Source organism: Neofelis nebulosa, chromosome 12, assembly GCF_028018385.1.
Source record: "Neofelis nebulosa isolate mNeoNeb1 chromosome 12, mNeoNeb1.pri, whole genome shotgun sequence".
Lineage (NCBI taxonomy): Eukaryota > Metazoa > Chordata > Mammalia > Carnivora > Felidae > Neofelis > Neofelis nebulosa.
In genome coordinates this window covers 74,667,911-74,812,089 of record NC_080793.1, presented here as the reverse complement: position 1 = coordinate 74,812,089, position 144,179 = coordinate 74,667,911, and the positions used below count along the sequence as shown (strand labels likewise).

The window sequence follows — 144,179 nt, the reverse complement described above, 5'->3', positions numbered from 1 at the left end:
CCACACTGTCAGTACAGAGCCCAACACAGGGTTCGAACCCACAAACTGTGAGATCATGACCTGAGCCGAAATCAAGAGTTGGATGCTTAACTAACTGAGCCACTCAGGTGTCCCTAAAATCCATCAATTCTTATTACAAAACATACTGTAATTTTGTTCACATCTCTCCATCATTATCATCACCTAAAGCTCATTCCCAACTTGAGACTTTTCTCCTTACTGTTCTCTCAGCCCAGATACTCTGCAGACCTTCCCAGGACTGGCATTCAGGCTTTCCCTTCTCAGACACTTCCTCAGAAAAGTCTTCCCTAACCACTTTCTACATGTGCACGTTTCCCTGTTTGTTTTGTCTTTCTCTCATAATATAAATTCTGTGGATGTAAGGACCTTTTAACCCTTACTACTGCTATTTCTCCCCCATCTAGCTCAATGTCTGGTATGCATCTGGCACTTAACACATATATTTTTTTAATAAGCAAATGAATGAACCTGCCAGATTTTTAGTTTCCGCTTTGTGAAAGTAGATAATTATATCAGTCTCATAGGTCGAGTTTGAGTATTCAATAAAATAATACCTGGAAAAGTGCTTAGGACCGTGCCTGAAGCACATTCAGCACACAGAAAAGGTTAACTGTTATTGTCATGACTATTAATATCATCACTAGGCAAATTATAGGCTGATGTTGGTGCCTTGGGCATTGCTATCATCAGTTGTCTTAGTACTTGAGAGGCAGGAAATTGACAGCTAAAGGAGAACCCCCTTGGCCCGTAGAGGTGGTAGACTACTTCTATTAAGAAGAGCAGTATTTCAGGCCAGATGCATGAACATTCTATTGGTCAAGGAGAATAGGTTGTACATGGAGGCAGTGTAGTTTTGTTACATAAAATTTCATAAGCAAGCGTATCCTATCTAGATACCAAGCATAGATCAATAGAGTGCTTGAAAGCTTAATGGTACATTTTTACATGCATTACCTGATGTGCCCCCCCTCACACTAACACTGTGAAAAAGCCAAGATAGATATGAATGTCCCCTTTTAAAGAAACACCTTGAAAGATTAAGGGCATATAACAACTAGGTTCCAAAGCCAATACTTGAATCCAGATTTGCATCTCCAGTCTTATAATTAAGATAAAAAATAATATACAGTGTTTAAATAGGAAACATAGAAACACTCAGCTTTATATACAGTTTAGGTATAATTATTTGGTATTCTCTTAAGATAGATTAATTTTTAAAAATTTTTTTTAACATTTTTCATTTTTGAGAGACAAAGAGCTTGAGTGGGGGAGGGGCAGAGAGCGAGGGAGACACAGAATCTGAAGCAGGCTCCAGGCTCCGAGCTGTCAGCACAGAGCCCAACACGGGGCTCGAACCCATAAACCACGAGATCATGACCTGAGCCAAAGTCGGCCACTTAACCAACTGAACCACCCAGGTACCCCAATTAATTTTTTTAATGAGATGTCAAAATGCAGTCTTGTTTCGTTCTGAAACGAAATCATACAGAACCCTTAATATTCAAACTTGTCTATATAAGTTTGAAGGATTTTGGATTCCTATTTGGGGCTATAAAATCCTCTTCCTTATATTGAGCCAAAAATCCTCATGTAAAAATATCAGTTACCCAAGCTGTACTTGTTATACAATACATTTTTTCCCATCTCTCTTAAGGCTTCCTATAAAGTTGCTCATCTTCTCTTGAAAAGAACAAAATCCTGGATTACATCAGTTCACCTTGGCAAAAAGAAAAATGAGAAGTTTCATAATGTTAACAGCAATGAAATCTTTCACTCCATTTTGTATTGCACTAAAGATAGAGCATTTCAAAATTCAAGATGTTGCAAATTCCTTAAAAATATGGAAACATCAATGAAGTAATTTTCCCTTTTGGTTAATTGTTAAAAGCATTTAATTAAAAAAAATTTGGTTGATAACTTGGTTTCATGCACAATATACCATTCTCTACCGATAGTACCTGAAAAGTCAGGAGGGTGGCAGGAAGAAGTGAAAATGGGAGTAGAAAGTGACAAAGATGATCTAGACGGTCTGGTTATCCAGGAGGTGTATTGACTTAGGTAAATTGTGGAGGAGGAAAACCAGAAATTTAGAGAAAAGAAATTGCAAATAGAGAAGGGCAGTCTTAGCTGAAAAAGACAGGCATGCAAGCATAAGACAATCAGGAATTGAAGGTAAAAGGGAGCATACAAGTTAAGTAACTAACTTGCAGAGGAGCCCAGAGCACATCAAGCAAGAAAACAAGGAATAAGTGAGAGGGAGATAGGGATTCAGGATCCTGCGTGTGTGACCAGGGCACACGGTGTACCACATACTGCCAGTATTGATGGAAACACCAGAGAGGCACTGTTGCTTGCCTGCATTCCTTTGTGAGTATGAGAAAGCATTTGTAGAGAGGCTGCGTTGCCATTGCCATAATTTAATGATGCGATAAACAATGTTCTAAACTATTTCGTAGCAGGAGTTATTATGTGCCTATGTTGTAATAACCAGATTTTTAATTCTAAAAGTGATACGTCCTCACTATATAGAACTTAGAAACTTTTTTTTTGAGAGAGAGAGAGTGTGTGTGTACGCAGGGATTGGGCAGAGAGAGAGGGGAACCAAGGATCCAAAGTGGGCTCTGCACGGACAGCAGCAAACCCGATGTGAGGCTTGAACTCATGAACTGCGAGATCATGACCTGAGCTGAAGTCAGATACTCAACCAGCTGAGCTATCCGGATGTCCAGAACTTAGAAGTTTTTTTTTTTTAAATATTAAGAAACTAAATGTTCCATGCAACCTATCTCTCATAAAAAGGTATTCTTAACAAATTGCCGAGATGTATGCATGGAAATATACATGTACATTTACTTGAAATCTGTGTGATCATAATATATTGTTTGATACTTTTTTTTGTTTGATACCTTTAATAAAATTTTAATTGTGACTTTATAAAGTAATGTGATTTCACATACAATTAGTTTTTCAAAAGGATCATTTTAGTGATTGTATAATATTCTATTACATATTTTGGATCTTTATATTCTTTCCATTTTTTGACAAGCGATCTAGTAGCCAACAGCTTCATTAATTAATGTCTACTTCTGTCTCTTAAAAGTGAAATTATTGGGTTACATTTTTTCAAAGGCCTTTGACATATTGTTAAATTGGCTTCCAGGAAGTTACATAAATATCCACTACTTACATTGTGAAACCTGGCGACAGAATGAATTCAGATAATAGGTATCTTTTGCTACCTGCAGTATCACAGTGAGAATTTAGGAATTAGATAGTAAAGCATTCTTGTACATATATTTTCAGAAACTTCGAATTACAAAATGAATGCAGCTTTATATCTTGATTCTTCTTTCACAATTATATAGTAAAATGACAATTGTGGTGACATCAGATTTTTATTAGCAATAATAGATGCCAGAAAACAATGAAGTAATATCTCCTAAGTATTAATAAAAAGAAACTGCCAAGTTAGAGTTAAATATGCAACTAAACTGTCATTTAAGAGTGAAGGAAAAATAATGGCCTTTTTTTCATCCCTAAAAGAATAAAATTTCCTACAAACCCTGAAGACATCCTAAAATAACTAACACACTTTGCAAAAAAAGAATAATGGAAGAAATGAGAGGTATAAAGAAATGATAAGTGTGGACGTTTGGGAAATATTTATAAATCTAATTGTTGACTAAAAGTAACAATAATGTTACATATCTAAAAGGTACTACTAGATAACATGAAAAAGCCTGACTATAAAACACCTGTGTTTTCCAGATCAATGTAACAAACATCTTCATAAATACACAGTGGAACTCATAAGAAGGATTATTTTCAGGGGCCCAAACCAAAATTGAAATACAAGCTTGAGGACAAGGACAATGCCTTAGCAGCAACAAAGAGAAGTAAGGTGTAGTTTCTGAAGACTTAATTATGGACAGAGAGGGAAAGGAGATGAGGATGTGGCCAGAAAAGATGGAGAATTTAAATGGAAAACTCACATAAATCTAGGGAATGTACTTTTAGTAAAAAAAAAAAAAAAAAAAAAAAAAAAAAAAGTCTAAGTAATTCTACTCATGGCTGGCTCAGAAAGATGTGGAGTAAGTTGATCAGTTATGCTAAAGTACTAAGTAGGGGCAAGAAAAAAAAATCTGTAAGATTTTATAACCAAGGGCCTACCACCATGTAATACTAAGATTAAAATCCTAATGTGGAATCCACAATCTAGGAAATCAACCCAACAGAAGGGTGTGTCAGGCTTGTAAATGCACCTGTACGGTTTGCTCTGGAGAGCTACGCCCTAACACATCTCAGATCTTACTTGATGAAACCCTGCCAAAGATAAGCTCGCTATCTAATATTATAAAACATAAGCAAAAACAATTCACCTTAAGCAAAAAAAAAAAGTGATCATAACAAATGGTAGGATTAGACCAGAAATGTCAGATAAGAGAGCCTATGAAATAAATAGATGTAAAAAAAGATTGGTATTTCCGAAGAGGATAAGCGCACAGAAAAACATAAGACTCTATGACCAAACAGAGATTATTTTTTAGAAATGAAAAAAAAAATTGTGAAATAAAACTTCAATGAACAGTTTAAACTTTGAACTTTGTTCAGGTTAAGCAAAACTGAACAGAGAGTCTCTTAGGATTTGCCTCCCTCTGTGCTTGAAACTATTTTTTCCCTTTCCCTTCCCCCATAGTCTTCTGTTGAGTTTCTCAAGTTCCACATAAGATGGGGGTGGGCAGGAGAGAGGAGAAAATGGGTGATGGGCATTGATTGAGGAGGACACTTGTTAGGATGAGCACTGGGTGTTGTATGTAAGTGATGAATCACAGATATCAACCCATGAAACCAAGAGCATACTGTATATGTTAGCTAAGTTGACAATAAATTACATTAAAAAAAACCAAATAGAGTAAAAATGATTTAAAAAGCTGAACAGAGAATTTGTGAACAAAATACAGATCTTAATGATGTGAAGTCCATCTAGCTGTGATGTCTCTCACCCATTGATTGCCGAGTTGATTCGACTGATCTGGCTTTTTAGGCGAGTGTCACCTTCCTCCCTCACCTCTCCATATACATCCTTCCCAAAGGTGCGTGCTCAGGGTGAAGAGGCTGACCTTCCCCGAAAGAGAAGGCCCGTCCTTCCGTCAAGGGTATAGGATACGAGTAGCTGTGCTTTCCTGCTAGAACCTCCAAACAATCTCTCAAGGTCCATTTGTAGGAGAACGTAGGATAGTCAAGCTTTGAAGACTCCAGACACATCCAAGTGAGGTACTGCCTGTGGCGGTCTGCCTTTCTTGGAAATAAAGAAAAAAAAAGGAAATACAGATTTTAAGAGATTAACCAGAAGACAAAGCAGAGCGGAAAAAAAAGATAAAAAATAATAGTAATAAAAAGATTAACATATATGAAGAGATTAACATTAACATATATGTTGCATGGAAAATGCAACATATGTTAAATGGAATTTTGTTAGAGAACAAAACAGATAATGGGAGAGAAGCAGTAAGGTGATTATTTTCTTTCTTTCTTTTCTTTCTTTCTTTTTTTTTTTTTTTTTTTTTTTTTGAGAGAGAGAGGGTACAAGTGAGCAGGCAGCAGAGATGGGTGGGGAGGGTGGTAAATCCCAAGAAGGGCAGAGAGAGAGAGGGAGAGAGAGAGAGAGAGAGAGAGAGAGAAGGGGGGCTCACCCAGGGCTCATGCTCACCAGAAGCAGGACTGGCGTTCATCCAATGTGGGACTCGAACTAATGAACTGTGAGGTCATGACCTGAGCTGAAGTCAGATGCTTAATGACTGAGCCACCCAGGTGCCCTCAAGTGATTATTTTGTAGAATTGGGAAAAGTCATGAATAAGCATATTTAAACAGCACAGTTATTGCTTAGTGTAATAAAAGGAAATGTGCTCCTAGATTCACTCTACTTTGTCATATAGACTGAGAGAAGGTCTTAATGGTAATGCCAGAAAAAGCAGAGTCCCTTCAAAGAACAACAGTTAGCTAAAAAAAAAAAAAAAAAAAAAAGACATCTAAACTTCACCTAAACTAGAAGCCAGAAGATAATGTAATTATACTGAAAGATGTTCAGGGAAAATAACCTATGATCCAAATTCTATATCCAGCTAAACTGTGAAGGAAGAACAAGGCCAAATAAAACCATTTTCAGACAAACATACACTAAAGGAGGTTACTAATAATAGACTGTGAGAAGCAATTATAAAAATATGCATTTCTGGGAGAAACTGATTACAGGCAAAAGAACTGAGTTTGAAGAAAAATGGTTATTAAAAATATAAATATTAATCAGTCTAACAAACTTTGCATAAAATAATAATATGGAATAACTTCAGGGTTATTAATGATGGAACTAAAATGTAGGAGACCATACATCACTTAAGACAAGAGTGGGTGAGGATAAAAACCTTCATATTCTTGTATTGTTTAGAATTTAAGCCTGTTTACTAACTACCCTATGTGTACATTAAGTTAAATGTGTATATTAAAGTGTTTAAGGTTAAGGGGTGCCTGACTGGCTCAGTCGGTAAAGCTGGTGACTCTTGATCTCAGGGTCATAAAAGTTCAAGCCCCATGTTGGGTGTGGAACCCACTTAATTTATAAAAAAAAAAATAGTATCTAAGGTTAGTTTTAAGGGAATAGATACATCTGGTATAACTTCTAAGCCATAGCTGACATTAGAATGAAAACAGAAAGCAAAATACAAAAAGAAAAAAAAATACTGTAAAACAGGTTATAAATGAGGAAAAGCATAAATATTCATGGTCTTATAGGAAGCATTAAGTAAAAATGATAGAAATAAATCTAAAATACCATTTTCACAGTCATTGTCTTTTTTTTTAATTTTTTTTTTAACGTTTATTTATTTTTGAGACAGAGAGAGACAGAGCATGAATGGGGGAGGGTCAGAGAGAGGGAGACACAGAATCTGAAACAGGCTCCAGGCTCTGAGTGGTCAGCACAGAGCCCAACGCGGGGCTCGAACTCACGGACCGTGAGATCATGACCTGAGCCGAAGTCGGCCGCTTAACCGACTGAGCCACCCAGGCGCCCCCACAGTCATTTTCTTTTAACTCACTAGTTAGAATGCATATATTTTCAAATTGGAGAAGCATGTACACGTACATGTATAAAATTTTGTATATGCTGTTTTTGACATAAACATCTAAAGCATAAGAACACAGAAAAGAATATATTCCATGCAAATAATTAAAAACGATAAAATCTTGTAGAGATAAATTTACATCAGAAAAATAGAATATAAGGCATAAAATGTTATTATGGTAAGAGGTATTTACTAAAAGAAGGTGGGTAGAACAATAATACTTTCTAAAAATATTACCAGGGATAAAGAGGAACACCACATAATGGTAAAAAGAAGCATTCCTCCAAGATGATATAAGAATCATTAACTTACATGCACTTAACAAGACCTTGAGCTATATAAAGCAATAGCTAACTGAATTAAAGAAACCAATTCCCAGTCATGGTGGAAGATGGTAACAGTAACCAACCTGTTACAGGAACCAACCAATAGAGGGAGCAGACAAAAAATGTATACATATTGTGTAGACAGCTTGTATAACATAACTAATGTAATGTTACATTTACTAGTTTACTTTTAAAAGCTTAAAAACTATTAGAAGAAAATATAAGATAATTGTGTTTATGAATCTGGGTTCATAAAGGATTTTTAAATGAGTTCCAAAAAGTATTTAATTTTGACCAAATCAAAATTTAAAACTTCTGGAAAATAAAGGAAACCATATTATAATAAAAGTATAAAAACTGAAAAATACTGGAAGAATATATTTGCAAAACATACAAAGGACCAGAAATAAAAGCATATACAGAACACCAAGGATAACTAAGAAACAGACAGGAAAGGAAAAAGAAAGAAAAAGACAGGAAGGGAAAATGGATAAAGGGTTTATATATACAAAATCACAGAAGACACCCAATTGGACAATAGATACATAAAAGTTATGAAACACTAGCAACTACAGAAGTGAAATTAAAACTACACATCACCAGTGTAGCCCCATTGGTTTGGCATATTTATATTAATATGGTAACATCAGTTATTCCAAGGATGGACAGAAAAAAGGGAATGTCAGGTATGGCTGCTTGAAACATAGACATCCGTTCAGCAAATCTAATAAAACTGACCTAATCTCATTCTATCTCCACAATTCCTTTTCTAGGTATGCATCTTAGAGCACTAATTTTCTGAGTAACCATCCTTAGGTATGGTTTACCTTTCAGGTAAAACTTGAAACTACTTTTATGATAATAATAAGACTTTATCTGTCGCTTTGTTCGTGTTGGCCTTTGCACTGATTGTATAAAAGCCGTGAAAGATAAAACTGCTGACACCTTAACATATATCAAGGCAGAGCATCAAAGTATATCATATTTTACTGTATTCTTTACCACCTGGGGCTTGCAGTTAAAAAATAAAAAGCTAGGGGTGCCTGGGTGGCTCAGTCGATTAAGCATCCAACTCTTGGTGTCGGCTCAGGTCATGATCTCACAGTTTGTGGGATCGAGCCCCTCATCGCGCTCTGTGCTGGCGGTGCAGAGCCTGCTTGGGATTCTCTGTCTCCCTCTCTCTCTGCCCCTCCCTCACTTGCACTGTCTCAGTCTTTCTCCAAATAAACAAATAAACATAAAAAAAATTTTTTTTAATAAAAATAAAAAGCTAGTTTTACTGAAGAATGTCCTTCAGAAATCAGGAAAAAATTAAATTTCTTAAATTTTGACTCTTCAGTGCACATCTTTTTAATATTCTGCATGAGAAAATTGCAATTAAACATGAAGTATTTTGGCTGCCTGCTGAAGAGCAAAGAACAACACTTGTGTGATTGACTTATGAGCTGGAATAACTGGTTTGAAGTATGGAACACCATTTTGACTTGAAAGAATGACTAACAAACTACAGTTATTCGGAAGGTAATGGCAGGCACTTTCATGCAGAGAACAAAATGAGTTTGTTCTTTCAAGGAAAACAATTGATAGTATTTGTACCAATGATAAAATTCCAGCTTGTGTAGAAAAATTAGAATTGTGGAAAACCTGTATTAGCTTCTGTGAGCTTAACAGCTTCCTAATATTTGAAACCTTTTTTGATGAGACCAGTGTGATATTAACAGCTGTGATTTTAAAATTCTGTATAATGAGGTATGTCGTCACTTGGAAGTTCTGCAAACTCAGTGAACCGGTATTTTCCAAATGACCAATGCATGATGTTATCAAATCATGCCATAGTTAAAGGTCCATATACAAGAGAGATCAATAGATTTTAATAAAACAGCATGTGAAAATTCAGTGTTATGGTTTCAGATTCCATATGGCATTAAACCTTTTAGAAACTACCACTTGTTGAGGTTTGGTATAGTATTAACAGGAACAGTATCTAGAATAATTTTAAAAGGATACTGACATATATTTCTCTTTCCAACAACACGTCTGTGTGATACAGGATCTCTTCCAACCAGAACTACATATCACTATAGGGTGAATGCAGAAGCAAATCTTATGACCTAGCTGTTAAAGGATTTGCAAAAATGTAAAACATTATACTCTTCTATTTTGGGGGAAATAGAGTTATTTTTATAAAATATGCTACTTATGTTAAGATATAAATGGACTTGGGGCACCTGGGGGGCTCAGTCGGTTAAGCATCCAACTTCAGCTCAGGTCATGATCTCACAGTTTGTGGGTTCAAGCCCGACATAGGGCTCTGTGCTGACAGTTCAGAGCCTGGAGCCTGCTTTGGATTCTGTCTCCCTCTTTTTCTGCCCTTCCCCCATTCATGCTCTGTCTCTCTCTTTCTCTCTCTCAAAAATAAGCAGTAAAAAAATTTATTAAAAAAATGTAAAAACATATAGATGGACTTATTTTAAGTAGATTTATAATTTTTTTAACTTCTGTTTTAAATTCTAATACAGTAGCTATTGATAAATATAATCCACATAAAAATGCTCTTTGACATTCTCCATAATATTTACAAGTGTAAAGGTTTCCTGGACCAAAGAGTTTGTGAACTATTATCTTAAAGAAATGTTGACACATATCAAACATTGTTTATTATGATACTATTTCAGTGAAAATTTAGGAACAGTTCAACGGCTCATAGTAGGAGAATGGGTAAATAAGTTGTAGTACGTTTATGCAGTGGAATACTGCAAGGAAAAATAAATAAATTAGATCCCTATGTGTTAATATAGTTAGTTCTTGAAATATAATATTAAATAACACAAGAAAATAGCTTATTACATGTCATTTAGTTAATTAAAATTACATAAATTATTTATGAGTTATTTATTAGGAATTATATATGCATTTTAAAATTTTAAATCATGATAGTAACTGCCACTGGAGAGGGAGAGAGAAGGGCAACCTGACTGAGAGATTTCAAATTTAAAGTATTTTATGTACATGAAAAAAATGAAAAGTATAGCAAGCCTTTTTCTCCTTTTCTGTAGGACATAGTTAAATATACTCCATTGTATGTTAGGGTTTTTCAGTAGTTTTCACTATTATTAAAAACACAAATGCTTTAAACATTGATCTTTATTGCAGATGTCATTCTTAGAATAAATTTCTCCTATTGCGAGAATTGTGTGTTTGACTCTATGGTTCCTGATAAGTTTTATCCAACACAAAGTTTACACAAATATAGCAAGCAATATACTAAGAGTGCCAGCTTCTGGGCATACTTTCCAAGTCTGTAGAGTATATTAAGAAAAAAATGTTTGCCAGTTTTATAGGGAAAAGTGACCCATGATTGTTTCAATTATTATTTTGATGATCAGTAGTGAAGTCTGTGGATGGGAAAAATACAAATTATAAGAGCAGAATTCCTTCTGCTTTAGAAACAGGAAAACTCAGCATCATAGTAAGCTTGTCTTTGGAGTTTATTCCACACTTGGACAATGGTAGGTAAAGAGAAATATACGCCTGTGGTCTTTACTTAAGAACACTGGGATAAGTTATGTTCAGGGCTTTTCTGCCCACCATCTCTAACATGTGGTGCTGGGGAGAAGTAGCTTTGCAATTTTGTGATTATTAACACTGCTCAGTATCTGCAAGAGGGGCAGTAAATATGGGAAATCAAGAAGTTCCCCAATATGTGTATTTGGATCTCCATATATGTGCACACCCAAAATCCTCTACTTTCTATGTTTCCATTCCATAATCTCTCTAGGTTTCTACCTAGTCCCTCCCTTGGAAACATCTTCACACCTGAGTTTATAGTAGTTCCCCAATATGGGTTCCTTTCAACAGCTATTATTGTAATGTGGAGAGTGTTTTTCAGTGACCTAGCTTTGCTTTGGTACCTCTGAAGTTCATTGTGGTGATGATTCTCATGGTTGTTGATATTTTTGAGTTAGCAGAGTGTCCTCTGGGAGCAAAACCATGCTGAAAGTCAACAATTCCCTTTAAGTTACCACTGCTCTGATGCTATACAGGGTGAAATTTATGTGTTTCCCATGATCCTTGTCCTTCTGGTGGTAGCTTCTGGCAGAAACCATTTTAATTCTTCATACTTACTTCTTTTTGAATAAGGACTCAACATTAAATAATTTCATATCTTTGTACATCATTTTAATTTGTGCTTTTTTATACTTTGACCTATTTTTATTGCATCTTACATTCTTCTTGATTTTAAGAGCGTGTGTGTGTGCGCGCACGTGTGTGTGTGTGTGTGTGTCACAAGACTCTTGAACCAAATTAATTTGTCAAATTTGTGGCATATATTTCATCACATGGTGTGAATTTCCTTTAAGTTACTTTATGATCTTCATTTTGCATTCAGAAGTTTAAATTTTATTTATAGACACAATATATTAGCTTTCTAAATGTGTGGTTTCTTCCATTGCTTCATTATTATCTTTTTCCTTGCAAGACCTATTCAGGATTCATCTGTATCTCCTATTTCTCTTTGTTTACATTTTCATACTTAAGTTATGTGGAATTTATTTAGTGTATATTGTGAGGTGTGAACCTGTCTCCAAGTTTTTTTCAATTCTGACAAATTTTGCAAGAAACAAAGAAATGAGGGGGAAAAATATTGACCTTGGCACTTTATTATTATGATACCACCTCTATTATATATTTAATTTTTACATAGAAAAATATTTTAATTCTGGGCTTTTTATTTCAGATTGACTGGTCTCTCTGTGGATTCCTAAATAACTAATATACCAACCTGATTGTTGTACTTCAAGATTTCATCACTTGTAGGATATATTCCTTTTTTTGTCTTTTTTTTCCTGAAAAAGTTTTACTACTCTTACCTGTTTGTTTTTCCTAATGTACCTCAGAATCTTTCCTATAAAATTTTTAGGATGGGAATTTGAATTGGGATTAATACTAAATTAATCAGGATCCTAGCCCACTCTTTAATCACTTCCTTATTTCTTACATGGTAGAGTTATGTCGTGTAATCCTCATACCTTGTTATCACTGCTAATGAGACAGGATATTTTGACTCATTGTATTTTTTAACTGGTATGTATAAAAGCTATTAAAATTGTGCATTTATTTTGCATTAAACTCATATCAAAATATTTTGTTCTAATAGTTTTCCCCCATCGATTATTCTGGCTTTTCTCAGTGGATAATTTTATCATCTACAGATAATGATACAATAAAAGCCATATTTTTTTGTATGCCAATGTCAAGAATTTTGAGAACAATTATGAATAATGCTTACCAAGGGTACTGTTCCTAGTTTTAGTAGCTTTTTCCCCCTCTAGTGTAGTGTCAACAATAAAAAGTTCTACATTTGGGATTCTCTTCTCATTGCCATGGCAGACATCACTAAATTATCATTGCATTTTGCATGTCATGTTTTCTCAGTTTGCATTTGGTATTTTTATTTGGACTGAGCCCCTCTGTTTTAAATATACAATTCAAATTATGCCATTCCCGTTCTCTCTGTTGTATCATCCCCTTTGATTTTCTTCCTAACAGTTACCCCAGTCTAAAACTGTTATTTACGTATGAGCTTACTTTGTTTACTCTCTGTCTCCTAGTTATTTAGGACCAGGGCCTCATTTACCCTGGTATGCTTAATACCTAGGACACTACCTGGCTCATAAAGGTATTCAATTCATACTCATTGACAAATGACTCCAGAAAATCAAAGACTCAGCTGTTCCTAGTTCTCTTTCTATCTCTAGTCCTGCTTACAACACTTTTCTTTATTCATCTCATTTTTGTTAGTCTTTCCCCACGTATATTGGGTCTCTGTTGTTAGGTGCATATATGTTTATAATTATTATATGATGGATTAACCAGTTTATCATTATATCATGTCCTTTTTCTCTTTAATAGTTCTGGACTTAAAGTGTATTTTGTCTAAAATTAATAGCCACTCCAGCTCACTTTTGGTTATTTGTATGGAATATTTTTTTGTCATTTTTTTACTTAATGTCTGAATTTTCACTTTGTGTCTTTGAATCTAAAGTGAATCTCACAGAGAGCATACAGTTTAATCTGTAGCATTTGTTTAATCTTAAGCATTTGTTTAATCCTTCCTGCCAATCTTTACCTTTGGATTGGAAAGTTTAGTCCACTTATATTTACAGTAATTACTGATAAGAAAGGACTAACCTCTGTCATTTTGCTTTTTTTTTTATGTATGTCTTTCTTACATCTCTTTTGTTCCTCAATTTCTCCAATACTGACTTCTTTTGTGTAAAATGGATGTTTTCTAGTGTGCCTTTTTAATTCCTTTGTTGTTTCTTTTGCTACATTTTTAGAGTTGTTTTCTTAATTTTTGCCATGGGGATTATAATTAAAAACTTAATTTATAACATTTAGATTCAGAGTTCAGATTAATACCAAATTAATTTTAATATATCATATGCCTCTTTTCCCTCCCCCCCCTTAAGAGATTTTATGGTTACAAGTTACACATTGTGTGCCCACCAACATAGGTTTATAATTATTTTATGCAATTGTTTTTTAAATAAGATAGGAAAAAGAGAAGTTACAAACAGAAACAACGTTAATACTGCCTTTTATATTACATACATTATACGCATATTAATACATATTACATACATCACATACATAGTTATCTTTACTGATGTTCTTTACTTATTCATATAGATTAAGGTTACCATCTCCTGTCCTGTCATTTCAATCTAAAGGACTAAAGGACTCACTTTATTCTTGTAGGGCAGGTCTGCAAGTGAGAAACTCTCATTTTTTCATATGCTAATGCCTTAATTTTTTTCACTTTTGAAGTATATCTTGCTAAATATAGAATTTTTCATTGAAAGTATTTTCTTTCTGCACTTTGAATATGTCATCCTACTGCCTTCTTTTTTTTTTTAATTTTTTTTTCAACGTTTTTTATTTATTTTTGGGACAGAGAGAGACAGAGCATGAACGGGGGAGGGGCAGAGAGAGAGGGAGACACAGAATCGGAAACAGGCTCCAGGCTCCGAGCCATCAGCCCAGAGCCCGACGCGGGGCTCGAACTCACGGACCGCGAGATCGTGACCTGGCTGAAGTCGGACGCTTAACCGACTGCGCCACCCAGGCGCCCCATCATCCTACTGCCTTCTAATAGAGGTATCTGATGCTCCATAGTTTTTGATGAGAAATTAACTGTTACTTTTATTGATGGTCCTTGTTCATGGTATGTCACTTTTCTCTCTGTTTCACTGCTTTCAAGGTTCTCTTTTTGGCTTTGACTTTCGACTCTTTGATTATGAGATGTCTGAGTATGGACCTCTGAGCTTATACTACTTAGAGTGTTTTGAGTTTTGTGTGTGAGTATTAATAATATTTTTTCATCAAATTTAGCAAGTTTTCAGCCATTAATTTTTCAAATATTCTTTCTGTCTTTTTTCCCCTCTCCTTCCTCTTCCTTTTCTTATCTTGGTATATTTGATGGAGTCCCACAGGGCTTTTAATCTGTTTATTACTCTTTATTCTTTTTATTTTCTGTTTTCTGTACTGGATAATGTCAGTTGACCTATCTTCAAGCTAACTGACACTTCTGCCTACTTAAATCTGCTGCTGAGCCCCTCTAGTTTATTTTTCTTTTCAATTATTGTACTTTCCAACTCCAGAGTATTTATTTGGTTCCATTTTGTCATTTCTATCTCTTTCCTTGTATTCTTTATTTGTGAGACATTATTCTGGATGCTTTTCTCTAGTTCTGTAGACATGATTTCCTTTAGCTCTTTGAATACGTTTAAAATCTTTGTCCAGTAAGTCCAATATGTGAGCTTTCTCAAGGGCAGCTCCTATTTATTGCTTTTTTTTTCTGTGTATGACTTACATTTTCTTGTTTCTTTTGATGTCTCTTGTTGTTGTTGTTGTTTAAAACTAGACGTTTTAATATTTTAATGTGGTCAGTCTAGAAATCACATTCTCCCTCTCTTCAAGATTTGTTGTTGCTTATTGTAGTTATTTTTGTTTGTTTGTTTGTTTGTTTGTTTGTTTAGTGACTTCTATAAACCACTTCTGTGAAGTTTTTGTTCTTTGTTGTGCATGGCCACTAAAGCATCGGTTTTACTAGCTTAAAGATAGACATTTCCTTAAATGCCTGGAACCAAAACAAACAAACCCTCTGAGTTTTAGGGCATGTCTGCAACACTCAACCTGGTGGTTTGCAACTCTTTAATAGCCTCACTTCTTGGGCAGAGCCTCAAAGTCAGCTAGAAGTGAGAGCTTAGGACCCTCTAAGGTATTTTCTGATTATGTGAATAGTCCTGGGCATGTACATGGTTTTCTAGATTCCTAGAGATATATTAGAGTTGTTCAGACCCTCGCCACGACATGTTATTCCCCCAACTTTTTCTCCCAAGTTTCTTGGCTAGTCTATTATATGCCTCAACTGCTATTCACTGCCTCAACAGACAGCCACTGAAATATTTGCCCGTAGTTTTCACAAATGTTCAAAGGGAAGTGGCTTAGGCTGGGAAAGTTCTGAATTAGCTAAGATAAAGATGAGCCATTTGAGAAGGTCTTCTAGGGAGTCCACAAACAAATCTATTCTAGGCAGGTTTTTGCAAATAAGTTCCTTTTACTCCTTCAGGAGCAGGTGTGATTAATATGGGCTATAATCTTCAAGACTATCAGTGAGCTGGCAAGGGGGTGCTGGGACTAGGGTGAATGAAAATAGGACAAATCTTACATTTCTTAATGACATTCAGCCATATTTCTTAACTAAGTTATGCTCAGGTTGCTGGGAGTTTTTAGTTAGTTTCTGGATTTCCAGAAAAGTTGATATTACATTTTTTGCCAGTTTTTTTATTGCTTTTATGAAGAGGTAAACTTTTAAAATTCCTTAGATCACCATTTTCTCTGATGTTACCTTCTTTGTGTAATTTTTAACAAATACAAATATCCTTCTATTTTCAGTTGCCTTACATTGTTCACTCACGTGTGTTTTTCTAGGGGGGAAATGATTTTAAATGAAAAACATTGTAAGCAATCTAAAGTTTGTTTCAAGTTTGCTGGGTTGGTGAATTATTTTTCTTAAAATTATAATGTAATAATAATAATAATAATAATATCTACCCTGAAGCAATTATTATGTGCTAGGCATTGCCTATGTGCCTCATATACATTATCTTTATTAATCTATGCAATATTTCTATGCCGTGGTTACTTTTATTATCCTTATTTTACACCTGAGAAAACTAGTATTTAAAGAGATTAAATTCAAGGTCTTATAAGTAGCAAAGGGCAGAAGATGATTCATATCAATGTCAGTCTGGTTTTGGATTATTGCTCTTAATCATGATGCCAGGAGAGGAAGCAATTCAAGATTCCATAATATCTGACTTTGATGTACAGGCAGTTTGTTGTTACCATTATTATTAAAGTTCATATATCAGATATTAATATATTGGGTGAAGACTAAGACATTGACCTGAGTACAGCAATCGACAAATATTTACTGAATACCTCTCAGATGTCAGTATTGTGCTAGACATTTCTTAGGATAAAATGTGATTAATGCCTTCACGAATCCAATTATCTACTGAGGAAGTGAGAATAACTATGTGAGAAATAATTAAGCTCTAAACTATATCATGCTAAGAATACATTCAATGGGAGTTCAGAGAAAGAAGGTCATTGGTCACAGGCTGTAGGCAAAGAAGAGCTTCATGAAACCATTGAAATCAACTTGAAGAATAAAGAGGATGGAGCACGATTTAGCAACTTGTGGATTCATAGCATAATCTGACGATTCAATTAAAAACACATTGTTCTAATGCAGACTATATTCAAGGCATTGGAACTACAAAAGATGACGCTCTAGACATCCCCTTAAGGAATTCAAATAGTCTTTTTTTAATATATAATGCAAAATATTACCTTGTGGGTATATAAAAAGTGCTACAGACAAATGTAAGAAGCAATTAAACCTGTCTCTAAGAATCAGAGAAACATTTAAAAATTTCAGAGAGCAAATGGCTCTCAAGCTGGCCATAAAGAGTGAGGCAGTAGCATTTGATTCTATTACACTTATGTTGCTGCGTGGACCCAACTCCTCTGGGCACTGGTAAGGCCAGGCCAACAAGCTGCCATCCTTTCTTCTACCAGCAGAGCAAGCTTTTTCCTTCCTGTTTATACTGGCTTTTTGGAAATGCGGTAAAGCAGTGTGGATGTTGAGCACAGGATTTATTGCCCATACTGACTTGATCAGCATCCGAGGGAGAATAAAACAGTACTGAAGAAATTCTTGGATTTAAGTACGAGAATTTAAAAATATAACCTGTATCTCTTCATTTTGTTTGCTGTCTTTCCTCCATCTACATTTTTATCTTAGCCTTCCTTCAGTCAGCATTAGAGTACCACGAACACTGTTAGGCTCCACTTCTTCAAGTTCTTTCTATTTTGATGGCATTGTGAGATAGGGAGGGATTTGGTGTCCCAGACAACCTTATTTGGCACCTGCATAGTCCTTCCTTGATGGCAGCACTTAATTATTTTAAAGCGGGTTGATTTCCTTCCAAGCGCACTGCAAACCATATTGTTAATCTTGTAAATGCCAGTTGGGGTTAAGCTGACTTGACTTTTTTTTTTTTTTTTCTTTTCACTGTCCTTGTACTTTGGGTTCAGCTTATTTGGCAAGGCTGATTTTTCTTTGCTTATGTCTATTTCTGATGTACTAGTAGATGACTTTAAAAAAAAAATTATAACTTATCAGCAATTCTCCAGGAACACAGGTTTGCAGAACAGCAGTCCAGGTGGAAAGGCAGGCAAAGGCACACAGGCTTTGAAAAGACCTGTCCTCAGAACATGAGGTTTTCAGAACGTGTAGAGCAGAAGCCTGTTAGGAACCGGAGACCAAGGTGAAGTCGCCACTGGTCAGGTTATACATAAAGCCAAAGTGTTTGGACTTTATTCCACTGAACGAATGCAATAGTGACTGATCTGTGGATTATAAAACCACTCCACTGGCAGAGTAGGGGATGGATGAGAACGAGGCAAGTGGCAACAGTGTTAAGGTCATTAAAGAAGTCACTAGGTAGTGATCCATCTGTAGTTGTATTCTAATATGGTACAGATTTTTTTTTTAAGTAGTTGAAATTGGACAGAAAAGAAAGTGGCACAGGGAGAGAAATGTTAGTCTAACTTTATTTTTTTTTAATTTTTTTTTAATGTTTATTTATTTTTGAGACAGAGAGAGACAGAGCATGAACGGGGGAGGGTCAGACAGAGAGGGAGACACAGAATCGGAAGCAGGCTCCAGGCTCTGAGCTGTCAGCACAGAGCCCGACGCGGGGCTCGAACCCATGGACCGTGAGATCATGACCTGAGCGAAGTCGGACGCTTAACCGACTGAGCCACCCAGGCGCCCCCTAGTCTAACTTTAAATAATCATTATTTGTTCTTTATGATCATTGACATGACTAACTGAAATTATGTATTTTTATGAAAGTTAAAAGTAAAGGTTGCATCTTTTATATATTTTACTAAAATTAAAATGTCAACACAAAGGGGTACCTGGTTGGCTCAGTTGGTAGAGCATGTGACTGTTAATCTCAGGGTCGTGAGTTTGAGTCCCACGGGTGTAGAGATTACTTTAAAAAAATAGTAATAGTTTTAAAAATATCAACATGAAAAATATTTTTATTGACTTACTGACAAAAAATACAGTATTTTTGCCAACATACAATTTAAAGATTATAGCCTATCTTTTGCTCTAATTTTTTTCTCCATTAATATTGTTATCTTTCCCTCCCCCCAAATAGAAAAGTCAGAAAATCAATTACCATACTTTTATAGAAATTGATTTGTATCCTGTGAGTTACTCCCTTCTTTTTGCATTATCTCCCTCTCTGACTACAGCACTTTTTTACCTCTCTAATGACTCTCATTCGAGAAACCTAAAAAAGTTTGAAAACTAATAGGTTGAATGGTTCCCCACCCTCCCTACTATATTAGCAATCTGACATTCATATTAACTGTGGTCATATTTACCTACATTCATCCCAGATTTTACTGTTGCTATTGTATAGATCACATTTTCATGTTACACCTTTTATATTAAGAATATGCAATGAATATTTTATCTCTAATTACTCACAAGAACCCTGAGAGGATTATGAGACAATTATACCTCGAAAAAATAAAAATTAAAAAATGCGGACCTGAGATCCAAGGTATTGCTTTCCACTAGAGTGCACAAGTTGAGGCTATCCAGAGTGCAGCTGTTTTACTCAGAAAAAGACCCTAGGGTGTGCTAGTATCTAATATATGTAGAAGGTGATGTCACAAATCAATAGGAAAAAATGATTATTCAATAAGCAATTATTGAAAAATTTGTTATGTATTTAGGGGAAAAGGGATTATCTGAATACAGACCTGAAGGGATGCATAAAATGTTACAGATAGTTTAGGGAGTAAAAGAAAAAAATAACTCCAACTATTAAAAAGAAATTATAGTGAAAAGGCACGTATAGTTCTTATAGTTCTGGAAATGTGGAGGGCTTTCCAAGTTTAGAATCAATGAAAGTCATCCCAAAGGAAAGTGTTAATAGTTTTAATTATATGTGATGGATATATAGCTTCTACGTGCTATCAGAAAATCGGAATGAAATAACAAGTCTCATACCTAGCTACAGCATCATTTTTAAAAGGAGAAATATAAAAATAAACCTAAACAGGCAATAATAGACTATGGATTAGAGAGATTTTAATCTACCCAACTAATGGAATATTATAGCTATGACAAGTGATGTTTATAAAGAATTTATAATGACACATGAAGGCCATATGTTTAATATGAAAAATAATGCATTGAAAAAAACTGTATATACTAAAGGTGCCAGGCACGGTGGCCCCAGCTCCCAGGGGGCTGAGGCAGGAGGATCGCTTGAGCCCAGGAGTCCTGGGCTTTGGTGCCCTATGCCTGTTGGATGTCCGCACCAAGTTTGGCATCAATATGGTGACCTCCTGGGAGCAGGGGACCACCAGGTTGCCTAAGGAGGGGTGAACCAGCCCAGATCAGAAATGGAGCAGGTCAAAAAACCATATATGCCAAATGAATACAAATATATAAAATCATTCCTGATACTTATAACTTTTAGTTTAATGAATAAATATATATTATAAAAATATGAATATATAACTTGATAGCAACCATTTTAGCTTTTACATTTTTCTTTCCCACATCCCATTTAGGGAAGATCTCTCAGCAAAATCTTTTTGTTGTTGTTTTAGTTTACTTTGCCTGTTTTTGTTTGTTTTAATGAAATCATTCATTTTTAACTAAAAATTTGAAACTACTTAAACCTTCTATATCAGGTATTAAAAACAAGAAGTTAAATCGATGACATGACTTAAAATTCAAGAAACACAAATTCTTGTCTCCTGGATTCTTGGTTATAACCCTGGGGGAAAATCACTTGGCATTTATTTGCCATACCTTATTTTGTCTTTCTTTTAACTCAGCATATTGTTCTGGAGCTTGTCAATTCTGTCTCCCATAATAATGTGTGATTCTAAACAGGACAGATACTGACCCAGAAGCCACCACTTCCAGGGAGATCTTAGAACCCAGGGAGCAGAAATCATTAACCCTATGGATTCCATCAACACTGAAGATTGCTATAGTCCTATAGCATGGGGATTCACACTGCCCAGGGCAGACTTAGATTTCTATATTAGGTTGGCCACTTTAAACACATGTACATGAATCAGGAAAGGATCTGCCAGACAATGATAGAAACACAGCATGGAAAATCACTTAAAGACACTACAGATTCCTTCTTATCTTTGTACTTTATCTCTAATTTTTTCAATTACTGCAATATCGCACTCAAATATTTATTGAGCAACTGGTACATGTCCAGCCTTCTGCGATACAAAATTGAATACAGCACAGTCCCAGCCTGCCAGGAGTCCACAATCATGGGGATGGGGGGTGGGGTGGGGGTGGGGGTGACAGTTATAAATACAACAGACTTGAGTGCTCAAGTGAAGGTACGACTAAACACCATTAGGGGACAGACAGAAGTAGGAAAGTTCCTGTTCAAAGTCAAGTCTTTATGATAATTATGTGGCAATTTGTCACCTATCATAACTAAACTGCCCAGTTATTGAGCTCAAATGGGAAGTGACATATATAAACCAGCATACTTGTATCAAGGAATCAGAAATATCTTTTTTTTTCTTTCTTTTTTCATTGCAATAAAAAAAAAAACCCACGTAACATAAAATATACCATCTGTCTTAGTCTGTTCGGGCTGCCGTAACAAAATTACCATAGAATGGGTGGCTTATAAATGGCAGAAATCTATTTCTCAGCCTTGGAGGCCGGAAGTGTTAGTTTGATGAAGACCCCTTTGGGTTGCAGAACCCCAGCTTCCTGCTCTATCCTCACGTGGCAGAAGGGGTGAGGGTGCTCTCTAGAATCTTCTTTATAAGGACACTAATCTCATGCATGGGGGACTCCACCCTTATGACCAGATTACCTCCCAAAAGCCCCATCTCCTAATACTGTCATATCGGGGGGCAGTATTTCAGCATATGGATTTTGAAGGGACACAATTAAGTCTAGAGCACCATCTTAACCATTAAAAAAATTTTTTTTAACATTTATTTATTTTAGAGAGAGACAGAGCACAGGCAGGGGAGAAAGAGAGAGAGAGGGAGACACAGACTCCGAAGCAGGGTCCAGGCTCTGAGTTGTCAGCACAGGGCCCGACACAGGGCTCAACGCAGGGCCGGAACTCACGATCTAGGAGATCATGACCTGAGTCCAAGTCGGACACTTAACCCACTGAGCCACCCAAGCATCCCACCATCTTAACCATTTTTAAGTGTAGAGTTCAGTAGGGTTAAGGGCATTCACACTGTTGTGAAACAGATCTCCAGAACTTCTTCATTTTGCCCATGTCAAACTCTACACCCATTAAATTACTCCCTTTCTTCCCTCCTCCCAGCCCCTGGTAACCACCATGCCACTTTCTGTTCCTATGAATTTGACTACTTTAGATGCCCCGTGGAAGTGGAATCATACGTATTTGTCCTTTGTGACTGGCTTATTTCACTTAGCACAGTGTTCTTAAGATTCATGTTGTACGTGTGACAGGATTTTCTTGCTTTTTCAATACTGAATAATATTCTGCTGCATGTATGTATCACGTTTATCTATTTTGTCAGTGGATATTTGGATTGTTTCCACCTCTGGGCTATTGTGAGTAGTTCTGATATGCACATGGATATGTAAAGGAGTTAGAAATATTTTAACAAGGAGAGAGGCCAGGCATATCAAGGAGAAACTCAGACAAAAGGAGGCAAAGAAGGGTCAAAGCGTGTGTGGGGTGTGTGTGCATGCATGTGTGTGTTTGTATAAGTGGGTAGGTAGGTAAGTGACATAAAATGTCTAAGCAATTGCCTTAAGAAATTCTCTGATTCATACTTGGGATAAATAAAATGATCTGTATTTTTCCAATTAAGGTCCCATGTTTATTAAAGCTTCCTGCGATATGCATAGAGAATGTCATATGCATAATGAATATTCAGAGTGACTGGAAATTTGTGGCCAGATGGGTGATTTTCGTGGCAGCCTGGATGTTGGGGATGCAGTAATACCTGAGGACACCGACACGACAACCGAAACTGGCCCCAGCATTAGAGATCGGGGTTCTAGTCCCATTTCTACCACTCTGCCCTCTTAAGTCATTGGTTTATTAGGCTGTAAAGAGGAAGGCTTGAACTAAGTGTCCTCTGAGCTCTATTCTAACTGTTGATTTCTGTTTTTGTCCATCAGTGGTTTTGGAAAAACAAAACAAAACAAAAACCGTCATGAGAAGGCAAATAATGACCCAGCCACAAATTTGAATAGTTCCCTTGAGAATCTAAGCCCAGAAGCACTCGAGTAACTTTGGGGAAGTTGACAGAATCCTTAGATGAGCAAGAAGACAAAATCTACGAGAGGACTAATACGTGTTTTCTAATGATCACACTGCATGAATTTGGGGCTGGGGTGGGGAGTGATCATCTCCTCTAAGTAGTTAAGAAAACAATTACATCACATCCTGTAAAATCGATTCTGGTCTCGTTTGAAAAAATTAATTTCCCCAATTCCTACTTTTTCAGTACTAGATCACCTTTGGGGTAAACTGAAAAGACTATTCTGCCATGAACATATCATGTTCTTACTTTTCTTTCTCCATAAGGGCTGTGGGCATAACATAATGTTTAGTCTGCCAAGGTTGTGGGCCTCCTGACATGAGACAATTATATTAATTACTTGTCTTGAAAGTATATCTGGGACTTTATGCCACATTCTGGAAACACAGTTAAGTACTTTTTCCTTATCTGAAAACCAAGTTGAATGCATAGACGTATGCAGAGATTTACAGTGCCTTGAATCTCCAGGGTGTTTGAAAATGTCTGAAATCTCTTTAAAGAGCATATTAACATGTATCCAAAAAGTTAGACTGTAATACTATTTAACTGCTCGATTTTTCCATTATGGGTCTGTCAGCAGGAATATGTTGCCCTATAGTACATGACAAGTGAAAACGCTGGTAACATTGTTTTTCACAGACAGAAAAAATACCAAAGAAGCAATTTCGTAGCTAAAATGTCACCTGTTAGATGTATAGGGCTCACTGTATTTTGTTGCCCTGGTAACGGATGGTGTAAAATGACTCCTTTGCACTGCTCCATCAGAGTGATTGCATCCTGTTTTTTCCATCATTTTACAAGAGGCTGTTTTCATTCTCCCTTCCTGACCATATTAAGTGTAAAGAGATTGACTTACTGTGCTGTACCCTCTCCATCCGATGTGGACTTAAGAGTTGATATTGATGTACGGAGAACTGTATGCTTCTTCAAGAAAAAAAAAAAGCTACAAATTATAATGAATTTGACTTTTATGTATCGACCATTCAAGAGTTGAAGTAGGGTTTCTGCACCCAAGGGATAGACATGGCCTGATCAGCATTTTTCACTCGAACGCATCCAATTGATAAAGCAATACACTCAGTGTCACTTTGCTTGATCTCCAGGTTTAACAATAGTCATGCTAAAAGTAGATACATTACTCTATGAATTTTACCCGTAAAAAAAATGTGCTAGCCATAGCTTTCTACGGCTGCACCTCCTTCCAACTTTTCACTGCGCCGGGCAAAAAGGAGGCCCACTGCGAAATTGTGCTGAGGCCGTGCAAGTGTGGGTAATGTGTATTCAGGTATGTATGTATTCATGACAACCAGAAGCCAGGTACCACTTTACTTCCTTACCCAAAACCACCGAATCAGAAAGCACTTCCTGGGAAACTGACTTCTCGCTCTCTGTTCAATGGAAAGTGACTCTCCGAAGTGACACACTGCTTTATAATTATCCAACTGTTTCCGTCTGTCACTACGAACAACTTAATGCCTAAAATCCATTTGGCTGAAAACTGCTTTTGTTCCACATTTGAAATAAGGGAGCGATTTTGTTAAAGCAAGGGTTTTCGGTAATGCACTTCGGGTCATTTAAGTTTTGGCCGCCGCTCCCTCATGTGGGTCATTCTACTATGTGTTTTTGTTTTGTTTTGTTCTACTTAGAATTGCATACACAAAGCAAATGAGAGAGTGTGAGGAAAAAAGTGAAGATAGGAGGGGACATTTTGAAAGAATGGGGAATGCCCCTGCCCCGCTCTGGGGTAGGAGTGGGAACAGTGGGATTATCTATTTTATTTACTTAACACGTCATAGGAAAATGACCCCCTAGTTAACTGCATTCCTTGAACAATAATACCCTTTCACAATTTTATACGAAAGACTGTTTTTTGAAGTCCTGCCGCTCAATCACAATTTGGAGAGGCAAGAGATCCTACTTGAGCCGCCAATTTGGGTGACTGTGTATTTCCGCTTTTAAAGTGACTTCAGCCATGATGATGAATGATCATTTCCCTTCATACGGGAAACATTGCAAACATTTAAATAGCTAACTAATGACCTTTTTATTGTTTAATTATTCTTAATATGTGTACAACAGGAAACTGTGGTATTGATTTGCTCTCTGGTAAATTGGCTATCAAAGGTTCTTTGTTTTAAATCAATCTGTTTCTCTGTCTCTCCCTCTGTTTCTCTCTCTCTCTCTCTCTCTCTCTCTCTCTCTTTCTCTCTCTCTTCTGCTGTCCTTTATCTCCTGCAGCCTCTTGACCCAATTTAGTAAAGTGCCTGTATCTCAGAAATTGACTAATGTGAGGTGCTCTAGTCCCAAAATTTCTCCAAAGAAACCCAGCTCAGCTTGTAAACATTCATTTGCATTGACTTCTTTCTGTCACTACAATTGCATGCATGTCCTCTCTCCCTGTGAATTTCTGCCATGTGGTTAACACCCTAACAGCATTGGTTCTCTAAGTGTGGCCTCTGGACCAGCAATGTCAGCGTTACTTAGGGACTAGTTAGAGATGCAAATGATCAGGCCCACCTTAGAGCTATGGAACCAAAAAACTCTGGAGAGGAAGCCTGTGCTTTAAAGGTGCTCGGGGTTGATTCTGACGCTCACTATTTGGGGACCACTGTTCTGAGCCTCTGTTTGTTCACAATTAGCCCATTCTGGTGATCAAAGCTATACCACATCCACAAATGTGGGTGACACCAACTAATTTCAAGTGACACAGCTATGATAAGTGGCTTTGGTGATTTGTATGACCCACTGTCCCACCCCTCAGAGTTTATTTGTCCTTATCTGAAGAATCTTACAGAGTTTAGAGTGAAGAACATTTTAAAGTATCTTTACACAAAACCAACCAAGCCTTTAGTATTTTCATACCAATCAGAGTCAGTTCCGAGACCGGAGGTCTGCTCGTGGCTTGCCGCTAACTCTTTCTGTTCTTGTGTAGTTTATGCAGCCTGTCTCCTCATTTGCACATGGGAATAAAACCATCTAAGTCATGGAGTCATCAGAAGAGATCAGACGATAGCTGACAATATGCTTTTTAAATTATAAAGAGCTACACAAATACAAGTAGATACTATTAATAATATAATCACTTTTTATCTTTAACGATAGCTTTAGAGTAGTTACAGAGGATTTAGATAATGATGTAGTGCTAACACCAAATGTCTGTTTCTACTCTATTTGCTCCTGGAGAATTGCTGGAGAAATCAGGGATTTTTGGGTGAAGAGAGTTCTCTCTCTCTCTCTCTTTTCTTTCTTTCTGTTTGGGCTCTGGACTCACCGTGTAAGTAGCGTGGCTCATAATACCACCTGCTTGGAAGAAGGTGTGAAAGAGCAGCTCTCATTTTGTGCTCAATCACAGAACCAGTCCCTCACCCATATTTTAAGAAAGATAAGAGAGCTGCCAGGCATAAGTGCCTTGTAAATATATTTCCTTTGCAGGATTACGGGACATGGAGAAACTGACAACCGTAGATAGTCCTTTCTGAAAAGTGTCATATCTTCCCAGGCTGGGGGTAATCGAGTGAGAAGTTTTGGGGTAATTAGGACGCTAAGATCAAAGAATTATACATGTGTGGAAGGCAACTCACAGCCCTCCCTCCAAACACCCCCCCCCCCAACACACACACATCAGGGACTGAAAGATTCAGAGAAGCGCTGTCCAATGGAAAATAATGTAAACCACAAATGTGATTTAAATTTTCCTCATAGCCACATTGAAAAGTACTAAAATACAGGTGAAATTAATTTTAAGAATATGTTTTAGTGAACCCCAATATATCTAAATTTTAACATTGATCAACGTAAACATTAATGAAATAGTGTAGATTCTCTTCATCATGCTGAGTCTGAAATCTGGTGAGTCTTTTATACTGAATAGCACCTCTCCATTTGGACCAGCCACATTTCAAGCCCTCAGTAGCCACATGTGGGAGTGTGGTTAGTGTACTGGACAGCAGAGGGTTAGAGAATCTTAATTTTAGAGTGCAGATTGGTAAAACGGAAACAGTCCTACAGAATAGTTGAAACCCCTTCAGCGTGTGTTTGAGCAGGCACTCCCGCTCTTGGGCTGCCCCTTCTTTCTCTCCTACTTGGTTCTTCTTCCTCTCCTCCCCTACCGCAACACATGTGCGCACGCACACGCGCGCACACACACACGCACACACACACACACACACTGTCTCTGGTGCTCACATGCATGTACACTCACACACACACACACACACACACACACACACTCACCGTGCCCCCCCCCCCATGGGGCATAATCACGGGGCTGCACTTGTCTTCTCCTCCTGCTCCCTGTGCTGCTGCTGTGTGTGTCCCAGCAGAGCGAGGCCTCCTCTGTCCCACGCTGTCCCCCAAAGCCATGACACAACCTTGGGTTATTGAACATGCCGCACGTCCTGTCCTCTGCAAAAGCAAAAGACTGAACGCCGTCGTCTTTTTACAGGCCCAGGGCTGTTTTTATTTACCGTTTCCCTGATCTTGTGAAGGCAAAAGAGGAAGGGAGAGAAAAAGGAATGAGAAAAAGAGACTGAAAAACAGCGAGACCATGTTCCCACATCAATCCTGACCTTGGAGGCCCTGATGACTGCTTACAGAGGCTTCCTAAATATAAATAATGTTCATGTTTCGAAAAAATGAAATTTTCTACGGGAGCATGGTAAAATTAAAAGGCAATTAAAACCAAGCCCCCAAGGGGCGCCTGGGTGGCGCAGTCGGTTAAGCGTCCGACTTCAACCAGGTCACGATCTCGCGGTCCGTGAGTTCGAGCCCCGCGTCGGGCTCTGGGTTGATGGCTCGGAGCCTGGAGCCTGTTTCCGATTCTGTGTCTCCCTCTCTCTCTGCCCCTTCCCCGTTCATGCTCTGTCTCTCTCTGTCCCAAAAATAAATAAAAAACGTTGAAAAAAAAAAAAAAAAAAAAAAACCAAGCCCCCAAGAACCACTCCAATCATTATGAGCCTTTAAAAATTAGCATATGTTGGGGCGTCTGGCTGGCTGGCTCCATCAGTACCGCATGTGACCCTTGATATTGCGGTCTTGAGTTCAAGCCTCACATCGGGTGTGGGACCTACTTAAAAAACATTAGTGTGTGTTAATTTTACCAGAAAATATGTAAAAATACCTATGCCTCCTACACGACGCTTTAAAAAAAAAAATTAAAAAAAGTCTAGCTTACCATGGGTTGAATCTGTTCGGTGACAGAGAATAACCGTGTTGGGTAAACTACGTCACCATTACATCCCAATGCCTCCTCACCCCACTCTGTGCCTAGAGAACATCTTCCTAAATCCCCCCGACAGGTTGACCCCATCTGGTCACACATCCTGCCACTCTTGCCTGCACGTGCACATGTGGCACTCTGCGTCAGGACAGTGCTGGCTAATTTAGCCCCGCTGATTTGATACAACTGGAGAAAATTTTATGGCACACCTGTGATTGTCAGGATGCCTGCTTCATTCCTTTCAATATGCCTGGGAAGGCGTGGAGGGCCATTATGTCTTAATTGGGTAATTTCTTTTGCAGATTTCCAAAGGCAGGTTTGCTCTATCAAAGGCACCCCAGAGCAGTGCCTCTGATGCCAGCTGGTGTTAAGATGATGGCAATTCCAAGAGGACCCAGGACCTCTTTCACGGACTGAATCTTTTAGGATCTTGAAACAGTTTTACTTATTTTAAAACAGAGATGTGGGCCTATTATGTCAACCTGCTTTAAGAGAAAAATATCTGGTTCAAAAGGTCTTTTATTCCCGTTTTCTCTTTTTTCCCCCCATCCTGTCTCATGCATTCTTTCAGACATTTTAACAAGCTTCAAAATCATGTATTTATATACCAAGTGAATTTGTACTAGTTCATTTGCAGTTTGCAAAAGGTGTTTTTGGATTGTAGGTGTAAGTGGAAACACACACACACACACACACCTTAAAGCTTAAAGAAAAGGGCTCAGTTCTTTGAGTCCATAAATTGCACCAATTAATTGTACAATACACTGCTGCCATTTTGCAAAGGACCATTAAGATAATATGAAGCAAAGCAGATTTCATTCGGAATAAAAGTTTCAATGTAAAAATGTAAAGGAAGTAATCTTTGCCCAAAGTGTTATGAACCAAACCAAAACAGAAAAAAGGGAATAAAGGAAGTATTGCAAGGAGGAGAGGGAGGTAGACAGAGATAGGAAATAGCAGTGGGTGCTGTTCCCACCACTCCAGAATCTGTGCAGCAAATTGCTGTGCTTTAAGGAGAAGTAGCAATCAGCACCGATTGAAATATCCCTGAATGCAGTCATAATGACATTCCTCTCCTCCCTCTTGTGTCTGGCATGATAGGCCATCATCAGAAATGTGCACCATCATGCAGAGTACACTTTTTAAGGACAGGAAGACCCCTGCATATGATCCCAAGACCAAGAGCCTTCTATGTGTGTGAAGCACGTACCCCGTGTCACACAGGGTTCGGTGCTCAGAAGGGCTCCACACTTGATTACATGCTCTGATGTCGCCATCTTGATATTGAAACTCTTAATTTTCAACAGAGTTAATTTTTTTTTGTTTTACTCTGGACCCCATGAATTATGTAGTCAGTCCTAGATGGACAATGTCGCTTATCTAGTTAGAGAATATCCAGTTAAAGAAAGTATTTCATCCATAGGTTCCCTGACTAGGTAATCAGTAGAAGAAAAAATGAAAACAACCAATAGACCATTGTCACATTTTGTGAGGATATTCCTGCCTCTGTCCATCCTGGTTACCAAAAGAGCCATGAGGTGTTCAAAAAGCAGTGAGCAGCTCTAGACCACAGCTTTGTATCAAAGATCCACAAGGGCTGTTCTTGATTCCTCTTTTGATTGGGTTGAGTTACATAGCACCCCATGTCATGTCACATCAAATGTGACTTGATGTGACAAGACATAACATGACCTGGTGAAAACAGAGGGAGAATTGGAGGAAAGCACCTTTTTGTTTAAAATGCCAAGGAGGATGTGAAACAAATCTGGGAGAGCAGAGGTGATCATAATAAAATAATGCTGCTAAATTATAAATGATAGTCTGTGCTTCCCTGGCCCTTTTCATCCATTGCTATCAAGGCACCACACACTGGTTAAGCCATCTTGTAATTTCTCCTCAGGTTCTCACTATAACGTGTTTTGGTGTGAGTATGTTATGGGTAAGTCTTCCTTATTCAGTAGTGACATAGGTCCATCCCTGTTAGATAGCTGTTTAAAGGAAATAGTGTACAAAAACTTCAAAAAGGATGTTAAGAAAATTGTTGTCAAAAGCTAGAATATGCAGAAGACCATCAGAAAAGGTTTCTTTTTGATTAGAGGAGGAAAGAAGCTCTTTTTAGAAATGGTTGTTGCTGGTGACTTGGAACAAAGAGCACATGACTTGGGGGAGGGAAGTTAATGTGTTAGGATCGTGTCACCTCAGATTTAAAGGGTACTACTTGCCACCAGGGTTTGTCACTATCTAGTGTGATTATATAAAGCAAAAAGGGCATTAAGGATGGCCAGTTCTTCCAAGAAAAATCGCCCGGGGCTTCCGGGCAGTCCATTGCCAGCATGTGTGAGCTCAGGATTCAGTTTCCTCTCAATCAGGCTTAAGTCAGTGATCTTTCATCCCATTAAAACGTATTGAAAGAAGATTTAAGAAAACTGTGGAGGGGTGCCTGGGTGGCTCAGTCAGTTAAGCGTCCTACTTCGGCTCAGGTCATGATCTCACGGTCCGTGAGTTCAAGCCCCACGTCGGGCTCTGTGCTGATCGCTCAGAGCCTGGAGCCTGTTTCGGATTCTGTGTCTCCCTCTCTCTCTGCCCCTCCCCTGTTCATGCTCTGTCTCTCTCTGTCTCAAAAACAAAAATTGAAAAAAGTTTTAAAAAAATTAAAAAAAAAAAAAGAATAAAAGAAAACTGTGGATCTCGGAGATCTCAGCGATGTCCCATCACCCCAAATTCCTATGTGGGTTAGAATGGCTCTGCCCAGTAGGCCAGGCACATGACCCCAGGGGAAGATGGTGATGAAATTTTCACGGAGCAGAGGGTCTAAAGCTGTGGATTCAGGGTGTTCTGAGACCACACACACTCCTGCCACACGAGGAGGAAGACGGAGTTCACTCAACACCTGCCCTTCACTAGACCTGAGACCTCTCCTAGAGCCTAAACTCACACTCTGATGACCTGTGTTGACATCTCAGCTTGACTTTTTCTCAACCAGTATAACTTTGGGTGAGTGATTTGACTCTTCTGTGACTCAGTTTCATTATATATAAAACAGAGATGATGATATACTTATTCATAGGGTTGTTGTCAGGATTCAGTAGAAGCAAATATGTGTCCAGTATTTAGAATTTCTGGAGCATACTAAGCAATGAATGAAAGTGTTTAATAAATCTTAGTTATTTCCTTACTAAACCAAAGTGTTGGATATTAAACACTGATATTTCCAGTCACAAAATCAAATGAGTGATCTCATGGTCAACACTCTTATTTCTTTTACTTTTTTAATGTTTATTATTTTGAGAGAAAGAGAGAGAGGCAGAGTGCAAGTGGGGGAGGGGCAGAGAGAGTGGGAGACACAGAATAGGAAGTAGGCTCCAGGCTCTGAGCTCTTAGCACAGAGCCCAACATGGGCCTCGAACTCACAGACCACAAGATCATGACCGGAGCCAAAGTTGGATGCTTAACTGACTGAGCCACCCAGGCACCCCTCAACAGTCTTTTTTTTTTTTTTTTTTTAGTTTTCTTTATTTTTGAGAAGCAGAGAGAGACAGAGCGCGAGTGGGGGAGGGGCAGAGAGAGAGGGAGACACAGAATCCCAAGCAGGCTCCAGGTTCTGAGCTCTGAGCTCTGTCAGCACAGAGCCCGATGCAGGTCCCGAACTCCCTGACCATGAGATCATGACCTGAGCTGAAGTCGGAGGCTCAACCGACTGAGCCACCCAGGCCCTCCTCAACAAATGTCTTATTTTTTATAAGACATTTAGAGAATCTCCTCTTCCTCCCGTTTTTAGATATTATACTGTTTAGGTTTCCTGATCTTTCTAGAAGCTGGGTATCTTATCAAGACTTGGAGATTAGCAGGTGTAATATTTTGCTGGTAAGCCAAGGTGGCAAAATACAAAATGGTCCAAAGGACAGTATATTGATTAGAAATCTTGGATGGGTAACTGGGTTAATAGTCTACTTTTATCATATTCAGGTTCATTCCACCTATAATGAAGAAGTGGGTGATAATTTTTTTTCAAGTTCACACAGATCCTGTAAATGTTTACAAGCTCTTTTTTTCTCTTTTGGTTTTACCGCACAAACACAGATTCTCCAGTTCCATGAAGTTAAAGAAACTAAGAAACCAACTCATTTTTTTTCCAAAGTATAAAAAAACATTGTGAAGAGGTGAAGTTTTAAACTCACGTTGGGGCGCCTGGGTGGTGCAGTCGGTTAAGCGTCCGACTTCAGCCAGGTCACGATCTCGCGGTCCGTGAGTTCGAGCCCCACGTCAGGCTCTGGGCTGATGGCTCGGAGCCTGGAGCCTGTTTCCGATTCTGTGTCTCCCTCTCTCTCTGCCCCTCCCCCGTTCATGCTCTGTCTCTCTCTGTCCCAAAAATAAATAAAAAACGTTGAAAAAAAAATTAAAAAAAAAATAAAATAAAATAAACTCACGTGAGCATTTGAAACCTTGCCTCCTTTATATGACCAGTAACTCCTCTAGAGCATACAAGATGAGTGGAGAGTAAATACCTTTGTCAATGGAGCTGTGAGAACGTTAAATGTTCTATTTGTAGCCTGTTATGTGAAATTAAAAAAACAAAACAAAACAGAACAAAACCCACCTTAATCTCCTGAAAGGTGGCCTTAGCATCCAGTATGCTATCTCATGTTTTGAAATTTATCATCTCTGTGGCTTTCCAGGGAAATTTAGGATTGCCTTAACATTTTTTGAATGGATTAAAAAATTAAACTCTTTTGGTTTGCCTTATCACATGAAGTTAAACATAGAGGTAAGTTGGCAGAACCAGAAATCCACTTGGCATTGGTGTCCCTGTTCTATTTGTACACCATGGGCCTTTGGATGGATCGTTTCACGGCCCTAGGCCTCCCTCTCTCCATCTAAAGATTAGAAAACACTCTTGGGGTTATTGTGAAGATAGAAACAACACATACAATGTATAATGCAAACACTTTGCCCCGCCCAGCAGTAGTAGGCGCTCACCTAAACACTAAGTTGTTATTGCTACCATGGCCACTATCACTACTGCTCTTATTACCATCATTTTATCATTATTGTCTTTGTTGTTACCATCATCATTATATGCCTGTTCTGGTCACCCTACAACATCTTAGCTAATATAGTCAGTATTTTTTTTTTTTAATTTTTTTTTCAACATTTTTTATTTATTTTTGGGACAGAGAGAGACAGAGCATGAACGGGGGAGGGGCAGAGAGAGAGGGAGACACAGAATCGGAAACAGGCTCCAGGCTCCGAGCCATCAGCCCAGAGCCTGACGTGGGGCTCGAACTCACGGACCGCGAGATCGTGACCTGGCTGAAGTCAGACGCTTAACCGACTGCGCCACCCAGGCGCCCCTATAGTCAGTATTTTTAAGGGCTGGTCGTCTAAAATAGGATCAATACAATAAGTATATGCAATATATTAGTGGTGTCATTCTTTATCTGAAGTGTTTCCATTAGGAAGAAGTGGGGAGGAAGCCGTGAGCCTGCCTGGCATATGTGTTCACTTAAGCTAAGTGCTAATGCACTGACATTGGCAGCAGGAGTGGTGGACCTGCCAACCTTGTGGGGTTTCTAAAAGGAAGAGTTGGCATAAGGGGAATTCAGATAGAGACAGGGATGCAAATAACCTTACAGCAAGCATTGTGGCTACTCCTGGGCACTTGGTTTATTTATAGTTCAAATCTGGTCTGAAAGGCAATAAGAAAATGACTTAATGGTACCTCCTCAGCCTGAAGCAGGGCTTGCTTTTTCACCTGGAGAGAGCTTTGGACAAAATCCCAGTCGGCCTAATAGCAGAGCCATGCCAAGGGAGTGTCATAAGGGATCAGGTCCTCACCAGGAAGCTGCTGCCCTGAATGGCAGCCTGTGTGCCTTTGTTTTCTTTCTCTTGGGTTTTTTTTTTCTTTCTCACTGAGATGTCAGGTTGCCTGTGGCCCTTGAGGGAAGCCCTTGTTTTGTGAGCCATCTTGTGCCTGAGCTACTTGGATAGGATCCAGGGAAGTGCTGCGAAGTGCAGTAACTAAAAGGTTGGGCTAGAACCCATGAGAAAAGACTCAAAAGAGGGTTAATTAGGCAGTCAGGAAAAGCTGAGGGTAGTTGAACAAAGGTCTTCAAGTACACCCCGTGGGATCACACAGAGAATAAAAAGCAGTTATGTGCTGTCTCTAAGGAGAACAGAATAAGAGGGACTAAACTTCAGGCAAAGAAGCCCAAAGCCATTTTGTTGGGTTCACAGCCTGCTGTGCATTCCCTTCCCAACATGGTCGCTGCTAAGTTGTCTGTTTACACAGAAGTCAGGGAGAAAAAAGGCAAAAGACTTCTCCTTCCTTGGCCTCTGAGAGATGGTCAACGCAGAGGGTCAAGGAAGAGCTGGCCCATGGAAATCTCCAAAGCTCTCTTCTTCCCCCTTAAAAGGGATTCCATTGTTATCACCTTCACAACCACTTTTGCCTTTATTGCACCCAGAGTAGAAAGAACCATGCTTAAATCTGCAAGGATTAATGAGGTAATATAAAATGAGGCTGTGCAATCGTTAAATAATAGGGCTAAGCTGCTTTAATGCCAGCTATATTGGTATTAATGCACCTGCTTTACCAATTTCTATCTGTGTTTGTAGAAGCCAGAGTTGTTCAGTGGTTAGAACATGTGAAGTCAACTTGTGGTATGATCTCTCTTGATGCTGAGCTGACCACAGCAGTCTAGCAGTCTATGGCAAAAGTGAGTTATCCTGGTGGTGGCAATAGTCGATTGGCTCACGCCCTTGAAGCTACAGCAGATCTCAGTCTGGCTTCTCCTAAACCCATGGGCAGAAAGAAAGAAGCCACCTTTGACCCAATTCTTACTCACTTACCTGGATTTTTCTTCATTAAGTGTCACTTTCTATAGATCAAAATGATGACTCCTGAGTCCTGAGATACGAAGGCCGATTTTGAAGCCAACAAAATTTATTTTATACCTTCCCACTTAACCCAGGCAACCATCTTCTCCCTCCTCCACCATCTCCCAGTCCTGCCAAGTAAAGGAAATCAAATAAACACACAGTTATGGGAGATAGAGTCAATCTTTAACCAAGCCCACTCTACTTGAGTATGCCTGAAGGAACTGAATCAATATATTCATTGAGTTGGACTTGATAACATAAGTTATGTAGCTCGCGTTACACATCCTCTGATCAATTATCATGGTGTCTGCAGGTGTTGAAGAAGTTACAGGGGAATAGGTAAACAGAATAGCCCCCACCTTTCTTGGGAACCTTGAAAAAATATCTGTGGTATTAGTCATATCTAGTGACTAGGAAGAAAATTGGTCTGACCCAAGTGTATGGTGCTTTGGTTTTTTGGTTTGGAGATTTTATTTGTTTCTTTTTGGGTTTTGTCCAAAGTGTGCAGGATGGATGGACTGAACTGATGGAAATTTTATGGGAGGAAGATCGATTATCAGCTATAAAACATAATGGTGAGAGGTGGCAAAGGCCTAAGCTAAGACATTAAAATTAGAAAGACAAGGCTAAGAACACTTTGAAAGCCATTTGAAAGGTACCACTGACATAACTTGTAACTCTTTGGTATTTGTGCATTCATGACAGGGAGTAGCTGAGGATATCTGAGTTTTCCACCTTGCTATAAAAAAAACATAGAGCATAGAGATAAAACTCTGAAGCCTGGCAAGTACAAATGAGTTGCCAAAATTTAATGAAGAGAAAAAGAATTATCCTTGGTGACTCTGCATCTTGCTTCAAGACCTGGAAAGGTACTTGAAGAAATAATCAAACTATCAATTTGCAACCTTCTATGAGAAAACAAGATCCTGAGTTGCAACCACAGCAACTCAGGGAAGATCAGATTGTCCAAACCAATCTCATTTCCTTCTGTACTACAGTGACACCCCAGGATGATAAGGAGAAAGCAATAGTTGTAATCTACCTGGATTTCAGCTAGAGTTTTGATTCTGATTTCATTTTACGTGACATTCTTATTAACAAGTCAAAGAGATATAGGCTAGTTCCAGGATGGTACTCAAAGAGAGGGTTACAGGGAACCAAACTAAAAGGAAAAAAAAAAAATTAGAGGAATTCCACTGTAGTCAATCTAGTTAACATCTTTGTTGGTAGCCATTGAGGAGAGTGCTAATTCTTGCTTTTGGAAGGAGTTGCTAAGACAATTTCAAATTGATGATAATGAGGGAAATGTTCTTCCTCCTTAAACATGTTGGAAATAGTAGACGGTAGGGGCCTACAATGTGGGGGAAAGATACAAGATGGAGAGAAGCAGATGAGGCCACCCGAGTAAGTAAACAGCAGAAGTTATTATGCACATGGGTGCGGAAGTTAGCTGAATTTCCACACCAAAACCAGAAACCTCTTTTTCTACCACCTTCATAAGACTTCATGTCAAAGTTTAAAATAGGCTTAAAATATTTGAGATTACTCTGAGTTACTGGATAGTCCTTGCATATGGGGAGGAAATTAATTCTTTAAGAATCAAGTGTTCTTATATATATGAAGAAGAAGGGTAGGATTCTGGACACAGAATAGGAGTTGGATACTGGATGTAGGATTAGCTCAGTGTGTACATATGTTAAGTAACTTGCTTGGAATGATTCTCAGGGGGCTCCCGAGAGTTATCCTAAAAAGCACCATCCCCAACTGCTGAATGATACCTGAATTTCCATCATTAGAAAGGGGAACTAAAATGGATTGAGTTACTTCTATGACCCAAACCCTTTGCATAGCCTATCGTATATGACTTCTTAAAGAATCCTGCTTGGAGGCACTGTCACTTCATTGTACAATGCAGAAACTGGGGCTCAGAGAGGCCAAGTCACTTACTGAGAGTCACACAATTCATTAGTGGTGGAGCCAGTCCTTGAAACTAGGTTTTTCAGCTTCAGAATCTGTGTTGTTTCTGTTGTACCACATTAAAAGTGCAGTCTTTTGAGTTATTGTTTTCTTATACCCTTGGGAAAGTTGACATTTCTAATGGTGGCTAATTCACTTTAGTGTGAGTAATTTTCAGACTCATCTCAGTACCTAAATGGGGAAAGGCCTATTATAAAGAAGATGAGAGCCAAAGACCTGGGAAGAGTGGAAGAGTGTATCTCCAAATGTAGGATAAGATGCAATTCAGAAAACTTAACAACAGGAAAGACAAACTCCTTAAACACGTGTCTTGGCTGAGCACCTATGGCTCCTCATAGAGGATAAGATAATAGAAATTGGTGCAAATTCCAGTAATAGGGAAAAACTCAAGCGCCCCCCCACCCACCCAACATACACACACATACAGATATACACATAACACCCCAGACGTTACACCTAGACCCACATACTCACACAAGAGATTAGATCCATAGGACCCTTAACATAAGCTAACCTTAGACATCCTCCATTGTCACTTTGTTTACTTCAAAGCTAAAGAGACTCTGGCGTGGAGTGATGGATTTCTGTACACAGAGTCCTTCAGCTACTCATGGCTAAATGTATATTCAGTCCTGGGTCTTCTGACTGCCATAAGCAAGTCTTCACTCCTGGGGACTATACATTTTTTGTAGCTTAGGACATACCTGTCTGAAACAATGGGTTTGATAAAAAGTACTTTCATTTGGGACCTCTTAGTTCTTTTATGAATTGTCAGCTTAAAATATAAGCTAGAACTAGAAACTAGAAAGCTTTTGTAAAAGATATTTGCTATTTTTGATTTTCCAAAATCCATTCATTCTCCCCTTTTCCTTGGTAACAGAAGGCTGATTTCATTTGGGCACTACCCCCTCCCCATTCATAGAAGAACAGGTGAGTTTGAGTACAAAAAGATTTCCTTGATCCTAGCTCATATTTTTACCTGTGAGGATATGGCCCAATTTACACAAATGAGATATGCAGAGGTATTCACCAGGGGTTTCTGGGAGAGAAGTTTCCACATACTTTATTAAAAAAAATTTTTTTTAATGTTTAGTTATTTTTGAGATACACAGAGAGAGAGACAGAGTGCAAGCAGGGGAGGGGCAGAGAGAGAGAGGGAAACACAGAATCCGAAGCAGGCTCCAAGCTCCAAGTTGTCAGTACAGAGCCCAATATGGGGCTCGAACTCACCAACCACAAGATCATGACCTGAGTTGAAGTCGGACACTTAGAACTGACTGAGCCACCCAGGCACCCTGAGAAGTTTCCACATACTTTAGATGGAGCTACAAGAGGAGAAGAGGAGGGTGCCATTCTTCCTTGGGATGGTGTGTTAGTTCTCGAGCCAGTATGGCCATTTCTGTCACCATAATGGGATTCCAGCCTAAGGACAAACTGAATGCACAAAGAAGGGCAAAATAGGTAAAAATTAAGCACAGGGAAACAGAGGCCTGATGGCAACAGGAATCTCAGCATCCGACCGTACCAGACGTCATTCATGTTCTCGACCATTAAGCCCCATTTTAAATTTAAGTCAGTTTGGATTAAGCTTTGTGTCACTTGCAGCATGAACACCTCAACAAGATCAAGCTATACTGTTTGTGGTTGTTATATCAGCAAAAATTGCCCCACAGTGTGGTTGACTGGTCACCCCTAACTGCAGGCTCACAAGATGGCATAACCAAGAGGTACATCCCAAAGTCATCCATAGCAGAGCGGAGAGTGTTGATTTTAGTATAGGGACTAATTCTCCACAAAGCACAAAATCTGATTAGAGGGAAAAAGGAAGAAACTACAGGGATAAACCAAAGGAAGATGGGCCAGGCAATATAACATATCCCCAAGGGTGTGGTACAGAATAAAAGCTATAGTTTAGGGGAATTTAGAGGTAGATAGGGTCCCTTTGGTATGGGGTTATTGGGAAAAGCTTTGGGGATGAGGTGATATTTGGGCCAGCTCTTAAAATAGAAATCGTGACAATAATGGTCCAGTATCTGTCTGGATTCTACCTACCATCTCTGAAAACCAGGTGGGAACCTCTGAGGTGCAAAGGTTTGACAGTTTCAAATGGGGAGAACATATTCTCCATTCTAAATGTTACTGTTGGAGGGCCTTCATCTAGATCCCTGTTCTCAAAGTCGGGTTTCTGGACCAGCATCATCATCATCATCATCATCATCATCATCATCATCATCATCTGGGACATGTAAGAAATGCAAACATTCAGGCCCTAACCCAGATTTACTGACTCAGAAACTCTGTGAGTGGGGCCTAACAATCTGCATTTTGGCAAGCTCTCTGGGTAATTCCGTGGCACACTCAATTTGGAGGACCACTCATCTTAAGGGGTTCTTAAAGTGTCCTTAACTGGGTGTTCATGAACTTGGATGGGAAAAAAAAAAGAATTCTGTTTTTATTTTTACTAACCTCTAACCAAAATATAGTATCTCTCTCCATTGTGAAACTGGACAACAAACCAGAGTGGTGCTTAACAGTATACGTCACTGGTAGAAATCAGGGGTATTGTCATATCACATTCCTGTGGTGGCAGACATCTCAAACTATCACTAACACTCATCGCTGCTTTGAAATTATGGTAATTACTAGGACTGCGACTAGATCTTATCATTAATATGTTAAGAAAGAAACACACACATTATTATATCTCAAAATTTTAAAAATACTTTGATAACTGTGTCTTAATAGAATTCCCTGATTTCCTTTGCAAGTCTACGTATTTTATTTTATGTATTTAAACACTAATTCCAGCAAGAGGACCAGAGGCTTCACTGGACCAGTGAAGAGGAGCGTGTCTTGAGAAGTGTAAACCCCTGACCTGGGAGTAACGCTGGTGTCTCTCAGCATACCCCTCCCCCAGTGTTCCCAGCACGAGCAGTGGTTATGATTTGAGTGGGGAGAGATGCAGAAGCCATAGAAAAAGCCTGACTCCAACCCCTTTCCTCTTCCCTCTCACTGTATCTGCCTGGGTGGAGAACTCATATGCCCTCCATCGTGCAGGCAGGGCTTGACAGGGGTCCAGCTCTTCCTCTGGCTGGTGGATATGTTTGTCTCATTCAGAGCTGCAGTGCCACAAAGCCCACATAGACATAGGGCTAATGTAGCATTCCATGCTCCAATCCAGCTTTTACCACACACAGCGTGAATATTTTGATCTCCAGCTGTCTGTCTCCTATCTGTTTCCTAATTGGTTCCAAACTCAGGCAGGGAAGAAAAGCATCATTTATCGGCCTTCTAAAACTTCACCAGTCTGTACGCCTATCTTTTCCTTTTCTTATTCTTCTGGGAATATACTGATGTAAAGAAGACAATGCAGGAAATCAGGCAGCCCCATCTCTACCCAGGGGGTTTCTTAATTGTTCCTTAGTAGCATTGGTACCAGATGCCAGACAGAAGCTTGCAGCCAGGTACTTCCTGCTCGGTTGTCCTAGAATCAGGGTTATAAATTAGTTGGATCATTGCCCTTTAAAAGAGGAAAATATGAAGTGATAATAGTCAAGGTCATCATTGTGCCTCCAATGAAATCTGTAAACTGACTGTAAAGATTCTTCTTTAGCCTAATACAGCTCTAGAGACAGACACTGGCTGGCTTTTTAGATCTTCAGATTAAACTTTTCCCTGAAGCAGCTCTTTTCTCTTTACCACTATTAACTTGTTGGGCCAAAAATGGCTAACCTTATTATGAACTGAAAGAGAACAATCGTGATTACAGTGTTTAGCTCTGCAATATGCAAGGACAGAAAGCCAACCAAAATGTTGACTCTGGAATTTGAAGAAAAGTCCCCAAACCAGCCTAGTTCTATACTAACACCTACTACTGGTAGAAACACTTACTGTGAGTAAGGCCTGTGGAGGTGACTCTTCTTGTATCATTCACAATAACTGTAGGAGTCGGAGTTTCTACCGTCCATTTTTACAGCTGGGTGCACTGAGATTTAAGGTGAGGTAACTTCCCCATGGTCAACAAAAGTTGTGGGGCTAGGATTTAAATCCAAGCCCAGATGTAGAAGCCCAGGCTCTTAGCCATTGTCAGAGATAATAGTCTCTTCTCTTTGTACCTGTTTGATCACCCCTCTACCAACAGTCTTGTATCTTCACTTCAGAATTTATGAATATTTAGGATGCACAATTCTGTGTATTTCCACAAGGTATCCAACTTCAACCCCATAACAACCATGTTACGTGAGTCATGTTATCATCTCAATTATGTAGATAAGCAAACTGAGACTTAGGGATGAAAGTAATTTACTTGAGGTTAAACCACGCAACTAATAAAGCATCAGGGTTGACATGTGAACCCCAGTCTTAACCTGAGTCCAGATTTTATAAATCTGATAAATAATACGCTTTGGTGGGGCACCTGGATGGCTCAGTTAGTTGAGCGTCCGACTCTTGGTTTCAGCTCAGGTTTGATCAGCTTGGTTTCGGCTTGCTTTGATCTCACAATTCATGGGTTCCAGCCCTACATCAGGCTCTGCACTGACAGTGTGGAGTCTGCTTGGAATATTCTCTCTCCCTCTCTCTGCCCCTCCCCAGCTCACATGCGCTCTCTCTCAAAAATAGCTAAGTAAACATTTTTCAAAAACAGGCTTTGGTGACAAGGATTCTTTATCCATAGTATCTCAGCTAGCAGATTGACAGGGTACGTGTGAGGATAAGGACCATGTAGCTTCAGTGCACCAGGGCACTAAAGCTTCTGGAACTTCCAGTCTACCTACATTACCAGTAGAAACATTCATTTGTTTTCTCCAAATCATACTGAAGTCTTCCGATTCCTATTTCAGACAAAATAGGAATACTTAACACAGCGACAGCCTTTCTGCGCATGGCATATGACTGGAAAGACTGATATGATTGTCCAGTCTCCCCATTCTGATGAAAAGCGAGGCCTGGGAGGTTAGACGCTCAACAGAACCACTTGGACATCGGTCACCTCATTAGCAGGAATCTTCAAGACATCTCCATCTCTTGGTGCTCAGTCACAGTGTTAACACACGGTAACTGGCCCCGTGGGCATAGAAGTAACTCTTTCTCCCATTGAAAAATACTGCAGATAAGGGGTTATAAAGCCAAAATTGGGCTTGCCGACTATCCAATGGACCGTGCTTAGTTTGGTTCCTTAAAGGGTGTAAAAAGTGCTACTTTGAGCAACAGTTGTTTCTGGCCATCCTTTGCAGGGACATATGCAACATAATTGTGCTAAGTAGTGTGAAAAGGAAACCTACTTTGAGCCTAATATAATCATGAATGTCATCTGGGAAACGAGAGGAAAGGCAGTAATATAATTTTTTTCAGATGAAAATAAATGTCTCGTTAAAGACAGTTTTAAACAAATTATATTTCTCTGTTTCTCTCACAGTTAATTTTTGTGCAGCCCAATGGCCATTTACGGTTCTGATGCTTTTACACCAAGCAGGGTGCGGTGAACTGCTTGGAGAACAGCAGAGGGCAGTGCTGAGCTGAAGCTGGGGCTTGTACCTTGCTTCTGGCTATAAAATTGTACTTGTTATTAAATGAAATCTTAAGGCTAACTTAGCCACAGAGGAAATTAAACTGCTAATTACGTGTGTATAAACCACTAAAAATGGGTCCGGCTGTTGCTCAAGATTCCAGAAACACCCACCTCTTCTTGGTTTTTAATATGTAATTATGCCTGGAAATAGTACCTATTAATGATTTTATACAGTTAAAAAAATATTTTAGCGTTATCTGTTTAGATAGCCCATCCCTTTCTAAGTAAATAAACAAAAGATTAGTGGTTTTAGTTTAGTTGTGTGTGTGTGTGTGTGTTTCAAATCATCCACATCAATGTCTATAACATCTGAGTCACCCCTGTTCAAACCACATAGAGCAGAGTCCTAGTGGGCTCAGACAAGATGACCACATTATTTTTACAGCACTTTCTTAAAAACAGACAACAACAACAACAACAACAACAACAAACACCATCTTTCTGCTGAGGGAGAAATTTCAAGAATTTAGAAGATCTGGAGAACAGCTTTTTCTGATCTGGGAGGGGAAAGGAGCAAGGATTGCATACATGTGCATATGCACTGAGAAAGGTGATGTCATTGTGAATTTATCCTCAGGACAAGGAAATAAAACACAGATACCTCAAAGAGGGTAAGGAGTCTGTGACGGTCCGGGATTCTTTTGTGTTCTTGGCTCTGTGTGGTGCAGCCTAGTAGCTGTGGATAGATGATCAGGTAAGGGAAAGGGAGAGAAACTCAATACCAGGTTTTAACAAAAATCTCAAAACAAACTGACAGCGAATGTCTGTGGTCCAGTGAATAACTTGAATAATTTGCATGGCCCGGTCCCTGCAGTTTGAGAATCGTTTTTCATTTCTATCTCTCTTAGCCTCTTACTAAACCAAGGAACAGTGTGTTCCTTAGGCCAGCTGCATCACCTGGGAGCTTGTTAGAAATGCAGAATTTCCACCTACAGACTCCAAATCTGCATTTTAACAAGTCTGCAGAAGATGGGATTGTGTGCTCGAGTTTGAGAAGCACACTTTAAGGTTTTATCTCCAGTAATTTGCCTTCTCTGAAAAGGGCATCCCTCCTGCTTTAGTGTAGAGACAGTTCATAAAGCCTAGAACAGCAAACTCTCATTTAGAATCAATTAAGAGAAGTTTTCGTGGCTGTGGTTGTTTTCCTCTTTGAAACAAATAGAGCCTTTTGAAATCTTTAATGGATGCTTTTTTTCCCCCAGCTGATTTTAGCTGGGCCTAACACATCCCCCGGTCACGGCTCAGAGTCCTGGATGAATGAATGCACAAGGCGGCCGTGGTAACGGTGTATTTCTTCTTGGCGTTTCTGGACCTGCCAAAGACCGGTGAAATGTTGAAGGTTCACCACCCCTTCCATTGACTTGGCTCTCCAGTTCTTTCTCTGCTTTTTGTGGGTTTCATGAAAGGGTGATAATAACCTATTTTACTTATCCATCAAGAGCTATGACCCAGAAGCTTCTTCCCAGTTCGTCAAGAAAGGAGGGCGGCATGGCTAGGTCAGCCAATCAGAGTAATGAGGCTCTCCAGCCTGGCAAAGTGAGATTAATCTAAATCAAATACTTTCCACCTTGACAATTTTAACTAATTCCCCCAGGAAAGTACAAGAAATACGTGGAGCCCCGACAGTCGCACAAGTCTCCTGGTACGGTGAGGCAGGTAATACCTTTTAAGCTTGTTAATATCTTCTCCCGCTGGGTTCTACAACTGACTCAAAGCAGCAGCGACTCCTCCACCGGCATTACAAAGGAAGGCAGCTTTCAGGGAGGAAGCCCAAAAATCCGGGGCTCTACAGAGGATGGCTTTATTCTGTGGCCGATCACTCCGCCTGCCTTGATTAAACTGCTTCCCGCATTGTCTTTCTGCCTCTGTCCCAGCAATCATCAGAGGATACAAAGTGCCAGGATTCAAGGGCTGTACTCCGTGATATTCAGGCTGCAGATTAGAGAGGCTTCCTTCCTTCCTCCCACAAGATGCATATGCTATGCATATGATCTGCAGGGACCACACCGCGAGGCGGACCTGGGAGAGGGCAGCTCAGGTGCGCCATGGCTCCTGGGGGCACGGGGTGTCCCCCTCCTCGCAGCGGTAACCGTCTGAACACCTGAGGCCCGCTCAACAGGCAGGGCTCCCTGGATAACCACTGCACGGCTTCTCCGATGACCTCTCTTTCTACCTTCAACAAAAGGAAAGGTCTTAAGCGGGCCCAGCTTTCTTGGTTTTTCAAACAGAAGCCGCAATGGAAAACAAGCTAGATTTTTGACTTCGTGGGCACCGACCTAGGACTCCTCCCTGAAATTGCCAACGGTGAGAAAGATAAAAGTGCCTCTGTGCCCAGAACAGGTGTCTATCCGTGAGCCTTTGGAAATGTTTGTTCGTTGGAGATTCATTTTTCCTGTTCTCCTTTTACATCAAGTTTATCCGAGTGTGATTTGGATTGAGTGAAATCAAACCCTTTTGGACTACAATTCTGTGAGTTTTGACAAATGAAACAGCAGTTGAGATAAAGAACGTTTACATTACCCCTCAAATCTCTTGAACCCCCTTATAGTCACCCCCCACTCCAAGCCTTGGCAACAACTGATCTGTTTTCTCTCCCTACAGCACTGCCTTTAGTCCTGAAAGATTTAGTCCATTTTTTAAAAGCGGAAACCCTCTTTCCTCACAATAATTAACAAATAGGTACAATGAGTACAATAAGATGTAGTTAAAGAAGCAGCTCTGGTGTCATATAAATCAGGTAAATCCAATCTTTGCACACTGATTGGGATATATTCCTTAACTTAGTTAAGCCTCAGTTTTCTTATCTAGTACATGGGGTAACAATAATCAGCAGTAGTTACTGAACACCACATTGCTTGCTGAGATTGGTTGAAATCACCTCACCGGGAGATGATTTAAACCCACATGCTGTCACTTTCTACTTAATCTTATTGCCCAAGTTAGAGGGTAGACATCCTAAATCACACGCGTTTTGTCCTCCACAGTGCCTGTCAGAGTACATGTCTTAGGCTATCCAGGTTATAACAAAATACCATGAGACTGAGTGGCTTATAAACAATGAAAATTTGTTTCGCACGGTTTTGGAGGCTGAAGATCCAAGAGCAAGGTGCTAATACCTTCCATGTGTGGTGAGGGCCCACTTTCTGGTTCACAGATTGTCATATTTTTGCCGTATCCTTAGAAGAGGTGAGGAATTTCTGCCTCTTTTATAAGGACGCTAAATCCCATTCATGAGTGCTCTGAATAATCACCTCTCAGAGGCTCCACCTTCAAATGTCTTCACACTGGGGAGTCGGGCTTCAACATAGGAATTTTGGGAAGACACAAGCTTTCAGTCTATAGCAGTGGTTGGGGAGGAAGAACTTACTCTGCCCTTCAAGGCCCTTCTAGCTGGGCTAAGAATCAAATTGACATGAAACAGATTAACAGGAGAAAATCAAATTAAATAGCCTATTTATGGGGAATCCACACAGACATGGAAATTGCAAAGACAATGAGGCAACATGATGCTTATATAAGCTAAGGAGAGGGATCAGTGTCTGAGGATACAAAAGGAAGGCGGACAATATCAGAAAGGTGAGAGGACGCAGTCCGTGAGTTCGAGCCCCGCGTCAGGCTCTGTGCTGACCGCTCAGAGCCTGGAGCCTGTTTCAGATTCTGTGTCTCCCTCTCTCTCTGACCCTCCCCCATTCATGCTCTGTCTCTCTCTGTCTCAAAAATAAATAAATGTTAAAAAAAAAAATTAAAAAAAAAAAAAAGGTGAGAGGAGATATTTGGAGAGCAAAGGTTGCCCTATTATGAGGATAAGTTTTTTAGGTAAAGAAGAATCTCCATTAACAGCTCTCTTCCCAGTACAAGCAAGCAGTTGAGGGGGAGATAAAGAGCTTTTCCTGAATCTTCTGGGGTTTGATTGCTTTTAACTCAAAATAATATCCACACCAAAGTAGCCCATCTTGGGGCAGCCTGCCCTTGGCCTCTAGATAGTACATAACATCTTTGCAAAGCACATACATCAAATAAAAGAATATTACACATTACACTGAAAAATAAACACATTCATATTTGTTGTATTATTGCTACATTTATAGGTATTCATAAATGATTTATGTTATTGATATATGCTTTTAAAATTTGCATGAATGGTATACTTTTTGTATCCTTTTGTGGCCTGCTTTTTTCCTATTTAGTAGTACTGTTTTTTAGATTTATCCATTATTTAACTACTAAATAGTATTATATTTCATGAACAAACCAATCTATTTATCCATTCTGCTGTCCAGGGACAGTTAGGGTGTTTCCATACTTTTGCTGTGTGAATGCACAGGCATTGCCTTGAATAGGAAGGATACTCACCAAGCCAGGGAATGATTTCCTTTGGGAGGGGAGAGAGAGGAAAAAAGGAAGCAGGTAAAGGTTTTTAGCTGTAGCTGTAATATATTGTTTCCTAAGAAAAAAAGAAAAAAAAAAAGATAAGATATAGCACACCAGGGCAATAGAGCTAGCAAGTTGTTAATATCTGTTTATTCTGGGCAATGATTAATGAGTGTTTATTATATTTAGTATAATTAAAAAGAAAAATAAATATAAAAAATAAATACATTAAAAAATAAACGGACACAGTTTTATCCTGGAATGTATAAATTGTTACCAATGGAGCAGAACCTGTCCTCTTGAATTTTTCATAAATAATGAACTTTTTTTTCATGACCGGTGTATCTTACATCGTGACATATCCTAGTTATTCTGGATATAAAAAGTCAGTGGGGCGCCTAGGTGGCTCAGTTGGTTAAACATCTGACTTCGGCTGAGATCATGATCTCGTGGTTCGTGAGTTTGAGCCCCACATCGGACTCTGTGCTCACAGCTCAGAGCCTGGAGCCTTCTTTGGATTCTGTGTCTGTCTGTCTGTCTCTCTCAAAAATAAATAGACACTGAAAAAAAATAATAAAAAAAAAGTCAAGAGTCAGGCTTTCCCTTAATGAGTGTTACTCCTTCATCAGTGACAGCTGGGCTCTGCAATGTTTTCCTGCAAGAATCCAGTTGGGGTTGTTGTTGTTGTTTGTTTTTCCTGCTGTTCTTGTTTTTGCTGGTATGGTTGGAGGTAGTGAGTTTTGAGCATAAGAAGCATGTACCAGAACCCCTTTAAAAATAACCAGATACTGTCTGTATGTTAAAGAGAAAAGGGTTATGAGGCATCTAGCAATTCATCTCATCAACCTCTGCTGTTAGCAGGACTTGCCTAATACAGGGCACCAAGGGAATAAGCATGCTTTTGCCTTTATTTTATTCATATTTTACAAAGTAAAGGGAGCTTGGCTTTGGACAGGAAATAGCTAAGCTTTGGAAATAGTTGTGAGGCTTATCCCATTCTTTAACTTTAATGACTTTCCCTGGTATTGAATCCCATCTTTCCTTTCTTCTGTGACTCTACTTATTTGTATGCTCTTAGGATAGCTAAGAAAACAAGGCTGTGAAGATACAGCTTACACCAGGTCGGGGCTACCATGGCAGTGAGCATGTTTCCCTGCCCCCTTGTGGCTTGATTACAGAATTTCTGCTGTGGTTACCCCCCCAACCCCACCCCCCATGGCTCATTACCCTGTCTCTGAAATTCTGGGGAACAGACTGTCTGAGATTCAGCTCTGCTACTCGCTGTAAAATAGATGGATATTTTATTAGTGACTGGGCTTTATCTTACTGAAAGCATTTGCTTCTTAAGGAACTGTGGGCTCCAAGATGCGCCTGCTCACAGATGACATGGGAAGGCATGGGCTTCGAGCCCGGAAGCAAGTCTGCAAAGTAGGTCATGAGCCGAAGCAATAGGCACTTGAGAAAAGCCACGAATCCGGAAGGCAAGTCTTCCAGCTTCTTACATGATCTCCAAGACAAGCCCTTTGTGTCAGCACCAACTGTTCATCGTTTCGGGACAGTGAAGGAGGCTACGTATTATCAGAGAATGTCTGTTGGATGGAATTTTGAGCACAGTGGGATGTATAATGCCACAAAGAGGGAGGTACAACTTCCTACTATTAAGTGTAAGGTGCAAATTTTAATGTTAAGCAAAGACCAAAGAGGCATTTCATGGCTGCACTGTCATGGGAGTCAGGGCCCAGATGAGAGCAAGTCAGGGCAGTAAATTGTTCTTCTTAATCTATGACAGTACTGAAGTCACTTACCTGTCCTCATTTAATTTTCCAAAATTTCTGTTTACCAAGAATGGGCTGCAAACATAATCACTCTCTTAGGATTAAGAAAAACATCATATATGTTTGGGTCATTTTCATTGTACAGACAGGAAAACTGAGTCACCAACAAATTAAAATTGTTTGTCACAGATCTCATAGTAATCTAGTAACAGAGCAGGAAAGAGAATTGAGAGTGTCTTGTGCCTTAGATAAGAATTCTTGTCTCCAGAGCAGACTTTCTCTCTGTAGCAGTAATGAACTGCTTCACTGCTTCCTAATGCACTATGTGCCCTCGTCAGCTTGTCCTTCTAGGATGCTGGAGGCACCAGGTCACTGTGTCACAGTACAGTGTCAAAATGTCACAATAATATCAGCTCGGTGATGACAACAGGGATGCAAGCCAAGGGCTACAGAAACATAATACTTTCACCATGCAGCATATAGATGGCATTATTTTCTGTATCAATATTCAAAAAGGTGCTTGGAAATAACAGAAACACTAAGTAATAAAAATAAGTGTTTGCCCCACCTCGTGAAATGGTTTGTCACCATCTACTTGCTAGCCTCACCTTTTCATCAGGCATTCATATTTGATATATAGTTTGAAAACTGTAAAATAAGGAAAAGTCTGTATTTATGTTAATATTGTAATTGTGCAGATAACTGCACAGTAATCATGGCTCTTGCCTTTTACTTTATAATTATAGAGTATGGGGGCACCTGTGGCTCAGTTGGTTAGGCGGTGGACTCTTGGCTTCAGCTCAGGTCATGATCCCAGAATCATGGGATCAAGCCTTGCATCTGGCTCTGTTCTGAGTGAGGAGCCTGCTCAAGATATTCATTCTCTCTCTCTCTCTCTCTCTCTCTCTCTCTCTCCCCCCCTCCCTGTCTCCCTCTCCCCTCCTTCTCCCTCCCTCTCCTAAAAAAAGAGAGAAAGAGTACAAATGAGTACTCCTAAAAAAAGAGAGAAAGAGTACAAATATAATATTTTATAATATGTGATGTATGTGCAAGATAAGCACCATTCTTTTGTATCAAAAATAAAGCTGGGGTGCCTGGGTAGCTCAGTCAGTTAAGCAAGCGTCTGACTCTTGATTCCAGCTCAGGTCGTGATCTTGTGGCTTCGTGGGCTCAAGCCCCACATGGGGCTCTGTGCTAGCAGCACGGAGCCTGCTGGGGATTCTCTCTCTCCTTCTCTTTCTGCTCCTCCCCCCACTCATGCTATCTCTGTCTCTCTCAAAATAAATAAACTTAAAAAAAAAAAAAAAGCTAAGAAGACCTAAGAAAACAGTGTGTGTGTGTGCACATGCACACAAATTGTATATATAATGATATAATACATATATGTGTGTGTATTATGTATACATGTATACATACATGTATGTATATGTGTATATTTCATAATTATAATCAAGATGAAAACAGAACACTAAGCTGCAAAATAATAAAGACTGTTTTTTTGATGCATCATTTTAGTTCTGTGAACTGAAATAGGTTTTCTAATGAAGTTGATGATAAGATATATAAATAGATTGATGGATATAGCTATATAGATCATATATACTTCTCCACCATTGGGTTTTCCCTATTCCTTATGTCTTACCATCTTTCTATTTCTCCATCTAATGTGCCCTCACTCCGCCCCCTGCCTTCCCACCCCACCCCCTTTCCTGCTACATGGCTCCATTGAGTCTAGATGACTTTTGACTCATTATAGTTTAGGGATAGCCGATTATGGCCCTGATTTAATGTTTCTGGAAATATGTTTCTGTGGCCCATCTGAAATCATAGAATCACCTAGTGATGCTCACTCAAAATGCTCATTAATAGGACATCCCCCAGACATGCTGAAACAGATCTGTTTTTAACAAGCCTCCTCCTCCCCCATTTTTATGCAGATTCAAACTTGAGAACCCCTTCCCTAAAGCAGTGATCCTCAGCACAGATGAGCACAAACATTGGAAGTTTCTTAAAATTGCAGGCACAACCACCGTAGAACTGGCAACTCTTACATTAGGTTTGGTGATGATGTGATGGATACTAGAGTTCAAAGTCTCCCACTACGTGCCAACTTGGAAATAATGATGTAATACCAAGGAGTATCTCTGCCATAAGGACTGAGAATCACTGCTGTGGAAGTCACTGTTAGTGATGGGGGATTTGCTTCCCCAGGAATGTGTGGAATTATGAATATGTTGAGAACAGTTGTTACCCCTTGGATTTTGTGATGCTCCTGAAAACAAGTGGTTAGAATTAAAAAACATTACACATGTAACTTATTTTTATGTCATAAAAAGATTTAATTATATATAACATAGAAACTAAATAAATGTCTTATGAAATGGAAATGATTAATAGATATCATACACTGCTTTCTGGTTGTAGTCAACATTGTAATAATTCTGAGGGTCAAAACAAATATACAAAATGCTAATGTTCAAAATTGCTACTTGTGGTGGCCATGAAGATGTGCCACTCAGATCAGAGAACATAAGTGACTAATGGGTCCTAGCTGCTACCCCTCTGGACCAACCAGGCACCAAAGCCACACCTCTGACAGGCTGCTCCCAGCCAATGCCTGATCACAGAAAGGATAATAAGGTGGTCTATTCCCATGACAGGTAGAACTCCTGATATAGCGACTTTGGCACAAGGGCTTCCCACTTGGCCTGGCCGAATCTCTCTTGGAACACCTGTTACAGTCCATAATTCTTCCTATAAGATCTCCCTTTCTTCAGTCTCTCCTTCCACAGGTGTCAAACCTACATCATGGTCTGGCTGGAGGCTTTCTCTGCTTCCTCTTGTTCCCTTTCCTCATCTTCTCTTATTTTCTTTACTATTAAGTCTCCTGCTCATCTAATCGCATCCTGACATGTGCTTCTTGGTAGACCTACACTAGTACACTAGGCTTCATTGAAAGCACTACTCATTTTGTGTTCTGTCTACTCCAACACACACACACACACACACACACACACACACACACACACACACACACTGGTACAGTGCTTATGCTTTCCTCAAACTACCTTCTTCCTGACCATCAGGATGGCTCCCTTCTGAGTGTCATTCTTTTGGTTTCTTGCTCTCTCATGAATGACAATGAATGGTAGTATATTTTTTAGATGAAATGTCCTCTTTTGGCATTTTAATTATTCATTGTATCTTCCTGTAAATATAATGCTCCAAACAGTAAAGATGCAAAGGATTCCTAGAGACCCCTAAGGAGAACTTGTAATTGTGGACATTTCAGTACGTGGTCAGGGAGATATTTGGAGGTCAGAGCCCCTCAGCCAGTACTCTGTAGGTAACTGTCTACTGCATTTATTTCTGTGTAATGGTAGAGTTATCACTTCTTTCCCTTTTTACTCCTGCCTCCAAAGTAATGATGAAAGCTGGGAAGGTTTTCCTTCTTCTCCAGTTTACCTCAATAATGCCATTTCCTGCCCTATAAACAAAGAAAGCAACTTTAAAACTAGCATTTGTTTGACCTCTATTGGAATTATGTGGGAGAAATTGGGATATACGCAATTATGTAGTTTAATGTAAGTAGTTAAAAATGGAGATGTAGGGGAAAATGCCATGGCTGTATAGTCATTGTCAACCATGGCCTACCATAGTGACTATGCAATTAGACTTTGTATATCTCAGCTAATATAGATAGGACATAAGCTAATACCCTAAGCTAGTAACCACTGCAAAAAGATCCTGAATGTTGAACCCTATAATACCTAAGGTCTTCAACAGACATAATAATACTTTCCAATTTTTATTCAGGATATTCAAGATGTTTCAGAAGGAATTAATAACATTTAAATAGATATTGAAGTGATTGTTTAAAAACTGATATGTAAATATTTCAAATTAAGCCTAACATTCTTTATAATTGCCTCTGTATTTATCCTCAATTAATTTATTTACTTACTCTCTTACTTGCTAAATTTGGAATGAAACTTCATCACTTCATTTGGATGATTGGTAACTATAGCAATTGGAAGGAAAATAAAAAGTAAATACGAAAGTAGCTGTAATCTGCTAAGCAAGTCATTTTAAGAACTGGAGTTGCAAATCAATTATTGGAGCTAGTGGTGGGCTTTATCAGTGGTGGGATTATACACTCTTTCACACAGTGTTTTACTCACCCATTTTATCCTCTTCTTTACACATGAATTCTTAAGTCAGAAAGAATGCCTTTGGGACAACAGAGAGGAAGAAAATAAACGTAATAGTGTCTTACTGCTAAAGAAAATAATCTGGCTTGTTAGTTTTTCAAATCCTATTATATCTGAATCCAAGCTACGTTTTTGATATTATGTTTCTGCTACCTTCTACACGGACCTTATATACCAGCCAAACAGGAAAACTCACTTTTCCTAGAGCACTAGGTAGATGTACTCACTTCTGAGCATTTTGCACATACTATTCCATCTTCTTAGAAATCATTAAGATGTAACACTCAGCCTCTGGGAAACACCGGTCTACTCTGTTTCTCTGCGTTCAACATTTTAAGATTCCAAGTATAAGTGAGATCATATAGTGTTTGTCTTTCTCTGACTTATTTCACTTAGCATACTGATGACAATAGTTAGTAATATTGTATTGTATACCTGAACATTGCTAAGAAAGTAGATTTTAAATGTACTCCCCCCCACCACATGCACAGTTAACTATGTGAGGTGATAGATGTGTTAACTAAACATACTTATATGCCAGATTATCGTCTTGTACATCTTCAACCTATACAATATGTCAGTTATATCCCAATAAACGTGGAGAAAGAAAAAGATGCAGCCCATCTCTTAAGGACCAATTTATACCTCTCCTTTCCATGATGATTCCTTTGACTACCTAAGCAGGAAATGACCCCTAAACAAACACAATACAGGACAGTTTACAAGCTGGAGCGTGGATCGAAAACCCAGCTGTACTGCTGTGTTTTCACAATTTAAATAAGTCACCTAACCTTTCTGAGCCTCGATGTCCTTGTCTGTTAAATGGGGAAAATAATAGTTTCAACAATGGTTTGTTTCAGAAATTAAATGAGTTATTATTATTATGCTTATGATTTTGGTATCAGTTTATCCCACAGAGCTGTACAGTGTAATTGTTTGCGACAGTTATCATCCTTCATTTGTAAGCTCCTTGCGGTTAAGCATCTGTTGTTTCTTCTCTCTGGCCACCATAGTTACATTTGAATTGTCAATGTTCAATGACTTTCTTTTTCTTTTTCTTTTTCTTTTTCTTTTTCTTTTTCTTTTTTTTTTTATAAATGGAGGAAACACAGAGTGAATTAATTCTAACTTCTATATCTGTTCTCACAATAGTTAATCCTCCTATTTGGGAATAAAAGAAACAGGCATAAGAGTAGCGACTGTCATATGATGACAGATGAGAAATTTACTTTTAGGAGCATCAGGGAGGACATACCTGGTTACGACTTATTGGAGGTAACTTTTGGAGTACCTTCCATTTGTCCTATCCCTAGGCAGCTGCTTCCTAAGTTTGTTTTTTTTTTTTTTTAAACAACAAAAAACTTTAGGTAGACCTAAAAGCCAACAGTTTCCAATAAGTACTAGGGTGAAAAAAAGGAGAGTATGGAGGTTGCCAACCAAGAAGATACCAGGAAACTGGGGATATATATGAGGCTTGGATGCTGATACCTGACAGAGGCCAAGTCCTGTTAAGCTGGTTGGTCTCCTTTCAGATTTCAATCCATTGCACTAGACTAAAATCTGCATGCTTTCAGTTTGTACTTCAAACCAATATAAAACGTTGTCCTCATCGTTAGCTAAAACATACTGATGTGTGTTAGATAGGAATTCTAACACATAATTCTTCCTATAAAACATAAGAATTGTCTTTCTGCATACAATCAGGGATTAAAAGTTTTCAAACTTCTGATTGTTTTTAACATGTACACCTGAACACGTCTTTCATTTGAGCATAAAAAGTTAATGGTAAATGGGTTATGAGACAGAGTTTTGCTTAGCTTGTTCGTAGGTACATTCTCTTTCTGTCTGTAGTGTAGAAGGGTGCCACTACATTCCTGAGGCCTTTGTTTTCTCTTTACCCTCATTCATGATGACTTCTAGCAGAGGACCGGGTAAACAGGCCTGCCCTAGACCCATGTACCTTCAAGCCATTGTCACAGCGCCACCAGGAACAGAGCCCAAGGCAGGGGAAGTAAGAGGAAAAACATGTTACATTTTAGTTATTATTTGAAATATTAACTATTTAAAAAATACAGATTAAACTCCATTCATATTGAGTTAAATCATGAATTTATCATAGGTAGTAAAGCCTCCTTAGAACATCCTTGGGTTCTCTGTATCTATATTCTTAGGAAAGCATGCCATGTATTTTGGTACTGACATAGTGACAGGGAACACTTGTGTTCATGCCATTCTTTATAACCATCCTTATGATGTAGAGATCACAATGGTTAATCTCTATTTTATTTGTTATGGGTCATTTCAATGGTCATTAGAATGCTTTAAGTTAGTGCTCCTGTATTTACTTAGTGGTGTTGAAGTATATAGCCCACAAGATGCAAATTCTTATTATAAACATTGCCTGGGCTCATCTATAAAAGAGAGAAGATATCAAGTAACCTATATCCCAATCTCCTAACTTTCTAAACCACTCAATGTAGCAGTGCAATAATCTCTTTAGAAACTGTGTGTTCCCTTAGGGCTGGGGCCATGGGCCATTCACCTGTGAATACACAGAGTTATATATAGTAGGTATGTAATAAGTAGTCAATAAATAATGGTCAAAAGGAACTTCCTAAATGAGTCCCTTTTGTTGCTTTAAGGAATCAATTTGTGCTAATTATCCCATGTAACGCATGATCTTATTTAGGATATTGGCCAGGTAAGTTCTACGGCCATATGAAGGGTGAATTTCCTAAAACATGCTGCAAAGTTACTGCAAAGCTTCCCACTGGGAATAACTGCTGGGTGTTCACTACATGCATCAGACATTATGCTAAAGTCTCTGCTTGGATTTTCTTATTTAATCCACACATCTACCCTACTGAGGACTATTACTCACTTCAGTTTACAAATGAAGAGGTTGAGGTACAGTTGAATAACACTGTAGCTGTTGTTTAGCATTTTCCCAAAGTTACGTCTAGTAAGTGACCCTGATTTCAAAACAGGGAAGTCTGATTTTACAGTCTAAAGTCTTAGTAGCCATTTTGCTCTACTGCCTTTTAAATACACTCAGAAAATGCATATTTGACATAAGAAAACCACGTGGGAATCATACACTTCTAAGCCCATTCATTCAATCAGTAAATATTCATCATGCTTCTACTCTGTCTGGTTTTTCAACAGTCTCTTGCTGAGTTTCAGTCCTCAAAAGAGGGACCACTCCTGCCTTCAGTGTGTTCATAGCCTTTTAGAGGGTGATCCCACATGATGAGGACTATGCTATAGGTTTGAACATGGGACGGTGAGGTCACCTTCAAGGGGTCTTCGGTTGACCCAGGTTGGTTTGGGATTGCTTTGTAGAGGAATTGAGGGATTGTCTCAGAGGGTGAGCAGGAGTTTACCAGGAGCACAAGATTGGGAGTATTCAGGCAGAACACTGTGCCTAGAGTTGTGGAGAGATGCAAAGATGAGAAAAATCAAGGCTGATATCTTTGGGCAAATTGAAAGTGGAACAGCAAAAACACAGAATGTGGGCAAAAAGGGGTCATATGCTCACCAACGCTATGTAGAAGCTCACACATGCCATTCGTGGAGCCCAGATTTTCAATGCCGGGTCTTCTAAAGTCAAACATATCAGTCTAGCCTCATAGTTTGAGCTGGTAGCAGCTCAAGGTAAAGACATACTCATGCATCTATCAAAATGTTAGAATTTGCCTCCTCTTGCATTCACTGTCCTTCCACAGACATATTTCACTTTCAGTTTCTTACATTAGTTCTGTAAGGAAATTTTAATTAATTGTTCCAGCAATTACAGGTTGACCAACAAAAAGAAAAAAAAAATACAGGCTTCATGTTGATGGTAAGGATGATGGATGTTCCCTTCTTTTTGAATAGTTTTGCCAGGCATGATTGATTTAATAATAGGTAGGTTTCATTTTAATGCTAGTGATAACTGGGGGAAGAGTTGGCAAGGAGAAGAAGAGAGTGGTACTCTATAGCAGGTATTTAACGAAGACAGCATGAAAATCAATATTAATCCTTTGCTGGCAGCTGAAAATTTCAAACAACTTAAACAGACGAATGGGCCATAATGTCAGTCAGTAGTATTAGTCTATTCATTGGCTCCCTCTTGGACTAAATGAGAACTGTTGTTGATTAAAAATCCCTTCCAGGGATGCTGCAGCACATGCTAAGCAGTTCTTATTTTCCCTGGGGACTAGAAGATGTTCCTCCCTTTGCCTTTTCAGGTCTTACTTTAATCCCATCAATTTCCAGGTACCTCTGTGCTTCTCCTGTGGGCAAAATTCTTACATGCCTTTTCAGCTCCTGGGCTGTCTGTCTCCCACCTACAGAGCAGGTGACCTCCCCACCCAGAGAGCACATCTCCTACACACACCAGAGATAACCCCACGCTGTGACAGCTGCAGAGAGAAGTCCTGTGGAACAAATCCAACCTCAGGCATGGCCCTGTGGCTGCATTTCTTGTCCTTATCTGTGTATGTTGGTGGAAGACATGTCATGGGGAAGCTGTGAGAAAAATTAAGAAAGAAAGCGCAGTGAACTTTCTATGTGTTGTACCTGGTAAACAACTCCCAGGAGGATTATTATAATTTAGTTAGTCTGTCTGGGTTGGGGACATACAGGCATAGAGCTTAGGTTAAGGTAGGCCTGAAGCTGGCCAGAGTGCTGGAATGCTTGGAAAAATGAGCCCTGATCCAGTCAGTCTCCCAGGAAACATTTAGGAATTTCCTGTGGTTTTACCTGTTACTTGCTTGCACCTGGTTAGTAAAAAGACACATGCCTGAAATATCCAAAGCAACTGGAAAGGTGCAGAAGAGATTAAGACTGCCTGAGTGAATGGTGAACAGGAGCTCCTCGAAGAACAAATTGGAATCTTTATGTCAATCTAGGGTAGTGGTACAGCTCTGTGGGATATTGACAGCATCTTCTTTCATTGAGGGTGCTGTAGTGTCCCCATCAATGTAGCATATTTATTTAGGTATGTCCTCGTGTCTTTGACTTACATTAATGGAAAAATGTGTTTTTTCTCTATCTTTTTATGTCTCTCCATCAGTCAGATCTTTGTAATCATTGTGGCAATGAGTTTGCAAAATTGTTCTATTCATATCAATGATTGGAAAAGATCTAGAAAAATACGAATATTTTCCCAAGGTCCTTTTGGTGACAAAATGAGGGAGGGAGTTATCTACAATGTGATTCCCTGAAAGGCTGTCTCATGTTAGAAAGAATGAAATGAGATCATTCAAAATTATAATAGGCTGTAATTCTAGGAGTTATACCCTGATACCTACTTCACCTCTGGGAAGTGGATTCTTGGTTTCTCTCTAACTATATTCTTTTGAAGAGAGCAAACTAAAAATTTCAATTTCAGCTTTAGGAAATCTCACAGAATTGGATGTCCAAAACCTGAATGGATGTTTGATTTAATTACAAAGAACCTCCAAAATGGGCCCATCATTAACAAGTTTAAAAATGGGTGAGAAGTAAAAAGAATTTCGCTCTTACTCATTTCTTACTGTAATGTAGGCACAAAGTTAGATGTGTCACATTGTTATCTTGATGATAAACATTTGATAGCTTGGTGCCCTTATACCATGTTGGATGAGGTCACTGGGACTTGGATAGATAATATTACTGGTGAGATATAACAAGAACGTATTCAGATGTCCCTGATTCCAAAGCTTATACACACTTTTCAATGCACCATATTCTACCTAAAAAAGAAAAAAAAATCTAGCATATGATAAAGACAAAGTAGACTAGAAGTCCTCCTTGACATCTCCCTTTCTTTCATACCTCACATTCAAACCTTTAGGCTATTTCTACACATTTATATAGACAGTTCAGTCCCCTGCAAGCTATCAGCAGCTCTTTCCTGGATTATGTAATATCCTCCTAACTGGTCTTCCTATGTCCACCCATGTCCTCATATTCTCTGGCCTTGACATAGAGGCTTGAATGGACCTTTTAAAATGTCAGATCAAATCACTCCTCTGATCAAAACTATCAGTGGCTCCCTACTTCACTCAAACTAAAAGGCCATTGTAGTTCACCAAAAGTGGTGAAGTACAGAACTCCAGATTTCCGTGCTTCCACAGAAGCAGCTAATAAGCCAGCAAAAACTGTCAGAATCAACTTTTGCAGAACTCTGAAATCTAGTTATAACCACAACAACCAAGGGAAATGAGTGGAGAAAGATGCTACTGCAATGTAGTAAGAGAGAGCAGAGGTGGTTTTGAAAGTAAGTTTTATTTTCAGAGAAATTTTAGGTTTACAGTAAAGCAAAATTAGGCAGGAAATACAGAAAGTTCCCATAAGTCCTCTGACTCCCCATAAACACAGCCTCTTCCACTATTAATATTCTGTCCCAGAGTGGTACATTTTTATAATCAATGAACTTACATTGACATATTATCATCACCCAAGGTTTATAGTTTATATTAAGGTTCACCCTTGTTGTATATTCTATGAGTTTTGACAAACATACACCATTATAGTAAAATACAGAATAGTTTTCCTGCCCTGGAATCCTCTGTGCTCTGACTACTCTTCACTATAACCCATTGTGGTCAATTATCTTTTTATAGTTTTGTCTTTTCCAGAATATCATATAGCTGGAATCGTATAGGATATAGCCTTTTCGGATTGTTTCTTTCAATTAGTAATTGGCATTTAAGTTTCCTCCATATTTGTCATCTGTCTGTCTTCTTTGGTGAGGTGGATAACGTAAAAGAAATGGATAAATTCCTAGAAACATACGACCTACTAAGATTAAATCATGAAGAAATAGAATATCTGATTAGATCAGTGACAAGTAAGGAGATTGAATCAGTTATCAAAAATCTGCCAGCAAAGAAAAGCCCAGGTGGCATCACTGGTGAATTCTACCAAACATTTAAAGAATAATTAAGAACAACCCTTTTTAAACTCTTCCAAAAAATAGAAGAGAAAAAAACATTCTAACTTATTGTATGATGATAGCAATACCCTGATGACATCAATTGATGCAGAAAACAGCATTTGACAAAAGTGAACACCATTTCATGATTTAAAAAATCAACAAATTGTAAATAGAAAGGAACTTCCTCAACATGGTAAAGAGTAGTTGGGAGAAGCCTACAGCTAACATGCTCAATGGTGAGATACGGCTTCCCCTTAAGAGATGAGAAATAGGATAAGGAGGACTATTTTTATTATTTCTATCCAATGTTGTACTGGAAGTTATGGCCAAGAAATTAGGGAATAAAAGAAATATAAAGCATCCAAATTGGAAAACAAAAAAGTAAAATTATTTATATTTACAGATGATGTGATATTATATATATCCTTAAGAAGCCACAAAAAGCTATTAGGTATAATAAATGAATTCAGCAAAGTTGTAGAATATAAGATTAAAGGCCAAAATTAGTGATATTTCTAAACACAAGCAATGAACAATTAAGGAAATAGTTTCATTTCCAATAACATCGAAAAGAAAAAATCCTTAGGGATAGATTTAATAAAGGAGGTGTAAGACTTGTATACTGAAACTACTAAAATATTGGTGAAAGAAATTAAAGAAGATATAAATAAATGAAAAGACCCCCCATGTTCATGAACTGAAAGACACTATTATTGAGGTGCCGGGGTGGCTCAGTGGGTTAAGCGTCTGACTGTTAGTTTTGGCTCAGATCATGATCCCATGGTTCATGGGTTTGAGCCCCACATTGGGCTCTGTGCTGACAGTGCAGAGCCTGTTTGGGATTGTCTCCCTCTCCCTCTGCCCCTCCCCTGCTTGTGCATGTGCACTCTCTCTCTCTCTCTCTCTCTCTCTCTCAAAATAAATAAATAAACCTAAAAACAAAGGCATTATTATTGAAATACTGTTACCCAAAGCAATCTACAAAGTCAATGCAATCCCTATCAAATGTTGTACATAAGTGGAAATGTTGATCCTAAAATTCATATGGAATTGCAGAGGATTTCAAACAGCCAAAATGGAGACAGAAAGATGGAGTACTCACACTTCCCAGTTTGAAAACTTACTACAAAGCTACAGTAATCCAAACAGAGTTGCAGGGGTATAAGAAAAGACATGTATATTAATGTAATAAAATTAAGAGTACAGAAACAAACCTGAATCCAAAAAGTAATTTTCCACAGGAGTGCCAGGACTATTCAATAGGGAAAGAATTTTCTCTTCAACAAAGGGTGCTGGGACAACTGGATATCCACATGCAATAAAAGAGAGAGAGAGAAGGAGATGGAGAAGATGAAGAAGAAAGAAGGAAGAAGAAAGAAAAAAGAAGAAAGAAGAAGAAGAAGAGAAAAAAAGAAGAAAGAAGAATCTGCTCTTCTCCTCACCAAAAAAAATTAAAAATGAATCAAAGACTTGGCTAAATGTAAGAGCTAAAACTATGCACCTCTCAGAATAAAACATAGGAGTAAACCTTCACAACCTTGGGTTTGGCAATGGATTCTTAGATAGGACACCAAAAGTGGAAACAACAAAAGAGAAAACAGATAGATTGAACCTCATCAAATTAAAAAACTTCTGTGCATCAAAGGATACTATCAGGAATGTGGAAAGACAAAATTAAATAATTGGGTACAATTCTTACAAATCATATCTTTGATAAGGATTTAGTATCCAGATTATATAAAATTCTTAAATCTCAACAACAAAAGGCAAGCAACCCAATTAAAAAATGAGCAAAGACTTTGAATAAATATTTCTCCAAAAAAGATATACATTCACTTGAAAGGATGCTCAATCTCATTAATCATTAGGGAAATGCAAATTAAAACCACAATAACATACCACTTACCCAGTAACATGGCTATAATAATAATTTTTACAAAGAGAAACACAGAAAACAACATGTGCTGGTGAGGGTATGGAGAAATTGGAACACTCATGCTGTTGGGAATGTAAAATGGTGTAGCCTGTGTAGAAAATGGCATAGCAGTTCCTCAAAAAGTTAAACATGGGGTTATTGTATCACCCAGAAATTCACTTCTAGGTATGTACCCAAATGAATTGAAAACAGGTATTCAAACAGAAACCTACACACAAATATTCATAGAATCAGTATTCACAGTAGACAAAATGTGGAAACAGCCCAAATGTTCATCAGTTGATGAATGGCTAAACAAAATGTGGTATAGCCATTCAACGGAATGTGATTTAGCCGTAAAAAAAATGATATATTCTACAACATGGGTGAACCTTAACACATTACGCCAAATAAAAGAAGCAAGACGCAAAAGGTCATGTGTTATGTAGTTCCATTTATAGGAAATGTCCAAAATCCAGAGAAACAGAAGGCAGGTTGGTGGTTGCCAGGGGCCGGATGGGTGGGAGAATGGGGAGCCACTTCTTAATGGGTATGGGGTGTCCTTTAGGGGTGATGAAAATGTTTAGAACTAGGTAGAGGTGGCAATAATTATTATTCCTTCGTGTTCAGACCACAGCCACCACTTGGCAGGAAGTTCAGGAATGTGAAAACAATACTGTTGTAAGTTTATAGCCCTGGGAAAAGAGGTACTTGAACATGTGATCTGGAATACTGGCTAAAATTCATACCAGACTCCAAATGGAGGTAAAAAGCCTCTAGTGACTTTAGGCAAAATAGCAAAGGAATGGAGCAACCTATGACTCAGAGAGATCAATGTCAACGTGACTAAGTCCACATCCCATATCTGGAGGGCTGCGGTTGCCGACACACTCCCCATCGTTTGCAGGCTCCGTTCAGAAGCTGGGCACGTCCCAGACTGCAGGTGGCAGACATCAGTGACTCAACAGCCCGCTGCCAGAAGAGGCACAGGAACGTACCTAATTATAGGTCTGAAACTACAAAGCAAAATGGAGAATTTGAAGCACTTACCCAAGGAGTTTGGGAAGAACAGGATCTTAATCCCCCTACTTTCTTTCTTTGACTGTTTCCTTTGGGCAATGACTTTTCTTCAGCCTGAACCTAGAGCAGTGTCTTGAAGTGTTCTGTTCTGCCATGTTAACAGATGTTATATGGAAAATAGGTTCTTTGGAAATGCTGCATTAAATAAAGTTAAACAGGCTTTGTTATTGCAGGACTTCTGAAAGTTTTGTTGTGCGCTGACCCTTTAGGAAAGGAACGTAGCATTTATTTGCCTATGAAAGTCTTGTTTTGTTTCCTTGGTTTTTGTTTTGTTTTTAGTAAAATGTCTTGCCAGACTGATACTTCAAGGAACACTTTTTGGGAAATGCTAATCTAGATATTTTCTGTTTGCTTTTTGTGTAACTTAAGTCAGAGGACCTCGAAGTTCCTGGTATCTATATGGGGCTGTTGAAAATAGTGTGGTGCAAAGAAGAGCCCACCAGGCTTGGAATCCACTCATCCAGCAATGAGAATCTAGAGTTAGATTCTAGATCTTTCAGTGCCACTGTATTACCTTGGGCAAGCCGCTTTTTCTCTGTTATCTAGTCTATAAAGGGAACACTTGAGCTAGCTGCTCTCAAAGATTTTTCCTCTTAAATCCTCTGAAATTCCAAGTCCTTTGAGGGTGGACATGAGATTTCCCCCATTTAACGTAACATCTGACAATATTCCACAGAAATTCATGATTCTACACAACTTTTTTCCAAAATCATTTTTAAAAGTATTTCATCTCTTCTTTGATTGGAGATGTTTCCTTTATCATGTACTAAATTCCCTTTAAAAACCTTGGTCTGTTTCTGGACTTTCTGGTTTGTTCCATTGTTTTGATTCTGCAGTACCATACTATGTAATTATGGCGACATTTTAGTTGGTTTTGCATATAATTTGGCTACTTTACAATGTTAGCAACATCCAAGTGACTAATGGGAATAGGAACTACAGTTCACTTCTATTACTTTTGGGATCATTTGAATATTAAAAATGTGTCTGCTATCGTCTAGTTGATGTTCTAGAAGGATGGGTCCATTGGATGGCTCTCACAGAATTCCATGGCTGCCCAGAACATTATTAAACAAAAATGAATCCATGCACATTTCATCACATTGTCCTCATCTCAGTTTGGGGAAACTAAGTCAGCAAGCTGTATCCTCATCAGCCTTCAGGACTATGTAGCCAACTTTTCATCACTTGCTTGACCACCTGAATCATGAGCATGGCCTTCTCTGGCCTTTGAAATTTAGACGTGGTTCTTTCTTTCTGGCTATCTGCTTGGTTTTCCCCATCACCGCTTTTAAATACCTATGCCCCAGACAGTTTTGAAGTCCTGCTTAATGATCGAGGAATTGATGAATGATTACATGAATTGATTATAAAATTAAATATGCCCATTTGCCAATCTGTGTGCCCATCTTTGAATAACCAGGTTAGCCCTCACCAAATTCAAAAGCCATGTTAATTGCAGGCAAAATATTGTTCTACTTACTGCAAGAAACTGGGCGCATATTTAGTCTTGCTATCCTCAGGAAAAAACAAAGATCTTTATATTATGCTTTGAATGCTGCAAATATTCCCATGTTACAGATTTTGCATCGGGCCTTTATTGCAAGCCTTTAACAAAGGATATTTTCTTAAACTAAATGACTGGTACTAATAGTAGTAGGTGACGTGGAGCTATTTTTTTTTTCTTTCTCTCTTTTTAAAATTTCAAACAACCTTCATCATTTGTATCTAAAAGGAAGATTTTCATGTTCGCTGGCCTACAAGAGTCTTTGGGTAGTTACAGAAAGTTTAGGTAAACATTCTGAAAGCCAATCAGATTTATTTATCTTTCATTTTGTGTTTTAGAAAATGTAAAAGCAAGACGTATACTGCACATAAAATTTTGCTTGTTTTTTATCTCCAGATATTTATTTTAACTTCCACCTGGGAGAGATTCAACTAGCCCTTTATGATGTCTGCATCAAAATATGCAAACTAGAAATTAGTTTTAAGGTTGAAGGAAAAGGGAGCTGAGCCAATAATAAATAAATAAATAAATAAATAAATAAATAAATAAATAAATAAATAAATGTAAAGGAACCAAATGCTTGATAAACCTGGCACAGTGTCTTTCATAAGTGAGTGAAGTATTCACAAACTATATTAAAAAGAAGAGGAATATTTAAAATAACTCACACTTCACATCCTACGGATACAGACACAAATCTCAGAAGTAATTAAAATAAAGATATCAAAGGGGAGGGCAAATACCCCTGCAAACTCAGAATGGTAAAATATACACAGCCTGACCTCGGTTACCATTGAATCAAATAAGCTGTTAATTACAAAAGGATGAACACTCTCTGGAGATAACAGCAAACTCCGGCAGTCAATAGGATGTGATAACATCCAATACAATCAAGAAACATTTGAGTTGAGCACAGGATTATACACGAGGATTGGAGGATTAGGAGACATGGCATTTCTGAGTCTAGTAAACAGAAAGCACAAGATGCCAGCTGAGGAACGTATGGGAAAGGAAAGACAGATGTGATGAATTAATCACTAGGAAACCAGGGAGATAATGGCACAGTTCTGCTCCTGGCTGGCAGGGAACGAATGCACCGAGATGACCTCTCTTGCATCTCTAATCTTCCACTATGAATTGAGTGCATGTGTGACCATAATGTTAAGAAATTCTAAAAACTCTGTAATTGTTGTTGATTTTTGGTTAAGTAGGAGAGTGGCTACTTTGTATCACTGAAAAATTATGAGGCAAATTCCCTTTAAAAATCCTGGTATTACAATAATGTCACTCATGGTTGAGGTTAGAGTTGAAGGCATATTTTAAGACAGAGAAATTAATTTTGATGAACATGAGTACCTGATGTTTATCCTATGTATTAGTTACTTATTGCTGTGTAACAAGTCATGGCAAAGCTTAGTGGCTTAAAACAATACACACTTTGTGTCTCATAGTTTCTGTGCATCAGGAGTCTGGATGTAGTTTAGCAGGGGTGCCTCTGGTTCAGGGTCTCTCACAAAGTTCCAGTGAAGGTGTTGAATGGAGCTGCAGTCATCTCAAGGCTCACACTGGGAAGGATCCAGTACCAAGTTCATTCACATGACCGCTGACAGCCTTCAGATCCATTCCTGAGTTCAGTCATGTGGCTGTTGAAGGCCTCAGGTCCTCAATGCCTGGTTGCCTAGATATATCATTTCCTTGCCAGCAGGTTTATCTACAGGGTTCTTCATAACATGAAAGCTTGCTTTCCCCAGAAAGTAAGAGGTCCAGAGAAATGGGCAGGGGTGTGGGCTGGGGAGACCAAGAGAGAGAGAGCCCCAAGATGGAAGCCACAATCTTTTTGTTACCTAGTCTCAGAAGCAACATCCTGTCATCTCTGTTGCATTCTATTATGTAGAAGATTGGCGTCTATTTTAGCCAATCGAGGAGACAGGATTATACAAAGTCATGAGGATGAGAAGGTGGGGATCATTGTGGGCAATGTTAAAAGTGGTCTTCTACATCTTACCAAATATTCATCGGCCAATAGAGCAATATTGAAATACTCATAAAAAGTGCTTTTGCAGTTCCTAACTAGTTCTCTTTAGCATTATAGCTAAGTGCTTATGGACAGTAAGGTATGTATGTATAACAACTATGTAGAGACAAGATTAAGGAGCTTCTTGGAGGGACCTACAACTTATTCCCTTTATCCCTCCACCAATATCTAGTAGGAACTCAAGTTGGCATCTCAACTCATACTTTCGAGATCTTATTTGACCCTTTGGCAACATGGGCATTGTGAACCACTCCCTCTGCAAAACAACTCTCTTGGCTTCTGAGAGTACTTTTCTATTCTGGTTTTCCACCTTCCTCTCTGACTTTACCTGTTAATGTTCATCATATATTTTTTTGTCTCTGCTTATGTACTAAATTTTTGATATCCTTTATGGTTTCCTTCTTAGTTTCTCTGCCCACTCTATTTTCTTTAAGTTGCCTTATGCATATCCATACCCATACCCATGCCTTTGATATTGATGATCACCAGAGAGGCATCTCCAGTACAGAAATCTCCTTAAATCTCATGTGTCTCATGCATCCACAGACTCCTCATTTCCACTTTATTCTTTCATCCCTTTGTCATCTTTATCATCTCAAATAAAGGCAACACTGTAAATCTTTTGTCCCAAGTAGATATATGATAGATAGATAGATAGATAGATAGATAGATAGATAGATATGATAGATTCCCTTTCCAACAGGAAAATTGGCCAATAATTGTCTTTCTATATAATTTTCTTTTTTTTTTAATTTTTATTTATTTTTGAGAGAGAGAGAGAGAGTGGGGGATGAGCAGAGAGAGGGAGACACAGAATCAGAAGCAGGCTCCAGGCTCTGAGCTATCAGCACAGAGTCTGATGCAGGGCTTGAACTCATGAGCGGCGAGATCATGACCTGAACCAAAGTTGAATGCTCAACCGACTGAGCCACCCAGGCACCCCTATAATTTTCTGTATACTTCTCAAATCTTCCTTCTCCCTTCCAATCCCGCTGCAATGGCTCTAAATTGAGTATATTTCTCAATCTAGAATAACACTGTAGCCTCCTAACTGGTTACTGCCTCCGGTGGCAACAATTTCCAACTTGTCTTTGTGTCAACAGAATGATATCTGAATGATTGAAAACCTTTCCCTGGCTCCTTGTCACAGTCATGATAAAAATCCAAGCTACTTAGCATTTGTGTGCAAAAAACCTTATGTTCTTTACTTTCTTCTTTGCTTTCATCTCCTGATCTATTCCACATGCATTGAATGTTCTAGTCATTTGGAACCACTTGCAGGGTCCTGAAACTACTTTCTTATGCACACACAGCTTCTCAGCCTTGTATTTTTGTCAGACTCCCCTCTAATTGGCTAAAACTCTGATTCATTTTCCCTAGCACAATGAAAGAATTGCTAGGTCTAGAAGCCTTCTTGGAATTGCCCCTCTCCACACTGCCAGCCCCACCACATGCACACACACACATACACACATACATATATGCCCCATAGCCGCAGGCTGACCTGAAGGCCCTTCTTTTATCTTCCTGTAACATCCTGACATACCTGTATCATTGCCATGACCATTCCACATTGTATTTATCTAATTACGTAGGTGTTTTTCCTGTTAGACTGTGAACATCGTGAGGGTAGGATTTTACACATTTTCTGCATTCCGAACATCTAATTCAGAGTCTGGCATAAAACAGTGGCACAAGAATGTGTGATTGAATGAAGAAAAACATGTATGCATGAGTGAATGCACATTGAATTCTCACCTTTTGACCAAATACAGCGTATAATTAGTTTAATATACTTAATTATCACGAGAACTTCCATTTTTTAAAGGGGAATGGAGAGCGAGATTAAGAAGTGTGGAGCTAACTATCTCGCAGTCCCACCAGGTGAGGACCAGAAGTGGGAGTCTCAGAAATTCGTAGTTGAAATGGAGAGCTGCGTTTTTTGAGCTGATTGCAAAATTGTGTCTGCCAAGCGTGTTCACTAGTTGACCTTCCATGCCCCATGTGCTTACCTGTAATTTTCTTGGTGCATCCAGCCACTTGCTGCCATGTTGTGATTAGTTACAGTCAGAAGTTTCCCTCTTCTGCAAGACAAAGGGGTTTTCTCTGTCTGTGCCCAAGTCTCTTCTGCTTTGGAGGCCAGTTGTGGTAGGATGAGCAGAGATTGTGAAGCTGTGTCTTTGGTGAAACAATAACTTTTGACAGACTCTCTGGAAAAATGGGAAAGAGCTATCATGAAAGATTAACTTCAGTTAGCCAAAGTCAAGTCCAGGGTTTCAGTTCTTGTTGTGGTTGAGTTTCTAGAATCTCACCATAGCAGGACTGGTTTATAATTCTGTTGAGTGATTCACAGAGTGATAATAACAGAGTAAGGCGGTTGTTTTTGGCCTCTCTTAACAGTTCAAATTCCTTACAGATACCATCTTATTAATTCTCCAAACATGCCTGCTTCATAGAGGAAAGCATTGAGCCTATGCTCACAGGTAGGTACTTGAGTCCGTTTCATTGCCTTGGGGCAGGACCACACCCAGTGCATACTAGAAAAGTGAAATCTATCTGGTTTGATTGTGGGCCTGTGGGCCTTTACTGCCTTCTGTCCTCCCTGAAGTAGAATCCCTCAGCTACAATTTTAGTCTTTCTTATTACTAACATTATTACCCAAGTACACTGATTTAGGGTCCTAAATTCACGTGTGTGTGTGTGTGTGTGTGTGTGTAACTAACATGGGATTTCCCCCGAGGGGGTATTTTTTTTTTTTTTTTGAGTGCAATGAGAGGGTGCTGAGGTTCCTTCCTCTCAGTCTCTCCAGCACACAGCCCTTGTCACCCTCTCTCAGTTACCATCTTGAGTGACACTTCTGTTTGGATAGAACTGACTAATAAGTCTGTCTTCAAGACTTCACAGACTTCACAGCTGTAGCTTTAGGCAAAAATAGGAGAAAGGTAGTTGTGAGGAAAAACCTTTCCTTCCCTGGTGGGCCACTTCTTCTCACCCCCCACCTTCTCCACCCATCTTCACTTCCCCGGTTGTCCTCAGGGTATCATTTGCCTCTCTTTGTGGTCTGATAATTTATTTATCCAAACATGCCATCCTTGATTCACAATGATACAACATGCTGCTTTTCTAAAATGCATCAACACTATAAGAAAAATCAGATACATGATGAAGGACCAAATCTCTTATTGTCATGCTTTAAGCATCAGCCAGCAGAGAAAGGAGAATTTTTTTTTTCATCTGAGACTTCTTGCCTCTCCTGTTTAGGAGACCATCCCACATTAACGTAAGTAGGATCTCCCTGCTACTCTCAACTCATATTGACAGAACATCTCAAGCTTAGACCTTTGGTCTAACTTCCTCACCTCCATTATCAAAACCCTCATCCAACCACACATCAGCTTAATTTCTTTCATGCTAATCTCCGACTTCTAAGCTAGCAAACAGTTCAAGAGTTCTGATCCACAATATGCAGTAAAAGTATGCTTTGTGATTCCAATGGTAAAACCTCAAGGGGCACTTGGGTGGCTCAATCGGTTAAGCATTTGATTTTGGCTGAGGTCATGATCTCAGGGTTCATGGGTTTGAGCCCCGCATTGGGCTCCACACTGACAGCTTGGAGCCTGCTTGGAATTCTCTCTCTTTCCCTCTCTGCCTCTCCCCAACTCGCGCTTTCTCTCTCTCTCAAAATAAATAAATAAACTTAAAAAACAAAACAAAACCTGGCATTGGTGAGGATGGAGAGAAACATGCATTCACATACATTATTGCTTTTCACAATGTGGTTTTGGATGCGAAAACTAGACCTGATGTATCAATTTCTTTCCACCATTGAGGGAAGCTATTCAGGGATGAAGCTGATATAGGAAATGCCGAGCCGACCAATTGAAAGACACAGAGTCTTCGATGACATTATTGATCCTCTAATTCAAATCAACTCTGAGGTTACCCCACCTTTGTTCTTCCTAACTAATGAGCCTCTCCATCCACTTTACCTGTTCAGCCAGGTTGTATGCTCCTTGCTTCTCAGGTCACCCTACATTATATGCATAATATGGGATTGTAAAAAGGCTGTAAAAAGAAAAATATGAATCTGTATATACTAAGGAGAATAGAATGCAAGATAATATAATGCAAGATTGCTATATTCAAAAAAATTGAGATGCAGAGCATTGTGTATAAAATTGATTTTTGAACCTTTATGTATTCATGTTAGTTTATATGTCTATCTTTGTATCTTTGTTTACTGAAATAATGAATATTTCTTTCCTTATGTTATATAGACATATAAATAAGATGCTGTTGGCCATGGACATGGTAACAAGGAGTTGGGAAGGAGGACAAGGACATACTTTTACCTTACACATTCCTAAATTGTTGGGATTTTTTAAATGGGAAGTTTTCACTTAAAAAATTGAGAATGACAACTAATGAAAAACTTTAAAAATTCTACCTTGTGCCAGACAGTGCTAGGCTTGGATATTACAACACTAGCTTTCAGGTGTTCATTGGCTAAAGGAGATAAAAATACATAAACAGGTGTAGTAATATGTTCATTAAAAGTACAGAGATAATGTTAGAGAAGAGAGGTGCTTAATTCTGCCTGGAAAAGTCCCATACATGGACTTTCCTCTAGGAGGTGAGGCCTGAACAGAGTGCTAATGTGGCCATAGGAGTTTAACAAACAGACCAGAATGAGGCTGGGGTGGGACTTTCAGGCAGAAGTTATGTCACTTCTTGAGCACATAGAGGGATAGATTTATCTTTCAGGAGCTGTGAATAATCGGGAAATTCTAGAGAGGCCATAGGGAGGGAAATGAGGGCAGCATGGCAGGTAGAAACCAGATAACGGCAAGCCTGTTTACCATGCAAAGAAGCTTGGATTTTACTTTTTGGTAACCTAGAAGCCATTTGCCAAAACTAAAAACTCAACCAATTTCTAAGAATAAAATATTTTAAACAAATACAAAAGTATAAGAATAAAGAGTATAGGGTATAATACAACAAAGTTCAGTTGCTCACCACACAGTGTGCCAATCTTAATATTTGCTATAGAATTTTTTAAAAGAAATAATACATTGAAAATATAGTGAAAGCCCACTATGTACGCTTCCTTTATTTAAAATCCCATTGCTTCCAAAGAAAAACATAGCTCTACTTTATAGGTTAATATTAATGTAAGGGACAAAACACACCAATATGCTGTACCATTCATTTTTTAATTCTTAATTCAGCCCATTCACATGCCATCAGACAATGGATCAAATAACCATGCAAAATAGGAAACTATGGTCAGCATGCAGCTTTTCCACCTTTCAGCTATCTTCTCATAAAACAATGCCCTTTAGAATCCAGAGATACGCATCTGCTGTGATTGGAAACCATTAAACACTGACCTCATACTGGAAAGGGACAGGATGATATGTAAATGTATTTTAAAAATGAGAATGGTGGGGGGCGGGGCGCCTGGGTGGCTCAGTCTGTAAGTGTCCAACTTCAGGTCAGGTCATGATCTTATGGTTCGTGAGTTCCAGCCCCGCGGTGGGCTCTGTGCTGACAGCTCAGAGCCTGGAGCCTGGTTCAGATTCTGTGTCTTTCTCTTTCTACTCCTCCCCTGCTCACACTCTGTCTCTCTCTCAAAAAAAAAAATAAATAAATAAAACGTTAAAAAAAATGAGAATCATGAAAAGTCATCATGAAAAGCATTGATTTAAGAATCACTGAGATTCTTAACTTTAGTTCATCTGTTATTGACTTCATTGGTATACAGAGATGTGTGTTTGAATTAGGTGTACATGCATGTGTATCTTCAGGAAACAAAATAAGCTGGTTCATAAGAAGTACAATTGACAAAGTCGTTCTTGCATTAAAAGCAGCTCCATCACTTTGTAAAATGGTGGCTTGAATGATACTCAAAAAGCTAATCACTTTGACACAAGTACAAGGCATTCAGCTTGCTCCATACCCTATACTGAAGAGAACACGACATCTTTCTCGGCACTTCCATTTACTTACTTCATGCTGTTTACTCCACATTGTTTAATGCTAACAAAGCTTAAATGCAATTGCTGTAAAAGGAGAAATCTTAAAAAGCACAAGAAAACATAAATATTTACTGAACACTTAACATATTTAAGAGGATGTTATGCAGCTTACAGCAAAATTTAAAGGAATAGAACATCTTGGAGCAATAAGGAAGTCTTTTTTTTTTTTTTTCTTTTGTAACTTCCAAGTGTGATGAAGGACTTGTGTTTATAGCCTACAAACACACACTAAAGTCGCTTTAAACAATTTTGAGAATAAATAAACACTCATTGCTATATTTTCTAGATTGGTGCTAGGCAGTTTTAAATACCCGTGCAGTCTATGTGTAACCACATTTTGATATCTCCCAGCCTCAAAAGATAATTATCTTCCTTCCTTTTTAATTACTCAAGAATGACCCATCCTGTTACCCTTCAAAACTTCTACCCAAGTAGAATTACCCATTCTACGGCCTTACAGAATTCAAAAATCAAAGTTCTCTGTTTTCTTTTTTCCCTAATTTTCCAGCAATTAAGAGAAGAACTAGAGTTTTAGCATATGGCTTTGTTTTAAAAATCTGACAGTAGGCGTGCCTGTCTGGCTCAGTCAGAAGAGTACGCACCTCTTGATCTCGGAGCCCTGAGTTTGAGTCTCACATTGGGTATAGAGATTATTTAGGTAAATTTTAAAAAAATCCGACAATAAAAAATAAAGCAAAACACAGCGAAAATTAGTGTGATCTTTTTCCATTTTGTGATTCATCCTCACCCAAATATTTTATCCAATACAAATAGAATCAGCTTCTTTTTTTCTAAATTTTTTTTTAAACATTTATTCAATCTTGAGAAAGAGAGACAGAGCATGAGTGGGGGGAGGGGTGGAGAGAGAAGGAGACACAGAATCCCAAGCAGGCTCCAGGCTCTGAGCTGGCAGCACAGAGCCCGAAGCGGGGCTCCAACTCAGGGACCGCGAGATTATGACCTAGCTAAAGTCGGATGCTTAACCTACTGAGCCACCCAGGTGCCCCAAGAATCAGCTTCTTAACAAGCACATTCCCAACTGGGTACAACTGCTCTGCTTTAATAATTCCATAATTCCTGTCCCCAAATCTAATATTTCAAATCCCGCTGAACCAAAACAAAACAAAATTTAACTAATGTAAAATGATTTGCAACTAAATAAAAGGAAAATTTTAACTTACAATCTGGCCATTAAATAAATAATTTATCATAAAGCATATTCGTGCGATAAGTATTTATATTAATTCATACATTAATTATATATCATAAACATTTATATTTATAAATAATGTCTTAATATGGTACATGCATATTTACAAAAAAGTTTGTTCATTAAGTATAGAATATTTATGCATATATTTTTATACTTTTTCTCATTAATCCAAAATCCACTCTTTTTCTAGAGTTAAGAATTTCAAGAAACCAAAAATCAAATAGATTAGGATAGCAGAAAACATTATTTTGTCTTTTTCTTATTCAGACTATCGAGTTGGAGACTATTTCAAAGAGACTGGAAGACTCAGTTGGAAGTGCTGTCAAAAATGCATTGAAAAGTTTAAACTTTCTAAGGAAGGCGACCAGTTAAAAGGTTATAACTGTAATCCAGATCAGTGAGTGCTGTTTGGGCCTCTTGTGGCATGGCAGTTAGAAGGGAGAAATGGCAATTGCTATAAAAGACATTTTGAAAGAAGAAATAACAAGTTTGGGAGACCATTTGAAAATAGGGCCTGGAGGAAACAGAAGTCTCAATGATAACTCTTAAGATTTTGGACCTGGAAACTTGAGGCATTGCAGGTGCCATTAACTGAGACCGGGAAGCTGTGAACAAATGTCAGCTTCGGGAAAAGAATCTCAATGCCCTTCTGGAGCTACTGACTTTCAAAATTTGTATAATGTAAACAACATTATTATTACAGTTTTACAGATGAAAAGCTTAGACAAGAGGCAGTAAGGAATTTTTCCAAGGTTACACAGCCAGTAAGTGAAAAAGCCAGAATTTGAACACAGTCAGCTTTCTTTCTGATCATTCTAGCGAATTTTTAAATCTTTTGATTGACACAGATGTGGTCTTTTTCTTTAAAAGCAACTATGGGTAATAAAAAGCTTCTAATTGGCATCTGGTCTTTATCAGCCCAAAATGGCTGTTTGAAAAGATATTTTTACTTTCCTAAAGATTCATGGCCACCATTACCTGGGTTCTGGACCCCAGTGGTCCACTTACTATAACTCAATATGTGGGATCATTGGTCCAAAAAATGGGCACTAAACCCAGGTGGAACCAATCACTGCATTTCTTCAAAAAAAAAAAAAAAAAACCAAACATATATATAATTTAAAATCCAAGAGTTTCTTGGAATTGCAAATTTAAGATCATTAAGTAGCCACATACTTAATTAAAGGAGGGAGCTGCATGAAAGAATGAAGCCAGAAATAATGGATATTGGGCCTAGGAGAGTGACTCTGGTAGCATTTTAAACTTGATTCGGGTCACCTTTGAGGACCACCTGCACTTCCTCTTTCCCTTGGTTTGGCTAAATGAAACAAATCTTGTTCCTACCTAATATATTTCAAGTCAAGTTTTTATCACTCCATCAAGAGAGTCATAGTTCATACAGCCATACAACTGAGGGAACTTGAACAGGTTAGTTTAAATCCCTGTATCAGTTTGCTCATTTGCATATGGGAGAAGCAGACATGTACCTTGTAGGATTTTTCAGAGGATACAATGATATCTGTAAAGTATCTGACTTTCCATACCTAAAACTTATTTTATTACCTTGAAAAGTACCAGTCACGTTCACTTCAGTGACCTCTTTCCTTTGGAAAGGTTGGTCATCTAGCATGGACATAAACCAATCTGCCTAGAATGCTGTAGGTTACCCATCACAGGAAACTTCGTGTCCCTAATTTACCTTTCCTTTCTTCTGCATATCCTGCATTTATCCAAGTGAGGAGAGACTGGAGAAAATGCCTGGTTGATTTCTGTATTCACACTACCTGAAAAATTCCTCAGTAACGCTTATGAAGTTGAGACACAACAGGTGTATTTCCTTAAGAAATAATCATAGATGTGAAGGACTAATTTCCAACACATTAAAAAGTCTCTGAGTATTCATTGTGCTCCAAAATCTACAACAGCAGATTTTAGTTGTCTCTCTTTATTGGCATATTATATTGATTTTGCAAGTTTTCAAATTAATCCCCCTTTCCTTCCTTCCTTCCTTCTTCCTTCCCTCCTTTTTTTCCCCTCCCTCCCTCCATCCTTTCTTCCTCCCCACCCCCCCCTCTTTCTTGCTCACTCTCTTGTTCTCACTCCCTCTAGATGAGGAGCACAGGCTGGATACAGAGTCTCAGGTACCACATATCTTCCCTTTGCTCTTTCTTGTGAGCGACTATTATCCTTTGGAATCATCTCTATTATTACTCAACTCAACAAGGAAGGGTCATTATAACAAGAGAACAGAATTAAGACCTCAAATCAAACATCACGCTCTGATACTATGATACTTTAAGGTACCTGTCAGCTTTTGCCATAAACTGTGGTACAAAGTTATTCATTTTTACCAGGTGGTTTGAATAAAAGAAAAAGATTCCACTGATGGTAGGAAAATAAAATTCTAACCTTTTCCAAGTTTAAACCTGATGACTTTGTTAGTAAAGACATGGAATCTAAGAAAGATGGTATACCATTTTTAGGTACAAGAATCAGTATTTATGGAATATGTGTATATTCAGTGTTCACCTATAACAAAGAATACAAAGTAATTAGTAAGCCACAGCTTCTAACACTGGTTTCACCCACTTCAGCAAATGCTTCCAAGATCTTCATGGCTAATTTAGCGTCTTGCTTATAGGAGATAGGTAGGTGATATTTTCATTATAGGTAAGAAATAGGAGTCTAAGAAATTCATTACCTTTAATGCCTACTGTGGACAGTTGCCAGGCATCATTGTCTTCCAAACCAATCAAGGATTCGAAGAGAACAATTTAAATGAGCAGAGCTTTAATTGGACTAGTATCTAAAAAAAGCTGCAAAAAATTTTTACACTTTCTGAATGGAAGAGCACTCCTTCTCCAGAAGCCTTCACAGTGTGTGTTATTCTTTTTTTTTTTTTTTTTTTTTTTTTAATGGAAATGTTTCCTGCCACATACCTGTTTAGGAGGTGAAAAGCCAAATTTAGCTTTCCTTTCATACAGCCTGGCAATTAAGCTTTTGTGTTAGAGGAGAGTTTGGGATGTTCATTGTAATAATAGTTATCATCATGGAAAGGTTTTATTAAGTATTCAGGGCCTATTGGACAATATACATGTTACACAAACACACACACACACACACACAAATCCCTATTTTCAGAGAACTCCTATCTTACATCTGTAAGATGAACATCACAAAGAAAATGCCCAGAGTTTGGTGCACACACTTGTAATATCAGTCCTCTCCACATAAAAAAGTTCATTGGTCTCCTCTTTCACAGATGTGGATTTGAGGCTCCAAGTAGTTAAGAGACCAGCCCACGGCCATAGAAGTGAGGGACAACAGTCATCTTTCTACCACACGTGTTTCATGTTATTTTTATGCATTTGAACAGGCTTGCCACAGGCAAAGCTGCAAAACTGGTGAAGATTGGCTTATTTGACTCCGCCTCCTACTCTGGGCTCTTTATCTCTATACTGTTCACCTTCTTGCAGCTCTCATGACCCTTGTCTTCCATGATCTGCTTCGCCTACCTCCCAGGTGTTGCTATGCACCTTCATAGATACTCTCCCCTGCCCACCCACCCACACCTAACATGTCGGTTCCTCAGAGTTCTGCCCTAAACCCTTCTCTTTCCTCACTGTACTCAGTATTCCTGAAGGATAGCTTTCATTCCCGTAGCTTCTGCTACCACCTATAGATTGATCTCACCCAAATTTGATATTCCCAGCTCAGACTTCTCTCCTCTATGCTGTTGTTCCCTTGATAACCTGCCGGTACTCTATCCCCATAATGAGCTCATTGTATGCCCTTTGCTACATGTTTCTCCTCTTGCTTCCCCTATCTTACTCAGTGACACCCTCATCTATCCAGTTGTCCAAGCCAACAACAGCCTCAGAGACATCTTTGAGGTTTTCTTCCTTAACCACTCTTTTTATATAATCGACCTCCATATCTAGAGATTATGTTTAAGACCAAGAACGTGTCTGCCTATTTTTCTTTCAGTTCTCCTTGTCATTGCCCACTCTTGCTCCTTTATGGCTTACTCGAGAACTTAGGACTATAGGCATCTAGGTTTTTCCTAGCATTTCTCTACTCAGCCTACTACTCACGGCATTCCGGTTTTCTGCTCCCACCTGAGAAACCTCATTCTCCTCATATCCAGGGAAATAAGGGGTGTCATGTTTAAACTGTTTTCTTCTCTCGCAAGCCCTCAAATCTGTACCTTATCATGTTCCGTGTCAACTTGCAAAGCTTGTCTGGTTTGATATCAGCCATCTCCTCAAAACCTCATCAAGGTAGGAGGATTTGGCAAGAGGGGCCAGTACAGCCAAGTGCTCAGTAACCACTTCAGCCCCCTGGGGCTTGGCAGCTGCTGCACTGACTCAGCCATGTTCCCCAGTTAAAATGGTTACAACATTTTTTCAAGAGCCTTTGTTCTTGGTTTGTTTGAGATGCATGTTACCTAGCCTTTAATGCAATCCAAAAGGAAGACAATAAACAAATAAATACAGTTAAGTCAGTGGTAGCACAAAATTATCTCCAGGTGAAATAATAAATGAAAAATCTTTGGCTCTTTGTGTCCAACGCCCATGATACATCTCCCTGTGCTTCGCTCTCAAAACTTGCCCCTGGGGGGTGGAGGTAGAGGTGGAGGGCATGGAATTCTGTAGCAAAGTAGCAGAGTAAGAGACACTCAGAGCCTCACCCTTTTCTTCTGCCTTTCCTTTCTCTAAGTGGAGTCTTTTTGTTATCTTGAAGTAGATTGGGTTGATAAACTCATGGGGGCTTTGAATTCACTTTTTTTTTTTTTTCCAGTTTTTGATCCTTACACAGTCACAGGAGTCTAAACTAAAACTTTCAGTCAAATAGCACACATTCTTACACTGTTAGCACTGGAAGAAATCTTACAGATTACTTTATTCAACTCACTGAGTAAAATGAGGTAATAGTAAAATGAGGTAGGGAAACAAGAGGTCTGTGGTCACATGATGACTGGATATATCAATTGACAAATAATAGTGTGTTGACTTCCTTCTTACTTAAGTCAATGCTTTTGCATACTAAAAATAAAATTGGTTTGCACAGAAAGCACCAGGATGCAGTGGATAAGCGAGGATAGTTGAGTCAGACCAAGCAAGTCGTAGCTGTCTGATTCTAGCTCAGTCGCCTTAGTTAGATTAGTCTCAATTTTTCCAATGTAAAATAGATATAGAATTAACCATCTCATGGAGTTGTTATGAATGTTAAGTAAAAGTATGTATGTAAAATGTTAACATCGTGCATAGCATAGGATTTTTGTTTTTTTACTCAGAAAAAAGGAAGAAAAATAATAATATATTAACAGATTCACCAGCTATGTCTGAACTTTAAGGGGAAAGAAATTAAAGACACAGCTCTTGGCTTTAAGGTGTACTGAAAAAAGGGAAGATATAAACACATCATTTAACCTTTCTTCCCCTCCTTTAGATTTTCACTGGTACAAAATGCAAATTAGGGAGCTAGCCACCTTACCCCAAGGATTAGCCAAAAACCAGGATGACTCATCCATGTAATCACAGCTTAAAAGAGAATTTTTAGGTTTTTTAGTTAATAAAATATACACATTTTAAGCAATGATTATACAATGAGTGATATGATCTGCCAATCACATAAAATGAGTGCCCAGTTTATATAGAGAGTATGTTCATCAGGGAAAAGGTATGCTGGAGGCGGAGGGAGATAAACAGGGCAAAGCCTCTTAGACAAGAGCAAATGGGCTGTGGGCTGAAAGTTGCAGGAAAGGAGGGACCTGATTTAATAGCGAAAGGGCATTTATGTGTGGGAGAAATTATTACATAGATTAAGGTTAAGCAATTTGTTTCCTTGACAGTGGATGAAATATTTTCAGTTTAAATGCCCTAAAAACTATTGTGTAACCAGAGGTTTGTCTTCTATCTTCCCTTATCTTTCCAATCAGCACACTTCAACAATTACACCCTTTGCTCCAAGGCACTCCCACCCTTAAGATCTCTCCCATAAATCAGGGAGTCGCTTTAAATATGTGCTTTACCACCTTCTGTTGCAATAGGACATACCAACAGCACATAATCTCCACGTGGTGTTTTTCCGGAGCTGGAGTCAAAACCAATTTAAATATGTACTTTCCCCCAATCTGCCTTTCGGCATAAGATATAGCAAAAGAAAGAAAAAACAAAAAAAAGGAGGTTTGTTTGTTTGTTTGTTTCTTACAAAGTTAACAAGGGAATAATGTAGTAATAGCAAAAATAGAAGGGTGCCTCTAGATTGTAGATAAGGACTATTATTAGAAGACTGTGTGTGTGTGTGTGTGTGTGTGTGTGTGTGTGCGCGCGCGTGCATGCGTGCGCTTAAAATAAATACAAATTTAGGTATAAAAAACAGTTTGGCCACCAGTGGACATTAAAAAAGAACAGCTGACTTTTTAGTATATTTCTCACTTTAGAGCTAGAGGTATTACCTAGTTTACTGGTTTTCCAACCACATTCTGGTGAGCCCAGATGTTTCACAGAGCGGGTTAGCAAATTGACCGCCCCACCCCCACGCATGTGCGCGCGCACACACATGTTTGATTTGTAGGCTGACTCACTAACAAACAAGAAGGATGCATCTTGGAAAGCGCTTGTGACTTTAAAAATGCAATCATTTTAGGGGCGCCTGGGTGGCTCAGTCGGTTAAGCATCAGACTTTGGCTCAGGTCATGATCTCACGGTCCGTGAGTTTGAGCTCCGCGTCGGGCTCAAAAATAAATAAACATTAAAAAAAAAAATGCAATCATTTTAAGTCAAACGTGTTTTTGTTTTCAATATATGAAGTTTATTATCAAATTGGTTTCCATACAACACCCAGTGCTCATCCCAAAAGGTGCCCTCCTCAATACCCATCACCCACCCTCCCTGCCCTCCCACCCCCCATCAACCCTCAGTTTGTTCTCAGTTTTTAAGAGTCTCTTATGCTTAAGTCAAATGTGTTCTTAAGAAAGCAGTGACTTTAGAGGCGTCTGGGTGGCTCAATTGGTTAAGCATCCGACTTGGGCTCAGGGTGGTGATCTCATGGTTTGTGAGTTCCAGCCCCATGTTGGGCTCCGTGCTCATAGCTCAGAGCCTGGATCCTGCTTCAGATTCTGTCTCCTTCTCTCTGTGCCCCTCCCCTGCTCGTGCTCTCTCTCTCTCTCAAAAATAAATAAACATTAAAAAAAAGAAAGAAAGAAAGCAGTGACTTTAAAAAAGCATTTGTTTCTAGGCAAATATGATAAAAGAGTCCCTTGTGCCAGTTCTAGGCAGCCAACACCCAGGGAACTCACATGAGGGGCCGCTTATTTGCAGGAAGGATAATTGGAATTGACATGCTATCTTCTGGTGACACTCAGCTCCAGCCCACTTCTCATCAGACTCCCAGTATTCTTACCTTACCCCTATATCTTCCCTCTGAACCACTAACCGACACTTCTCTGATAATCGCAAATTATTGACCTGAGGCACAAGTGATACCCTAACACAAGTGATTTCTCAGAGCAGGTGTACAAACGCCATGTCCCAAATGGGAGCGATGATGGAGCACCTTGTGGGGCCACTCACTGGTGACTCTGTATTACTTACACCAATTCGCAGTCCCATGGTGTACTGCTGTAACAATTTCTGGTAGCCTGCATTCTCATTGACAGACAAGATTTTTTTTTTTAAAGCTTATTTTTATTTATTTTGATAGATATAGAGAGCAAGTAGGGGAGGGACAGAGAGAGAGGGAGACAGAATCCCAAGCAGAATCCTAAGACAGAATCCCAATCTCTGTGCTGACAGCACAGAGCCGCATGGGAGGCTCAAACTCATTAACCGTGACATCATGATTTGAGCTGAAGTCAAGATTTAGACACCTAGCTGTCTGAACCACCCAGGTGCCCGACCAACAATGTCTTTTGAACAGGGATGTGTTAATAAAGCATCTAAGCATACAGTTAAATACACATGAATGAAGAACTGCTTATTTGAGAGTTACTAATATTTAGTTTATGAGAACAGTTGCTACTTCATTAAATATTCCAGAAGCTATTGATTTATAGTAACCATTTCTTCATATGGATAAAGAAAGTAAAGGCCAAGGAGCTGAAGTGAATTTCTCAAAGTCACACAGGTTGTAAATACTGGAGCTGGCACTAAGGCTCCTCGTATTTGGCTATGTGTTGAGAAGCCCCCACGCTTTCAGAGTCACAGCATTGCAGAATGTCGGAGTGATGAGGGATACTAGCATCCATTTAGTCTGTGATATTCTAAAAAAGAGATGAATGATAGAAGCATTCTTGAGTTATAGAATTCTAGGATTCAATTCAGCTTGATTCGAGAATTCTGGTGCTACCTAGCTATGCGGGTGTTAGCCTCTTTAGACTTCTGTCTTCTCAAAAAATGAGTTTGCACTAGCTAATTATTCTGATTATCAATTTTAACTGACGAATAGCAGTTTTTGGTAATGGTAGCCCATGAACCCTTCAAGAACCTTCTCTCCCTCAACCTCGGTCACTTGCTGTGGGTCATCTGCCTGAAAATGAAGCCACATAAAAGAAAGAAGACCTGCAAGATGGAGACAGAGAGCCTTAATGTCATCAACTGAGACTGTGGATTCGTTATAATTAGCCAGGAGAGTCCCTCTTTTTTGTTTAAACTAGTTTGGGTTAAATTTTGGTCACAACCTTTAAAAAATATGAGACAAAATCCTTGGAGCATCTCAGCATGAAAACTGTACAGCTTTGTGAAGAAGGAATCAGCAAGAAGAAATGTGCTTAGAAATATAGAGGAAAAATATGAAATAAACTTAAAAAAATTTTTTTAAAACATTTATTTATTTTTGAAAGAGAAAGAGACAGCATGAGCAGGGGTAGGGCCAGAGAGAGAGAGGGAGATACAGAACCCGAAGCAGGCTCCAGGCTCTAGGCTCTGAGCTGTCATCACAGAGCCTGACGCGGGGCTCTAAGCTCACGAACCATGAGATCATGACCTGAGCTGAAGTCAGACAGTTAAAAGACTGAGCCACCCAGGCACCTCTGAAATAAACTTTTTAAAGAATAGTATCTTTAAGCGTTCTCTGAACATTTTTTATTGTTTTTATTCCTTGAAGACACCATAGCAAGCTATAGAACTTTGGAAATGAGGCCCTACTTTTTAAGAGAGTCTCCTTATATCAGGTGTATATGCTTTTGCCCTGAACCATTAGAATAAGAAAAGGAATAAAGGAGCAGGGAAGGGCATGGCACCATATTTTTAGCAGCTTTATAAATGTATGTATTAGATTTATTCAATTAATAGTTGTCTTAACAGGTTGGACGATTTTATCATTAACTCGAGGTTTCATTCATTTATAATACCATTCCCTCATTAAATATTCTCTAAGAGGATTTCAGTTGAGTATTTAAAATGAGGCACCATAAATCTTTTCTTTAATGAATTTATTCCTTTTTAAGGAATTAATTAAAATCAGTTGTAGACGAGAGATATGCTGTAAATGAATAAAGTAGCGTCCAGGCAAAGGTTAAAGAGTAGCTGTCGTTAAATGAAATGAAGCACATTCTGAAGGCAGCTTGTTAATGGAGAATTTTCATACTTAACATGCACCAACAAGTTCAATACTCAGAGATTACTGTATACTCATCTGAGATTACTGTGCCCTTCCCTTTTTCCCTCCCTCTTTCCTTCCTTTCTTTCTTCCTTCCTTCTATCCCTCCTTTTAAATACATAAAATTGGCTTCATTCCTGTTCTGAAACACACCTCTGCTTTTATCGGGAACCTGGACACTCTGGGATACAAAATTGTCATAATTCCCTTGCTTCAGTTCTGAGGCTTCATACTTAGACATGGAGAAGAAGGTAAAGAAAACAGGAGACACAAGAATAGTGACAGAGCTGAACTTTCAAAGTAGGGGAAACATCCTTTTAAATTTAATTCACAAACTGGGAATGGAAATGTCATTGCCTCACTCAGAGGGTTAATCACTTTCTAATTTGAACTGGCAAATTTTATAATGACACTGTGAAATTAGCAGCATTTTATTGTGTTAATTATCTGCAGGACACTACATCATTACTTCTAATAAATGTAAATGAGATTGTGTCTCCTAGGACAATATACAGACAAGGTGAATTTTTATTGGCTATTTACAGGATTCCAGCACAGTCTTTCTTCTTTTTTTTCCCTTATAAAATACTTTCAGTGTTGGCTTACCTTGCCAATTTCCCTGTATTTTATTTAATATAATATTTTAAAGGTCATTAAAGTTCTCCTTAGCTCACTTGAACTCATTTTCACTCAAAGCGGTGGTGATTATTAAAAACCATGTCAAGTGTCAACCAAGACTGAGAACCACAATCATACTCTGAGAGTAGTAAAAAATTTCTTCTTATTTAAAAAAAATTTTAAGTTTATTTACTTTTGAGAAAGAGAGAGCACACACAAGCAGGGGAGGGGCAGAGAGAGAGGGAGACGCAGAATCCAAAGCAGGCTCCAGGCTCTGAGCTGTCAGCACAGAGCCTGACGTGGGACTCGAACTCATGAACTATGAGATCATGACCAGAGCTGAAGTTGGACACTTAACCGACTGAGCCACTCAGGCGTCCCTCAGTCTTTCCTTTTAAAGGTATTTAAAAACATGTTACCATTCACCCACTTGATTGAACTGTATATCTACAGATACAATTCTGCAATGGCATGAACTAGCAAAATGTTGAGGTCAATGGTAAAAAGGAAATAAAGTTGTGTTTTTTTCTGAATCATTCAGTAAATACAGAAATTAACAACTACACAGTACTGTGCCAGTCAACGTTGATAAATACTGTTAGAGACCTACTCTGAGCTAGTCACCACATAAGACTGCAGAGGGTATGAAGGAAAGAACAGGCAGTTCTTAGCCTAAAAAAGTAACAAACTAAGAGAGAGAGAAGGAAAACAGATATAGAGAGGTAAGTAACAAAATATAGAGATAAGTAAGAGATAAGTCTTTCTTATAGAGATAAGATATATATGACCCAATAACCCATATAATGACCCACATAACATAATATGACCCAAATAAGGAGATACTAAGATTCAAAGGCAAGGGATCTTGGTCGCATGCTAATTATGGGTATCAGAAAAGAAGGAGATGCCATTTAAGAGGAACCTTGAACAGAAAAATTAGATTTTGATAGCCTGAGATAAGGAGAGGGCACAGTGATAATGAGTGATAATTAGTTCAACAGTAATAATAGCTACCAATTGAACAACTACAATGTGCTAACACATTCTATACATTAACACTCATTATCCTAATAGCCTTGCAATACAGATATGATTCCTATTTTATAGATGATGAAATCAGGGACAAGAATATTAAATAATACATCCAAGATCACATAGACAACAAGCAGATGAGTCAAAATTCTAGGCCATTTCTGTTTAATGTAAAATCTTGTACTGTTTTCAGTGTAGAATGCTGCATCTAAAAGCAAAATTTGTCAACAGATATTTTCACAATGGGTCACCACCTGGTGGGATACCATAGTTCTGAGAATAAATCAGAAACAAAACTCTGTCTCTTTCTTGTTTTATAAAAAATATTTATTTATTTTGAGGGAGAGAGAGCAGGGTATGGGCAGAGAGAGAGGAGAAAGAAAATTCCAAGCAGACCCTCACAGGGCCTGGCACCAGGCTAGAAATCACAAACCATGAGATCATGACCTGAGCCCAAATCAAGAGTCAGACACTCAACTGACTGAGCCACGCAGGCACCCCTCTTTCTCTCTCTGATCTCCAGATTTCTCATATTTAAAAAAGGGTGAACTTGGGGCACCTGGGTGGCTCAGTCGGTTAAGCGTCCGACTTCGGCTCAGGTCATGATCTCTCGGTCCGTGAGTTCAAGCCCCGCGTCGGGCTCTGTGCTGACAGATCAGAGCCTGGAACCTGCTTCAGATTCTGTGTCTCCCTCTCTCCTGACCCTGCCCCACTTGCACTCTGTCTCTTCCTGTCTCTAAAAAATGAATAAACATTAAAAAAAATTAAAATAAAATAAAATAAAATAAAAAAGGGAGAACTGTAAGTACCTATATAGATTTAAGGTGAGGATTGTATCAGGTAAGGAATGTGAGCACTTAGCATTGTATCTGGCATTCATTAAAAGTCATAGTTATTTCTTGTCATAATTGTAAATGAAGTCAATGTTCTCTCACAGAATTAGTTTCATTCTTCATTTCAGTTAGTAACTGCCTACCTTCCAACCATTTCATCTTTTTTTTTTTTTTCTTTCTGGCATTTTATACATAGAGTGAGGATCAAAAGTAAATGATGGATCTGAACTAGGCTGCTATTTTCAGGTTAACTTTTGCAAACTTAAATGAAAGAAGTAATTTGAAACTCGCAACTGAAATTTACCTTTAGTGTGCTCAAACAAGCAAGAAATATATAGCCAGTACCCATAGTGTTCATTGCCATTCTAGATCACTGGCTCTACAGAGAAAATAGAACATGGCTCCTGCCATCAAGAACTATTTAGTTGGTAAGATAAGACAAGCATGCAAACAACAGGGAGAAGTAATAGGAACTGGGTTATAATTAATGGCTTAATTATGAAACATAAACCAGGAAAATTATAGGAAGTGAGAAGAAGGTGGACTACAAGGGAGAGGCATTGTCCCCTAATGGAATTACACCTCGCATGATGAAAATAAGATTCGATGGACTGCATGGAAGCCCATGTGGATTATGTTTGCCTGAGCTTTATTACCACAGCAATCTAACTATCTTCATTGTGAAATTATTGGAATAAATTATCTCTTACTTCAGAATGGAGCTATAGTGAGGAGTTGAGGAAGGGGTTTTGACTCCAGTTAAATATGACTGGGATCATTACAGAATCAAAAGTGTTGTAGTAATAAGACCCAACAATTCTATAGGTAGGAAAGTTGCTTTTTATATGCGAAAGAGACATGTAATTAAAATATTACTAATGTTAAAGTGGGTATAATGGCTTATATTATAAAAGTCCTTTTTCAGTAAAACTAAGCAGTATTCTCTCTTTTTTTTTTTTTTTTCAGATTAATACCAGCAGTGGAATGGCTGGATCATGGTAGGTCAATTTAAAATTTTTTGAGCAACCTCCATACAGTTTTCCATTAATGGCTGCACCAGTTTACATTCCCGCCAATAGTACGTGAGGGTTCCCATTTCTCCATATCCTCTCCAGCATTTGCTATGTCTTGTCTTTTTGATAATAGCCATTCAAACAGATATGAGGTGATATTTCGTTGTGATTTTGATTTGAATTCTCCTGATAATTAGTGATGTTGAAGATCTTTTCATGTGCCTCTTAGCCATCTGTATGTCTGTCTTGGGGAAAATGTCTATCTAGAACCTCTGCCAATTTTTTAATTAGACTGTTTGTTTTTTGCTATTGAGTTGTTTTGAATTCTTTATATATTTTGATTATTAACCCCTTGTTGGATATATAATTTGCAAATATTTTCTCCCATTCAGTAGATTGCCTTTTCATTTTGTAGATGACTTCCTTGGTACAGGAGCTTTTCAGTTTGATATATTTCCACTTGTTTATCTTTGCTTTTGGAGTCAGATCTAAAAATTTAATGTTAAAATTGATGTCAAGGAACTTGTTGTCTATATTTTCTTCTGAGGTTTTTATAGTTTCAAGTCTTATATTCAAGGCTTTAATCCATTTTGAGGTTTTTTTTTATGATATAAGATAGTAATCTAGTTTTATTATTTTGCATGTGGCTGTCTGGCTTTCCCAAACCATTAACTGAAAAGATTCTCCTTTTCCATTGTATAGTCTTGGCTCCATCATAAATTAATTGACATATATGTATGGGTTTATTTCTGGGCTCACTGTTATGTTAGATTGATCTCCATGTCTGTTTTTATGCCAATACTATACTGTTTTGATTACTATATGTATATAGGATAGTTTGAAATCAGGTAACCTAATACCTCCAGCCTTGTCTTTCTTTCTCAAGATTGTTTTGTTTATTCAGGATCTTTTGTGGTTCCATACAAATTTTAGAATTATTTTTTTCTAGTTCCGTAAAAAAGGCCATTGGAATTTTGATAAGGATCACACTGCCTTATAAATTGCTTGGATAGTATGGATATTTTAACTATATTAATTCCTCTAACCCATGAGCACAGAATATCTTTCCATTCATTTGTGTCATCTTCAATTTCTTTCATCAATTTCTTAGTTTTCAATGGTATTATAAAAAAAATCAAAAACACTAATTCAAAAAGATATATACACTCCTAATGTTTATCACAATATTGTATACAATAGTCAAGATATGGAAACAACCCAAGTGTCCATTGATGGATGAATGGATAACGAATATGTGACACACACACATACACACACACACACACACACACACACACACACACACAGTGGCATACTACTCAGCCATAAAGAAGGACATCTTGTCACTATGACAACGTTGATGGACCTTAAGGTTATTATGCTAAGTGAAATAAGTCAGACAGAAAAAGACAAATACCATATGATTTCACTTATATGTGGAATCTACATAAACAAAATAAATACAACAAAACACAACTCATAGGTATAGATAATTAGTGGTTGTCAGAGAGGAAGGGGGTTGGTGAGTGAGAGAAAAAAGTGAAGGGGGTCAATTATACGGTGTTGGATGGTAATTAGACTTATTGTGGTGATCAATTTGTAGTGTATACAAATATTACATTATTATAATTGTATATTTGAAACTAATATAATGCTATATACCGATTCTACCTCAATTTTTTTTAAAAAAAGTAAAGAAAACACAGAAGGAAATCTTTGTGATCTTGGATTAGGCAATAGCTTCTGAGATATGACACAAATGACACAAGCAACCAAAGAAAATATCAGATAAATTAATCTTTATCAAAATTTTAAACTTTTGTACACTAAAGGAAACCATGCAAACAGTGAAAAAACAACCTGTAAGATGGGAGAAAATATTTGCAAATCTTAATCTGATGAGGACTGAGGATCCAGAATAAAGAACTCGTAATTCAACAATAAAAACACATAACCCAGTTAAAAACCAGAGGATTTGAGTAGACATTTCCCCAAAGAAGAAATACAAACGTTCAATAAGCACATGGAAAGAGGCTCAGCATCAAGACATGTTAGGGAAACACAAATCAAAACCACAATGAGACACCAGCTGACATCCACTGTCACGCTATACTAAAAAAAAGACCAACAATAACAAGTGTTGGTAAAAAATGTGGACGAATTAGAACCCTCACACATTTCTGGTGATAATGCAAAATGTGCAGCTGCTTTGGAGAAGAGTCTGGCAGTTCCCCAAAGAGTTAAACATAAAGTTACCATGTGACCTACCAATTCTACTCCCGGGTATATAACCAAGAGAATTGAAAAGAAATGTTTACACAAAGACATGTACATGAATGTTGATAGCAGCATTATTTATAATAGCCAAGAAGCGGGAACAATGAGAATGTCCGTCAACTGATGAATGGATACACAAAATGTGTCATTTCTATACAGCGGAATATTATTCAGCCTCAAAATGGAATAAATTTATTGATACATGCTACAACATGGATGGACCTTGAAAACATTATGCTAAGTAAAAGAAGCCACACAAAAAAGCACATATTATGGGATTCCATTTGTATGAAATGTCTTGAATAGACAAATCCAGAGAGGTAGAAAGTAGACTAGCATTTGCCAGTGGCTGGAGGAAAAGGTGAGAGGGTAATGATGGGTACAATGTTTCTTATTGGGGTGATGAAAATATTCTAGAGTTAGCCCAGTTTTCCAAAGTCCTTGTTCAAATCAATGAATGAATAAATGAAATAAAGAATGACAAATTATTTCTCTTTAAATGTGAGTAGAATATTTTTATGTTTTTGTGTTCTCCTACTCACATGTAGTTGCACAGCATTAGAAAATATTATAAGCCACTGAATTGTGTACTTTAAAAGGGCAAAAATGAATTATACCTCAATTTTTAAAAGTACTAAAACAGGGGCGCCTGGGTGGCGCAGTCGGTTAAGCGTCCGACTTCAGCCAGGTCACGATCTCGCGGTCAGTGAGTTCGAGCCCCGCGTCAGGCTCTGGGCTGATGGCTCGGAGCCTGGAGCCTGTTTCCGATTCTGTGTCTCCCTCTCTCTCTGCTCCTCCCCCGTTCATGCTCTGTTTCTCTCTGTCCCAAAAAAAATAAAAAAAAAATAAAAATAAAAAAAATTAAAAAAATTAAAAAGTACTAAAACAAGCAAACAAACAAACAAGCCCTGAACGGTGGGTGGAAATGAGTAGGAGAACACAAAAACATAAAAATTTTCTATTCAAATTTAAAGAGAAATAATTTGTCCTCCTTTATGTCATTTATTCATTCATTGATTTGAACAAGGACTTTGGAAAACTGAGCTATCTACTAAAGCATCATTTAAAAAAATATAACAAGTTGGGGGCGCTTGGGTGGCTCAGTCCCTTGAGCATCTGACTTCAGCTCTGGTCACGATCTCGCAGTTTGTGAGTTCGAGCCCCACATTGGGCTCTGTGCTGACAGCTCGGAGCCTGGAGCCTGCTTCGGATTCTGTGTCTCCCTCTTTCTCTGCTCCTGCCCTGCTCACCTGCTGTCTCTCTCTCAAAAATAAAGATTAAATATATATATAAAACCAGTTGTAGGATAGAAAGCAAAATGTATATTTTCCAACTTACTAGGTAAAAATAATGCAGGGAAGTAGATCATAAGGTATAATAATTGGAGCACAAATTAGCATGTCAATTGACAAAATAATAAGATATGTTCCCAAGTCTGTATGTAATGACAATGACTCTCAGAAATCAAAACATAATAACAGATGTATAACTAACATGCTAATTGACAAAAAGGTATCAGGAGGGTTGAAGGTCCCCATGTAAAGACAATTCTAGGATTAGGTAAAAAATCCAACTATATACAGTCAATAAGAGACATACATAAAACAAAATGATTGAGCAATGTTAGGAGGATGGCTGGGCAAATGCAAACAAAAAGGAAGCATGAGTGATGGCATTTATTTAAATCAAAATAAAATCCAAACCATGAGGCATTGGTGAGTATAGTCCTGTTATGCTGATAAAGAGTAAAATCTACAATGAAGATATAAGTGTCATGGATTTGTATGTGCCTAACTACATATGATCACAAGATATGGAACAATTGTTTTTAAATATTTTTAAAAGTTGACAGTTCAGCAAAACAAACAGATTACTCTTTGCCTCGATAATTCTAGGGAATGTTATTACATCATTTCAATGAAATGTTATTTAAATAAAAATATCAAGTTACAAAAGGATATATTCAGTGTATGGCAGAGACTGATTAATGGTTCAGCATACTCATTTTCTTTCTTCCTGGCTGCACAGATAAATGATATTTCCCAGCCTCCCTTGCACGTGGATGGGCCATGTAGATTGAGTTCTAGCCAATGGAGTGTGAATGGAAGTCATCCATGCCACTTCTCCACCTATCCCTTAACGCCTCACCCCCCTCCCCCACCCCGCACCACATGCAATTGCCCATTCCTCCCCTTCACTCATCTAGCTCTTGTCTTGCAGGAGATGGGGCAGAAGCTAATACAACCGTCGTATTCCTTACTCTGACAAAGATGTCTCTTCACCATGCCAATACGACCACAGTTCACTTCTACCTAAAGCCCATCAGAAACAGTTGTCTGGCCTTTTGAGGCCTTCATGATCTGTCTCCTCTAACTCCACCTCCTGCCTGGTTCTTCTTTTTGTTCTTCTGTAGAAATATCAATACATTGGAAGCTCTGTTGTAAAGGCTACAGAGCCACAAGATGGAAGTAGTCTGGGTCTGTCATCTTGCTGATCAGAAACACCTATTGTACAGATAAGCGAGACCTACACTTCTATGGTGTTTACACCATTATACCGCAGTTGGGTTTTACAGCAGCTTGCATTACTTGAACTTAATACAAAAATCATAATTTGTGGGAGGGGATGGTGGGGGGAGAATTAGTATGTGGTTGTCTGTGTTTTCATACATATCATACTTTGTCACAATTATTTGCTCCCATACCCTCTGGATGTATTTTTAATTATATGCAAATAAAAATTAATTGTGTTTATCTCTGGGTGACAGGATTAGAAAGGAATTCTGTTTTGAGATGTACTCTTATTTTCCATATTTTCTATAAGGGACTTGCTTTGCTTTTATGATCACAAAATCTTAAGCTTATTAATTTTTAAATAAGAGAAAAAGCAATCTCCTTTCTCAGAGATCTTAGAAGTGCAGAGACAAGCTCCTTGTACATTAATGACTTGTGAGGAAACGTACATGTCTTAAGAGCTTTTAAGAGCTTACTAATCACGGAAAGGACTAGTCATCCTTTCATTTATTCATCAAACATTTATTGAATACCAATTATTTGTCCAGCACTAGGCCAGGCACTAGAGATACAATGATATAGTATATTTGCCTTTGCCTTCACAGAGAAGGCGAAGTTTTTACATTCTCCATTCATAATCTATTTTGAGAGATGGTTCTATGAGCAAATTATAGTATGGTAAAATGACTGTAACGGTGTTAGGCTAGTGATAGACTAGAAAAGAGAATAATTGACTCTGTTTTAGTAGTCAGGGGGATTCTCACAAGAGGAGGCTGTTGAGCTGGATTTTGAAGAATAGATGTGTCTGCCAAGTGGATAAGCAGCGAAAGCATTCTAGAAGAGATGCTAACACATGCAGGGAGCATGGCACCTTTGCAGACACCATGTCAATAGCTTGGATGGCAGAGGTGCAGCTCCTTAGAGGAGAACTGCGGCAGGAGGTGGAGGTAGAGGAGACAGGTCACTGAGGCTTCGAAAGGCCAGACTATTGTTTGTCATGGGCTTAAAGTAGAAGTGAAATGTGGTCATGCTGGCATGGTAGAGACGTCTTTGTCAGAGTAAGAAATGCAATGGCTGTATTAGCTTCTGCCCCATCTCCTGTAAGACAAGAGCTAGATAAGTGGAGGGGAAGAATCAGACCCCTGGGCATTTCCCAGAGAGCCTTCTCAGGCTTTACCTGACCTGATGGTACAATGTCACCAACCCCTGCACCTTGGGAAACCAAATGGACCCAGTTGGTTCATGGCATATACCAACATTTATTCCCCAACACTTATTTCCCCATTTCTACCTACCTAGAGAATGCCTAACTGCTCAGGTAGCCCTTCCTGCAAAGTCAGGACAACCTGCAAATGACTGAAGCTGATCTTGAGCTGCTTTCCCACACCTGAAATATGAGCCAGTTTTAAAGATATGTCTAGCGCACTGGGCACGTGTTTTACAAAATGTTCACATGTTTTGAGGGCAATTAAACACTGGCTTGTTTGCAGCTGTGCACTTTGAACATCCCAATACTGATACTCAGCATTACCACCACGTCTTCTCACCCATTAATGCCAATACTGTAATGACTTGCCATCTTGCTTCTTTCCCACTCACCGTCCAACAGATTAGAATGCAAATCCCTTTTCTCTCTGCACAGCCCACTTAAATCCTGAATATGCAAATTTGAGGGGAAAACAAACAAATTAGTAGTGAACAATAAAGGTGCATTTTGTTGTTACAGTATAGTAGCTATTTATACATATCATATTTCTGGCTTTCATTGTGTATTATCATAAAGTCAAGTACGTGCTCCCATGGTTAAAGCTAATCTAGGTAAAAGTATTAGTTTCCTAGGTTGGATATAACAAATCACCACCAATCTGAGGGCTTAAAACAAGAGAAATTTATTTACTCCTCTGTTCTGGAAGCGGAAGTCTAGAATCAAGGTGTTGGCAGGTCAGTACTCCATCTAGAGGCTCTAGGGGACGCTCCCTTCCATGCTTCGTACCTTCTAGTGGCTGCCAGCAGTGCTGGGGGTTCCTTGACTTGTGGCTACATCGCTCCAATCTCTGCCTCGGTCTTCACATCACCTTCTCTTCTCTGTGGGTGTTTTAGAAGGACACTTGTCGTTGGATTTAGTGCCCACCCAGGAATTCCACGATGATCACATCTCAAGATCCTTAATTTCATTACACGTGCAAAGACTCTTTTTCCAAATAAGGTCACATTCACAGGTTTTGAGAGTAGGATATGGACATATCTCTTAAGGGGGCCACCATTCAACTCACCACAGAGTTCAGAGAGTTAGAACCTAGAAACAGTACATACAACTAGACACAGTATATGAATCCATTACTGGTTAGTGTACTTCTAAACTCTTTGAGGGCAGGAATTATGTTTTATGCCTCCTATAGCAATGAGGACTTTGCAGATCACATAATGGAGGTTCAACAAAACCAACGCTTTGCTTTGGGATTCAACAGTAGCGTAGATTGAATTCATTGAAATAGAGGATGCAGATAAACATCCCAACTCCTGCGCCTTCTGAGAGTTTAATTTCAGTGCATTCATCTTCTCTCAAAAAGCAGTTCTCCACATGTTAGCAGGAAGTTTTATGTGCATTCAAGAAAGTGCCTTCTATGACCCACCTATTAATTATGTTATATAGAAAAACACTGTTTCACATTGTTCTTTGCTCAGAGTTGTCTTGTGAAATGTGATGACTTTTTCCTAGGGTCACCAGTCTGCTGGTGTGAAGGTCCAAAACTTGCAGGCACTAAAAGAAACTCTTTTCTTGAAAACTAGTTGCAACAGAAATGCACAACTTGATGCAAGAGTCCCTCTTACACACACACACACACACACACACACAGCACTCCTCTCTCTGTTAATGACACTCGTGGTTGATTTATTGATTGCCTGTAACACCACTGGCTTTTCTCAAAGCACTTGTGATCTTCCCAGTTGTAAGTGCCACCCCCAGTGGAAAGTTGCCCCAAACCAGGATGTTTTGATTGCTGTTTGGCTTCCCCAACTTGGCTAGTAAGGGCTGAACCTTCTCAGCTTCCCTGGAATAAGCTCCTCAAGCCTTTTCCCTCCAAAGCATCTGTAAACAGTTGAAGGTCATGATTGTTCACTCTGCAAGATCGATATGCCATTAAATTGTGACAAAAAGGACTGCCAGACCATTAAGGCCTCCCTCATACCCTCAGTAATCCTGATAAAGTGATGAGCTGTTTTAACCTCTCTGGCTCCCATTGCTAACTACGTAGAAAACTCCTAACTGCTGAGATAACCCTTTCTGCAAAGTCAGGACGACCCACAAATGACTGACACTGATTTTGAGCTCCTCTGTACATTTTTCTTGCAATTGTGAAGTCACTTTTTTTTTATTTAATCTTTTTTTCCTCTGTCCACACAGTCTAAAGTCTAGTGTTATTCTCAAAACTATTTTGGCTCAACACTGTTTTGTTCTAGGGTGAACCAGTTTCCTAAAAGCCTCATCATGTAGATGGATAGGCCCATTTCCTAATGTTTGAGAGACAAAAGTAGAAATATTTATGGGGTCTGAAAATGGGACAGGGCTCACTCACCTAAAATACAGGGGATTTGCCTAAATGGGATGGATCCTAGACATGTGATGAACTCATAGTAGTGAATTATGTTGAATTTCTCTCCTGTTTTATCAGTCAGCAGTAAAAGATGAGTAGAAAAGGAGAGGGTTTTGATAAAATAAGAAAAAAACACCTCTGTGTACTGAAAATAATTTTAAAGGATGTTGGCATTCTGGAAACTATCTTAAAATTAAATGTAGACCCACCAAGTCTTGCTCAACATTCCATGATGAGCTCATTTATTATTTCAAGAATATAAATTTCGTATAGCTAACATAAAACCAATTGCTACTATGAACAGATATCCCTTGTATTTGAAAAGCCCAGGAGTGTTTAGCCAAATAAATTTGATCTCACTCTCTTTACTAATGCTGAAGTTATCTGATATCCAAAACACATTTTTACATTTTTGTTTCTAGTTTAGAAGTTCTATACCAGCTATGTTGGCTTTTGTAAGCTAATGCTGTCATAATTCAGTGTTTAGACTTTACACCTAATGTGTACATACACTTACAGGCATACATAAAACATTAGCACTGTCTTTTCTGAACTATCCTAAAAAATAAATAATATCATCTAGGTTACAAAATTGTATTTGAAAATTCAGTGTCTCACTTTGCTGTCATTTTTAAAGTCTTAAACTCTTTAGAAGATTACTAAATCCAGAAAGACCTCAAGGCTGTTACCCCAAATATGATTAGCAAAATGCACCTCCATTTGAGTTCTCAAGGCTTTCTTGCATCAGCTAACAGGACTTTCTGGGCACAAATAGCTGTTCCTCTACTCCATTTTTCTATTTTGCTGATTTGCAAGCATAAGTTTGCAGAAAAACCTTCAGTTTAGGTCTAGCCCTAAATAGCTCATTATGTCAACAAACATACCTTCAAATGAAAAACCAAACACTTAAAACCAGCAGGACTTACAGGTAGTAAACAGAAAGAAAACAGACTTAATATCTGCTGGGCCCATTAGCACTCATCTGCACGTAGTCTTTCTTCAGCATATCAATGGAATAATCTAGGAGGGCGCAGGAACAAGAACAAAGCTTCAGGTCAATGAAATCATTCACTGATCCACCAGCAAAGCAGATAAGTGGCGTATTAGCTCAAAATCTCCTACATGCTGCTTAGACATCATTGCATAGGTTCTGAAATGAGGCAAACAAACCCTATTAAATGGTACCAAAAACTAGAGGATTTTTTTTTCTGCTTCATCTTGTTTGAATTCCCAGAGTAATCCTGAATTTAGATTTTGTGCCTTTGAATTTGCTCTCCAGGTCCTGCGAATATGGATAATGATGATTTAATGAAACAGAAGTTGTCCCTCCCTTGACACTTAATCGTGTCAAGACCCATTGATAAATTTCTGGTTCATGTTGCTCATTAACGTATTAAATCTATATTGTGTGCCTACCAGGTGTCCGAGAGTTTGCTAAACTTCTGGGGATACATATGTTTCTTGGATAAGTGTTTCTGTTTTTAAGAGCTTCTGTTATATTATAGTAGAAGAATTAGGGAAATAGGACTTGTAATAGGATGGCCCTTTCCAATAGTTCTAATCCTTGGTACTATTTGCATTTTGACTCAAATGAGGTACTACTGATAACAGAACAAGGTTGCCTCACCATTACAAAACAGAACAAACAGTTGTCCCTGAAGTCCCTCAGCAGAGCATCTTGCTGGCTGATGATAAACTTCTGCTCTTTTTTTCTGCTTGCTTTGAGTCTGATTTCCCCCCGTCAGCAAGTGAGCTGCCTGCCCTTTGGTCTAAACCAGCTGATGTATATCCATACTGCATTTGGTGCATTTCATAGGGAGGCCTGACTTGGTACATGTTAGGAAGTGAAGAAGTGAATTTATCTATCATTCTCACTCATGCAAGGTGTCATGGAGTTGTGGCCCATTCATTCAAAGGAGCTCTCAATGTCAAGAATCCTTTAACAGGAAAATATTTACTTTTTGAATCTGTCACCTCGCATTCAGATATATTATATGGAGATGAAATTTACTACACATTAGAAGGAAAGATGAGAGAAAGGAAGGGAGGAAAATGTGAACGGAACAGAGAAAAATATCCTGGCACAGCTAGAGCGAACATAGCCACAAAATCCTTCCAAGGGTAGTAGTACAGATTATTTATCTTACCACACTCTCCCCTCCATTGTTTGGAATGGCAAAACTTGAAAATTAAAAACTCTGTATTTACATTCTCCTTGGGAGGTACGGAGGATTCTAATAAATCTGTTTGGCTGACTGCAGGAAATCTGCCTCTTTTGGTTGCATCACACCCAGCTGTTTGCATTAAAGTCCATCCAATTTGATTTTCATTTGTCAAACTGATCCCTTTGATGTCAAAATTACTTTCTCCTTTGCATTTAGTCCTTAAGAGTTTCCAGCTGCCATTGGCTCTGTAGTTGCACTGAAGTCTTAAGCCAGTCTTGGGTCATATTGTTCTGCTTTGCAGTTGTCTAAACTAAATCTCGGTGACCTCATTCATCTTGATGACCTAACTCAAGACACTTATCCAAGATGTCTTGGGAGCTGCTGTTCTTGAAGATTGTCTTGCATTGTGCTCACCCTCTGGTAACCAGCTTCAGCTGTATCTACTTCTCACTGAGAGCACACTACTCATCCCAACATCTTCTGTTCATTTGGACAAAGAATATGTTCAGTTCCCTTTGGAATCACTGATTGCCACCTGATTTACAATATCTCTTTTTCTCCTTCAGAACAGGTAACCTCTTAGTGTTGAATGAGTCACAAATTGGTTTGGGGATCCTAAGCAGACCACAGAGTGTTGAATCAACATTTAAAGAGCCCTTCAGTGTCACAGTATTGAGTTCTATTCGTTGGGATTCTTTATGGGAGAGATACCTATTGTTATGTTTCCTTTATAGAGGAGGAAACCAGGAGGATAGGTGGAGTGTCAAGATTTTTTTTTTTCTAATAACTATCTAGGCCAGACTTTGCTCTGCAAACTTTTGGCTACACTAAATTCTATTGGTAAAATTCTGTGTGATTTTATCCAATACTTTATCTACCTGTCTGCCTGCCTGTCTGTCTATCTAACTATCTATCTTCCATCTATCTCTTAAATATTTGCTCTCTAAAGGAAATATGAATTCAGGCTCTGTGCTGGCAATGCAGAGCCTGCTTGGGATTCTGTCTCTCCCTCTCTCTCTGCTCCTCCCCCTCTCGTTCTCTCTCTCAAAATAAATAAATAAACTTTAAAGGAAATATGAATTACCTACATTCTAATCTCTGTCTCATTAAATTGTTCTCATTGTATCATCAACTTAAAATGTGTTGAGCTGTTTATTTTCTCTGAGAATCAGTTACTTCATTTGTAAGTAGGATCTGATACTTCCAATTTAGAATTGTTATAAGGATTAAATGAAATAATAAGAAAAATATGTATCATCACTCTGACTGGTACCTAGTAGAAATATGAGAAATGACAGTTATTTTCCTCTTCCCCTAGTATGAAGGTGGCACTGGATCAAAAAATTATTAGAAAAAAATAATAAAATTACTGATTCATCTGGCATGACCCTTTCTGAAATGAGAAATCATCTGTTTGGAGAGCAATTGAGTCTTATTCTGTGAATTTTCTTTAGAAAGCAATTTTCCCCCCAAATCTGATGTATTCGTTTTCTATTGCTGCTGTAACAAATTCCCACACATTTAGTGGCTTAAAACAACACAGATTTATTATCTTGCAGTTCTGGAGATTGAAAGTCCATAATGGTTTGGCAGGGCAGCATTCGTTCTGGGCGTTCTACAGGCAAATATGCTTCCTTGTCTTGTTCAGTGTCTACCAGCTGCCCATTCCTTGTATCGTGGCCTCATTGCTTCCGCCTCTGTGTCAATGGTCACATCTCTTCTCTGACCCTTCTGCCTCCCTTTTTTTCTTATAAGGGCCCTTGTGATTTACACTGGGCTCACCCATAATTTCTCCATGTCAGGATCCTTAAATTTAATTACAGCAAAGTCCCCTTTGCCATGTAAAGGAACATGCATACAGGTTCTGGGGATTAGGGCGTGGACACCTTTGGGAGAGGCTGTTATTGTGCCCACCACACCTAATACAAACTTACAAAATGGTTTGATTTTGAAGGTCTCCTCCCTACCGCTCCTTTGAGTTCAAATCCATTTTTCATTCACTATTTCTATACCCTTTACTTACCTTATTAGTGTATTTCAAGTTACTGGAATGTGAAAACGTAGATAATCTTTCCAATTTTTTAAGGTAGGAATGCAATAAACAATGGCTTTTTTGACACTATATCCCCTCTTTCCTTTCATGTGTGTAGATAATATTTAATTTCTGTACTTATTTTGTGGTCAGCTGTTTGTGTCTTACCTGCTCTCGAAATGTAAGCTCCCAGAAAGGAAACCTTGATTATTGTGTCATGTTATAAAAGAGCTTGCCCAGCCTCATGCATAGTCACAAAACAAATTCTCTTTAATACTTATTTACTTCCTTTCCCTGAATTTTTACTGATGGGCATAATAAGAAAAACAGCAAATTTTAAATAGTTATTTTATTCAGTATTTAATCTGTTATTTCTATGTTTTGATACGGCTGACAAGTAGTTCACTACATAAAATGGAGGAATAAGAGATGAGCATTCCTTCCAACACCTATCATTCTAATTGTCATATGAGTAGGGTTTATTATATAAATATGAGTAAAGGTAAATATATATAATATATAAATCTCAATGAGATTTACCTTTCTCTTATGCATTGTTGTAAGGATTGTACATTCCAGAAACATGTAGTATAGTCATATGGAGACAGAAAAGCCATTTTTATTTCTGAACTGTGTGTATCTGTGTGCATAATTTTTGAACATTCACTCATGTGATAGTAAATTTAAATTTATTGAAAGCAGTGACTGGATTGTCTGGATCTGAAAAAAAAATGTTATCTTTGAAGTCAAGGGTTTTTTTTAAGCTTTACACTAAAATATGATTAGAAGGGCACCAGAGTGGCTCAGTCGGTTGAACGTCCAACCTCAGCTCAGCTCATAATATCACGGTTGGTGGGATCGATCCCCGCATTGGGCTCTGAGCTGGCTGCACAGAGCCTACTTGGGATTCTCGCTCACTCTGCTCTCTCTAACCCTCCCCCACTCGTGCTTTCTCTTTCCCTCAAAAAATAAATAAAGAAACTTAAAAAAATTAAAATATGATTAGATACAGGCTATAAATCTGGCGGGTGTTTTTTCCTGGTGGGTTTTCATGGGTACCTTCTGCACTTCAGGACAATGAGTTTATAGAGGCACCCACATTCCGTTTCTGCTAGTGTGCTTCATCTCTTAGTACTTGGATTCTGAAAACTGTGGTCAATTAACTTTCCCTGATATTCATGAGATTCCTTCTTTTGCAGCCTGGGTAGCTAGACTAAGTATACTGATGGGCTCCTTCAGCCTAAAACTGGTGGTTTTCCAAAGTTGTTCTCAGAACCTGGAAGTTGTGTGACGGCGAAGGTGGTGCCTCGCACAGATCAGTGTGTTTTCTCCTCCATCATTTCCTACTTGTTCTAAACTCTATTGCAATTGGAGTTCCCGCAGATTGGAAAAGTTAACACAAGAGTACCATTATTGCTAAAAGTTCAAAAGCCATCAATCTACACTAAGTTTAAAACTGGCTTCATACAGTAGTGACAAACTATTTTACAATATCGAGATACCAATCTGCCTTCTTCCCTTCCTCCCTTCCTTCAATTTCTTTCCTTCTTTACTTCCTTTAAGTTGTATTCTTCCTTTTCTTTCTCCCTTCCTTCTCTTTCTTTTCTGTTTGCATTTTTTTTCTTTCTTCCTGTCTTCTTTCCTTCTTTTTTTCTGTTTTCTTTTTCTTTCTTTCTTTCTTTCTTTCTTTCTTTCTTTCTTTCTTTCTTTCTTTCTTTTTTTCTTTGTAATAGGACAAGGATGTATGAAACAATGATATTTACCTTTCTTTTATGCATAAATATGATTATAGATTCTGATTCCTTGTTCCTTATGTGATGGTATGCACAAATATCTAGAAACATCTATGAAGTCATGCAACTGATTTTTTGACAGCCACACCAGACCTTAAACATTGAAATGATTGTATTTCTTCCAAGTAGCCGTCATAGGATCATATGTATTTATTTAGAAAGTGCTCCATTATTTAAAATATTTTGAAACTCTTTAAAATTTTTATTTAATGTTTATACATTTTTAAGAGACAGAGATAGAGTGCAAGCTGGGGTGGGGCAGAGAGAGAGAGAGAGGAAGACACAGAATCCGAAGCAGGCTCCAGGCTCTGAGCTGTCAGTACAGAACCTGACACGGGGCTCGAACTCATGAACCATGAGATCATGACCTGAGCTGAAATCAGACACTTAGCCACCCAGGCGCCCCTTGAAATTCTTTTAAACCTGCCTTCTGTGATGTTTCATAGTGTCTTCCTACATTTTAACCACCCTCTATTTGACTCAAAATGCATTCCTTGGATTAGTCATTTACCTCATTTATCAGACTTGGCTCCAATATCTTTTACTTGTATTAAAATGACAACTCCAAGGATGAATGTTTACTTACACAAAGGACAGTCAAAAGAATGCACCCACTTAAAGACCAAAAGCCTTTAAACTTTTACCCAGTAACTTATAATAGCTAGCATATTGAACAAAAATCCATGCGTGTTGTCTAACTCAATATGATAGCTAAAATTAAGAAATTAATTTTATTGACAAATATATATGATAAAACTTTAAGTACAAAACAATGCATTATTATATAGGACACACACACACACACACACACACACACACAAAACATACTCCTGCACACATTTATATACAATAAATTACTTTCCAATATTTAGAATGTTTACTTCTGACTGATCCAATTATGGATGGCTTTGATTTTCTTCTTCTTTCTCTAATTTCTAGAGTATATACAATTATTTTTGTGATCAAGGGGAAACAAACAATTTGAACTCCTAAGGGTATTTCTAAATACAAATGTAAAAAATGCTGTGAATAATGACACCCTCACCAAAATAAACATATAACCTTTAAGGGTTCACAAGTATTTGAATGTGTTTGGATTCTGTTTGTTTAGAAAAAGTCACATTAATTTAAGGTACAATTATACACATTTCGGATACACAGTTGTAAATGCAACACCAACTTTTCCTGTTACAACTGAAACACATCAGAGGCCTGGATAATGCCTGCTGACATCCTCTAAAAATCACTTCTATTGAATCAGGTCTGAGCATCCTAGAGCCCTGGATCCAGTAGGTGCCTAACTACTGTGGTCAGGAGCTCTAGTTTCTGAGGGTAGCTTGGCCAGGACAAACTCTGGATCACACTGTGAAAAGCAAGAGCTTACATGTTCTGGGCCCACTCTGAAATAAGCTTAAGATCTCCTTCATCTCTAAAATTCAGTGAATCCTTTTACTTACTGCTTTGATAATAAATAATTACTAGATAGATTGTTGTTCCATTAGTAATGCTACCCATAGCAAACAAAATTCACCAGAGGCAACAAAAAGGGGATTTGATGGATCGTCTCTTAAATCATACCGGAATTTCCCCTAGATTAGTTTGGCAGCAGGTGTAGGATCTCAGAAACAATGAGGTTTAATCATGCCATCTCTAAAAGCTAAGTGACTGCATTTTTCCCTTTTCCAAAGACCTTTCTTTGGCCTTTCTTTCTAGGCTAGAGTAGAAGTCTCTTCATTCTCCTACTTGAGTGTTGGCCTAATCATACTCTATACAGACTTGAGGAATCCGGAAAACATAACACGGCCAAAAATAGTAATGTGGTAGTGAATCTTCAGTTATCATAACTTTCTTTTCATTTTTCTTTTTTAATGTTCTGTATTCAATTCTGTATTATTTAGAGTCATGCTAGATGCTATTATAAACAAATCACAAACTTTATTTTTATTTTTATTTTTTTACAAATCACAAACTTTAAATGGATGTACACACTAATTTTTTTTTCCTTATCACAGTCTGACAGGTAGCTTCTTCCTCATCATGATTCAACATCTAGGATCCTTCTGTCTCTGGCTGTCCTGAGCCTTAACAGCTTGGAGTTCTCGATTTCCAGGGGGCAGGGAGAAAGAGCCCATGTTCTTGAAAGCAGGGGCTGTGAGACACAGAGCACTCCCCACGCTGATTGGTAGGAATTGATCACATGGCCACCTGGATGCTAGTGGTGCTGGGAAATGTGTTCCTGCTTGCATAGCTGCTTCCCAGTGACAACAATCCCAGTGAGGGGGTGAATTTTGGTGTAGAACCCCACATCACTGCCCCATTTCCTTGGCCTTCTTGCTGTAAAAATTATTTTAAAATATATGAATATGTAAAATCATCCAAGATATAACATTTATTCATATATGCATTGATTTTCTCATTCAACAGATATTTACTTGACTGGTCTACCATGGGTATGGCCCTAAAAGACAGTCCTGGTACGGCCAAGAGCTCACAGTCTAGTTGTAGCTAAAAATAATAAGTAAATAAGCAGGCAAATAATCACATCTTAAGGAAGCAAACAGGGTGCTATGCTACTGAATAGCTGGTGGCTGGTCAGAGGCCTGCTTTGATCGAATAATCAGAGAAATCTACTTAGAAGACAGACATTTGATCCTAGACGTGAGGCATAAGAAGGAACGAACTAACTACACGGCGAGCACAGAGGTGGGAAAAGCAATACGAAGACCATTTGGTAGAAGAGAGTTCAGAGGGTTTTAACTGTGTAATTTTTCTAAAGATTAGATTTCTATTTTTAAAATAATTGGAACTATCCCCTTGCATATTATATATAAACTACAGGGATAGAGATGCCTCAGTGGTTTAGTTGGTTGAGCTCCTCACTTTTGATTTCTGCTCAGGTCATGATCCCAGGGTTGTGGGCACTGAGAATGGATCCTGCTTAAGATTCTCTCTCTCTCTCTCTCTCTCTCTCTCTCTCTCTCACACACACACACACACACCCTCACCCCTCCCCCACTTGCATGCTCTTCTCTCTATAAAATAATTTAAAAAATTATTAAACTACAGGGATAAAGGGAATATTTACAATGGAAATATCTAGCAGGCAATACCTTGGCTAGATGATCAAACTTCCCATTGCCTATAATGGAAAAAATTCATAGTCTCTGCCCCTGCCAGGAGGGACCAGAGGCATACCGTCAACTCTAGTGTTCTTGCAAGAATAAAAATGAAAATTTTAATCTGAAGCTAATCAGGAGAGAACAATCAGACAAATCTAAACTGAGAGATGCTCCACAGCACCACGGACCAAGACTCTTCAAAATCAGAGTAAAGAAAACATGACCGCTGAATTAATTCAGTGCACAAACCTAGATTTGATCATGAAGAAAATGTACACACAGACACCAGCAAAAAACAATAGCTGGGAATGATTTTACGGAGACAACTGTGAAAGTTTGAATATGATTGTCTATTAAATAATAGTAAACGTATAGATGTTAAATTTCCTGAGTGTGATAATGGTATTAGGGTTACACAGGATGTCCATGTGTGAGGAAATACACAATGAAGGTTCAGTGTGACATGTGAACCTAGGTGATGGGTGCATGGATTTTCTTTGTATTATTCTTTCGATTTTTCTTTAAGCTTAATTTTTTTTTTCAAAATAACTTAGGGGAAATAGTTAGATTCGTGCAGTTTAGAAGTGTGGGCACTAAACTGTGAGTGGCAAATAGGGATGTAGAAGAGCCCAGGGGGGCGTTGGGTGGGAGTGGGGGGCATGGCAGCCGGCCAGGAGAGAAACTCTACTGGCTTTCCCTTTGGCTATTTCAGTGGGCATTAAGAGGAGGTGGAGGTAGAACAGAGGGATTGAAATATATTTTGGAAGTGCAATCAACAGCCTTTTCATGGACTGGTTGTGAGGAAATGAAAGTGAAAATAAAATAAAATAATAATGGACGTGATGTAGTTCACAGAATGCACGCTAAGGGTGAATCTCAAATTTCACTGCCGTATTTAAAGGCTGAAGCCAAGAGAAAAATACAATCCACACACACAAGAGTTACGATGTCCAGAGGATACAGACACACCAACTGTGTCAGAAAAAGCCAAACCGTTCTTGGTGTTGAGTCTGCTTTGGCTCTGGGTTCTCATAACAAAGGTAACTGCGCTGTGAATCTCCTCCCTCCTTAAGTTCCTGCGCTGCCAGTGACCACACAACCAACAGCTTCAAAGACTCAACTGGGCTTCTCCAGGAGACTTACTGTCAATGCACGCCTTCAAAATCCCTGTCGAAAGAAACCCACTAGGCCTGAAACTCGAAGCTCCGTGCAATTTGGAAAGAATAAGCAGTTTTGTTCAGTTCAGGCCGACGTGCTACTTGGTGTTTTATGCAAGAGCTGCTATTGCAGTCACATTGAGGAGAAGATTCTACGTGAATGGTAAATTATAAGAAATGCCCACACTTCCTATTTCCTATAGCTATTTTAGTTGGTGGCGGTTACGATTTACTACGCAACACTCAAAATACAAATGGTGCGATGTTAAAGGATATATAAGTGACAGATTTGCAACCTCAAAGCGTGACTTCAAAATATTGGTGCCGGAAAGATTTCCAGTTCCGGAAGGCGGTTGAGACACACCATGCAAAGGCCCCCGCAGGTGAGGGCGACAACGTGAGAGGAGAGGGACGGGCCCACTGGATGTTGAAGTGACGCTGTGCACAGCAGCGGGGAGGCGCCGCCAGCAGGCAGATGGAGGGGGCCTTTGGTGCCAATCGCACGATGAGATGGCACAGACAGTGAGGAAATACTGCTAAGCAGGGAAACTGAGAGCATAAGGACGGGAGGAGAAAATCAAGAAGGAAAGCCAAGAACTTCAGGAAAATGAAGAGGCAGGGTTATGTGAGGAGAATGTGCGGGCATTCTCCGTTTGCCCCTCCAGCGCCCCTCCAGGCTCCTCTGCCTTGGTCTTTGGCCGGGCGGGAGGCTGGATTCTGAGGATTGTGCTGCGGGGGGCTCCTGTGCCCTCTGCACCTGGTTGGTGTCACCCATGGGAGCCACACTGAGGAAATCTGAAGCAAGTGTAGGGAGAGGTTTCTTTCTTCCCTAGCTCCTACCTGTTGGGCCTCAGTACTGACTGAGTACTGACTGGCCCATTGCCCTTGCCCTCCAGGCCTGGGGTGGGTCATGGCTTCTCACTCTTGCTAACCCAAGCATAGGACATCATCCCTTACTTGTTTCCCTCAACCCTTGCTCACACCTTATAGGTATTCACTCACTAAATTCTCAGGAAAATGCCTGGGATCCAGACCCACACAGGGGGTCAGCTTCAAGGAGATTGATTAAGGACATAATGAGAACCACACTGCTGAGTTTATCCAATGAATAGTCCAGCTCTGAAGCAGGAAACGTAAATGGTGCTTCCATATTCCTAAAACAGGAAGATGATGGATTCCTTAATCTTTCTGCACCTGCATTATTTTTCAGTCCTTAAGACATTCTTATTCTTTCTAACCAATGTCTCTGGTGTTTGTGCCTTGAACCTAATCCTTGCCCACCCCAGGTCTTTGCATTCAGATGGTCAAGAGCCTAGAGCTCTACTCAGTTCAGAACAATGAGGAAATCAGCTTGAAGGAACTTCATTTCAGTACAGTTGTCTTTATCTGTGTGGACACCACAACCTAAGAGGTACCTGTACTTCAGAATTCAACTTCAAACCTTCCTAATCTATACACCCATTCAGACTCCTCTTTGGCCCACCTGCACTGGTTTTTGCGTTAATAGCAAAGAGGAAGAATTGTCTAGAGAAATGCACACATTTCAAATATCTAGGAGGATGCAATATGTGTTATAGGCATCACGAGTACAACCATGCAAACTGAGATTTATACACAAAAGGAAGGAGATGTGCTTTATTCCAGATCACTAGAATCAGCTGAACTGAATTCTAGTCTCTAAGTTTACAATAATTAGAAGGTTTTGAAAAGTTGCTTATTTGTACAATGGTCATGTAAAATTAAACACGCAGACACAAACACACAAAGAGATACCTACCTCCCTCTCTGCCCTCCTTCACCTCCACCCATATAAGCTTTCTGCATCGTCGATGGAGTGCTTATGATTGTCCCCTTTAGAGGGACACTAATGCACAGAGAACATCAGTGGAGTGCAGAAAATGGGAAGAATCTTAGCTACAATACCTAAAATTAGAAGTTGCTCTTGAAAATCTGTCCCAGAAATAAAAGTAATCAGAGAACTGTACTTGATTGAATTCAAGTGACGCTGTTTTAAGCACAAACGGCAGAAGTGAGGGACATTGGTACCTCTTAGACACAATAGCAATGGCCCAGAATGGTTTGTTATTAACACTACTCAAAATTCCTTTTAAAGGAAAGAAGTGCTTTTCTTCTCTCCCCCTCTTCTAGGAGCGATCCTTCTCCATCTGATATAAATTATGGTTCAAGTTTCATGAAACAAGGCTCTGGAAAGATATCTTTTACTCTGCCTGCACTGACATTACAAGTTTGCATCAACTACAATGAGAATAGTTGTTACAGAAAATCAGAATTACATCATACAAAGGAAAGTTTGGAAGAAGGAAATGGAAGACCAGAGCTATAGAATAACATGAGGCTCATTCATGTCACTTATTCAATATGGAAATATTGTTGGTGTGATAAGAAGAAGAATACGAATAAATGAATCCAGAGCAAGGAAAAGAAACTTGAAGGTTAGGAAGAAAAGGCTTGTTGTATGAACAGCATTACAGAAAAGATGAGGTTTACTCCTACCATCTCTAAAAGCTAAGTGACTAAATTTTAACCTTAACCAAAGTCAAGGGTAGCCCCTCTTTTAAAGTTCTCTTCAAGGTCATCTACCTGAGTGTTTCTCCTGCTTCTACTCTGAAAAGCAAGGTTCCAAGGCTTAAAAAAAAAAAAAAAAGGTGATGCACAGAAAATTCAATAAAATAATTTAAGACATTAAATAAATAATTTCTGAGGCGAATATACCAAGAACTGGAGGCCAAGACAACTTCCACTGGAAAAAAGAAATTCACTCATAATGAAGAAGATATTATGGACGCCTATTTTAGTTGTTTTTAGAAATTACAGCTGCCCTCCATAGAGCAACATCTGGGAATCATAACATTTGAAGACAGGAAACACAAAACTTTTAGGTAAAAACGTGGACCAATCTGTGATGGACAAAACATAGTCTAATATAACTGGTCCACTCTACTTGGGGAAAATAAGACGAGGATAATCAGGTAAACACAGGCTTTTAGAATTACTTTCATAGAGGAAGATGCCGGAGCATTCATCCTGAAAAAAACTGTATGTATAAAATACTAAGAATTGCCTCACCTTACCAATAATAGGGAAGGTCTACTTCCTAAAAATAATCATTTTCTACCACTTTTGAAAAGCCAATTTGATTAAAATGTCTAAATGACTCTAAGAAAACCATGGGCATATTTTACCTGGACTTTATGAGAAGGCTTTTGATACCATGCTATACACAGGGGTAATCTGTCAAATAATTTTTAACCTTGAGAGACAAGCATAGGCCTTGGCTGGATCAGTGCTGCCCTGTAAGCTGCTTCGGAAGTGGGAGCCAGTAAAGTGCCACAGCAATCCATTTGAGGAACAATTTGTTTCTCTCAATGTATTAATGAGGTAGGGAGAAAAAAGGAAAAGAAAGAAAAATAACAGGCAGTAAAGTCATCCCATTTGCAGATGATGAAATATGGAAAGACCATGTTAAGGACAGAAAGCCACATCGTTTCTCTTAGTGGGGAAAGCCGCCATCTTGGGTGGCATTTTTCAGTCATGCTGCACTATGCTTGAGGGCTTTTCAGTTCCTTTGGACGGATTTGCTTTTTCTTTAATAATGCATCGGGTTTGTATAATGCTTTTCTTCCTAAGAGCATGAAGTACTTTCCTTGGATTTTATGTTATTTATCTTACTCAAAACTTGTGAGTTTTTAAAGGCCGAGTAAAGTTGCCTATTTTACAGCAGGAAAGAGAAGCTCACGAAGGCCAGCTGGTACACCCGTGGTCGCAGGGAACATGCTGTCCCTATTTCACCACTTATCCTCACCAGTGGAGAAGATGACTGGCCATGAAGGAGGTTAAAGACCCTATTATTAGGTATTCTAGCACACCAGTGGTATTCAGTGCTTCTCTTGCTTCTTACTCTAGGCCAAGAATTGGCAAACTGTGCCCATGGGCCAAATGTGGACTGCTGCTTTTGTTTTTTGTTTTTTGTTTTTGTATGGCCCATGCGTTTAAAATGATTTTTTTAAATTTTTAAGTGGTTGGGAAAAAATCAAAAGAAGGATAATATTTCATGACATGTAAAAACACTATATAAAATTCAAATTCCAGTGTGCCATAAGTAAAGTTTTATTGGAACACAACCCTGCCCATCCATTCACTTATTGTCTCTGGTGCTCCAAAGCAGATGGCCGTCATTGTGACAGACACCAGATGGCCCACAATGGCAGACGTATTTATTGTTTGGCCCTATATGGGAATCGTTTGCCAATCCAGTGGATTTCCTTCCTTCCTTCCTTTTCCCTCCCTTTTTTTTTCCCTTTAGCAATTGAACCTTTCCTTCAAAATTTTTTTACTAAGGAACTGGAATTCTCCCTTCAATTAAAAAAAAATTAGAAAGAGAACAGGGGTGGGGTCAGAGAGAGAGCAAGAGAAAGAGAGAGAATCTCAGCAGGCTCCACATTTAGCACACAGCCCAACGCAGGGCTCAATCCCACAACCCAGGGATCATGACCTGAGTCAAAATCAAGAGTCGACACTCAACCAACTGAGCCACCCAGGTGTCCCTAGAGTCCCCCCTTCAAGATCCATACACTGCTCCCCAAGGTAGAGCCAGAAGTTTAGTTTCAAAATCAGGAGGCCAAGGAGTCAGGCTGGATTCCCCCTTCCTCTTACACCAAACGAAATAGATGAGTGAGAATGAGTAGGAGCTGGTACCATCTCCCTACTTAGTGCAGGAGAATTGCTTCCCCAGATACCTCCTTCCCTATTTGGTTGTAAGTCCTTCATGACATAAGCATGTCCAAGTCCTCTTTCCACTCTCACCTCCTGACTCTTAATAGGAATAAATGAATATTAATTTAATAAGTGTTAATGGATTGGGATGCCTGGGTGGCTCAGTCAGTTAAGCGTCCAACTTCAGCTCAGGTCATGATTTCATGGTCCTTGGGTTCGAGCCCCACATCAGGCTCTGTGCTGATGGCTCAGAGCCTGGAGCCTGCTTCGGATTCTGTGTCTCCCTCCTTCTTTGCCCCTCCCTGGTCATGCTCTGTCTCTCTTTCAAAAAATAAATAAACATTTAAAAAGTTTTTTAAAAAGTGTTAATGGATTAAGAGAACGAGTGACCTACAACCTATGTCCAATCAACATCTAAGACAAAAACAGAAGATCCATACTTTCTGCCTCTTGTCCCATTTCCTATTTATTGAAATGTCATCTTTGTCCTTTTGCATAGACCCCTGAACTCCAGAGATTAATGAACAAGAGTAAACACAGCATTTATCCCCTGAAATAGAAAACAAATAAACAAACAGGTAAACAGTTTTTTCCAGTGGCAGGAATGATACACATGGTCCAAAGAGGAGTTGGCAATATTTAGAAGCATTAGTAAATGAATTCTCATTAATCAACACTGGGTAGTTCTACAATGACTGAGAAAAGAGAAAAAAAAAATAAAAATAAGCTGGGATTAATTCTGTTCTGTTTTCTGAGGAAAAATTGCACCATTTTCAAACCTACCCAGTAATCATGCCCTTGTATAAATAAAGTTGGTGATTTGTTTTTTTCAGGTATAGTTGCTCATCCAGCAACTATACCATGCCATAGTTCAACAGAACCAGGCATGTTTTGTCCACTGAATGTTACCATGTTCTATATAAAAAAAAAAAAAGAAAAACAGAAAAAAAGAAAAGAAAAAACAAAGCCCTTATATTGGTCTCCATAACTCAGGGGGAAGTGTTAGGATACGTCAACATAAACCTTGCTCCTGTGTCCACCTGTCTGCTAATGATCATTTGCACATTTAGTGTCAACCAAACCCAGAAGGCAAACGTGCTGATGGAGGTGAGAAGCAGTCCTCTGCTCAATGTAGCTGAATTTCGCATGGATTAGTGGATCCATGAGATATAAAATGAACAAGAATTGATCCTATACTTTATGATGATGGCTTTGCTGCTGCAGCAAAGAAGATAAATGGTGACTTCAGACTATGATTAACCCCAGACGAACCGTTTCATTCAGCGCCCAGGCAAGCAAAGAAAGCCTGCTCAGATGGAAATGTGAGGAGACTATCTGCAGAGTATGAAGGGGCTCTTTAGAGAGTGGCATTAAAGGGACCTCCAGGGGATGCTGAGGCACCCAGAGACTAGCCACAAGAGAAGCTATTACTACCCCAAGACTTGAAGAGGCAGGGAATGAGGATTCTGGTGAAATCTGGAGCCATAGAGAAAAGCCAACTCACAAGAATGATAGTTGAGGGATGGGGGCGCTGCCAGAACCACAGCATAAATCAGAGAGAGAGTGGTGAGGGAAAACTCTTATCTTCTCCCTTCTCCTGCCCTTTGATCTCCTGCCAGGACTTTCCATTGGCTATTTCCAACCAAAAGGCAGAGGTCAAGGGAGTCTGACAGATGCAGTTAGTAGTGGTCATGAAGGTCTTCCCTGTCTCCACAGCCAAGGCAAATATCGATGCAGAGAAGATGGAGAGCAAGTGGAGAGGAGAGGGTGGGATAATGGGAAATCGCCAGTAGGTAAACCACAGTACGGACCAATTGTCCATGTCCCTCCTGCCTCCTATATCCACCAACCATATACTTCTAACTCTCTTCTGCTTCTATCCTCCCCAGGTGTAAGAAAACAAATTAATAAGCAATTGGATTTGCTGAGCCATCACACAAGTGCAGGAGAATGATTGGCCAACTATAAGAAACCTACTTGCTTGAAATATCTTTTTAATATATTTTTAAGTTTATTTATTAGTTTTGAGAGAGAGTGAGAGAGAGAGCAAGAGAGCAAGCATGTGTGAGCAGTGGAGGGGCACAGAGAGAAGGAGAGAGAATTCCAAGCAAGCTCTGCACTGTCAGTGAGGAGCCGGATGTGGGGTTCGAACTCACAAACCGTGAGATCATGACCACAGCTGAAATCAAGAGTCAGACACTTAACCAACTGAGCCACCAAAGCACCCCGGAAACATCTCTTTGTAATTTTCTCTAGGGTGCCTCAAGGAAGTCTCTTGGGTAATAGTAACAATATTTTAAATCTTTTATAATTTTGCTGGCATTTAGAAATCTTAAATAATTGAATTTCCTATAAAAAGTAACACTGTATTCTGGATCCCCTTCTTAGTAGGTCCCTTTGTGATGGCTAAGCCCATAGGGTGAGATGGGTTCACTTCAATAGTGAGCCTCGGAGTTATAGGTGTTGAACATTGTGCAAAGTAGGAAAGTATAGGGCTGGACTTGAAAACAGAACCCATGGACTTGATCCTTCACTTTAGTACTTGATTGATCTTGAGCTCGTGCAAGGCTCTTACCCCTCCCTAAGCTTCAGATTCATCATTTGTAAAGTGATAGAGTTGAACTGCATAAATCCTGAAGGTGCCTTTTAGCTCTGAGATGCTGTGACTACTTATACTCAAGCAACTGAAAGTGTTGCATTGCAGAAAGAATACATTACAGACTTAATAGTCCTGGTGTGGCACACGGAGGGAGAGATCCAATACGGAGAATCAATACACAGGAACATAGAACAGGAGATGGAAAGTGCAGAGAGCAGTCAATCAAGGGCTAATGCATGGAAGACTTCTTGGCCAAGGCCAAAGACTAAAAGAAAAATGAGGAATCAGAGGGAGAGCTACAGAGTGGTACCAAAATGAAGCTCTTTTTTGGAAAAGCTGCTCATGGACACAAGAGCTAATTTGAGAATCATGCCAACTCTTAGTTTTTCTTGTTTGGAATGTTTACAGGTTTGTCTGTTACCGTTAGCTGTTAACTAGAACTTGGAATATTGCTCCCTAGGCCCTGAGTGTAGTTACCATACTCAATATCTAAGTAAAACAGATTTGGTCCATCAAGAGGCCCAATCATGGCCAAGAATTCTGAACCATGTTGTGTAAACATAGTTGTGTGGTTGGTTTGGGTGTAGTTTCTCCTGCATCCCCCTGCAGCAGCTACAGGGACTATTAATAGGAATTATGTACTAGGGAAAGACCTACTGAATTTGCTAATAGAGAAACTATGTATGTGTGATTATCAAAAATAATACTCTCTACTGTCGATGCTATTGTGTATTGCATACTGTCACGATGGCATTGGACAATATAGTGTAAAGGATTTTTTACTATGATTATCCAAATAATTTATTCTGTTTCCATAATCAGGAACCTCTCCAACCAGTTACAATAGAATAAACATAAGGAAGGGTATCATTTGTTCAGACCATCTGCTGATAGTCTGTCCCTATGCATACAGCTAAAAACATTTTCCTCTCTCTATCAGGTGGCCCAACCCATGTGAACACTCGGGCCCAGGCTGATGACTGAGTTCTCTAGCCTGATGCATAGGGAGCCATCGGCAGCTGAGGAGGGCACGGGTTAACAGCAGGCTTGGATAATAACCTTTGACATTTCTCTTCTCCTGGCCACTGCCCCTTTAATAAACTTCTGCACTAGGAACAAGATTGCTATATACTCTGTTTCTTCACCCACACTGCAAACGAAGATACTGGTCAGTCCGTGAAAGGGGAATACATAAGCAGCTAGTATTTTCATGGCTGAACAGAAAACCAGAGAGGACAGTACCTAGATCACAGAAATCACTGCTGGAGAATGCAGTTTAACCCAGAGCGCTCTGCCTTCCACAGGCCATCCCCTAAGAGTATGACCTTGGGTTGTTATTGCAGATACATCAATGCCCAACTCTTTCCTGAGGCTTCCCCATGCTTCATGAAGGGCCATTCAAATTCCTCTGAAGATGAGTCGGTAAACATTGCTTAAGTCCAGCCTTTTTTCCTCAGTGGTTATTTTTCCTCCCTCTGAGTTGGTTCATTGAGAAACCAGGTCAGAAACAGCACGCAAACCTCATAATACTCTTTGTTATAAGATGTACGTGATATTGTTTTATTTAGTTCTGAATTCTTTGCCCAGGGCTGAAAGTAGCTTCTTGATAATTTACTTTTCCAGATGACTCAGATTCATTATAACACCGGCTTGGCCTTAAACCTGAGCTGGTTCTGATTTGAACTTGGAATTGTGGCTTTTCAATTCATGACCTCAGGAGCAGACATTACTTACAAAAACCCACTATAAGGTTTTATTTTGCTTTGTTTTGTTTCAGAGGCTAAGCATCAGCTTTTACCTACCAGATTTCCAAACTTTTCTGGAGATCCCAGGTAATAAAACAATCTCTATCTCTGAATGAGCTCAGGGAAATTTTGCTTTTTAAAAAATTGGAGTAAAATCTCTCTCCCTCTCCCTTTTGGGAGCATAAGGGAAGTCTTCTGATAGGGACTATCTTGAGCAATCAGCTGTGTAAGCTGGTATTCAAAGTATCGATAAGCTGATAATGAAAGCAGCTTTATGCATTTATATTTATATTTTATACATATTTCTCTGGAGCTTTTGTTCTGAATTTATGGAAGGCCTAATACTATCTGTGTGAAATATGTGGATAGAGATTAGGATGAGGGGGAAGGGAGGGAGGAAGGGAAGGAGGAAGGGAGGGTGAGAGAGAGAGAGGGAGAGGGAGAGAGAGAATGAAATTTCCCACCAGTCTAAACCCTTCTTGAAATTTTTCCATATAAGTCTTTATCTCTTTTTCTTCCTCTTCCTTCTGCTACTCACTCCGATATTGCAGTCTGTCAAAATTGTTTCCTTCTTCCCTGACCTTGCCCAAAGGCCCTTTCCTTCCTAAATTCTTTCTCAGTACTGCCCTCTTACTTAGAAAAGGATTCCTTCTCTTCCTAAAACCCCCATAGAACTTGATTTTTACCTTTGTAACAAAACCTACTGTATTCTGTTTTTGTACAGTGTTTATTTGTGTCTTGTTTTGTCTCAACCATAGGCTGCAAGTTCCCTGGGAGCAGATATGTATAATTCATCTATTTTATCCACTGAACACTTAGCGGAGGGTCTGGTCCACAGTAGAAGCCGAATGTCTATTTGTTCAAAGAATCAGAAGAAATTTTGATACCCCAATCTGTGTTTCCCTGCAGGGAAATCTGCCAACTGAACCTTCTCCTAATCTTCCCTTATCCAATCAGTTGGCAACTTTCAGTCTTCTTTTCTAATGTTTCTTGAATCCCTGGTCCTTCCTCTGCCACTGCCCGAGTTTAAGCTTTCAATTTGATTCTCCTGGAATAGCTTTCTGCCTCTGGTCTCTTTTTACTCCTCACCTTGCCCTCTACCCCTGTCCTTCGGTCCACCACATGAGGTCTTCTTCATGTACAGTCTTCTGTGTAAAACAAAAAAAGCAGTGAGCAAATACACACAAAGTCAATAGCCAGTGTTGTTCGTTGCCCACCATGTTACAAACTCTTCCAACATATGGCAGCATTATCTCCCAGGAGCGGCTGACATAAAACCTATACAGTAGCCTAACTGGACTTTTACTGGTTCTGGAAGATTCCTAATCCCTTCTATCCACATTCTTTTGCTCATGCTGTTCAGTCTACCTAGAATGACCACACGTCCAACTGCCACTTGCAGCTATGGTCATTTTACTTGTCTTTTTAGCCCTAGCTCAAAGATATAGTCTTCCACTAACCCTTTTCTTATTTTTGGTCTCCACTCCTAGATGACCTGACTTCTCCTTTGTTGGGCATTTCTCTGTCTCCCCATCATTTGAATTGTCTTCTAACCAGGAATCATGCTGGATTCATCTTGGTGTTGCCTACAGCACCTGGCAGAATGCCTGGCCCACAGTAAATTTCAATAAATACTTGTTTGAATGGAGTCCCTTAGAATTCACTGATACTTATCCATAAAAAGCAAAAGACTCTGTTTGGCATCTCTCTGATTCTCAGTATCATCTCTTAATTCCACTTTATTTCTTACTCCCAAAATTCAAACATCACCTTACAATTCCCCAAAGAAAAGGAACAACTTCCATTTTCATTGTTGTTCCTTTGTTCTCTATCTTTACCTCCTTGCTCTGCTATTTAAAATTTTCCTTTTGTTATCTTCCACTCTTCCCTTCAGTTTTATCCACAGCTCTGAGCAAACCAGTGGATCACTCTAGAACACCAGGCATCGGTTCAGATGATCTCAAAGATTTCTTTCAGTTCCGTTAGTCAGTGTTTTAGCAAGTTACATAACCTGAGAAGTCAAGGTATTACAAACGTAACGCTTGTGTTTCCATTAGTCTTTTTTTTTAATTTTTAAAAAATGTTTATTTATTTTTGAGAGAGAGAGAGACAGAGTGCGAGTGGGAGATGGGCAGAGAGGGAGGGAGACAGAGAATCGGAGGCAGGCTCCAGGCTCTGAGCCCAGGCACAGAGCCGACACAGCACTGGACTCATGAACTGGGAGAGCATGAGATCATGACCCGAGCCAAGGTCGGAAGCCTAACCGACTGAGCCACCCAGGGGCTCCCATTAGTCTTTCTTATTTTCAACTCCATTGTAATAATAATGTGTGGTCACTGTGTAGGGGGCTGTGGGGGGGGGAGGGGCTCTGGGAAGGGATAGTGCAAGAATTTACTAGCCAGTGAAGTCTCCACCCTGGGATCCCAGCCAAGAGTGGAGATCAGGATGAACTGCTAGTTGCACAGCAAGACTGCAGACTGGAAAACTCCACTGTCTGGATGCTCAAAGGAAGGCATGCCGCCCTGTCTTCTCTTCCTAGCATGCCTTTGGGGGGTGTTTCAGATTTTTATCAAATTGCGCAATAACGCTATTGCCAGTTCCCCAGGTATCTTAAAGGAATGTGTATCGGTGTAATGTCCTAGGAATACAATTAAATGAAGCATAATTTTGAAAGAATTATGTATTGCAAAATTTAACTTTGGCCTAGACTTCAGTTCTGGAAGATGACAGAGGAATAGAGAAAATGTGTGTAGGGGACAGAAAACTAACACTGATTCTCAAGATCTTTTGAAGCACTTCCCAGCTGTAATTAGAAGTGAATAAGGAAATGAGAGGAGCAACAGGGCTTCTAGCCACATTCCTCCACAGAAAATGCGTGGTAGCAACGCGGGGGGGGGGGGTAAAAATTGGAAATGAAAACAACAAAATAAAAAAGTGAAACGCACATGTGGAATATTTACTAAATGATGAAAATACGTGGTTGAAGAAATAACAGAAGGTACCTCCATTGCTATCCATCATTACAATGTGTCATAGATTTCCAAATATTACTATGTTATATGATAAAATACATATTTGTATTATATTATATTAGTCAAATTAATCTGCTCTCTCGAGTCCGTTATGAGTCATGAGTAGTTGCATCGGTAAGTAAATCTCCTAGCAATATGTGGGCAACAAGCAATATCTCCTTTCTTCGTGCCTCTGTCCCGTTATTAATCTGTGGGATATGCAATTAGTGTACATGAGAGAAACACAGCCAGGAGACTCAAAACTGGGTTTTCTTTTGATATACAGTCATGTGCTCAATGCTTCCGTTGCTCTGCCAAAGGAACTTTATTTTCTTTCTTCCATTAAGCATACCATAATATATTTGTTTCATAAATCCTCTTACCATCCTTACAAAGAAAACAGGGGACACGTTTTTATTTCTCATACTTGGATGCATAGGCTAATGGAGGCCCTGCCGATTAGAGGTAGAGGGCCATTTGTACTATCAAACAAACCTGGCTTTGAGTCTCGTATTCACACTGTCCAGCCATGAGGCATTGGGCAAGTTTAAATGTCTTCATTCATGGGACGCCTGGGTGGCTCAGTCCGTTTGGTGTCCAACTTTGGCTCAGGTCATGATCTCGCGGTTCACGAGTTCAAGCCCCAAAACAGGTTCTTTGCTGTCTGCACGGAGCCGCTTCGGATCCTCTCTCAGCCTCTCTTTCTCTGCCTTTCTCCCACTTGTATTCACGTGTCCTCGCTGTCTGTCTGTCTGTCTCTCTTCCTATCAAAAAAACATTAAAAACATTTTATATTTCTTCACTGGGACATGAGATAGATACTTAGTATCTATCTGAAAAGGTTGTTGTGAGGAACCAATGAGAATGTATACCCACACACACTCATTGCACACCTATGCTGTGTGTAATAGTGGGCACATGTAAGTCTCCATTAAATGTAGCTAGTATTTGATTATCGTGAAACAAGTTTTCTTAGCTTTTCAATGATGCACCAAACTTTGCAAGTATATCCTTTGAGATGCCTGGAACCAACTCCTGGGCTCCAGCACCTTCTAGCCTGCCACAGAAAATTGGACCACCATCTATCCTCAGCCACGCCTGATCTCTAGGTGTGTTTGTGTTGCCCTCAAGGTGTTGTAAAGAAAGCTACGGGGCACCCATGTTCTTGCCGTTATATTTAAATACAAAGCATTTAGGATCAGGCCATTTTCTTACCTTTTGTTTTGAAGGGGAAAAAAAATCAAAACACTTAGCGATGTCTGGCATGTAATGAGCTCTCAATAAATGTTATCATTGTCTCCTCTGATAGCCCGAGCTCTAAAATGCACAAGCCCGAGGAAAGAGCAAACACAGAAATAGACAGGCTTTATTTATTTTTTTAATTTATAACTGCCATTGCCAATTGCAGACAATTGCAGTCTTTCTACCTTTTTTTCTGGAAATAATTTAGCATTTACAGAAGAATTGCTGGAATAGTACAAAGAATATTCCAATATACCCTCCACCCAGAATCATCGGTCATTAACATTTCACATCTCTCTCTCTCAGTCTTTCTCTGTTTCTCTCTCCCACCCACCAACACACCTCACACTCTTTACCCCCAAATGCTTTGGCATATTTTTCTTAAAAACAATGACATTGTAAGCACAATCATCCAGGATCAATATAATCCTGTTTCCTCAATTCTGTGGGATTAAAACTTCACCAATTATCCCTAAATATATAACTATAGCGTTTATTTTCCCTGACTTAATATCTGAGTGAGGTTCACATGTTACATTTAGTTTCCTGTCTCATTTTACCTCCTACTGAGGTGTTTGGCTCCTTGTCCTAGGAGCTGGGAGAGAGGGCAATGCAAAAATCAGTGAAGACAAGACTTTCGTTATGAGGAGCAAGAGATTTTTAGAAAATACAATAGATTCTTTACAAGTGATACTGATTTTCTTTGAGTCTACCAAAACAAAAACAAAACCAAAACCAAAACAAACAAAAAAAACCTGAGGGGCTTTATTCCCACCTCTCTAGTGACTTCTACCAACGCTACTTAATAGTTGTTTTTGTTTTTGTGTGTTTTGGGGTGGTTTTTTTTTGTTGTTTTTGTTTTTGTTTTTGTTTTTGTTTTTGTTTTTTACTGTGAAAAAGCCACAGGACAGGGCTGATCCTGCTTTGACTTGACCTATTACTGGCATGACTTGAATATACATTGAATCCCTACTAAGTGCCAGTGTGGGATCTGGGCCTAGCCCTAAAATGGCTGAAAGATCTGTGTGGAACAACATGCTGTCTGATTACATTTCTATGAAGTGTCCAGAAGTGGCAAATCTGTAGACACAAAAAAATGTATTAGAGGTTGCCTGAGGCTGTGGGGTGGAAATTGATAGTTTTTACATGGGCATGGGGGGTTTTTGGGTGATAAAAATACCTGAAAAATCAGAGTTATACAATTAACACAGATAAATGTGATACTATGTAAATTATACATCTAAAAAGCGATTATTACAAGGAAGGAAGGAAGGGAGGGAGGGAGGAAGAGAGGGAGGGAGGGAAGAGAGGAAGAGAGGGAGAATCCATAGAAAAATCTGGAGAGAGAAAGCTGATCTATAGAGCAATTTAGGCAAATTTCAAGGACTCAGGCCTCCCAGGTAAAGGTGACAGAAGAAATCAGTTTCCTGTGGCTGCTTTCCAACCTGCGGCCTATTTTGAGTTATGAGCACACTTGTAAGCTATCTGAACTGTATAGGTACCTAGAAAACGTTTCTTCACTGGCAAGGGGAAGACAGGTCCTGTACTGTTTGTTTCCCCACATAAAAATCTTACCTGTTATAATGAGATGTATTTTGGTGATCATTTCACAATATATACAAATACTGAATCGTTATGTTGTACACCTAAAACTAATATTGCATTTATACCTCAAATTAAAAAAAAAAAAAAAATCCTGTGTTCTCTCTTGCTTGAGCATAGGCTCATGAAACCATGATAAAAATTAAAGAGAAGGAGCACCTGGGTGGCTCAGTGAGTTGAGCATCCAACTCTTGATTTGGGCTCAGGTCATGATTCTAGAGTCATGGGATCGAGCCCCACATTGGGCTCCTTCGTGAGCTTGGTGCCTGCTTGGGATTCTCTCTCTGTCTCCCTCTATCCCTCTCCCCGGCTGTTGCTGTCTCTCTGTCTCTTTCTCTCTCTCTCTCTCTCTGTAAAATACCAAAACAATTGAAAAGAATTAAAAAGGGGTAATCTCCACAAATGTTTTCAAACTTTTGAAGATAGAAAAAAGAGCCAATAGAAGATGCTAAATGTATCTTTCTGACAAGAGTCTGTATGCAATGGTTAGAGGAAACGGGCCCGCATCCATATCAGCATAATGTCTTCAAGGTAACACGCTGGGAACGGGAGCGGCATCCAAGTTCCGTTGCAGAAAAACTGTAAATGTCGAGAATTTTTATGAATCAATGACCTCAAAATTATTTTGGTGATTGTATTTATTTATTTTTTGAAATAAAATTAGGTAAGCTCTCCAAGCATCCCTTCTGTGGCCTGAATATCCACTTTCTGTAAAAAGCATGAAGGAAACTTCAGCGGAGCAACCAGGCTGTAACACGGGGGGAAATGATTGATTTCACTTGAACACCACCAACAACAAAATGTTTTAAAAACAGTTTCACGGCTCAACTTTCTCCTTGCTTTTTATTTTTTTTTTTCTCTTATAGTTGGAATGTATTTTATCGTCTGTCAGTTTTGCCCTATGATATGTCCTCTTAAATTGGATCTGTAAGCCCTTCATAAAGTTTAATAAATCTTCAGCATTTCACCCTAAGGAAATTATATTAAAAACCTTCAAATGTGAAGTTGGGCCCGCAGACACACAGCGCTGGGAATTTTATCACCATAATCAGCGTGTAATGAAAGCCTCTGTCCCTGTTCTTTCCCAGTCATAATCTGCCTGTCTTTATGAAAAAAGGGGGGTTTGTCTGGGTTCATCTGCAAGCTTTAATTGGAAGATGTCTTCATTTCATTCCGGCCTACTGGGATAATAACTCAGCCCCGTGTTTAAACACAGGCCCTTGCCGCTGATATTTTTTCATTTAGTAAAGCATGTCTCTTTAAATGATTTAGCAAATCATCATGAATGCCAAGCCCGGGTGATTGGCAACTCATTTCTGGTGCACCATTTGCATGACATTTGTTCTGCCGCTAAGAAAGCTGCCGCAGGTAAACAAGCAGGCCCTGTACTGACTCCCTTTGAGTCCCTTCCTGTTTATTTTCTCATAATCAAATGACATTTATGGAGAGGCAAATGCAGCTGCACATATATGAGGGAAATGCAATCAGGCTAAACATGATGACTTCATTCAGGTGATATTTTGATGAGGGAAAGGATATTTTTATGACAGAGGGGGCTTTTTTATTAAGAAATCTGACAAATTCCCTTTGTGTAACTAATGTTTTATCTTTTTCCTATATTTTCACGTAAGGGCTGGACTCAAATAATTGGTTGCCTGGGCATTCATTTCTGACAGTTTCATTAAAACATGGGCAAGCATCAAGCAGGAGACAGAAGACAACCTTCTTTGTCCTGTTCAGAGAAAATAGCCTTTTCTCCTTGCAAAGGGAAAAATAAAAAAGAAAGAAAGAAAACAAGGCAATATGAGATAAAGCTATTTTATGGCATCAACGAATGTAGCTTTTCCTAAAGGAGATTTCAGAGAGGAAGATCTTTTATGGTTAAACAGTTTTATATGTATTTTCTGGCCCATTGCCCTACCAGGGGATGTGGACAGTAACAAGTCAGTTTTTTTTTTTTTTCCTTTAAAAATTTTTTAATAGTAACATGAAATCTTTGTTAGTTAATGTGGTCGAGAAGGGTAACAGAGAGCAAGCTGTACTTCATGGGTTTGCTTGAAATGCAGGCATACACGGGGCTTTCAGAAAGAGGTATGCCTTGATTTCTGGGAAATGTTTCTCCTCCAATGTGGGCAGGTATCTTCAAAACTTCCTCGGCTTCTCTGAGAGCTGGAGGCTAAAGACAAGAGTTGGCTGTCATTTCCACTCTGTGATAAGGATGTATTACATAATCAGCTGCCAGATCCTTCCTAAACCAGGGACCACCCAATTCTTTATGAGCTAAAACAATCACTTTATGAAAAGTTGTGCCTTTTTTTTTCCCCAATCATTTCTACAGGAGAGAAGAATAAAGAAATGTGCTTATTTTAAAAATGAAAAAGTGATTCTAATCACTTTCAAATTTCATTTGATGATGATGATGTGTATTTTGTCATAGTGGTTTGGGATTCCTTTCCTGGAGAGGCTCCCTCCTGGGCTTTCTTTCTCTCTATCATGAGTCTTAAATGACGAGGAATGATTCATCCAACCCACAAGTCCATCATGACTGAAAAGAAAAATGCTGCCCCAACACAATGCTTAGAGCGGGACACCGCAGCTATTCTGGGACTGGCTGAGAAAGAAAGCAAGCTTTAGGAGCCCAGGAAGTAAAAAGAAAAAGCTAGCGACAAGTCTGAGGACGTAGAACTGCAATGAAAGAAAAGGTCTAACATGGCGGTAGTCCCTATTGGTCTTTTTTGTTATACTTGAACACTCGAAGAATACTCTTCAGCAACATCTTCCAACCTGAAGGTCAATGATCTTATGTAATGACAACAATGACATTTATGTGGCTCTTTATAACTTCTAGAATATTATGTCATTTGAAACGATAATGTCTAATATAAGCTCTATATTGAGAGGGTGCTGAGTGTTCACTGGTTGAAGAAGCTTTTGCAGGAACCCAGTTCTTTTGAACAGAGGAAAGAAAGAAAATACTTTTCCATCGACGGAGTGCTGTATGCTTAGTGTGGGGCATTGTCTCATGGAACTATTCATGTGCTTCTCGTACTGTGTTTGTGTGTAGTGAGGGTGGGGGGTGGGGAAGTTTCAAGCCCTCTTCTTACTAGAGGCAGCTCATGATTTTAAAGGCCCTCTTATTCTTTTGCTTGTTTATTTGCTTGTTTTATTCTAAAAACCAAGACATCTAAATACTTTGCAAGAAATGTGATTTGGATCAGGTGATGAAAATAACTTAACGTTTATAAGATTTGGACCGCGTTCAGTGAAGGATGGGAGAAGCAAAGTTACGTTGAGGGATTTCTGAGTAGTTTGTAGACAGCACTAGTGGAGGATAATTCTGACCCCATTTGCCTAAGTTAAGGAGACATTCTATGGGGACTGTAGACTCTGACGAGTCTCTGACCCAAAATAGCAATGTGGAAAAGAGGGTTTGTGGCTGATCCTGACCCCCATCCTCCACCACGACAAGACTGGATGAGGTGTCCCTTTTGTGTCTTCCCTTAGAATGCCACACTTAGCTCTGTCATAGCATTTGTCATACTACTGAATGACTACCTATTAAGTAGTCTTTGTCCCATATTAAACAGTGAGTAGCTTGAGGCCGGGGACTGCATCTTACTCACCTGCATGCCAGCTATCAATTTATTGCCTCTCAGCTCCCAATGCATCCTTCAATTTATGCTCCATGACAAACCGTGGAATTCCTGTAAGCATGTCTCCTTTAAAGTGAGCTTGATGTTAAACCTTATTAGAGGGTGCTGGAAGGACACTACAGGAGGAAGGGGCTTCCTGTGATTTCTGATTATGGGAGCAGGGGATGAGGACATCCATTGTTATCCAGACAGAATGTGAAACACTCCCCCCTCCAGCACCCCCACAGTCTGAGACTGGGAATAACCTGTCCACAGCCCTATCTGCAGGGACCCCAAAGTCCCCCAGCCAGCCCCAGGGAAGCCTTCATGGCCATGCCCAAGTTGCTGAAGCTGCTCCCCACCTGCACTCTAGAGGGTTGCCTGCTGGTTGCTCAACAGCTCCAGACTAGCTCTTGCCTAGAGAAGGAAGTCAGTATCTCCACTATCCAGCAGCTGAACCACATCCACCTCCTCCAGTGACATCTCTATGTTTTTCCTTGGTTGCTCTCCTGGAGCCCTAGGGTACCATATAGAGTTTCTTATATATTTTAGTTAGTATTTCTTATATTGAACTTCTGCCTGTAAAACCTACTGTATGATTTCTATTTCCTTATTGTTGCGATCTGAAATGTTCATTGCTGAGTACATTGTCTGGCACCTTGAAAGTTACCAGTAAACATTCATTGAATGTTTGAAGAATGAATGAATGAATGAATGAATGGAAGGATAAATGGATGGATGGATGGATGGATGGATGGATGGATGGATGGATGGAAAAATTAAGGGATTCCTAACTAGGATTTCCACGTCTCCTGACAAAATATCAGCTCCACTTTTGTTATGTCCAATGAGGGAGTCATCAAACGACCAGGGAGTTTGGCAGCCATAATTTACTCAGTGTAAGCCAAATACTATTAGTTTTTAAGTCCCCAGAAATGAAATTCAAGTTTCACCCCCACCCCTTCCAAGTTTTACAGAAAAATAGAACCACTGAACTCTTTATATAAAGAAATTTCTCATAAGAAAGTGGCTGACACGATTATGGGGAGTGGAAAGTCCACAATCAGCAAGGTGGGCTGGCAGTCTGGAGACCCAGAAGGGCCAGTGCTGCCCAGGAAGTCTGAGGCAGTCTGCAGGAGAATTCTCTCTTGCTCAAGGGAGAGTGTTGTTTTTTGGGTTTTATGCGTTTTTCGTTTTATTGCTGTTGTTGATGTTCTATTCAGGCCTTCAACTGATTGAATGAGGTTCATGTACATTATGGAGATGAGTAAAGTCCATTGGCTTTACTCAAAGTCCACCAATTTCAATGTTAATCTCATCCCAAAACACCCTCACAGGAACACCCAGAAAAATGTTTGACGAAATATCCAGGCAAACTGTGGCCTAGTCAAGCTGACTCATAAAATTAACCATCACCGCCCCCCTCCCCCCACATCCCCGCAAACTTATTCTTGCTAGAAGGACAGAGATAGAGAGAGAGAGAGAGAGAGAGAGAGAGAGAGAGAGACTGTGCGCATAATTGTCATCATTTGGTATTTGGTATTTGAGCTGAGCTGGGACCACACAAGTGACCCCACTACTAAAAGGACCTAGCCAGGATCAGGGTACCTCATGTTCCAAACCAGAAGATTCATGTTAGCTCTGTCTAAAGACACCTTTCTCTGCTCCCCATAGGAATCGGTGATTTTCATCAGAACATGGCATTCTTTCTTAATGCTGCTTCAAACAGAAACGCTGGCATTCAGGAAAACCGATAACTTATTCCAATAGAAGTGAAAACGTTTTCAAATTCCTAAGGCCCTGTAGCAGGGCAATAAATAATAGTTTAACATTCTCATCTTAAAGAGAAATTGGTACAAACACTGAGTTTCTAATAGAATTAACTTGATTTTCTTCCACATCAGAAGGCAGCGAGCATTGACAACTGTGGATGAGGCTGTGGTTTTCTCAACTGATTTTTTAGGCCATATCCCAAGAATTTTAGATAGGATCATCTTCTTTTCTTATCACTTCCAAGGTACTCAGTTATATTTAACATTCTAGATTGATCAAAATTCAACCTATAATGAACCATGAGGATTTCTTTTGCACGAAGTATGTCCAGATCATTAAAACCTCAGAGTTGTATCAAAGAAAGGGGCCATTTGATCTTTTTTATTTCCTCATGCTGGAAGTGAAATTTTTCCTCGTATATATATACTCATGCTGGAAGTAAAATTTCTGACTTAGCTGAGTTCATTTTTTATTTTCATATATTTTACATAAAAGGCCGTTTGGTCTAATATCAAACCGAATTGCATTTATTTTGCATATCTTTCTTACCGCTTCCTGTATTTATATTGTGCCTGCCTTTTTAAAAGGCACAAATCAAATTGGGGCAGAACTGGTGGCATGATGGAAAAATCCATTTCAGTTCTAAGCTCCCTTTTCAATGTGTGAGCCTAGGTATAGCAACCAGGGAAGATGAAATTTTGGGAAGTATGTGACGCTTAGGAATTTAAAGACTAAAATTTTGGGTGCTGCTCTGAAAGTGAAAACTTGACATTGGCTGATACAGACACTTGCTAGCATAAAATCTGTGCCTGCACATGGACAATAAGGTGCACGCGGCAGTGAGCACACTCACGCAGGCTCGCAGTCCACGTGCATAAATACAGACAGAGGAGGCAGGGAAGAGCCAGCCACACCTCTTCTTTCCTGTTCCCACCAGTTTCTAAATACACAAATACTGGATTTTACTCGCCCGTTATAGATGCATATTTTAATACAAATAAGAAATTCGCTTCTTTTTCTCTCTCCGTTCTTCTTGGAGCTCGGGTGAATTTTCTCCCGTAAATAGCCCTCAGTTCAGCTAGTTGAACAAATTTTTCTTTAAGACTGACAATAAAGCAGTACAGTGCATAGAGTAAGAATCCCAATACATCATCCAAATGTCTCAGTCCCAGAAGGATTCTAAGATTTTTGTCTGAAAAAGGAAAAATAAACCTTGTTCCTACGTCCCTAGTAAGAGAATTAAGGATCACTTTTAGAACCTTCTAACAATTGTTTTCTGGAAAGTGGATTTAAAGAGCTTATCCCCTAGTGACTTAATCCTATGAGATCATTGTAAAAGGGATATGTTGGATATGAAGGGAGTATTTGCGAGTTTCCTGAAGAAGCATTCTGTCTTGTTGTACTTAAACTTCCCATCCTGGTTGTACTTAAACTTTCCCACCCTTCATTCTTTGGGTGAATATTAGTTTTTACATGAAAAGTAAAAACAAAAAAAATTTGATTATCTCTCCACTCTTCATGCCAGACAGGTTCCTTCTGAAATAAATTCGATGGGGCTGTATGAAATGTGCTTTTCTCTCCTGTTTTCAGAGATTCCATAGTTTGAATAATAATCAATACCAGGTATTCCCTTGCCCCAGTCAGTTGGCTAAGGAATGTACACTATTAAATAAAAGCTAAAAGAAAAAAAGCTTCCTCAAGATCTAGATGTAAAAATAAAAAATTAACTTTTGGCTTAGGGTGTCCGGGTGGCTCAGTCGGTTGAGCGACCGACTTGGCTCAGGTCATGCATGATCTCACAGGTCATGGCTCACAGGTCATGGCTCTCAGGTCATGGCTCACAGCTTGTGAGTTCGAGCCCTGCGTCGGGCTCTGTGCTGACAGCTCAGAGCCTGGAGCCTGCTTCAGATTCTGTATCTCCCTCTCTGCCCCTAACCCACTTGCATTCTGTCTCTGTCTCTCTCAAAACTAAATAAACATTAAAAGAAATAAATTTTAAAAAATTAACTTTTGGCTTAAATGATTGCATTCAATAAGGCAATAATCAGCCAATCTGAGCAATCAGAAAGTTATGCTGTAATTTTCTGAGGGTAGGGGAGCAAAAGATCCTACATGGAATAGCAGAAGGAACTTTTTCTCTATCCTTTTCCCCTTGAAAAAGACACATGTCTCCTAAAAGGGGAAGAAGAAAACAGGGAGCCAAACTGGCAGTTGCAGGATGAAAACCCGTCTGCCTGGCGTGTTCAGTGTTGTTGTTCTTTACGCTTTTCTTTCTGTCCAGAGGAAAACCTAAGCCAAGAATTTCATCTTGCCTTTTCTTTCAGTAGATCTGGCATGAGTTTCCTGGCTTAGAGGTGCCTTCCTAAATGTGAGAACCAGGTATAAATTGGATTTTCATCATTTACCATTTCAGCACTAACTGCATCCCCCAAAAGAATCCAGGAGGATGTGATGGGGAAAATGGTATTAAACTATGCTGGTGGTTTTCAAACTGTGCTCCTACAAACCCAAGACATTTTAGGGAAAGTCCTTTAAAGCCATTTAAAGGGGCAAGGGGTCAGGTCCCACCTCACCCTTGACCACATTCATTTCAAACAGAAAAACTCCAGTACTATCAGGTTTTACATATTTAGACTCCAGGTAAGATTTCATTTGAGAAAGAGATTCTATGGAAACACACACACACACACACACACACACACACACACACACACACACACATTGAACTTAATATGAAAGCCTTCTTAATTTGTATTTCCTTTCAAACTCAGAAGGATTCTGATTGGCTATTAATGGTACAGAACCTAGAGAATCCTTATGATATACGTGTTAGGGAACACTATTGTTTATTAGCACTATTTATTCCTTTACAGGGATTCCTTTTATTCCTTTGTGGGTCCCTCTCAGCTCAGGGTGTTGGGAGTGGGGAGAGGAGTTGCATGATAATTCAATCATTTTCCACCAGAAATATTGTTCTCAATCTTTGATTGGTTATCCGAAGCACCTGGAAATTTGGTAAAAAGTAATAGACCAGCCCACCTCCTTCAACCAGTCTGCTCCCCTGTGTTCTTTGTCACCTCTCCTGGTGAGGCAGGGACACTCTGAAGTTTGAGAACCACTGGTCTTAGAAGAGCTGTTACTGGTCCTTTGCTTGTTACCGGTCCTTTGCTTGTTACCGTTACGCAATGCAATCCCCACCCTTTGGTTTGGTCTGGGGAAATAATATTACCACTGTTCACACTTAGAAATGGGAAGAAACCTAGAGAATTGTATTTATGAGAAACCTTGAGACATATTTGTAATACAGACACTTGATACACCATAGCTTAAGCAAATGTTAAATCAGAGTTCTCTAAGAAAGCAACATATTCTAGCCACATGATTGCCTTATGTTTGTTCATTGACTCATTTAATATACATTTAATGATGGAAGACAGAGAAATAAACCAATAATTACAGGGCAATAAGATAAGTGAGTAAAGGAAATACGGAGTGAGTGTGGGTGATAAACCATCTAAGTTTGCCTCTGTATTTCAAGAAATCCTTCATAGTGAAGGAACATTTGCAATCAGACTTAGTGCTCAAATTACTTTGTAACTTGGCCAGAATTAGAAAATTCAAAGTATATGGTTATTCCTTATCCGTAGGGGTATTGGAAACAAAACCTAGCACTTCCCATTTTCATTGTGTTTTCTTTTTTAATTTAATTGAATTTAATTTAATTATGTTTTGAATATTTATTTATTTTTGACAGAGAGAGACAGAACATGAGTGGGGGAGGGGCAGAGAGAGAGGGAGACACAGAATCTGAAGCAGGCTCCCGGCTCTGAGCTGTCAGCACAGAGCCCGATGCGGGGCCTGTACTCACGAACTGAAAGATCATGACCTGAGCCAAGTCTGATGCTTCCCCGACTGAGCCACCCAGGGACCCCTCATTGTGTTTTGTATAAACCATTGGACTTTGTCAAATGACTCAAAAACCCTTCAAATCTTGAAATGGAAGCACACTGATAGTCCTATTTCAAGATCAGGGTTGTTCTTCAACTTTCCATCTCAGAACTGGGCTATTCCCCATGACTGGTCATAATTCTTTTTTTGGATGCAACCAGGAGCCAAGCCAAGTAGGTATTTGTTGTGGTATAGATATGAAGCTCCAAAGTTTTATGATCATAAGAGAATCTTTAACACCCACCTGTTATAATAAAACAGATTTGCTTCAAAGTACTCTTAGATCTGAGAGGTGCTTTGACAACCAGTCACCTTTATTAGTTAATACAACGCCTCTGTCAATACCATGTAACCCTGTCTTACTCTGTCACCCACTTCAGACCCCACGTCTCCAATATATTCATAGGAACTGCAGATCTGGACCAGAATCAGTCCAGCCTCAAGTGCATTTCAATCAAATGGAAGAGGATTAGATAGAAAAATTTAGAGGCAATATGAAAGGTGTTCTAAATATTTCCTCTCCTCTGGTTTAAAGAGTTTTTCTTACTACAACACAGGAAAATACATTTGTGACATATAATGTAATGAAGCATGTCATAGAATAAAATAAATGAATGCCTGCATAAAAATTGTAACTCATTTCAGGAGAGTGAATAAACCATTGGACTTCAAGTCAAAAGACCAATATTTAGATCTTTATTTTGCTATTTACTGTACATTGTTAAGCAAGTAACTAAATCTCTTTAGCATTGTTTCCTTATCTGGGAAAACAGGAATATCCATATTTCCTTTGCAGTTATTGGGAAAATCAAATTATATAATTTACGTGAAAGCACCTAGGACTATAACTGGCACATATTAGAAGCCTCATAAATTATTATCAAAATTAAATTTATTTTTCCAAAAATATTTGGGATAAAACCAGATAACATTTTTTCAAGACTCATATGGGAACTGGGGAATATCACTTCAACTCTCTATTATTAGAGAAAATGAAGCACAAAATGGTTTTTTTATGTTCAACAAATATTTATTGAGGGTCTATTACGTACCAGGAATTAATCTAAACGTTTAGGATTCATCAACGAATACAAAATACAGTGAAGACAAAACATTCTGGCCGTCATGAAGCTTACATTCTAGTGAGCAATGAGATGTTTTCATTTAGAGCTTCTTCAAAGCCTATCTGTAGTCAATACTACACACACACACACACACACACACAGAGACACACACACACACACACACACACACACACACACACACCATGTACTTTGTGGATGTTATTAAAAAATTCTCCTGAGGCTCCTGGGTGACTCAGTCAGTTGAGCATCCGACTTAAGGTTAGGTCATGATCTCACAGTTTGTGGGTTCGAGCCCTGCATCAAGCTCTGTGCAGACAGCTCTGAGCCTGGAGCCTGCTTCGGATTCTGTCTCCCTCTCTCTCTGCCCTCCCCCTCTTGCTGTCTCTCTCTTTCCCTGTCTCAAAAATAAATAAACATTAAATTTTTTTTTAATTCTCTTGCCAAAAAAAATAAATAAATAAAAGCACAAGAACCATGTACAGGGCTTCCACATAAGGCCATGCACATTGACTATGATATGAATTGTGGCCTCGGAGTTGTCCAATTTGGTGACCATAAATTATTTATTTTTGGGACAGAGAGAGACAGAGCATGAACGGGGGAGGGGCAGAGAGAGAGGGAGACACAGAATTGGAAACAGGCTCCAGGCTCCGAGCCATCAGCCCAGAGCCTGACGCGGGGCTCGAACTCACGGACCGCGAGATCGTGACCTGGCTGAAGTCGGACGCTTAACCGACTGCGCCACCCAGGCGCCCCTGGTGACCATAAATTATACATAAAAAAGGAATACTGTTCTTTCTAGTCAACTTCTGGCCTTAATGTCAGGGGTCTCTGGGACACACATGCTCTTCAGGGAATAACCTATGAAAAACGAAGATTGAAAGTATTTTATTAATGCCTAAGTTACATAAAAAGTTGCCTTTGCACTCAACAGGAATTGCCTTCAATCTTACAGAGACTGGAATAGAATAGAATAGAATAGAATAGAATAGAATAGAATAGAATAGAATAGAATAGACTGTTTAGAATATAACCTAGCCTTAGACAGAAAATTCTGATACTAGATCACTGAGAAGTGCTTTTATTAGAAAAGAGTTAGGGAGAGATTGTTGCTTGGATAAAAGAACCACACAGCAACTCTTCTCATTTTGGGAAATAGAGACTATAAAACTAAAGCATTAAAATCTGTCATGTCCACCCTCAAAATCTCACGGGTACATGGTCACGTATTCCTGCAAACTCCCCCATTTATAGGGCATAGGAAGAGGGGCCATATGACTTGCAGCTCACGGTAGTCATTTGAGGACTGCAGTGTTTTTCCTAGCCTCACAACTCCAACAGTTGTCTCTTGGGTGGATTAAGAAGAATAGAAGTAGATGAAGTACTGACACTTGACCTATCATGGGCATTGCAGGGATTTTAACCATGGTCTCAGCACCTGAAGTTGAGCAAAGAAACAGGACTACTATGGAAGATTCACACTCCTAGGGGTCTCTGGGCGAGTAGTGAGGGATTGTTCTCTTTGTACCAAACGTGAGCCATGCATGAGGAAGGGCTGGCATTGGGGCATTCTTAGAGCTTGTCTACAGGGGCCCCTGGAGCTCAGCAGATGGTGCTGGACAGACCAATCTATTCTAAGCAGCTGAGGAGGAAGCAAGCCAAAACAGAGGTACAGTAGTCCTTCTCAAGTGCATGTTAGATAAGACATCCTCAGCGATGAAGGGAATGAGAGAGGTAGTCTCTGAGGAACTCACAAAATCTCCCATTAAAGAAAGTCACATTATGGGGCGCCTGGGTGGCACAGTCGGTTGGGCGTCCGACTTCAGCCAGGTCACGATCTCGCGGTCCGTGAGTTCGAGCCCTGCGTCGGGCTCTGTGCTGACAGCTCAGAGCCTGGAGCCTGTTTCCGATTCTGTGTCTCCCTCTCTCTCTGCCCCTCCCCCATTCATGCTCTGTCTCTCTCTGTCCCAAAAATAAATAAATGTTGAAAAAAAAATTTTTTTTAAAAGTCACATTGTAATTAATATCTATTGAGCCCAGACAGGAGCAACCCCAGAATAAAATGACATTACCCATTCAGTGACCTTCTTGACTTCTTACATCTTTTCCCATTCAATGAGCCAACCTTGGTTAGCAACATAGAAAGGAAAAAGTCAATACGCTAGGTTGGAAAGAGAGAAGTTGACCATGCTCTTTGTGGACAAGAGGCTTCCAGTATGAGGCACACAGGAGCAGAGGAGGGGAGGACAGGTTTTAATTTCAAATCATAACTGAAGTGGTAACTATAAATCTAGATGGACTTTATGATTACTGCTGTAGACTGAATGTTTTAGTCCTCCCCAGATTCCTATGTTGAAATCCTAATCCCCAATGTGATAGTATCTGGAGGTGGGCCTTTGGGAGGTAATTAGGTTGTATGTGTGCAGTCTTTATGATGGGATTAGTGCCCTTATAAGAAGACACAAAAGACAGCTCGCTTCCCGTCCTCTCCCTCTCTTCAGTGACCTCAGCAGACGCTGCACCTGCCAGAAACTTGATCCTAGACTTCCAAGCCTCTGAACTGTAAGAATTAAATGTTTGTTGTTGAAGCTACCCAATCTCTGGTATCTTTGTTATAGCAGCTAAACTGACCAAGACAAATGTCCAAATGAGACTGTGTTCTAAGACAGAAAATTACTGGAAAACACTCTGTATTACCCCAGAGTCACCAAATGAGGGCTGAGTTTTTCTCCAGGAGCAAGAACTTCCTCAACACAGCCGTTAGGGAGACAGTGAGAGTGAAAATAAAAGGATTACATTGCATGGGCTGCACCATACTCAAGGTCAAGGTGACAGACAATGTTTTCATTCATTCACTATACACAGTGACCAGGTCTGCAGGCAGGGAGCTCTGGAGGAAGATGAATGTGTTCAGTTTCTCCAAATCTCACAAGGAGATTGCACCCTACCCCTTTTCCTGCACAGCTTTGGGAGGTCTTTCAGCATTGGTGAAATTTTCCTTGAAGTTTTTGAGATCTTTGGATAAGGGTGAGAAAGAGGAGTGAATTAAGCATAGCGCATAGCCAGTAGGGCTCACAGTTTCCATTAGTCATTGGCTACATGCCTAAACACCTTCTAGGGTGCCCCAACATTGTCTTGCTTTCATGCATGTGCCTCCTTTCATTCAGATCCAAAGTTTCAGGTTAAACCATATTACTGATAAGTCCAGAATGCTTCCTAGGCTGAGCCGAGCTACTTAAGAGTTTGACACACACATAATCATAATCGGTACTATTGTTTCCTTAGCGTTAAGAACTATTCCATGCCATCCACATACTGTGATGATAAGGGTCAAAGGCAGGATTTCTAACGTGACAGGTTATTTCTCCTTCTCAGAGCCACTGCTTGCAATTTCTATAACAAGAAATAGTCACTTATCCCATAGCTGAAGATAAGGCTTTCTTGGTACAACATGTTGACTCAACACACACTAAGTTGTTAATAGCTGATCATTTCCTAAGAATGGATTTGGTAGTAAATGTGGGCAGCCAGAAGTGTAGCAGGGAGTGCAGTGACATAAAGAGAAATAGTGGCCTGGGACACTGAGCAGAGCTTCCTCTATCTTGCACTTTTGCACGGAGCTCTGTTTCTCAGGAGAATCGGGGGCGGGGTGGGTAATGTGTGCAGAAACCGTTTTTGGTCACTGAACTACAAAGTACACACCTTGGCAACCAAAGATACCATGTTGTGAAGTTTAGATTCCTTGGCACGGTACAGACGGCAGACTTCTTTATTCAGTCTAACACCCTTTGAAATATTTCCCGAGCACAGAACTTTTAAACTGCTAGACTCTGCTGTCACTATCTTCTCACACTTCAGAGACGTAGTCTTGTCAAAACTGGACTTCTGGGTTTCCGAGCCAGTGAGATGATTTCTTGAATAAAAGTCCAGGTATGAGAGACTGGTAGAAGTTTGATTTTCTGTCACCCTGAAATCCAAAGAATTCACTTTCCTCTGACCAGTTCTTTACCTGCAACATGGTATCGATTCCTTCCAATCGTTCTGAATTCTTTCTCAGTATAATGAAAGCAAAGTTGTTATTCTTCATTACTGTACAGTATAATTAATTACTATTAATACATAGTGAAAATAAAACTGCAGTTTTCAATTACAGTAGTCCCAGTAGGTCTGACACACTCAGAATGATTTTCAACTAAAAAGAGGAACTATCATCTTAAGAATTGCTTTTATTATTACTTTTTTATTTCAGTGTGGTTGGCACACAACGTTACATTAGTTTCAGGTGTACAACTTAGTGATTGGACAAGTTGATACATTCTGCTGTGTTTGCCAAACAATTGCTTTTATATTGCTCTGTGTTCCATAAATGCAGTATTACTATTAAAGGGTTTTTTTTATAAAAAATATTATTTTTGCAGAGAAGACTCAGACATTTATTTCGTAGTGCATAATAGGAGAGAGAGCAAGTCTTAGTACAAACGAATTAAATGCTTTGAAATTGCTGGTTTTATAAAGATGCTTGTTTCCATTAGATTGCACACCTAATCTCTCAGGTAGATAAACCCGCAAATGATGCATATGGTTGATGGATGAGCAGTGATAACAACGTCTTCAGCCTATGAGTCTGATTTTTCTCTTGGAGAGCCAGGACATGCTAGAAATGCTCCTTGCCAATGCCATTGTAAAAATTCCACCATGTAGGTACAGGTACAGCCCTGGATGAGCCAAGATAAGCAAAAGGAAACTAGGGACAGTCCAGGAAAGATGGACAAGTTTTTCACCTCATTCCTTCCCTGAGTAACCTCTTCCCCATAATTTCAAACTGCTTTCCGTATTTCCGGTGCTCTAAATCACTCTCTTTCCTGTTGGCCAATTCTCAAGAATGACCTATCCCAGACATGTATTTCCATGCACTTGTGTTCCTATGTTGGGAATGGTCCAGCTCAGAAGTGACTGCAAACCCTCAAATGTCTCATCCTCACAGTCATACCCTAGAAATAATGTGAGAAAGGCAGTTATATACCAGTATTTTAAAACTGAGTGCTTTGAGGTTTAAAAATATCTAGGATTCTGGCTCCTGTTGAAAAATGTTCAAGTTTGGCAATACTGGGCCAGTATTCCCACCTTGCAATAATCCACTGGAGTAGAGTGTAGCCTGTGCATTTTACACTGAGCTTTTTGGTCTTCTGTAGCTGTTGGTTCCTGATCTAGGGTGACTTTGACCCTTGGGGACATCTGGCAATGTCTGTTGCCAGCTGACAGCCACAGCTGAGGGTCGGGATGTGCTATTGGCACTAGTGAGTTGAGGCCAGGGATACCATGAACATCCTACAAGGCATATGATAGCCTTCCACAACATAGAATTATCTAGTCCCACATGTCAATAGTACCAAGTTTGAGAAACCTTTCCACAGCCCATATTCGGCCCACTTCACATTTAGTTGCCTGTCTGCTCCTGTAGACATTTGGCTTTGTAATCCCTGGGTAACCAAATTGGCATAAAATATAGATACATAACATATACAACCAGAAAGGACCTTCAGGACCTTCCAGTCAAATCCCAAATCCCTCATTATATGTATGATGTCTGAAATATAGGGGAAATGAACTTCAGCTAGACTTAAAAAATAAAATTCGATCAAAATAATTGATCTGATTTGTAATCGAGAATCCTGTTCCTAACTGGAGTAATAATTATGAAGCCATATGAGGCAGACACAGTGAGCGGAGGCAGGACAGTGGGGGAATCTTTCCCCCACTTTCTGGTCATCATCTTGTCCATCACTTACATATGACAGAACATTTGAGCAGACCCAGTTGACATGTTGCCCAATTTCTGATCTGGGCTCTTCTTACAAATTCATTACTGATCCAAGCTCATACTATTTTGTATAGCATCCCTATGTGTTTGTCAGGAGATGACTGTCCATGAGTATGTTGTGTTTCTGCATGTCTTTTTGTTCTGGACTATTTTCCCAACGATGTCTGTAAAGCTAGCAATCTTGGAAGATAAGAGACCGATAGAACCTCATTCTGGAGCAGAGGGTCAATTTGCATACTTCCCAGTAAAATAAATACGATGACCGTTGCAGGAGCAAGGGTCAGTGCATATTATAAAGGATTCAGTTTTCCCTCAGCTCAGGATTTGTCCATTGTGAAGGAAAAGTGCTGTGGATGCAGCATCTACTCAGAACCCTCCATGTCACCTTGGTGGGACTTGGGAGACAAGGGCAACCATGCTTCGTGTGCACTGAGTAATAAAGTCCTGGTTTCTGACCCAGGACTCTCATGTCTTCTGCCATCAGGCCAAGAGGTATGAAGAATCAGAGATTTTACTCTCCTTGCAAGATAACAAGTTTAGCCTGCCAGAGTTTTTGACAATTTTTTACAAGCCATCTTTTGAAATACTTGAACTGTATTTTACCTGAGTTAAAGGACGTATTCACCAAACCTTAAGCCATGAATGGCCCTGGCAGCTGTAACTAGTCTTAAGGCCCACCAAGTATTTTTCCTCTGCCAGCACTAAGTGCTCTGGCTCTCCTGAAGTTCCCTTAGCTATAGCCTTAGTTATGCGTATATCTGTCCAATGCCAGGGAGTCCAAGTCCTTTTCTTCTTCACTCCTTCCCTACTTCCTTCCATCCTTCCTTCCTTCTTTCCTTTCCTCCCCTCCCCCCTCCTCCTCTTCTCTTCCTCCCTCTTCTCCTTCTGCTTCTTCTTCTTCTCTTTCTAGGTAAATCACTATCTGTAGTCCATGTACTTTCTCTTTGCTCTAAATCCACATATCATTATTCCTTGTTGTTACTGGAAGAAAATAAATCATTGAATCAGAAACGCAGACATATACTATACACATACAGAGCTCTAACAAATTAGGTTCTGTTGTGACTAACTTTAAAATTTTTCTACACAAGGGACTATCCTTTGGGTGATCAAAAGAAAAAAAGAAAGAAAAACCAGTTCATACTCACATTTTCTCCTTACTTCCCATCAGTGACCATCTTATATTTTAGTAGTTTTCTTGATACATTTTTGCAACCTCTACTTGTTTGAAGGGCACAGTTTTTTTATCATATATTTCTGCTGGGAAGGAAGATGTTTTTAATCTTCTAAAATTTTTATATGCATTTGAATAAACACAGCAATCTTAAAATTCATATTCAGCATTTTAGTAGTTATGTTTTATTGAATATATGATGCTTTTCTGAGGATAATGATACTTCCTCTAATAAGAATCCAGAGTTTATTTGAGTTTAATTTAGTTTTGGGGAGGACAGACTAACAAGTAGAGAAAATTAAGAGTGATCAGTGCTATAGTTCCCATTTTATGCTATATTTACCTTAAGGCTTCATCATATCATATTTGATGATGTGCTGTCAGAAGTCACATAGAAGCCACTGGAATCAGAGGGCTCTGTGAATGTCCTTACATAGAGTTGGCAGTAATTTTCATACAGCACAGTTTGCTAAGACCCCTTTATTGATAATATTAGTTTCCTCAGCCCACTCTTTTCCATAATCAGGTAATCAATTAGTCATTAGCATAACTACAAAAAGAAATCATGAACAAATACACACCAAAATAATCTAGCTGGTTGTGTCTTTTTTTTAAACAATTTTTTTAAAGTTTATTTATTTATTTTGAGAGGGACAGTGATAGCATGAACAGGGGAGGGGCAGAGAGAGAATCCCAAGCAGGCTCCACACTGCCAGTGCAGAGCCAGACATGGGACTCAAACTCTCAGAACTATGAGATCATGACCTGGGCCAAAACCAAGAGTTGAATGCTTAACCAACCGAGCCACCCAGGCACCCCAGCTGATTGTATCTTAAGCATGGTCTCTACACATTTAGCCAGAATATGGACCTTAGAGTAAGAGAAAAGTGAGTTCAAAATCTGACTCTCTTGCTTGCACTTTGTTTTTGAACAAGTTTTTTAAATCTATTTGAGCCTTAATTCCTACATCTATAAACATCTATGTTGCAGGATTGTTACTGTAAGATTCAAGTAGAACAATGTAGGAAAAGCGTTTAATACAATTCCTGGTGCATCAGAGATCTTAAATAAATTCTGGCCATTTGACTGTCATTGTTGAGTGAGGCAACAAGTGCAAAAAAAAAAAAAAGGATGGCAATAGGGGTGCCTGCGTGGCTTAATCAGTTAAGCATCTGACTCTTGATTTCAGCTAAGGTCATGCTCTCACAGTTTGTGGAATAGAGCCCCGCATTGAGCTCCGGGCTGACAGTGCAGAGACTGCTTGGGATTCTGTCTCTCCCGTCTCTCTGCCCCTCCTCAGCACATGCACACACACTCTCTCTCTTTCACTCTCTCTCAAAATAAATAAACTTAAAAAAAATTATTTGCTTTTTTAAAACGTTCAAAATGTCTGAGAACTCTGTATGTTTTCATATACTTCACCATACCAGAGTATTTATACCATGTAAGATGTATGTCATCTACACTTTGATGTTTTAAGTTGCTCTTTGCCTTTCAAAACACTTAAGAAACCACTCCTGTGTATCATTAATTTACTGATGAAAGGCAACTAACAACTTCTTAAAGTCATTCATAATATAGTCATCTCTCTGGGTTTCGTTGTCTTCCTATTTAAAATAAGGAAATGGAACTTGATATTCTCTAAGACCCCTCCCAGTTCTAAGACAAATACAGTCATATTTTATAGCTTTGTAATATAATCAAGCATTCAGAGCAATACCTGGCCCATGGGAAGTACTCAGTAAATATTCCTTAAATGTGGAATGATTAATTAATATAGGTACTTTAATATAGAAAGTACAACCTAAAAACTAATTTGGCTTAATGACAAAAGCAAGCAAGAAATTATTATTAAATTCATTTCTTTGTTTACTACTGCTAAAGATTAACTTTTTCTGTTAAAATTATTTTTAAAAAATAATTTATTAATCTAATAGACTTTGATCCTTACAGAAAGTATAAGTCTATCAAAAAAATCAATGGAGTAGAGGGGAAATGGTTTTGTGGATAAAACTAAAATTCACATTTTCTATTAAACATGGCAGATACAAGGCAAGCATTTATTTCAACTCCCCCCCCCCCAAAAAAAATGGTGTGATGACGGAAAATAGATTTTGTGAAAAGAGCACAAAAACCTATAAGGACAAACAGAACAAAAGGAGAGGATGGAGATGACAACATCAACACAATTTTGCAAGCTCAAAGACAGAAGGATAACCAAAGCAACACAGAAATCAAATGCTATGGAATGGGAGCTTTAGGGGAGAAGAGGAAACCCAAGAAGCAAGCTCTTTTGTGTCATAGGAGCCTGAGAAACACAGGCATTGGAGGCACTAGGTGCCTCTGAAGAATGGGCATGCACTAGGGCGATAAGTAGGAAAATTAGTTTGAAATTCATGTAAGAAGCAGTTAAGCACCTAAACCCAGGGATGGCTTTATGGATGTATAGCCTGTACACTTATGCAGGGTCTCACACTTAGGAACCTCCCACATGGTATAATGCTCTGTTATTGCCATCATGAAATTCTTAATAATTTTTGAGTGAGTGACTCAACATTGTCATTTTGAATTGGGTTCTACAAATTATGTAGCCAATCCAATCTAAATCCCCTCCCCTAATTCCACACAGCCAGGCATATATCCCTCCTCCACCCCAGCAAAAGACTAAATGATAGGATATTTCAGAGTATCAGGCACAGCTGAAAATAGGAGGCTAAGTGAATTACTTAGAGAACAGTGAATACTGTCCTCCACCAGGCACAGTGAATACTGGCAACCAGACTTACATCCCCAGGCAGAAGATTGCCAGATTCCTCTCAGGCGAAACTGAAAGAACAGTTGGAAGTCTTCCAATTAAACAGTTTCTGTTGGATCACCTGACAAGTCCCAATCATGGACATAGAGCTTCTAATCAAATCTTTAGTGTCTCAAGTATAAATGGGAAAGCTAAGGATCATCAGAGATTTGAGGAAAACCTCTATCAGAAACACAGGATTAAAACAAACAAAGACTAAGCAGGAACTCTGAGGATTCATGACACTAATAGTAGAAGAGAAAATTATGTTATAAAATATTATTATTATCTTTAGAGAGATAAGAGAAGCTATTACAGTAATAAAAAAAGAATACTAGTTTTTTTAAAGGAACACTCAAAATAAAAAAAAAGAACTATTGAAATTAAATATAGATAGGATAAATAAAAAATTCATTAAGACTTATGGAAGATAAGGTGATTTCTGGGTTATTTCTTCAACCAGAAAGCAAAATAAAATAAAACAAACAAACAAAAGAGATGGGAGAGGAGACATAAAATATAAGTTAATGAAAGGATGTGCAGCAGGTTCAAAATCTAAATAACAGAATTTTCAGAAGGAGAAAACAAACAAAAAAGCAGATGGGAAGGAATGATTAAATAAAAAATACTCATACTCAAAAATTCCAAAATCAAAGCCGCTATGTTCTCAGATTGAAAGTGGCTATTCATTCAGTATATTATTGTAAATTTTCAGAATACCATGGCTGAAGAGAAGGTACCAAAATATGTTCAAAGAGTAGAAAAATAAAACATGTCACAAAAGATTAGGAATCAATATGACATTAGATGTCTCAAAAGCAAAATTGAAAGCTGGAAGACAATGATTAAATGCCTTTGAAATTCTGAAGGAAATGGTTTTCAGCCTAGAATTCAATTCTCACAGAGTCAAACTATCAACCAAATGTAAGGGTATAAAAAAGGCATTTTCAGATATGCAAATTATTAAGAAATGTATTCCTGTGTACCATTTATTTGAAGTCCACTAGAGAATGTAATATACCAAAATGATATAATAAATCAAGAAAGAGGAAAACCTGTGATTAAGGGAACGGAAGATACAACACAAGACAATGAAGTAAAATCCCAAACACAAGACAATGGCATAAAATTCTAGAACTATGGCTGTGTACCAAGACAAGAGAGCAAAAAGATAAATTTAAGCAAGAACATGAAATATTCTAAGTGAAAAAATAAAAATAGAAAATTACCTGATGTTTACGGGATATATTAAGTGAAGAATTACACTTCTAAATAGAATTTGTAAATGAAAAGTACTTGATATGACGGAGAAAATGAAAGAGCAAGGCAATTACTAACTCTAGGAAAACCAAAAGTAGTGCACCTAGAAATATAATCCTTGTGCTTTACATGGTTCAACTATAAATAATATTCACAGAGCCATCAAAATGTTAAGCATGGATTACTGATTTATGTAAATTTTGATGTAACTGCTTTAGGAGTTTGGGAGGAATGGATATGTTCTTTTCAAGATGGTGGGTTTAGAGGGGTTGGTCAATGGTCAGTAGGGAATATTTAAAATGAAATTTAAAAAAATATAAATATTTAGAAATGTAGTGGCAAATATCAGAAGAAGATGTTAAGGGATTAGTGGTCACCTGTCAAAGACAAGAATCAGGAATAGGGAGAAGTGGAATTAGAAATGCTGATTTTTGTTATGAGCTTTTTAAAGCTGCAAGACATTTAAAACCATGCTCATGTATTCTCTGGTTCAAAAAGTAAATTAAACACATAAATCTGTGATTCATATATACTTGCAAAATACTATTATAATTCTATTTAATCCCCAACTGGTAGTGAATGAAATAATGGCAACCTCAAGAGGAACAAATAGGTTGTTTTGGTTGACAGCATAAAGTAAAATGACTACGACTAAATGAATTCATCATTAATTATTTCATTTTATAAACAAAGCTTTAACACAGCTATATATAAAGCATTTGACATTGTAAAACATCAGCATATGCTCAGAAATGGAGGGTAGCCTAAACATTTTAGGGTATTATTGAGTAGTGGCAGGTTGATATAAATTGCTGAGGTACCAGTTCCACCAAGCTATGCAATTATAATCCAGATCACAGAATTCCCTAAGAAAATAGATTAGCAAAGGGTATCTGATGTGTTAATGTGGCGCAGGAGACAATTTTAATAATAACTGGAGAGAGCCAATGACAAAAGAAAAGGAAATCCAAAATATAACTGAAGTGAAAGCCGAAGGAAAAGAAAATCAGATATAATGATATATGGCAGCTCCCCAAATAGGATCACCTTAAATCGGTAATTTCAGACTGATTTGGGAGGAGAAGGAAGCACACCAAGGGCTCCAGGAGGGTGCGATGTTTGATCATTGAAACAACAGCCTCTGGAGGGTGGTTCACTTTCCAAGCTTGCAGTTCTAGTAAAGGCTGCCCCGGGTTGTCCTGCATTAGGGCGTGGCGGGTACGTGAAAGGCTACCACGCCCATCTCAGCTTCATGTAGAACAGCTACAGGTTTGCACACTGGGTTTCCAGGTAAGAGTTCTGCTTGAACGAATTGTTTTATGGCTGAAAACCAAGTTTGAAAAATACTGGTCTACCCCCAGTTTTCTATTTTACAGATCTAGCAATAAAAGCCTTTTAAATAATCATTTACCCAGGGTGAAGGGTAACAAAAATCCGATGGCAGAGTTAGAACCAAGAGCCAGGCTTCCTGCAAGCTAATTAACTTGCTTTCTCCCACACTAATGATCCTGGTGATGTTGCCCTTCTATTAAAGTAAATATATTTTACCAAAGGGTATATTTATTACTACTTTGTATAATGAGTCTTTAAAACTACACGGTGCATGGGACGCCTGGGTGGCTAAGTAGGTTACGCACCTGACTCTTGATTTTTGCTCAGGTCGTGATCTCACGGTTCATGAGATCAAGCGCCCTATCGGGCTCTGCGCTGACACTGTGGAGCTTGCTTGGGATTCTCTCTGTCTCCCTGTCTCCCTGCTCCGCCCCCTATCTCTCTCTCTTTCTCGAAATAAGTAACCATTAAAGGCATACAGTGAAGAACAAAATGAAAAAAAATACAAGCACCCTAAGTTGAACTCTATTCAAATAGTAT

The 144,179-nt window shown here is 39.0% G+C and overlaps 1 long non-coding RNA gene across 1 annotated transcript; it reads left to right on the top strand.

The window, feature by feature from the left end:
* Window positions 1-28,138: 28,138 nt before the first annotated feature.
* LOC131492034 (uncharacterized) lies at window positions 28,139-133,256 on the top strand. Its single transcript, XR_009251806.1, has 2 exons — window positions 28,139-28,266; window positions 133,151-133,256. It is a non-coding gene; the product is annotated as an uncharacterized LOC131492034 (long non-coding RNA).
* The last annotated feature ends 10,923 nt before the right edge of the window (window positions 133,257-144,179 follow it).